Genomic DNA, 144,179 nt, shown 5'->3' on the forward strand with positions numbered 1-144,179 from the left:
CGTCCCTTCAGGTAATCCACCTTTGGGGGATGCAGCCAGAAGTAGGAAAGTTTCTGGGGTGGGCCAAGTCAATGCAACGAGACACTTGACGCGCTACTACAACCCAGGTGGAGCTACAAAAGGCATCTTTCACCCCAGAAAGCTACTGAAACCTCTGCTGCAACCTACAAAGCTGCCTGTGCCCTCTCCTACAATCCCAACAAACTCTCAACAACCCAGTGTGGCTAATGGAATGGACTACAGATTCAAAACTGCAAATGTATACCCTTATATGTCACAAAAGTATAGCTTTGGTCAGAGAGGAGCATCTGCTAATCCTGCCAAACCAGGAAAACCTGACAACATAGACAAACTTTCGCCCTCTGCTGGTGCCTCACATGTCACCCCACTAACACCTGTTTCTACTCCCAGGCCGTTTACAACAGCTTTCAAGCGCAATCAGCATCTGCCGCCGGAAAATGATGCCAACATCAGCAGGAATACCACTCGGTCAAGATTCACACTCTACAAAGATAAGTTTGATCTGGAAGGATTTGGTATTCAACCACAAGAGGGAGCCAGAACTTTAGCAGAAGGACCAAACATGACTGTTGTACCCAAACCAGGTTTCAAACGTCCTACACTCAAGAGGTTGCAGACCTGGCAACCCATACGCATTAGAATTTACAAATGGTACAATCAAACAGATGGAGTAAAACAAGGCAGCAGGAGTATCTCCTCAGTGAGTCAAAAAGAGCTCAGTGGTGACGGTTTTAAACCACTTCCAGAGACCAAAAGAAGCAATGGATCAGCATCTGATCACAGCAAGGTCTACTCTTCTCAGGCTTTTCAGACCAATGTGAATAGTACAAACGCTCAAAACAGAACACAGTGGAAATTCAGAAAAGCCTCAGCCTCCCACATCATCTCCTCAGGTCACTTGAGATCAGCAGGGCGCCGTAAAGTTGCACAAAGCTTAAATTCAAGGCAGAGGGCAGCCAAAAAAAGCAAACTTATTTCAAAAGAGGCGATCCTGCACAACACTTCCACCAGCAGCACAGTGAGGGGTAAACGCGTGAAGCATAAACTCACTAACAAAATGCTCAATGGATCCAGAAGTCTGACTAATGCAACTGGAAATGCAGCCATAGTCAGGATGTCCAAACCCCCTGCCAGAGTTAGCCCCATCACATACGTTGACATTCTTGGAAGTGCTTCTTTCAGTAGTGTAAAAGCTGCAAGCCAGACACCAACTACACTGACTGATGGGGATTATTTTACAAACACGACTACAGCAGAAGAAGGAAGGCTGACCTTTGAGACTGATGATGGTAGAAACGTGAGCAGAAGTACTGAAGAAAGTGCCAACGGCGAGAAGAGAGATGAGGAAATGGACAATGATGTACAAACGGGAGATTTATTTCTTGACCATGAAGGGAGTGGAGTTGGAAGTTTCAATCTGTCAGATGTTTTATCAACTTTAACAGGAAGTCAGGCAACTGGAAAAGATTCATTAGAGCTGGATTACCTCAGAATAGCTGCTGGGAACATCTCCTTCAAGTCAGCAATACAGTCTGATCAGCAATAAATGCCAACGTTTAAAAGCTGGAGTGATTCCAATAAAAGTAGAAAAAGTATGTGGTGTTTTGTTCTTGTTCTGACATGAACACTACCTCACTTTGTGAAGTTAATCTTTTTTTAGCCAAAAATTGTCAAACTTTTTGTCAAGAATGTGTTTATTTTAAATAAATCTATGTTTTGCTGTTGTTGGATTTTCAGGGACAATCCAACACATCAGGACCATTTACTTTGAATCTCTGGTTTTCTGATAACTGGTTTAAAAAAAAAGTTTGGAATATGAATAATGAATATAACCTTTTCACTTGTATTGTTGTGTTATAATTGGTGGGCTGAGGTGACATAAAACTTTATAGTTTGACAAGAAAGCAAATATTGCCAAATGCCAAAGTCCCAAATGTGATTTTAAATGTTTATTTACCATCCAGGTTTCTCTTAACCTGTCAAAAAAAATGCTAGAGAAATGCTAATAAATTATTCCCAAGGGGCCACACCCTTGCCATTACTTGCATATCTCATGTCCCACCCATCATCACAGAGAACTTCATGTGGAGGTGATTTGGGGGTTTCAAAAGCTCAGACCACTCCTAAAAGCTGACTTGGCCCTCGAATGCCACTCCAAGAATAGATGAAGGCTATCAGATTTTCTCAGTGTGAACTGACCTTCGTAACCTCAAATGTCTAAGGGTCAGTGAAAGCAGCAAATAATGTAATTCTTGCTCCACATGAACACTACCAAGTTCTAGAAACTAAATCACGATGCAACAGTCATACAGCATTATCTTGCCCGCTGTCTACGTAGTGATATCTGTCATAAAACCAACAGATGTGACGACTGAAGTTAAACAGTTAATACTGATGATGAAATGAAGCAAGCTTTTCTCTCCATTTGTTCTGTAAGCAGATCCCCATTAGCCACCACTAAGGTGGTAGCTACTCTTGCTACTGGGGTCCGCTTGCATCAAAGGGTTATAAAAAACAAAAACAATACAATGTAGTAAACTGAACCAACAGGCTAGTTTAAAAGCAAATATATGACTAGATATGATAATCACCTAAAGTAGACATGAGAGCTACTTCAACAAGCCAAATTTTGATAAAACATTTCTGTAACAAAAATAAAAACCTTAAAATGAACTGATTCAATTGTTAAAATATTCTCAGCTAAAATAATTTACCTCCTGAGCTGCATTAGTGATCATACCAGGTAACGTATTCCACATTGTGATGGCCTTGTGCACTATGTGTAAAGGGTCTGAATTGTGTTTTTAGTACTATAACCTCTTGTAGCCTGCCTAGTAGTGTGATTATGCTGATTTCTTATAAATTATTTGAAAGCAAAGACATTTAACAAAATAAATATGTATAAGTTTGAATCAAAAGTCTTCATTGCAAACATAATTGAAAAAAGTAACAACATCAGTGACAATGATTGAGTTAACAGTTCAAATCCAAGTCCATAAACCATCATCATGGCAAAATAAATATAAATAACTAATTTCATTTTCAAAAAGGAATAGAAAAAAGCTGCTATCTAATCCTGCACCTAAATAATCAGTATTTACTTATTTACACAATATTGAACAGACATATACACAAACTATAGCAATACAAAATAGAGTACCATGTAATTTTCCTGTTTAATAGATAAATTAGTTTGAAAAATGATTCTATTTTCAATAATAAATATTCAATAGGTGAAAAAACATTGCAATCATTTTTTAACTGTTGGCATTTAAGTTTCTCTTTATACCTCTAATTCAAGCCATTTCATTCTCAGTTTAATGTATTTATTACGTTCATTTATTAATATTTATCATTTATTAAATTTCATTCATTATCATCATCAATATTAATGTTGTCATTAATAAATAAAATAATACTAACCACCTAAATAATCACAGAAAATGTAAAAAACAGATGATGGGATAGAAAAATAAACACTAATTCAATACATTTAAATGTAGATCAAATGACAAAGCTAAAGCAATACAATTGAAATTTAAAGCAGGATTTTCTGAGTATTGGATAATTTAATTTTAGCAGCATTTATGCCATATTTGTATTTATTCAGTCACTCATATACTGCATCTTACTGCTTATTTTTTGTGTTTGTTTCATGTGAAACACAGGAGCTGACAAAACTAATCTTTTATGCAACAGCTTAATGAACTGGTCTTGTCAGTGAGTGACTGTTTAATGTCTGATTCTGTTATTGAGCAACTTCCCCGCTAATTTACTTTGTATGAATGTCAATTAATATTTCACTTAAAGAACTGATATGATCAAAATATATTGTCATTTGTTATCTTTGTAATTACTGCTACCTGAGATAATACAGTCTATTGATTTGTCCTGAGAGTGTATTACTTAACATTCATTTTTCTGACACGCCCTAATCTGTCTGGCATTCGTATTGTTATAACCAGACCAGGTGAAACCCAGCCATGGCATCACAACCAGCTTACTGGAATATTGGCAATGATTTTAAATCCTCGTGGGCTGTAAATCCCGTCTAGCAACAGAAGCATTTTTTAAAACTAAACAACACCCTTAAGCTCAGATTTCCTCCTCTGTAAGAGTAAATTAAACCCTTCAATCAGAATAAAGAGTCCAACAAGGCCATGTGAGAACAACTTCTGCCTCTCATTTAGCAAATGATTTGCATATTGTTATTCAAGTTTGGGAAGATGAAGCAAGGTCATCCTTGAGGCTTTTTATAAACTGACTGTATTCCCATTTCTTGTGTCCTCATTCCCATGCAGACAGCGGCTATTGAGTGTGCTGACACAGATTTTCCATCTCATCTTGAGCAGGGTTCCAGCATGCTGGTTTCTGGGTTTGCACAGCATGAAATGGAAAAACATGACGCTTCTTTACATGAGAAGATATTTCTCAAATTCTGCCAAAGCGCTGTGCAGAAATGCACAATATAATTGAAGAAAACAGGTAATTTTGCGGTTTGTTTCTCTTACTTTAAGTTATAAGTAATTAAATTAGCCTGTTAGCTGCTATCAAGAGTATAGCTCTTATGTTGCCAATCTTATTTATCTTATCAGTGGAAACTCAATTTGCTATGGGCGATATTAACAGTGAGCTGAACTACACATATATTCCACTAGATGGTGCACCTCTTTCATTTTATTCGTAAACTTGCAGCATGACGTGTTGACTCCTCTGTAACTGTGCAACAACATGTATAGTTGCAGAATTTAAGCTCATATTTGAACATATGTGATCCTATGAAGAGTTGGGCTTTAGGAGCACTGCAACCAATCTAATCCCAGATCACAACAGGTCCAGTCACACCACTTCCCCTTCCTCCATGCTTCCAGCTCCACCTAATATCAGTCATACACTTGTCCTCAATCCAGAAAACGTAAAGGGGCTCCCAAAGAAAGGAGCATTTGAAGGGTTGAGTGGGGTGGGGTGACATAGGGGGTGAGTGGTAAGGTGTTGGTAGATGTAGGGTGGAATTAACCCCCACCCCACCCCGATCCCATCCATCCTGACCCAAATCTACTTCGCCTTACCAAAAACCTCGTGGAAATTAGGACCCTCCACTTTCCCATACAGCCAAAGGCTTTCAGGTGATATGATGTTAGGAGGTTTCCGTGCAGGCATGTGAAGGCGTCGGGCTGCCGGCTCCTTCAAAGTTCCTCCCTTTGTGTAACTGGATGTTTGTGTGCCAGTTCAGACGATCCTTTACATCGTCTATAATATTTCCCTTTGTGTGTGTGTGTGCTGATAGCAAATGGTGTGGTGTTCTCTTGCATAAACTGCCCCCCCTCCAACTGTGAGGGGAATTCTGTACCATGTGTCTGCGGTTTTCAGGGAGCTTTCAAGGAAAATAAAGCACAGAGGCCTCCCAATCTCCTCCTCCCCATCCCTCCACCTCCGTCTTGTTCCCCTTCTCATCTTCCCTCACACACACACACACACACACACACACCATGTGGCACTTTTTTTCTTATGGTTTTGACCTCCCTTCTTCTCAGACCGGCCACCCTGCCATGGAGCAAGGGAGCTAATTTTGTATGCATTCTGTAATATAGAGAAATCCATAACCACAGCAAACATTTTCTCATGAGGGTGGGAAGATGGAGAGTGAGCGTTGGGTTGTTGGTGAGGAAGAGGAGGGAGAGGAGGGAGGTTCAGACAGAGAAAGGCTTTTTGTTTGGCTAAGTACACTATGTGAAAGAGGGGGCGATGAGGAAAAGGGAGTTGGAAATACATTAGAAAATGGTTGCGTCTGCTGTGGTATTTGTGGTTCAAATGACTCCACATGCTGTGCGGTAGATGGATCCAACCATTAAAATCCACAAAGTTTGACCATACCCGAGTGTAAACTCAGTCTGAATCAAAAGTGAGTTTGCCCAAGTGACTTTACAAAAGGGCACAGAAGAGAAATAAAGATGGTGCTTAAATGATAATCAATGGATTTAATTGCTCATTCATGTGAATCGTTATGGTTTAAAATGACAGGAACAAAATGCAAAAGAATAACATAAATTTTGTTCTACAGCAGCAGACATACTAACCTCCGCTGTATGTTTGACTATATTTAAAGATAGGAAGGAAGCAATTTAGCAGCATGGCATTGTGCTGACAGTAACATTCCCACATCAGCTGTGGGAACAAAGGCTGCATCCATGTCCAACATCTAGCAAGTTTCCTCTGGCCAGCACTGAGGAGGAAGTCATAAAGACAGGAAGATTTCCTGTATTGTTGCCAGCATGCAGGGGCACAAACGGTATATGATCAGCCAAGGCAGACTCATGATGCAAAGCCATAAAAGTAGCACTCCAAGCCCCATCAAATAGACCAGGACATGCATCTGACAGGCGTTTTATACAGTCGTTCTTTTTACAACTTGAAGATTGGTTTTCACTGCACTTAAAGGGTGTGGTGAGGTTTTAAAGTGGTTCCTAACAAGGATGTTTTTGTGTCATCAGGTTCAGCTGAATGCATTTGATGCAGGTTTGTACATTACTGTAACTCATGCAAGGTACAGCAGGTTCAACAGTATTTTACCTTCTTCTTGGAATAGGCCATCAGCAGGATGAAATGGAAAACTTTTAGCCTGGTACATTAAAATGTTACTGAACATTGACCAGATCAGCTAAAAATAACTGAGATTAGTTACTTGCTTGTTTAAATGAAGTAAAAAAAAAAAATCTTGGCTAGATTTAATTAGCATATGACCTTTCTACAGGACGTTTCTATTGATTTTTATGCATTTCTAGGCAAAGAAATGCTCAGAATTGCACAATATTGGCATCTTTCAGCTTAGTCTATCCAGTGTGCAGGGCAGATAAATTTAAACAGCTGATGTAAAACAAGCAAAAGTACATTATTGACCTTTGGTTGAGCACTTTAAAGATTTGTTGTCTTTGTTATCTTAAAAGCTGACAGGTTTGGGAACTCCATATGTCGAGTTACACTGGATTAATTCACATGAGACTGCAAGTATGCATGCAGTGTTTAAACAAGCAAGGTTAGAGGGTCCATTTGTGTCACTGGCTGTCATGTTTTTGCCACCCTGATCTCCTGGCGCTCATCATTGATTACTCGATCCACCTGCTGGCTTCCTAATTGCCTCTGCTACCTCATTCAGTTCACCTGGTTTCCTTTTCTCTCACTGCCTACTTAAGCTCCCTCCAATCCCTCCTTTTCTGCCAGATAATAATCAGACCTATGTCTAGTTTTGTTCCAGCGTTCTACGGATTGTTCCTCAGTTGCCGACCCTCTGCTTCATGCCCCTGGATTACCCACCTTGCCTTGCCCTCGACGGATACCGCTACCTTTCGGATCTTCTGGTTACCGACCCTGCCTGTCTTTGGATCTCTGAGCCTTGTCTTTGCCTGGATGAGTATTTTGCCATCCTGTTTACCTCCCAGCTGTTGCCTGGTTTCTTCTGCAGACCACTCCCCTGGACTGATCTTCTGTTCATACTCCTCCACCAATAAACTGGTCATTTGTCCAGAACTCCCTGTGTGGCTGTATTAAGGATCCTCAGGGTAACCCATTACAACTGGCGGTGTGTCGGTGTTTGAATTGTGTAAAACTTTACAAAGTGGTAAAAAAAAAAAAATTAAATAAAGATATAGTATGACACTGCACACTCAAACAGGTCCACCTTCTGGCTTCTTGCAGGTTAAACTCAGTGTCCTTTTTTTTGGCTTGCATCTAGAATTCCTCCTCCATTTCCCTCCAATCTAGTTTCTTGACCGGAGGTGCTGTCATCGCAGTCGACGCACGCACCAATGCTTCTTGTCGCCACGACAACCAGATGGCACCTGTACCCATTTCATCCTTATCCGAAAGCAGCGTTGATATAGCTGTCTGCACGTCTGTCGTGTTGCATTTATTATTAAGAGGTATTAAAGAGGATAACAGTGGGTCAAATAGGAAAGAACATTTTTTATGAGAGAGGGCCTTAAGGCACATCACAAGGACAAGGGTTTTCTTTTTTTTTTTTTTTTTAAGAAAAGCTCACTCATTCATTCAACCTTGCATTTTCAAGAGAAAAGTATCACGAGGAACATTCTTGTAATGTTTAAAGTCCGTCATTGCTTCAGCAGCACTGCTTGTATGAGAACATCATGTGGAAAAAAGGAAATAACTGCTGAAAGTAGCAAATGAGACACTTTAAATCTTATTTTTTTTTGTTTAAAGGAGGGCTTAAATGCCCTTAGGACTTACTTTGAGATGTACAGTGCACCAACAAAAGCTCAGGGAATATGAGACATAAAGAAGAATGCGACAGAGGAGGTTTCAGTATCCTTCAGGTGTGGGGCCTCCTTCTGTTATACAGGTGCTGGAAGGCTGTTTATTGTCCACGCTGCAGGTGCATGCCTGGACTGAGTGTGTGTTCTCATTTCTACTAATTCCTGCTGCATCTCACTCAGTGTATAGTTGCACCCACTCTGGCTCAAGTTCCATCTGTGTATAAGGATCCTAAACATGTTAATCCTCTCTCAAAACCCTTTTTTTTTCCTTTTTGGTTTTTAATTGTGTTTAAAAGGCTGTTTATTTAATTGTTTTTAATTAACTTATTTTATGTAATTTACATCCTGCGATGGACTGGCAAGCTGTCCAGGGTGTACCCTGCCTTTCACCCAAACACTGCTGGGATAGGCTCCAGCTTCCCCGCGATCCTTAATTGGACTAAGCGGTTAGGGATAGTGAATGAATGAATGTATTTTACATTTTCTTGTGTTATAATTGTTTTATGTGGTTACTTTGCCTGATCTGCACTGTTTTAAAGTGCTCTATAAATACAGTTGCATTGAGTTAACAAGACCTGAGAGAAGCACGGATTTATCATGCTCGTAAAGGCTTATTTAATTAATCCAAGTGCTGCAAAAGGATAGTATCAATTACGAGCAAGAGGGAAGTCTTTTGAGCTCACCCTACGAATGCCATGTCGGTCAAATTCTCGGTAAAATGAGCGATTAACTCTTCGGGCGAGCTGCCAACATTGAGTGCAAATGATTTTATCAATGGGAGTGGTGGATGTGACTTACACAGTTCAAAAGACTTCTGCGGAGAACAATGAGGCCATTTTGTTTTCCACATTACTGTGTGACATCTGCGCCGTGGCTGCAGCCAATACAAGCAAGTGTGAAAGAGGCACGAGTCCGTCTGTGACTCTGGCACTTGATGCAGATGTTCACACTTTGCTCAGACAGTAAATTGCAGATTGTCTTCCACCTCCTTCTCTTCAGGAGCTTTGCTGTCTTTGGCCATCATTCTGACAATTATAATTCCCAATCATCACTCAAAACTCAGCGGGGAATACAAAAGACACAAGTCCTTTTGTTGTATGACATTTTTTTTAAAAGAACTTTTTAGTAAGATTTCTTTTTCTTCAAGCAACAGAAGTACAACCGTCTACATCAATGGCAAATGTCACAATATTCTCATTCAGTACCGTGCCTTAAGGAGGCAGGAGGAATAGGTGAACCAGAATAGCAGCAGCATTGCCATCCTGCACATGAGCATGTTTAAATTGGCAAACAACGCATGAATGAAATCATACAGCCACTTTAATTGCCCCCCCCCCCCCCCCCCCCCCCCCAAGGGCTCGAAGGTGGCTCTAAATGGCAGAGTAACAAAGTCTGCTTGTGGAGACTGAAAGCAAGCCTGTTTGTGTGCTTCCTCTTCAGACTAAACGTACCTTTAAGCATTTGGCTGAAATTTTCTGAGTTAAAATATGAGAACATCTCCAAAATACATTATAAATATTTCACCCCATGTGTTTGGCTGCCAGTCTCTTGGAAAGAAGTCATCTTGGATTAACGTACCGAGTCTTCTCCTGTTTTATTTTTTTCCATTTCTGAATTAGTTACCACAATTAGGGGTAATTCCAACGAGAGGTCCCGGTCTGCTCATTATAAAGCTGTATTGTTGCGCTGTAGGCCACCAAAAGTCATGTGACTAGACGGAGTAAGTTCATGAACTTACCAAGCAGGCAGACAAACACATGAGTGCAATTTTGAGCTACACATACACACACCTATTTCGACTTTTGACTTGAAGTCTTATGTAGTTGTTCTCCGTTGTGGCGTTTTCTTCCTCCATGCATTTTTTTAGAGCCTCTGGTCAAAGTCATAGGCAAATTCAAGGTTAAAGTATATGCAAGTCTCTGCAACGACCTTTTTTTTATCTCGGAGAGTCACATGAGATGACTGCGAGGCGAGATATGTTAACAGTTCTTTCTCCTTACTGCAAAGGAAAACAGTGGGAGAATGAGAGAAAAAAAAAAACATCTTAAACACAAAACGAGGCAATGAGTCCAGACTTGAGAGCTGATGGTTGCTTTTTGAGGTGCTGTCAGAGAGGAGAACAGCTCAGTTTGGTTGTTCTCGTGTTTTGGCACTCACTGCCCTGCAAACGATAGTCATTTGATACCAGCAAAGCACAAAGGTCCCAAGATTAGGGCCAAGACTGTCAGTCAAGTCAGATCATTGTCACACAAGTTATTTAACAAGAACTGTACAGCAAATAAGTAGACACAAAAATACACTTGATATACTCTGCTAGAACTGCATTGGTGCTATATGCTAAAACGGGGGCAGAGACAGAAAAATACGACAGACAGGCACTTAAGTGCTGATGCATAGCAAGGATTAAGGAAAGAGCCAAGCAAAAGACAGGGAAGGAAAGGGATGAAAACAAAGTCTTAAAGTAGGATTTAGGACCAAAGCACTTTCAATTTGATCAGTTTAAATACAAAAATGACTCATTAAAAAATACTTGGTGCTCAAAAAAATAATTAACAGAAAACAAACCGACAAGTTAATGTATTTTATACAGACAGAAATTAAATGAGAACTGACACATTTCTAGGTGCTAAAAGCAGTGTGCTGACTGCTACAAGGCTAGCATTAGCATGGCTAATGATAGGATGTCTATCCTCAGCTGTATGTACCGTATGTTATCTAGCATCCTGAGATGAAGAGGATTAAGTGAGTGTCTGAAGCTAACAGCGTTAATGGGATTGCTTGGCTCTATATCAGGGATCCAAAAGCCTGAGCTGTGGTCAGCAGGACAGTGAATTTATGTCCTGGCACGATGCTAATATGTTAATCTGATCCAGATGGCTTTGAACTAGCTAAAAAGCTACTCTATTCCTTGTTACAAGCACCATTTTGTTTCAAGCCTGTGTTTTTAATACTTTCATTTATGGCTCATTGATAAAAAGAAGCGGCGAGGAAAAAGAAGTCGAGCGGAAAAAAACACCAAGAGGGTTTAAACACAATCCAACAATGAGGAGTAAGCTAGCAGCATCTATGTTAATATTTCTCACAGTAGAAAAGAAGGCTAGAAGATGACTAGTACCGTTTTTTGTATATTTTATGCTAGCTGCGTTTGTGTCTTATTGGAGTTACTGCAATGCGACGTTTTTGACTTAACAATTCTTTTCAGCTTTCCTTTGCCTGAATTAGCATTGACAGCGATAGAAAAGAAAAAACTTCTGAAAGTTTTATTTAATAATGCAGTCATTTTAAAGTATGCCCTGAATTTATTTTTATACTCAAAAGTAAAGAGGGGCAGGGGTATCATCAGATCTGTTTTTCTGCTTAATGTGAATCTGCATGTCTCAGTAAGAATACACTGTAGTTTAATGGTTATATTTAGTCACTCAAAGGTGTGATGCTCTCATCAGAGTGCTTTTATCTGATCTCGAAGGTGAACATTTATATTGTGTCTGCCCAGTTTAAATCTCTATTCAGAAAAAAATGTTTTTCTGATTTCTTTTTATATCAACAAAAGTTTTGCAGACCAAATGTCATATAGCCATCTTGCAAATGGCACACCAGCATATTTGTTGGAAACAGGGCTGAATTAAATTATGGATACTGTAAGCCAGTTGCCAACATAACTTCATGGTTGCTATGAGCAGTCTAGCTGAGCAACAGTAACCTACAGCTTGTAAACAAAGCAAGCTTTCCAACCTCTTTTATCCATCCCATATGACATGAACGCAGCATAAACCCACAAAAAAGCTACTCATCTTGGTCAGCACCTTTTGCTGTATTTCCTTTTCTTCTTTTTGTAACTAAATCAAACAGAACATGAAAAAAATAGAACCTTAAGCTTGAAGGTATTTGTAAAATGGCTACAACCTGAAAATGAGGCACTTTTAGAGCTGATTTACATTTCTATAAAATTTTCTTTTTCACACTCTAATCAGCCACATTTGTACTCTGTCATTAGAGATCTTCAATTAGGAAAAAAAAAACAAAAACAAAAACACTGTTCTCCATTTTGTACCTTCCTCTCATTGGCTTTCATTCAAGGAATGAGAGCAGCAAATAACTTTTTAAAAATGTCATTTGGCACACATCCCTGTTGGTTTCCTCAACCAACTAGATGAAAGCGATGAGAAAGAAAAAAAAAAGTTTTCCATCATTGTCTGTCAAAGTGCTTCAGGGCTGCGTCGGCTCCAGCTGCTCTCTCAATATGATTGGCTGTCAGGATAGGAACAGGAGGAGCGCTGAAGCGCTCTGAGCGGTACCAGATTGTCTCCTCAAAGACGACCCACTGACATCAGCATTCTGGAGGAAGAAAGAAACAAGAAAGAAACAGAGAAAGGGGAAACCATTCGGTTAGAATAAACAATAACTTAGATATGCAGAAGGAATAAATATTATGACATGTATACACAGCGTCTCTTGTTTATCAGGTTAAATATAAAATATAATAGAGATTATAGTATCTGCGTATCAACTCTGGCACACAGTGACCCCAAACTGGACAACTTAAAAATAAAATACAGTCAAACAGGAGAAATTGATAAAGGGAACAGGAGGGAGGAAGTGTTTGGACTCCTGCTGCTAAAGCATGCTAGAGCTCCTGATCATATGTCATATTTTTCAGAGCACATATGTGAGCACACTAATATGTATAGAAATGTCCCCACTGATTCATTCCGCGTCTTTCCTGACTGTGTTTAAGCAGTGATGGGATAAACAGGGATGCAGACTTGGTTATTCTGCCCCTCTGTTTAAGTGAGAATGACATCACAAGCCATGAATGCAACCATCTGTCTGACTTATATACGCTGTGCCTTCTACACCATTCTGATCAAATCTAGTTGTCAGAATGACCGGGTGAAACAATATCTTGAGCTCAACCTGCTCTACATGAGGTACTTGTAGCTTACAAGATAAATATGGTGGAGAGGGAGGGGGAGGAGGGGGTTTAAATCCTCTACATGAAAAACAGAACTAGCCTAAATAAACAACTTTGTTTAGCAACAAGTACATAATTAGATTAACCGGAAAAGACAAATAGCATTATGCAAGTTGGTGGATTCACTGTACATTTTGAAGCAAAGAAATATTTCTAAGCAAAGTATAATTAAATATTTATATGTGCCATAATTTGTGAGGCTAGACTGCCGATTTATGCCAAAATATTCAATTTCTTATAATGATCTGACACCAATGGTATGTGGTGTTGGGTAATTGCTGTAAAAAAAAAACAAAAAAACAAGAGAAAATTGTCATTGAACCTACACTATCCAAAAGCAGATTTTGAACCATCTTTTCTCTCTCCCTTTTTTCATTTTTAAAAAGTAAAACCTAATAATTAAAAGCAATTAAAAGATTATGGAACAGTTTTAAGTATTTACATTTTCACTTCATTAGTTCGACTAAAGTACCTTACAATGAGAGAGGAACTATCCTTGCATTAATTCACTGGAATTTAATCTAAATGAAATTTATTTGTTTATGTTTAGTTAAAATAGATGTCTAATCTGATGTATTACTCATTTTGACCAACAATGTCTGTTATGTGTGTTCACAGCACGTTTAAAGCAGATTTTTATAACCAATTTGTGAGACTTCCAGTCCCTTTATTCATACAATTTAGGTACAAGTTGCATCAGCCTATGCAAGTAAATCAGGGGGAAAAAGTTGTTATTTTAGGATAGTGAGAAGAGGCATTCAAGGATTCAAAGATTTTTCATGGTCATTTTACACATGTTAAAAACATGAAACAAAAGTTATGACATGGCCCGGTACAAGTCCAATAACAACAATAACAACAACAACAAATGAATCAATATTAGTTGTATAAGTATAATTTAATGAGAAATATCAATTTAAAAAAAATAAAAGAAATGCTCTAAGTGTGTATAAAAAGAAGTATAACAGTCTGTACCACTGAGGTAGTGATAACATTGTACACTTATGCAATGTCAAGAGCTGAGCAAACTGCAAAGCCTACCAGCGTTGCAGTGTGCAGATACTGTTGTGAAGAGAGAGAGGGGTACGGTGGGTGGTGTGTGTGTGTGTGTGCAGAAGAAAACAAAACCTCTTCCCAATCTGCTGGTAATATATGTAGAATTACAAGTTGTTCATATTGTTGTGAAACAGCGCTACACAAATACTAAACTGAACAGAAGTGACATTGTAGTTGTGTGTTAAACACAAATCTCCACTCATATTCTCTCCTGTACTCAGGTACTATGCAACGCTGCTTACTTATAGTTTTGTTTTGTTTCTGTTCACTAAGAGAGCCTAAGATCTGGCTGCATATAAAGTCAGCTCAATGAAGACGTGAAAATATTTCAATTCAACCTTGTTGTGATGTAACAGGGGATTTTTTTTTTCTTTTTTTTTTTTCTACTATTTAAATCTTTAAGAAGTTAATGTAAACTGTAATGTAATGCCTGTCGGGAAGTAATTAAAATAAGATAAATGTCTGAAGAGTCATGTTGAGATCCACTGTCATTAGAGAAGGAGTTATTTTGTTGTTTGTGTACTCGTTTTAAAAGTAGAAATTATGTTTATTTAAATGTTGATGTTTGTTGGAAAATATTCATGCTAAAAAATTCAAGAAACCATTTTCTTTTACAGTGCAGAAGTTCAGGAGTGCAGTCTGAAACCAACCAAACAGAATGAGTAAAATGATGAAATGATGCAGAATGAACATGCTGACTCAATATTGTGCAGTCAGACATGATTTAGAACAGTTATCCTATAGTCTGACACAAATTATCTAGACCAGTAAGACAGGTGCTTCTAGATCATGTAGATGTTCAGATTAATGTCTTAGGTGTAATTACTGCATGCAGAACGACTGCCATGTCTCTCTGTGAGGTATTTTGTGTTCAAAAGTTTTATGAAAGTGGGAATGAAGAAGTGCAAATTGTGACTTGTGCAGCTTTAACTACAAGTAGGATTATAAGCGCCATTTAAAAAAAAAAAGAAAAGCAAATGCTCTTCAAACTGGGTTTAAATCTGCAAAACGTGATGACTCATGACAAAGGAACTCCAGCAGCATTCAGCCAAAATCACAAAGCCTCTAAAGAGAGAAGGCTTAGAGAGAGTTCCCTGCGTTTTCGCCTAAAATTTCCCAGCAGTACTTGACTCTTTAATTGCAAGAGGGTACGCTATATTTACTCCCCTCCTTCTCTTCCCAGCTTGCCTTCTTCCTGGTGCAGTGAGCTATATTTAGTCCCCAGCCAGCACAGACGGTGGCCGCCAGCCGGCCAAGCCACGGTGGCCCAAAGCAAAGCGGAGCAGCTCGAAAAACAGCAACAATAACAAGCCATTGGACCAGAGCATTCAGGCTGGAAACACACTGGAGCTTTGCCATGGACCACACACACACACACACACACACACACACACACACACACACACACACACACACACACACACACACACACACACACACTGCTGAGGGCAGGCACACAAAACAACAAAAAGGAAGGCACTGTAATCATGTGGATAACATTCACTTAATAATGACCTTTCACCAACACAGACATGGGGAGTTATGCACGAGGAGGAAAAAAAAAAAGACAAAAGCTTCATGACTGCATCACCATGACATACTGAATCACATGATACAATTAAATGTTTCCTCTCCCGGTTGCCCTGCTTAGATATTGGCTTCAAGCGACTCCGTCTATCGGTTTGATCCTCTATTGGCGCTTTGTTTATCGATCTCATTAATTTCCTCGCATCATTTCTCCATGTGCTCAAATCGATATAATAATGACTTTCCATTTCTCTTGCAGACGGATGGTTTAAATCTAGAGATTAAGACGAGGCTGCCTCTGCAGTCCCGTTTCCAGTCATTTTACTGTTCCATGGCTGCTTGTGTGTAATTAGGAGAGTCTGGGTCTATGTGCCCTCAATCGAGGTCAGCCTAAAATTGAAAGCCACTCAGTTCTCTGCTCATAAATCGAGTGTGTGGGTGTGTCATTTTTATGCCACCACTGATTCCACATGAAATGGGGCAGGTTACAGTGCTGTGACGTGAGTCCACTGGTCAGTTTGGATGCTTAAAATATATCTAGTCTGAAAAGAAATGAGGCAGACAGGCATTAAAGGAATCAGATGCTGCAGTGTGTTTAAACTAAATGGAAATCCCACAAAACTGGGAAAACACACCAGCCATACAGGGAAGACAAAATTTGTGGAGGCAAAAATTGTCTGCATAGACAATATGTACAAACTTGTTACAGAAACAGTGATAATTGAGAGAAATCCTCATGCTGCTTATCACTGCACAAGCATCTCCAAAGCCCCAGGGCTGAAAACGTGCTAATTAGAGTTTTACTCAGGTTACAACAGCAAAAAAATAAATCTGATTCCAACCTGCAAACTGAGACGTCTTTCAACTAGTCACTAACTGTGACCCACACATTGCATGAAGCAAATTGTTGCAGAATTAGGGATAAAGAGGCCTCTGCAACCCCACAGTTTTTCCACAATGGCAGCAGTTTTAATGCCAGCGACTAGCCTCAGAAATTCTCCACCACCATTATTATACTTGATTCCATTAAATCATTTAATCCTACCAACAGGCAAGTGAGCTAAGGGGTAGAAAACTGCAACATGAGCTGAGATTCAGCATCAAGACAGCTGGAGTAAGAAAACTGGAAGGGCAGCTCACATGTCACCTCATTTAATTCCTTTCTGTGACGCCAGAAAGTCTATCAGTTATGAAGATATGTTTATGGTTTGACCACTGTGTCTGACTTTGCAATACATCTGAGGATGGCAACTAGGTTAAAATGATACCACACCCAAAGAAATCTATCTCAGAGTATTGAACGCTTGCCTACTGTGGGCTTCTAGGGTGTTTTGAAAAGTCTGAAAATGGTTTCTTCATGGGGGGCATCAGCGCTGTCAGCTAGTGTCACACTGGCTGCAGTCATAGTCAGTGGTAGTCCAATTCAATCATTTGTTCAGCACTGTTTTCTGTACATAATCATGTTCTAAATGTCATAATAATGCTAAAACTGGTCATTATACTTTCCCATGTTTGACATTTCAAACCAAACACCACCAGCTGACAGTTTTTGAGTTTTGCCAGCATTTGTTTAAATGAATAAATTGCGCTCAAGTTTATATTGTGGGATAAATTGTTTCTTCTATTTTATCAAAGGGGTCATGCAGGGAGGGAAGACCCCCCCGGACATGCAGCAGTCTGAACAGCACTTATTTATAGGTGCATTTCCATTACACCTAGAACTGCTCAAAAACTACATATCGCAATAAAAAAAAAAAGCTAATGGAAACACCTACATTTCGAAAAATGTTGCTCAAAAGTTTTTACACTCTAATGATGTGAGTTTTCAGACGTTTTGATATCGAAACATATCGCAAAAGTGTAATGGAAACACTTTTTTTGCATTTATGTGTCCCTACATGACATTGGGGGTCATTTAATTTCTGGTAAAGATAGCAGTGTGGAACAAACAACAGTGATTTTCATAAAATCTCGTTCCTCTCGCGAGATTTTATAAAAATTGCAGAGACTTCAGGTTAATGCGCTAAACACTATTCAATGGACACACCTGAAAATCGCATTTACAACTATTGCTTTTATGTTGCAAAAAATGTACTAGAAATACAGCTTATGATGTTTCCTACTGTTTGATTTGTAGCTTGTGTTGTTCTCACTCTCAGATGTAAGTCGCTTCGGAGAAAAGCATCTGCTAAACGACTGTAGAGTAGAATAGAAAAATAGCTCATTTTGCATTAACTTGTACAGACACAAAAGACCTAAAAGCTCTTGTGTTAAGAAAATGCCAAAATCTAAAGCTACATTCTGAGTCTGCAGTAGTTAAAATTTGATTGAACAGGCAGGCAAATCTAAATTGCTATGGATGGTGACATGAAAGAGTTAATTATAGTGAGCTGGAACAAGCTGAATCCATTTCCAAAAAAATACAATCACAAACACAGAGACAAAAGAGGATTGCTATTCTGGTTTCCTAGCTGGATTCAATAGATAACAATGAACCAACTAAAGCTTTGCAGACTAAAACTCCATACCACTGAGTGGACTTCTGTATATCATCCACCTTTATTAATTGTAATTTTAAAATAAAATAAATCCTACAAGGACATATTGATGAGTACATTTCTTTTATTGTTTCATCAACAACTTGACTTTTTTGGCACTTGTGAAGATGCCATTTCCTTTCAAACACATTTTACTTCTTTGTCAAAGCACATCAGTGATTTTAAAAACCTGCAAAAAAAATAAAATATAATAAAATAAAATAAAAAATAAAGTGGTGTCAGGAAAAACTGACATATTTGGAAACAAACCTCCAATAAGAACAAACAGAAAAAACTGTTGGAAATGCACAGGGAGGAAAATTAAGAGAGCTCTTCCTGAGGATTTACTTTCAACTTTGAAAAAAAAAAATCATCTCAGACCAGAAGCACCTGATTATGTCATTCTAATTTTTGCAGAAGTGATTTGTAAAAGTGATTTGTAAGTGATTCTACTGGAAATCATAGTGACTCAGACAAATCTCATTGGCCACCATGCTGCTACTGAGCATATTTATATAGAGTTGTTTCTGTGCCCATAAATGAATACAAATAAAAATGATGATGGGGAGCTGGCTGATACAGACCAATATGTATTATGACTGGAACAATAAATTTCCTTTTGCTGTTAATGCTTGCTTTAGACTAGAAAAAGTCAGGAGCCAATCTCAAACAAGCTCTTTCGCTTAAAAAAGACAGCAAAATTACTAAAATTTATACAAATAGTTTTTGCTGAACATGGTGGCCACAACACCTTTTGGTTTGACATGATGCTAGACAGGGAAGGGTTAAAAGAGATTATTTTAAGATGTAAAATTTAAACTTTGGTTTGTTTAAACTACTACTCTTGTGTTTACTTAAGTTATATTGATTAAAAAAAAAAAAAAAAAAAAAAGCAAACAACTATATGTGCTGTGCTTAACCGACCAGTGCACAAAAAGGCCTTCAATGTTTGTGTAAGACATAAGAAGAGCAGGTTACTGGGATGGAGGCAGGTATCAGTTATTAGACAGGTTGAACACTTTCACAAAAAGAGAAGCCTTTGTTTGACATACAAGCTACAGCTAAATGAAATCAGTGTTGATTTTAAGTACTTGGTGGAAGCTTCTTGTTCGTTTTAAACGTTCATACGCCGAGAACAATGAATTTTTCCTTTATATTCAACAGTAAATTTCCATATGTTGCTCTCCAAGGCTTGCTGCCAAGAGAAGATTGTTTGGTGTTAAAAGACAAGTGTGCAGATTTATTACTCTTACACACACTTTTTTTTATGTCCGACTTTGCCGCTGTCAATCACACCCATTGCAGCAAAAACAGCTATGCAACAAGCTTTAACAGGAAAGTGCTCGAGTGTGTAACACGTACATATGCATATGATATAGACTGAAACTGTGCATTGGAAGGAAGTTGTACTTTGGTAGGAAATCTCAAAAGTGAGGTTTAAATGAAGTGCAAGGGCGTTGCATTTCCAAAAAGATTCCTTTACATCATTTGTAGTTTCTGCCTGTATTAGAGGCTATAGATAGTGCTGCAGATTATACAGCAGCATGGTGGGAAAGCATGAATGGGTGTCACGGGACACAGAGGAGCTGGAATGTGTAGGGACAGGAACTGACAGACAGACCAGTACTGCAGAGTCAGTGGGGGGAAAAAAAGCACATTTGTGGGAGAACTACATCCACCGTCCCATGTGCTACTTCACATCAGAGTATTTTTAGATCAGCCTGCCCTTGAACAATGACTGAACAACCAGTTCTTTTGCCTGTCAGCCAAACAGATCGGCCTTTACATGCCGGACAGTGGTGAGAGAAGAGGACTGCAGTGTTCAGTTATGTAAAAGAAGGAGCATCTGGGTAATTATCCCAAACCATTTGAATGAAAATTGCAAAGGTTTTCCTACAAATTCCTGAGTCAGAGCCTCCCCAGGTTGCTTCTTAACCTTTGACCAAAACACTAAAGATAAGAGGGAAAAAAATGATTTTTTTGAGCATCAATAAAGACGTTCATTAAAATCTATAAACAGTACATTCTGCAAAATGAATCTTTTCCGGGTTTAAAAGACAAACTACATCTTAAGGAGACGTTCAGTATACATTGCCAATATGTCACATAAACACTCAGTTTATAACATCCACGACTGGTTTCGCAGCAACTGTCAGCGATGTTTATCAGGCGGCATCTTTGTGCAACAGAAAGTGGTTGCTCCTCTAAAAGCTGTCACGGGACATCCTATCAGTGGACAAGACGGAGTTGAAGCCAACTGGACTAAAGGGATTTTTGGAAATTCTACCTCATTGAGTCTCTGTACCTCCCATACGCTCACATGCTTTCAATGCTCACTGATATGAATTAGCAAGATTTCTGTCTTTGTGTAATGCTGGTCCACAGGTTTAGCCTCTTTCTGTTAACTCTCGCACACACAGACACATAAACACACTGAGTATGGTGATATATGAGCGATAGGAAAAGCAGGTGGGGTCTTCTCTTCTGAGTAAAGTCTTTTCCCAGAAGGCCAGTTCGCACCAGCTTGGCGTCTCTTGGCATGGATGGACAAACGAAGTGAAACACAAGAAGTTGTTATGCCATCTTAAAGAGAGGCAGCTGACTGGCAGAGCTGCTGTTGTAACATTTGCTTCTTCTTCTTGCTTCGCTGTGTCAAAGCTGCAAAATTCAGCCAGAAGTGGAATCGTTCGCCTTGCATCTCATTAGTGTCAAGAATCTATTCAGACAGGTTCAAATGTGAACGAGAGCAAAAACTTTAAAGTGAGAAGCCTCCCTTCAGGTAGTTTGTCAACCATAAGATTCATTCACTGGAGTTAGAAACATATTTAAGGTCAGAAAGTTACATAGTGCTACTTTAATGGCTAACTTTCTATTAAAAATATATCAGGCTTCTTTGTGCTTTGTGGAAATTGTTATGTTTGTTTGGCATTTGTGTGTGTGTGTGTGTGTGTGTGTGTGTGTGTGTGTGTGTGTGTGTGTGTGTGTGTGTGTGTGTTTGTGTGTATGTGTTAAACTTCGGTCCTAACATTGATAAGCAGCACAACTCTAAATAAATGTTAATGTTGCACCATAACTTCTGGACACTGATGGCAAAAGCTTATATAAAAAAATATGCAAACATGTTCCCAGAGTCATTTAGAAAGTTAAATGCATGTGATTGTACTTCCAAAACAACTTTTTTATCAAGCCCATTCATTTTTAAGTGAATTCAATTTTGCATTGCAACAAAAAACCCCAAACATCTGCATCAGTCACAGCCAGCTCTGCGTGAGGCTTAAATCTCTTCAGACGCAACTTTTCATCACCCAACAAGAAAGTGAAAAGAACCTCCATTTAGTGACTAAAAGCTTCCATCCTCTGCTTCCAAGTGGACTTTAAATAATAAATGTTCCTCCCATGCCAGCTAACCTGAACCGACAATTGTTAGCGTGAGCATTTAGAGCAATGTTGGGACTGTGAGCTAGTCTGTTGTCGCTTCCACGTCGGTCTTTTTAAATCCAAACTGCATTCATGCGACAGAAATTTCCCCTCTTTTATGAACAAGCACATCAGTTTTGGTTGGCTAGTCATCTTTTGGTGAATTATCCTGCTCTAAAACACGTCTGCTACCGTCTTCCTCCATGTTTGTTTATATATTGCAGCGTGCATGCCATAAAGCGCATCTTGACGTAAAATACTGCCGTAAAGCACCTTATTGTGGCGTAAACAAGAGCCTTATATGAAATGATAGACATTTTTAATCGTCCAAACAATATGTATCGTCATATCGCCCAGCCCTAACGTTAGGTTAAGACCACAATATTATAGAGAGAGGAACCCAGTCATTTTCCTGGAGCAGCACTTGGCACCAGTGGAGAGGAAAAACTGTCCTTCTATTTGAAGTCCCTGCATGTTGCCTTGTATGTGGCGGTGCTGCACTGCGTTTAAGGAGGAATAACCTGGAGTGTGATTTATACACTCAAAAGAAGAGCGACTGTGCTGGCATGCACAGATGAGCATAGGTGTGGATGACTGTCTGGTGTGTGTATGTGTGTCAGGCAGTGAGTATATTTCAGGCCAAGCTATCTTGCACAGTAAATATTTATCTCAAACCTTTGTGAGGGCTCTGCTAACAATGCCTGTCATTCTACTTGTCTCTACAGGAGTAGCTCCACTTTGATTCATTCCTCCTCCGTTCCTAACTTCTACTACTTTTAGCTTTGGTTTGCAAGATAAAAGACTGCTAAAGGGAGACTAAATGGGACTCAAATTGATTGAAAATGGTCCTTGTTGGCACTTTTTTAAGACAAGAACTTGCTGAGACATTAGCCCTAGAAATGTTTAAGCTGATAAACTGACAGAACATTGTGTTTGTTATCTTCTTTAGAAGTTTGCTCTAAGGTAGCCAAAGCAACTCCCAAAGCCTTATTACTGACTGAGTAAGTCATATTCATTTTTATGTCATATCCAGTTACCCAAAAGAAAAAAGAAAAAAATGCCACTGTAGCATTACAGTGTTAACAGTCATCACATTAGCATGAGTTGCAAACACACTGAGCTGTAATATCAATTATATGTGGTTTGCAGTAAAAAGCTAAAGCATGCAAAACAGCTGGCGCAAGGAGTTAATTATACCAAATAGGTTGGACGAGACTGAAAGCCCCTTGAAAATAGAAAACAGCAGCAATTGCAACTTAAAGAGCAATATGGAAGCAAGTGTCACCACAATAACAGGATGCACTGGTCATGTGTGTAACGTCTGAGTCAATGGACTGCAGGTCACTGGAAAATGAGGATGTGTGAAGAGAAGCTTGGCAGTAAGGGAATGGTGAAAGCTGTGCAGAACTATGGGCTTTAAACAAACATTACTAAAGCAATGTGATTAAGCAGGATGCACAGATATTTACAGGTATATGATAAAAACCCACATATGCATAAGCAGTGTTCTGCAAGCGATCCCTGCAGCTAGAATGCCTCTTTCAACCAATATCACTGCGGACAAACAGTCCCCTTGTCCTGTAAATAAACAGCATCGTGACGCATTTACCTGCTTTGTATGCGTGTGTGTTATTTTGTACGAGAGGTGATGATTCATATTCAGATTTTGCTGATCTCCAAAAAGCCCACAGCGCAACAACCATATGCCTGCAGAGGAAAGTGACACAGTCACCACCTCGTTTAGACACAGCGGAGACGCACCAAAACGTGATCGTCCAGCCATGCTCAGCGTGCCGCACATGACAAAACTCACGTCATCGTTCTTCCTACTCCCCCTGGATGACAACTGGTCATGAATCCAAACAATTTCATTAATGACAAATGAAACTCTGCAGGAACAAAAAATCTGTAAACAGAAAGTGTATGGACATGCACACGCCACTCCTCAATCATCCCTCCCTCGCCCATCCCGACCATCCATCTCTTCAATGTGCAGTTTTGCTTGTTTGTTCTTGACCAGGTATGACTATTGAGTAAACAAGAGTGTTAAGGCCCTTTCATTTCCTCTGCTGCCAATTTGAGGCTTTTAAAGCTTCGCTTAGGTGCTGTGACGCCTGCAGTGGAGGAGAACATTATGTTGACAGCTTTGGAGAGGTGCGTGTGCATGTGTGTGTGTTTAATTGAAGACAGCAGAAATGATTTGTGACTGGCCTACGGAAGTTACACTACATATCCCTCAAGCATCGAAAAATATTAAAGCACAGTTCTTTCAATAACACCGTGTTAGGCAACAGCACATAGCCTGCACCGTGTGGCTTAAATCTTCACTATATGTAAGCACAAAAACACAAGCGTTGCTCGTTTAAATGTATGTTTAAACATTAAAACCAGCCAACCCACAGAATTTGACTGACATATTGCAACATATTACAACAGCGGTGGGAGTAAGGTTTCTCTGTTTCATCATTTCTGTGTACCAGAAAGCCCAAAAAAAAGGAATTGTTGGCAAAACACAATGACCAAAGCTTAGCTGAACTGCCAAGTTCAATATATATTTTCATTGCTGACCCTTCCAAATTGTACTTATGTTGGCCAATCACGTTGTGTCTTACAGTCAGCACTTTTAACTGTTATTGACCTTCCTTACATCATCCACTATTGGTAGAGGAACCTGACCGGCCTGCACATTGTCCTGACCACATCCGTGATGGAACATCTTTTTGGAGGAATTAGAGGAGAAACTACGAGCCCAACCTTCTTGTCTAGCATTTCTGGAAGAAGGGGTAAAACCCCCCTATTAACGCGCTCCCAAAACTTGCGGGAAGTCTTCCCAGAAGAGATGGACGGTGGGCCACCTCCATTTTAAACCCACCAGATTAGGAACATTTTAAAGATTACTAAAGCGCTAAATTATTTGGTGCAAACATGCATTTTTACATTATGCTGTTAAGGCTACTCAGTCTTCAAGCTATGGATAACTGCTGTTTACCTTTAGTGCCTCTAAAAAAGATATGAATAACTGACCGTAACTGTGACAAGTCACAGCAGAGCTGCCTTGTTTTGGATTAGGTTGCATACCAACGAACATACTTGGGTTACTAATATCAGTAATTGGGCTCAAGATTGTTGTGTTCAGTCTTACTGAATAATAAATCCTTCTTGAATAGTAATCAGCTCACTCCGTTAAAAACATGTGCAACTTTCACAAATAGGCAGAAATTCACTTACTTAACTTAACTTAGCTTATTTGGTTGTAAGCTTCATAAAAAATTTCAGCAACATGCAGTGTTTTATTAGTACCTTGATGGTTTAATTGCAAAGGTCAAGAAGTTGAGTTGGTTGTCCTCCACTATACATAATGCAGGAGACCACAAACTTACTTTTTAGCTAGTTGCAGGAAGAAATATTAGCAAAAACGCTAACACCAGTTTGTTGTTGATAGGTTGGATTATATGTGTTAAACTGTATTCATTCATTGCAGTATTAGATTTTATTTGTAAGAGTCAGACTAATATTTGAAGACAAATATTAAAAGTTTCCATCAAGTTTGTCAACTTTAGCCTTAGTTTTAGCTACTCTGTCACCTGATGAGTTTGTTAGCAGCTTCAGAGAATCACCAATAAACCCTCACACTACTGGATAATCTGGCTGATAATTTGTACAGGTCAAGGTATGTGACCGGAGTTTTGTTTCCAAAGTTGGACAAGGTGAATGAAGAGCCTTTTACGTGCAGTGGTGGTGCCTAACCCTTTAAAGGTAATTCACACATAATAAATGTTAGAACTACAAAATGGAGTGTTTACTTACAGCAAGTTAGCAAAGAGGAGTCAGCTAATGGGAATCATGTTGTTGGGTTTGCCTGACAACAATACCCATCGAAAGCAAATTTTATCATCCTTATGAGTCATCAAAGGGTTCTGAAAGTCCCTCTGCCACCAATCATGAGCAGCCCAAATATTATAACAGTGCAATATAACATTATATTGCACTGTTTTATATTATAACAGTGAAGCATGGACTTCATTCAATCTCCGTTCACAAGAACAATTTTCCAAATAGAGAAGACATAATCAGCACTCATAAACCTAGAAACCATGAAATGTATTTATTTACCTTGCTGGCTAAGAAGCCAACCAACACAGTATATCCTTTGACATACGGGTCTACTTTTTGTCTTTGTTAAATTGCAGGGGCCTCTTGCCAGGTCATTGTAAAAAAAAAAAATTTTCTCAATTCATTTTACCTGGTAAAATAAAGGTTAAATAAACAAAACAAATAAAACAGATGAAATCGAGTTAGGTTTAGGGACTAAAATGTCCATAGTCTGTAAGATTTTGAAGCACTTTTCTCAAAATACATGCACTATGCAAGTAAGCACATGTAGACTACACACAGGAGTAGAATAACCTGAAACGAGACACTGACATAGTGTTCTTGTCTTCCTCAGTACACCCAGCAGAATTCAATACTTAGGATCACCAGTTCAGCTAAGAAAATCCTTTTGCTATCGTGTTGACACTAAACCCACATTCTGAGCTTTACTAGATACAGCATAGCTGTGATAATTACCATATGACAATAGGTTTTTGGACAATTATTTAAAATCCTACACAGTTAAAAAAAAAAAGGCTCTAAATTTTAAAAAGTGACTTGACTTGAGACTTGAGAAAACCCATTTGCCAAGGTACAACACACAAACAGAGAAAAACTGCTCCCTGCTGTAATTTGGGCAATTCAATAAAACGCTGCAAAGCACAGGAAGCTGTTAACACTGGGGCCCAGCTATGGCACTGACGCCAAGTTGACGCAGAGGTGAGGTGGTGCTCTAAAGGTTAATGACTGTTCTCAAGGCAATAATGGCAGAAATGAGCAAACATCTCTGCTCCCTCATCCAGTCTGCATCGATGAGTTACATAAGACAGGTCGATGTACCGTTTGTCCCCTCTCTCTGTTACCTTAGAGAAAATATAAATGATCCAGTAGCAAGGTAAGTGTTCCAGGTGGTTCCTCACATGGCCACCTGTCCTTCACTGTCACATGCAGTATGAAGTAACTTCAAAATTCTCTGTGCATGTGTCCACATTGCAAAATATTACTTTAAGTGCATCTTCCTCTAATGATTCACTTAGCTTGGTTTTCTGATAATAACGAAGAGAGCTGTATGTTCTTTTTCTTCTTTTTTTTAAAACTCTACTTGAAGCGTCAGGATTGTGCAACTGAAATGTGGCTGCCTATAGTTTCTCTGCAGGAGGCAAGAGTTGAGCAATCTGGATGAAGTCGGTGCTGGTGCTGTGATCTCCGCAGTTCTCTGTCTCTTATTGAAACACCCAGGTTAAGCTTTCCAGGCTCCATGTGGCTGCAGCAGGGAGCTAGAACTGAGCATAACCTTGTATGTTTACTTCTTACAAATCAACCTCTCTGACCCTGACACAAAATCATTTTGACTTTAGTAGTGTGCCAGTTTCAAAACCCCTTAAATCAAAGATCTTTGTTTCTTACGACTTTACCGAGAAAATACCCAACAGCAGGATTTGTTTCGCTAAATTTAAAAAAAAAAAAAAAAGAAGATAAATAAAGTGAGAGAAGGTTCATTGACTGGGGCAAAAGTTAAGTATCATTGATTAATTGAAATACTTATGCTGGTTTTAATAATTTGTTGTACTGGAGTAAGTATTTGTCAGCTACGTTGCATATTAACACAAACATGTTAATGCATAGAAACAATGTTTACGTGTGCTGTTCAATTTATGTATTGAGGCATAAAAAGGAGACATTGTTAAAAAAAAAAAAAAAAAAAAAAAAGGACAAGTCATACTTACAACAAAGAGAGTAATGAAGGTCTGACCCTAATACTAACCTGGAACCTTAAGCAGATAAAGCTGTTGGGGAAAAAACACTGCCTATATTGGATTAAATGTGTTTTTTCCACACTGAGTTTAATGGGAACATAAAACCATATTCCAGACCAAGTATCAGCAGAAGAACTTTGACTTTCAACTACACAAGGTTAAAAAACAGTTTTTATTTATTATTTTATTTTGGTTTTAATTTGATTTTATAACAGTATGGGTGTTGAATAAGATGATTATTGTACTTTGATAATTTGTTTAAAAAAAATGTCACAATTTCCAAGAAAATGATGCCAAATCCAACCTTAGACATCCCAACTAAAAGCAGCATGTTCAGGACTTATTCATATACTTTCTTGAAGAAATAAGCCCCTCCATTATCCCTAAAAGGTTCATAATATCTCATCTTACTGAAAACTGCCACTAAAACAACACTTTGACTAAATGACACTAGACATGTAGTGTAGAAGGGCAGAAGTCACTTATATGTAACTTACAACATGCTAATGAAAAGGTTAGGAGTGCATATCGAATCGAAAATCAGGTTTTTTTTGCTTCAAAATTTTAAAATTGATTTTTTTTTTCTGTTAAAAAAAATTATTTTTTTTGTTAAAATTTTTTATTTTTTTCTTCAAATAAATAAAAATAATCCATTATATAATGTTTTGCTACTTTTATTGTTTTTATTGATCTTTTTACTTCTCTTCTAGTTCATTATAGCGGCAGAATTATGATGTTGCTACTGTGTTGTTTTTTTCCTCATTAAAATCAAGGAAAATGACGAGCAAAAAAAAGTTTTATACATTTTTTTTTGTTTTTAATCTACAAAAATCAGCAATATTGAAAAACTGTGAGAATCGCAAATTAAATCGAATCAGCACCCAAAAAAATCTAAATCAAATCGGGACGGAAGCATTTCGTCACAGCCCTAGAATGCATGAATTGCGCAACAATATTGCCGAACCTTACACTGATTATACAACTTCTGATTCACAAGAAAATACTCAAGATCAGGTGTATTTATGAGGACTAAATTCACCTTGTGCACTTGTTGGTTAGCTGTAGAAAATACTTAGAATGCAGCCATTATTGATACACATGAGGATGTAATGCGATTTAAATTCAAAACATCTCCTATGACAAAAGTTCAAAGCCTTCCTTTAATGCAGTCTAAGCCTTCTGTTGTGATACAGATACTGGAAAAACAATACATTTTTTATATATTTTGCCGCTCTAATTCATACCAACTGTATGTGCGGAGCAGAGTAGTTTTAAGGCACAAATCTAGTATTATTCGTACTGTATCAACAGTAGACTGACAAAAATCAATTAAATAGTCAGGCTGTCTTTCTTTTCCAGAAAAGTCACTCAGAGTGTGTCATCAAGGTAAAACTGGCTTGTTTAAACTCAACTCAAACTGGTTTCCCTTGAAAAGCTTTAGCAGGGAGAAAAGTTTCAAAGAAACTGAAGCCTCTCTCTGTATGACACCAGATCTTCAACTCGTTGTCATCGTCAGCACTTCAGCCAGCCTATTGGATCAACTTTGACCTCGTCTTATCCCCTGAACGTCCTCCCTCTGACCGACCAGGCCTTCGCGCAGCTCAAGTGGCAATGCACGCAAAGCAAATATGTACCGTCACCACCATGAGCAGCATTACAGCCAGACAGACACACACACACACAGGCGTACGTGAGAAGTAGCTGGTTAGTAGACGTTAATCAGCTTGGTGCTCTTCAACGCCCATTTGTGCTAAGCTCTTTACAGACAAACCTATTTAGAGAAGTAACAAGCTGAATGATGCCACGACCAGGAACATGCACAGATCATGGCAGACACTGTGGTGGTGCTGACATCAAGACAAACACCTGACGCACTACGTGTGTGTGTGTGTGTGAGGAGCAGAAAAAAGAAAATACAATGACAACAGGAGACGGACAGAAAAACAAACAAAAACAGAGAAAAAAACGGAGGCACACAAAAAACAAAACAGAGAAAAGCTCAAATAATATCCCGGGAGAGTGTATGAGAAGAAACACAAGTAAGAATGAGTGTGTGTAAAAAAGGAGGGAAGTACACCCTCCTTCTCCTCCTCCTCCTCATGTGCACTCAGTAACCCCAGCGGGTTTGTGGGTGGCTTCACCGTTCCTCTAGGCAGTGCCCAGCGCGCTCAGAGCCCGGCATACATCTCATACCGCAGCGCACAATCGACGCTCTGTAACCAGGATCATGCTCGCACATGGAGATGGCATGCTGCCAAGCAGACGCATGCATGTACGGACACAAAGACACACGCACGCACATGCACACGCTCCTAACGGTAAAGGAATTTTAATGTGTGGAAATAATCCGTGAAAATGTAAAGAACCAGTTGGTCATTTCGCTGTAGGAGCATTGAGAAATGCGAGCCGCCTGCTGGTATCTAACTCAACCGATACATTTCACTCCTGTACAAGAATATGAAGAGGCGAGGACTTGGTTCATACACTTTTACTCTTTTAAAGGTGGAGTATGTAAGATTTTCAATATTTTCAAAATAAATGAACTAAAAAAAATAACTACAATCATAATTAGATAGTTTTTTTTAAACATGTAGGTTCCAGTCTGTCCATATTTGATGTGTTATTAAATTACAAGTTTAATTAATGACAAAGACCCTTCTTAAATGTTTGCCTACCAGTACAAAAAAAAGTGCTTTTTGTCATTTGTCATTAATTAAACTTGTAATTTAATAACGCATCAAATATGAACAGACTGGAACCTACATGTTTAAAAAAACGATCTAATTATGATTGTAGTTATTTTATTAGTTAATTTATTTTGAAAGTATTGAAAATCTTACATACTCCACCTTTAAGGGAAGAAATGATTAGCTTTCTCACTGGTTTGAGTGATTTTGTACTTGGGGGGATAAAAAATAAACTTTAACCAAGTCGTTGGACACAACTTGACCCAAGTTTACAAGTTGACAACGCAATAAGTGAAATTAAAGGAATGAATGCACCTTCTGATAACGTATACAGACCTCTGCAAGTAAATCCATCCTCTGATCTAATAAAATAAAACCATTTACTGTATGTCATCTCATGCGGTCTATAAGAGGCGCTTTTTGTCATTTGTTCAAACGTGCCGCTTGCATGCTGGGAATACGATTGTGGGGAAAAGGGGGGAAAAAGAGATAACAAGAATAAAAGAGAGCAAAAAAAAAAAAAAAAAAAAAACGTCCACTGAGAAGGAGTGAAAAGACAGGAAGAGTAGAATAAAGACGGAGAGCAGAGGAGGGAGGGAAGAGCAAGGGAGGGGGGCTTTGTTCAAAACAGAATGAGCAAAACAGTATCGACAAAGGAGAAAGTAGTGATGTGTGTGTGTGTGTGTGTGTGTGTGTGTGTTTAGTGCTGCACAGCCAGTGAGTGAGGGTTACTTTGGCCATTATCTGAGAACCATTTTGGCTGATTTACATTTTCTGAAAGGTGATTGGCTCAGATCATCTGTTTCAAGCTTTCCCCATCAAGACATGCACATGTATGATTTGTGCGTGTTGTCGTGCATGTGTGCAAACCAAACAAACTCAGACTTTGTAGTGTAACTGGAGTTTTGAAGTGGAAAAAGCAGGTGTGGCAATCAAACAGCTCCTTTGTCAAACCCAATGACAAGTTCAATGGTGAAGGTTCACAAGGAACTAAACCACACACAAACAGCACACACACACACACACACACATTTAGTCTGTCCAGCGGCGCCTCTTGGACTGACCAAGCTGCCAATACTATTTACTCCCCTGCTTCTGTGTTCTTGTATGTGTGTGTGCCAAATGCATGAGAATAAGGCACTAGTCAGTCAAAACATGACTAGAGTACTGAAGTTTTACTACCTAATTACCATTTGCTTGGCTGGACAGCTCAACAGTAACACACACACACACACACACACACACACACACACACACACACACATACACACAAAATGACTACAACTAAAGCCCCAAAAAGATGCCCTTGATCTCATTATGTAACTTGAAACCGGGTGTTTTGTGGACAAGAGACAATTAAATTTTATATGGTGAAAGAAAAACGATCCATTATGATTCAATAAATACTAAAAACTGTGAAAATACTGTGTTTCTCCTATTTGATCAGAATGATGTGAAAACAAAGACTCGCGCAAACTTCTGCCAAAATCCTCAGACAACGTGTACCATTATGTCAGTGAGGCATTTCAGAGAGGATTTTCTCAGTGAGCCAATCCATTGACAAATATCTCTTCCCAAGTCATTTATACTTACATTTCCGACTTTTTACCTCACATCTTCAAAGCTCGAACAGAAGCAGATGCTTCGGTCATATATTTCAGATCAAAAGAAGGACACGCATTAGTGTCTACTTGTCAGTATAAATGTTTTTATCTACAAAATCTGTTTTAATCTGCCATGTTGCACTTCATACATTCTCTACTCTGACATATACACACTTTTCCTTACAATCAGAAACAATGTGTATTGCAGAAAGATGACAATAATTAGCATAAAATATAAGTTGCTAATTGGTAGCTCTTTAATATATTTGTCTTTTATGTGTTTTACGCTTCAAACACATTTTAAAACATTCAAAACTTCTCTGCAAGTATTAAAAGTAGGTTAAACTTTGTATTTCTGTCACTGAGAAATTCTGGATCTCAATCTGCACATCATCTCTGCCACTTGGCTCGGATATACCTGGGAAAAAAACATTATGTAAACATTAAAGTCTAACTGAAACTAATACAGCGAACAGAAGGCAAATTAGGATCTGTGCAACATACCAGTCTGAACTGGTGAAAAATATTTAAACCTCACACTTGATGGGAAGCCAGATGCCTCCTTTCAGCTGAAGAAAAACCGTCCTTAGTGACCAGTGTTTTTCATATACAAGCGAGGCTAGTCAAGGTGAAAAATTGTGTGGACTATAACCATTAGAAACACTAACATGTGGCATCTTTTTACGTTGAAGTGTGTGATAATCATACTGCTGAAAATTTCTGTACTTTTTCTATTTTCAGTTTGATGAAATCAAACCATCTTTGTTGAGTCAAATAATCTTTGCTTAACAAATTTGTCTCTCCAGAGGATCATGTGTGCTTAACTTAATTATGAAAGCAGCAAGTACTAAGGGAATTAATTGATAAGTAGTTGTGTGTGTATATGTGAGGCTGTAAGTGATACCCATGCAGTGCAGCAGGGCTGGAAATGAGATAAAACCCCCACTCGGTTTGTGGAATTACTGGAATTACAAACACACGTTTTATCAGCTGATCTGTCCTTCCGCTGCTTCATGTGACGAGCTCCAGAATGAGCCTGATATGGTTTGAATGCACTTTTAAAGTCACATATTTACAGCATAAACACTTTTTTCTTTGCGTTTATCAGCAAAAACACAGCAAGTGGAATCCAGGGGCAGCTGGTGTGTGTGTGTGTGTGTGTGTGTGTGTGTGTGTGTGTGTGTGTGTGTGTGTGTGTATGGACTAAAAACTGGTATGTGGTGGGAGATGAGTGACGCAGGCTTGTCAAGGTCTTGGGAAGAAGAGTAACTGAAAACACAGACAGGCAGGTGATGGTACTTTGGGTGAGAAGAAGTAAAAAAAAAACAACAACACAAGAATTGACATGCGTGTGTTGTCGTCACTGCTTATCACCAAGGCAACCAGAACACATTTCTCTCCATCCAAACTGTTTCTATTGTCCAACATTTTCTTCTATCTTCTACCATTTTATTAAAACACATTAATTGAACTTTTTATTCTTTTAGCTGCTCCATGTCAAAACTTGGTTTCCACTTCCACATCCATCTCACTGTCTTCTTTCAACAAAACCAACAACAACAAAAGGAAAATAAAAACATAAAATTCTGCACACTTGGCAGCTTTCTTCAGCTTCAGTGTTTAAGTGTCAACAGCACTTGATAAAAAAGCTGTTTGATGTCTGTTAAAATTAGGCAAATATTAATAGCTAAAGGCAAATATGTAGGAGTGATGGTAAATATTATCTCTGCTGTCTGCAAACAGAAAATTTTCCATCTAAGAATAAGTGCGGCGACATCTACAGTGCAGTTCAACTCATCAGCAGTATGAGTCAGATTAGTTTGAGAGGAGGTGTATGAAGGTTGAACAAATGCGTAGACTCTGCATGGGAACCTGAAAAAACACAATGTTCAACACACACAGCCCAGATTGAGACCCTTTTCATTCTGTAGAGCCAAACCTCCCATTTCCTCCAATGCCACACACTCAGTGGAAGATTCTTCTTTGGCAACACATTAACACTGATGTTGGCTTTGGTAAAATGTCTATGATTCATTAGTTTAATGCACTTTTTAAATTCAATACACATTACTACACATTATTACTGCAAAGCTTAATTTAACTTTGGATAGTATCTGGTACTGCACTGCGATGGACTGTCAAGCTGTCCAGGGTGTACCCTGCCTTTCGCCCAAAGACTGCTGGGATAGGCTCCAGCTTTCCTGCTACCCTTAATCGGACTAAGCGGTTAGGATAATGATGAATGAATGAGTATTTCGTACTTTTAAAGGTACAGTGTGTAATGTATTTGGCTTATTACTTGCAAAAATCACGTATTGCTATCATAATTATGGATTTTATCGAAGTCTCACAATCGCATTCAAATGAAAGCATTTTTGTAGTTTAGAATAAGTTATTTGAGAAGGCTGCCATGTTTCAATGCCATCTTTGAATGGGGTATCTCAAAGGGGACACACTTGTTAGCCTTATGCGTTTTAGTGTGTTTCATAATTTGTTTCAGGTATTTTTATTTCAAGACTAGTGGGGTTTATGCCCTTCCTCTAGTCACACGATGTCATATAACATTAGCTACAAGCAATAGATTGCTACCAAATACATGGAGGTAATGCTTGTAATTTATCGACATCTAGAACGAAGCAGAATTATGTATCGTTCTGTACCTCATCACTTGACGGGACACACCAATCTAATTTGTGCAAGATGTTGCTGTATTCACCTTTGCGCCTCTCCGCAGCTTAGGAATGGGTAATATCGCGCTTAAAGGGCGAGGCGCTAGAGAGCACTACTTGGTTGTTTGTATTCAATGAGTGCACCACTAAATGGGAGTAATTCTCACACACTGGGCACTAAATGGAAATTTACCACTGGGAATCATTGAAGGATCAAAGAGAACCACCACATGCAGAACATAAAGCCACAATATTAAAAACATGTCAAAGTAGAATACCAAGATCTGTGATCATAATGATAATGACCAGTCTCTGTCCAACCTACGTTAACTGTTAAAAGTTCAAGCCACTTTTATTTTGCTTCTTTTACTCTGCCTGATTTTATGTTATTTTTAAGGTAAAATGCTTGTAGAATCTCAATCCTTCAAAGCACAGTTGACATACAGGCTGTTTCAGGACAGCCTCAGTTGTAGGTTTAGGAAGCTGAGATGGTGTAAATTGACTGTATTAGTAGATATAGCACCATAAAGGCCACTCAAAAGTATCACTGAATTTATTACCAACAGTACTTCGTAGAAACAACACACAGTTAAACAGTGACCAAGTCTTTTCTTATCTGAAAACCACTATCTCATTTTTTTCTATTTAAAACAGTTTTTTTATTTGGTTGTTTTTTTCCCACAAAATGAACTCCAATTTCGCTTGTTTTTGGCACCACTGTACAGTAGAAACAAGGTCCTCGTATTATTCCAGCCTTACATGACCATTACTTTAGTACTTTTCAGACAAACAAGTTCTTTGTCAATTGTTGACCTTTGCCTTCTCTTGATTTGACATTAGTCAATTTAAACTACTTAATTAGTCAAATGTTTGATAGGAAGTGGCTGAAATGAAGCATTATCGTTTGTTAGCTGAGAATTTAAGATACCAATCACAATAAAAATTTAAAATGACTCCAGTCATAAGTTCAAACAACCACTGGATGCCAAAAAACTCACGGATGTTTGACAGTTGCAGGACTGTTGTTAGCCTGAACTCAACAGAAAAATCATAGTGTGCACAAACTATAACAGGGGTGTCCAAAGTCGGTCCTCGATGGTAAATGTCCTACAAGTTTTCGATGTATTTTTTTTCCCAACACACCTGGGTCACATTAATTGGATCCAACAGCCAATGAAGTTCTGCACAGTGACTCATTCATTTGAGTCAGGTGTGTTGCAGCAGTGATACATGGAAAATCAGCAGGAACAGAGCTGGACGCCCCTGAACTATAATTAGCGAAGGTTAGTTGGATTTATTGCATGCGCCAAATTACCCAACATGAAACGTGTCCATACGATAAGAATCAAAATTTAGATGGAGCAAGCTCCGTCTATCAACAAAACTAATCCATCTCTGCAGCACCTGTTGCTCAGTCTTGTTATAAAGTTAGAACATTATTTCCTCATGGCACTAGATGGGACTACAAAGAGATTTGAGATACCACTGCTGCATGTGACTGCTTCCAGCTGCCCGGTACTCGCAGAGTGATTTGTATTGTTGAACTCAGACTGCTGACTGTTGCTGGCCTACGCCGCGTCGCACTGATCTCTGCTGTGAGCGGTGTTGCATGTGGCAGCTTGATCGTCCGTCACAAAGCCTTATTTGTGTATTTTTCAGTAATCAACCCGGATTATTTCTGTTGCCTAATTGGATGGAGGCAAAGGGTTGAAATGAGACGATGTTGCAGCTGCAGCTTCTGGGGAGGCAGATGATCTCTGCTCAGTCTGTTTTCGAAGCCTTTGAGCCCTCAAACATATACATATGTGGTGGGACAGATACCTACACACACAACCTTCAACACAACCGAAAAACCCAAACACAACAGAGTTGTTGCTACGTGCGGTGTGAGTACGTCACCTTCCCGAACAGACCACCCAAACAAAGCAAACTGGACTTCAGAGAAGGACACATCCTTGACTTTTAACAAAAACAAACTGCCCTCCTCAAAAGAGCTACAGTGGCTGTGCTTAGCTATATCGTCCAAAGACATCTAAAAGAAAAAAAAACGAGAGGAATAATATAAGATAAACACAAAAATATGGCTTTTGTTTAGTTAAACTGAAGAGGAAATGGATTCAGGCCTCGCAGCTGTCCTCTTGTAACCACACAGCTTGTTCTCCATCTCTCTGTGTGGGCAAATCAGTTGTGCAATGCTATAATTAAACTAATGAAGGAAAGTTGAGTTTGAGCTCATTTTAGCCATTTTGCTCTTATGTCTATCTTTTATGGATTATAGATTATCTCAAAAAAGAATACACAAAATAAATAAGCTCAAATATAACTGAAAATAGGGTGTTAAAAGGCATCTAAACAGCTCAAATGCACCATTTAATTGCTAAGAGGCAAAAGGATTTAAAGTCAAGCTTTGGATTTAGCCTCCACATGTCTCACTCTGCTGTTTCTGCTGCACATCTGTGTGCGCTGACGCTCTGCATTAATATGAGCAGAGTGGTGAGTCACTGCGTTGGGACACTGAGTCTGCAGAGGAAGGCTGGAGCGCATTCTGCCTCCAGCATGCAGCAAAACATCTCAGCAGATAAACAAGTAAGTGCACACTTGCATATTTAACCACTCTACCCTGAGCCTAACCCTCTTTGGGGGTCATGTCCCATCCACGTGGTTGGTTTTACATAACGCTACTAGTGCCGTCAGTCCAAACTAGTGTTGGCTTGGATTACACACTCGGCAAGGCGAGCCTGTCGCACACAGGGAGACAGTGTTGTGTGAAGAGGAATGAATGCAATGAATGTGTTGTTTGTAACAGCTTTGCTCCACAGCCGATTATCATAATTGCTTTGAGTGGCTACAGTTTGATTTACTAACTAAATAATACAATAGTTAAGGTTGATGTAAGAAAATCACAGCTTTAATGATTTATGCTTTAATTTATTAGCCTAAACAACATTGTAAGAAACCTGACGTATCTCATAGAGCTGTTCTCCCAAGTAATCTATATCTAAAATTAAACCAGTAAAACTGGACGCATCACATTGTTTGTGGTCAGTTTGTAGTTTAGTCCAGTGTTTTTCAACCTTTTGTGAGCCAAGGCACACCTTTTTTTCTTTTTTCTTTTTTTAAAAAAAATACCATATTATCATTATAAAGCCATCTAGTCAAAGTGAATAGAAAGAAGATAAAGACAAGAAAAGGGAATTTTATTATCTTTCACCTGGGCCTCTCTGGATGAACACTTTGCTGCTTTTTAGACCAATCAGATGAAATTTGATCATTTCTCAGGGCACACTTGATAATCTTTCACGGCACACTAGTGTGCCATGGCACAGTGGTTGTAAAACACTGGTTTAATCAAAAACAAAGAATCCGCTTGATGTTCCTTCAGTTTGCCTGATTACATTTTTACATTCATTGTAATGTTATAAGTCAAATATTCTTTGTTTGTTTAATATTAATAAATAAACCAAACACAACAGTATGATTCACCCTGAGCTCCTCTGAAAACACAGTTAGAGAAATCAGGGGAAAAAAAGAGGAAAAATAAATCTGTGGAGATCTGATCACCTGAGAATTGAGGACTGGGGTTGTTAGGGTGGTGACAACAGCCTTCACAGTGGCCAAACCAGGAAGTGCATATCAGGTTAATTTTCTGATGAGCTGTTTTATTTCTTTATTGTTAAAAAGTCTAATGTGACATTAAAGGAAAAACAAATGAGGCAAACCGATGGTGATGGGGTTAAAACACCAACAAAGTCATAATTTTAACATATAAACTAAAAATGAAAATACTGAAAAATAGAAGGAAATAAAAATAACCAAAAATAAACAATTTTAAAGGATTCCAGCATTCACATAAAAAATGGTTTAATTTGTGAAGTTACTTATTTATGGTTGATTAGACCGAGCTAACTTTAAAAAAAAAAAACAAAAAACGTCTTACAAACCCAAAACATAAGACAATTAAGACATCCATATCTCCCAGAAATGATCTATAACTCCAGTGAACTAATCACATCTTTCATTTTCAATTAAGGAACCCCCCAAAATATCAGCATGGTAATTAAAACTGATGAGAAATCCTTTTGAAAAATTAAAAAACCCTACAAATACAAGAAGTCTAGACATGACGAGTCAGCATACTGGTTTCACTGATGCAGTTAGTCAGTTATGCATGAATTTCACCCAATTAGGTAACAGGAAACATATCCATCCACCTCACCTCTGTGATCAGTTAACAATATTTATGTGTTCTAATCTTCAGTGCAGAATAAGAGACATATTTTCTCTAAAGTATGATGTAGTACAAGGCCAGCACAGATTAAGTTTGCATGGGATCTTTCTGAAAGAAATATTGTCTTTGTAAGGGGGGAAATTCTGTGTCCCACTGTCAGGTTATCTTGGCATAAATATCACCTCCAGATGGTAAAGACATACAGTGTTTAGCTGGTTTGGGGCAGATGATAAAATTCACTTTTGTTGGAGGAGCTTTTCAGAGCGATGTCCACTTTAGTTTAAATCAGAATTGTGTCCTAAAAGTCCCCTTCAGCAAAGTGTTTTACTGCTTTCTCCTGGAGGTGACAACACACCACACATCAACTATGTAACATGCAGGAAAGTTAAAACCACAAAAATGCTCAGACTTCACATTTGTTACCCCTTAACTTCAGTCAATGTTACTGGAGGTAAAACAGCTAACTGTGAAAAGCTTACTTTTCCTCATTATCTAAACCATGAGACATTTTTTTGCGTGTTGCACATTACATAACAGCTGTCCAATAGAAATTCTTCCTGGCAAACGTCCAACTACTGATGTTCAATTTTAGCCTTTTCCCCCCTCTTCTCAAAAGAGCACACCCCTGGGACATAAGCAGACAGGGGGGAAAAAATCCCTATAATTACAGCAGATCATAAAAAAAACCCACACAGACATCATAGTTGTTTGTAACCTGTATTTATGTGTTATAGCAGAAAGACTGGTTGTTATGGACCATCATGCCATGTTCGCTTTTCTTTTTTTTTCTCCTTTCTCTGATGGCTGCAGTAAGAGTAACAACTCCACTTGAGAGTGCACTTCCGAAGGATGAATTGCAATGTGGTGTGGAAGGAGAGGACAACAAGCATAAAAAACAAGAAGTTTTCATGAAAAAAGTGGAACAATGGAGTGAATAGTTATGTGTAAGGAGGGAAAGGAATTCCAAAAATCTATTTGCACAGATGTCAAACAAGGACATGAATAAACTGTCCAAAAAGTAGGATGAAATATTACATTTAAAAATGGTAACGAATGGGGGGAAAAGTAAAAATTTTAAAAATGCAAATTAGTCTGCAGAGGAGAGATGTGTTTTGAGAGTCCGGTAGTCTTGAGGTTTGGACCAACTGAGGCCTTCCAGCCCAACGCCACAAACACACTCAAACAAAAGGATCATTTATTGGAGGAGGAAAGAGGGGGAGGCAGAACGGAGGGATGAAAGGACGGGGGAACACTGTACAGAGGCATTTGAGAGTTGTGTGAGTGAAACACTGGCCACATCTCAACATTCACAGCCAATGTGCAACATTCTCCCCCATGCTGCCCCGCTGACGTTCTCAGCAGCTAGAGCCCATATGGTCCCCTGTGGTAGCCTTCTAGCATTTCTATTTAAAAGACTTCCTACTTCCACCAGTATGCCTGTCATTTCCCAATAAAATCCACCACAGCAAAGTGTAGAAGCAGGCTGAAGGTTTGTTTCCATCTGTGGGATCTCTGACAACCAACCACTGAGCTCGCTCGCCACAAGATCCCCGGATGAATTTTTGCTAATGCTTTAAATTCTTCATTAAATCCAACTGTTGAGCCGAGCTATGAAATGTTTACCACAACAACCCCAAGAGGTTTAACTTTAATACAACCTACAGTATAAATCACATGGAAATAAGGAGATCTACGTAAACATCATCGCCTAGCAGGATGCATTCATCACAAGAGCCCCGCTGTGGAAGGTTATTCAGTCTTATACTAATGCATACAAATGCACATCTCCATTTAAATGCTGTTTTATCTGCTTAAACTTCAGGCATCTGTTTCACAAAGGCCCAATTTAGTGCAGACAGTGGTTAAAACCAAATGTTTTTCTATGAGGAAATGTCTCCCTGTGAGTTAGCAGAGGCATTGTTTGGCTGCTGTAGCTCCCCCATGGCTAAGAAATTGCTCCACACAAATTGAAATTGCTCCCCCTCATAAAACTTTTATTCTTCTGCACAGTGATAAAATAATACAATCTAAAATAATAATAAAAATAAAACAGAAAAAAAAAACTGCCCATTGCTGTCTTCTCTGGTTATAATAGAGGGTTTCACCAAACAGACAGGTCAACGCGTTTTTGAACTTGAAGAACGCTTCAATGACAAGTTTGAATGGGCTCCTTTGCTACCAGTTGTGTTGCAATGAAATGCGTGTGACAGCTCTCCTGTTTGAAAAACAATAGCTCAACCAGAGCAGAATGATTCTGATGCTTATCATACATGAGGAACAAACGGCCATCTAATGTGCACCCAAACACCGAAATGAGAAACTGAACTGAGCCGTGGGATAGCACAACAACTGAAACCATTTCCAGAAAAGTGACATTCATCAATGAAAACATCTGGCCTTTAACACCTTACTTAATCAAATCATGTAAAAAAAAGTGACTGTATACCAAGGCTCAGACAACAAATCCATTCATAAATGAATGGAGGAGCCGATCCATATCTCATAATGTAGATTATGTAGACAGTCAAACAAATCAGACAACTAACCATATTTTTGACTGGCGCCAGTTAAACTTTGATTACAAGCACAGATGAAAAGAGATGCTTTGCTCCATTGGGTTATCTTAAAAGCATATTCTTTTCACTATGAACATGAGACAAAACCCATTAGCTACAGAGGGAAAAAGGGAGATAGCAAGAGTAAAAAGTAGTAATAAAAAAGAGAAATAATGTGTAACTGAAGACTTGACAGAAATAAAAGTGGAAACTTGTACCTGTTCCCTCCTTGTTTCCATTTTGATGTGTCCGCAGCTCCTCTGATTTGTAGAAGTCGATGCTGGCGTACGTATTGAGGTTAGAGTTGTTGCTGCTGCCAACAGCCGGACCCACTACAGTGACACCAGAGCCTGCAGCGACCACAGAGAAGAGCCGAGACGGGGCCTGGGTTCCTGAGGGCCCATCCAGGCCTGTGTGGGGACTCTCTTTGTTGACTAAGTCCAAGTCTATGTAGTTAAGACCTTGCTCTGTAGAAGTATTTTGATTGTTTGTGGGGGGATCAGTCACAGCACCATTACCCCACAGCATGCTTTCAAAGCCCAGGCGGCGAACAACAGCCTGGGTGTGTTCTGGAAAGAGGGAGGCAGTTGAAGATGAAGTAGAGGTAGCGGTGGGGAGAGAAGGCGAGGCAAGAAAGGTTTCTGAGCAGTGCCGCCTGCGTCCTTGGGGGTCGGCACGGATAACTTTAGCCCCCTGGTCTGGGTTAAGTGCTGATTTACCTAACTGGAAGTCTAGACCCCGAGACAGCACTGAAACAGAAGAATCAGTTCTGGTAGGAGATGGGACATTGGGCAAGATGCTGGGTGATGACCTAGGGACAGTGTTGTTATTCAAGCTGAAGGCCATCTCTGTGTAGTCCCCACAGGATATAGGGGACTCAGCAGCTGATGGAACATTTTCCCTGCTTTTCCGAAGAGGGGCCTCAGCAACTTCTACAGCCTCTTCACAAGGACTAGTAGTACTTTCCTGACAGGTTTTAGGGATATGAGGAAGAGCCGGAGGTGTGGGAGGGGTGTGAAAAGCAGGGAAAACTGACGAAGTAAGGGACAGAGGTGAAGGAGATGGGGAAGGCCCCAGGTCCATGTTGACATACTCAGAAGCAGACGGGGGAGTGATCGGGGCTGAGGGACTACGAGAGAGTGGGATAAAGTTTCCTACACAAGAAGTTGGTCTGTTCTGAGGATGATGGTTACTTGAGCCTTGAGGCAGTGAAGAGCCATGCCTTACACCCCTGCCACGCCCTGCTCCAACCCCTGCATTAATGCACTTCCCTCCTTTAAATTCAATGCTTACGTACTCCCCTGGGCTCTTAGGTTCTGGGAGTAGAGGGTTTTCACGGACCCTAGGAAGGGTGTTTGCCTTGGATACATCAACAAAGAGGCTTACTGGTCTACTTCTAGTATGGCTACTCTGCTTTGAAAACCCACCAGAGCCTCGTCTATGAGCTACCTTGGCCCCATCTTTGGACTGAGAACTGCTTGTTATGCTACTCAAAGCCTGGGAAGTTCGGTCATCACTCTCCCCAAGGCTTTCACTGCTGGCTGAGCTGGAGGAGTATGAGGACGAGGAGGGTGACAGATGCCGTCCAGCTACTGAACTGCCTACTGCTGGTTGCTCCTGACGCCCAACAATAGTTTTACCACCACCCATTCCCCTACTGCAAGTCCCATTGGGCCTTCTCCCACGTCCAGGCCCATCATCAAAGTGTCCAGCAGAAGGGTTATGTTTGTATGACCGGGGAAGAGAATAGTACGAATAAACCATTTTAGGGGCTTGTTGCAAATTGGTTTCCAAATGACAGGTGTGGTCAGGTGGTGGAGGGCTGCCATTTACAGAGCGTGCACTAATTGGAGACATGTTCATATAGTCACTGCCAGCCCTGCTGTCTGCACTGCCACTGCCTACCCAAGCACCTCCAGAGAGACTGCCACGCTGGTCCGGGGAGCAGCTGCTATTAGGGGACATGATCATATACCCATCTGAGGTTGGCAGAGGACAGATCTGCTGTGGAGGAGACACACTGTTGTTAGGGGTCATGGCCATGTAGTCATCAGAAGGTTTGGATTCTGAATCTGGGACAGAGACAGCTATTGATTGGGATATGGATACTGGGGGCTGTGTGACTCCAGGCAGCATAGACATATACCCACTGTCTATGCCTAAATCTATGCCACCACCTGCTCCTCCAGCCCCTTCTGGTTTAAACTCCCCTGCCACATCTAAGTACCCTCCTCCCGCCAAACTAGAACTTATATTAGACTCCCTCTGTGTGGAAGAACAGGCTGAAGTGAAGGATTCTCGGCTGGTGCTCCTTGACATGACTGCATAATCAGCTGAATCTTCATCTGCAGCTTCGTCAGCTTTGCACTGATGTGGGGCTAGTCTTTCTAGGGCCATGGGGGGTAAGGAGGCCCGCTTGCTCAACAGCCTACGTTCAGCTTCACATTCACGGCTGGAGGAGCGGCGCAGCACTCTTCTGGATTGGGGCTGGGAGCCACAGGCCAGTGTTCCTGATGCCGGCTGGGAGCTAGACACCAAGGGCCCTAGATTACTGTTGCCAGTGCCACTGTTGCCACCACCCCGATGACCCATAAGAATATAGTTGGCTCCATCCTCACCAAGGGACTGGCTATCAATGCTACCAACAGAGCTTCCAGGGAGGTTTGGAGATTGGAGAAGTCCGTGATCCCCGGGACTGGATCCATACTCATCTGACGAGCCATAGTCACTAGGTGAGCCTGAGATAGAGGCATGATGAGAGGGGATACGGCTATAGGTACCAGATCCTGAAACAGGACCAGCTGATGTCATGCCCCCAAACTCAGAACTGTGCCCAGAGCTTGATGACAGACTTGGGCCTGGGGATGGTGCTGGGGTGGAGATGGAGCGCATCAACCCAAAAGGGGTTTTGGCAGATGTGGTCGGGACTGAGCGAGCTGACTTTGACCTGAGGATTGGGGTGGTGGAACAGGAACCATTGGTGGAAGGACTGGAGTTCACACCATGGAGTGGAGTGGATCCTGCTAACCCCTCCTCACCTTTCCCTCCATCACTGGCAGTGCGAGACCTTGGGAAGCTGTGCCGAGGGGTAGGGGAAGCATTAGCACTGTTGACTGGTGCTCCACTGTTAGCTCCTCCAGGAGGTTCAGTTCGGGGCCGGCGGATAAAGCCAACCTGACTGGGAGGAGGGTTGGGGTGATGGCGACGTGAGGGAACGCTGATGGGGTTAGAAGCAGTAGCACCTCCTCCAGGACCAGAGTTTGATTGAGACTTGCTGCGTTGGCGGAACTCCTCGCTTAGTGCCTTCATGGCCTCCAGTAAGGTTTCATGCATGTTCTGGGCCACCACTGAGTCATCCACCTAGGACATCACACCATGACAATCACAAACAGTGAAATCATCATTTTAGTAGATTCATTCGGGATTTTTTTTTTTTCTCTTCATCTCACATATTCTTAAATATTCAACCACTGGCAATTTAAAATAAGTTTCTTTAAACTTTGAAATGTCAGATTATCTTTCCCCATTTTCTACTATTATGAACTCTACACTGGATTTATGCCTGGGGTATCCAAAGTCCTGCAGGTTTTGGATGTTTCTCACTGAAATACGCCTGAATAGGATCAATGGGTTAACATGCTTGAAAACTTGAAAACAAGCTGTGAAGGGGAGACATTTGATCTTAATCTAAAACCTACAAAATTGTGGCCCTTGAAGACTGGAGCTGCACACCCCTGATTTAAGCCCTGTCAACATAAGATGAACTTTTGTTCTGTGGCTGCACCTTTTATCCAGATGAAAACAGTGTAATAGTCAGGAAACTAAGATTTTTTTATGATGCCTTGCTACAGAAACCCTCTTGCCATGAGGGTTTTGGTTTCAAATGAAGATGTTTCATGCCCATTAATGCCGCAAACTAAAATAATGAGGGTGTATGTATGATTTTCTTTACTTCTGGTTAGCTCTACTTGAGCAAAAATGTGTATACAAATAAATTTGGCAGTGCACACCCAAACAGAACTCATGAAACTAAATTAGTAAGACTTCAAGTTAGTATATTCCTGAGCCAGCTTTGTGCTGTGGTATGTTAATCAGAGCCTTCACTACTTCCGTCTACTCAAACAAATCAGATTTTCCTCCCTGCTTGTGTGACTGCACTCCAGCCATGTACTTTGGATGAACTATTAAGGTGAATTAGAAATAACAGAAAAAGCAAGGTAGCATTTTCCATGTATATACTTGGATTTATTTTCATGAATTTGTTCACTTTAAAAAAAAAAAAAACAGACGGAAATATATTTAAAAGTATATCAGGGAAAGTAGGGTGTTATCTAAATGAATTGCAAAATCTAAAAAACCCCACAAAAATACACAAGTGTATGCACCAAACATTGCAGTTTCTTTTGTGTTCACAAGTGTTTTTGTAGATTTCTGTGAGAATTGAGAGTGAAAAAAACTTTCAACATTCATTGGATTGCAAATTACAGACTTACCTGCATCCAGAACTCGCCTGGGCCTGTCACGGCAGAGCGCCCCACCTCAACGAAGAAGAAGTTTTCTGAATGGCCACAGCGTCTCACATTCATCAGTTGCAGCACCACAGCAGCAGCATCAGAGTTTAACTTCACAAAGTTGACTGTTTTGTCAGTCAGGCAAAGCCGATAGATGCCAACCAAGTTCTTGGCCTGACCCAGGCCTTTGGGCCACACCTTCACTTGCCACACCTCTTTGAATGCAGGTCCAGGAGTAGGTGCTCCATAGTCCCCTGCTGCTCCACTGTCATTGGGGTTTTTACCTTCAGGGGCAGAACAGACATGAGAGATAAAAGATGAGAATATGTTTAAATAGTAAAGAAGAAAGCACGACTGGGCAACATCAACTATATGACCTTCAAGCACCTGTGAAGACAGGGCCTATTAGGTGAAGCCACCACTATTTACCTATTACTGGAAGACAAGGTACCTTTATTATGTAAAGTGTGCTGATGTTGGGCTTTTCATTGATTTTAAACTAGATCTGATTTCAAACCAAGCATGCACCAGCTTGAAAAACCGCCTCACTGTACCTGCAGGCTTCATATCTGAGGTCTCATTCGTCAACCCCAGAGACATCTAGAGTCCAGGTACTCTCACACATGCAAAACCGTGTGGAAAAATAGATATTGTTGACAAGTGAAGTGTTGCACAAGAACGATGATCATGAAGAAAAAAAGCAACAGTTGCAGAAAACCGACTTGGAAAATCCCTCACAAGTAAATGTTTGCTGCACTGCTTTAGTAAATAAAGCAAAATGTTGGACGAAAAAAAAATCACAAGGCAAAAAAGCTTGAAATGACCTTGTAAAGTAAGATGTTAAGTTTTTCAGCTCAGTCTATGCATCCCTCGTGTTAAGAGGGAGGTATTCAGACTGTAGTGAATAACTGAGACTATGACACATTGGAGAGAAAGGTCTTCATACCTATGCCAAACAAAAGGCGTGGGATTTTTTTTAACCTCTTCAGGCTCTTCAGATAGTACCTTTAGTCAGTCACACTTCGTAAGTAATTCTCCTCAGCTTGTGACGCTGCCTCTTAAAATTTTACATCACAGATTTACCTTTAAGCTCGATTACTTTGTCTCCACAAAAGACCTCATATCTGTTTACTAAAAAGGATTGTACAAAAAAAAATTGTGACTCATGTTATGGGTGGACTCATTTTCTTCTTTAAGGAAAAACCCTAAAATGTTCTTCAAACATGACCTGTATCCTCCTGTGTACCATTTTTCTTTTGTTTTCTATCATATTGCCAGGATAGATGTGTCTGAGCATGATTTCTATCTACAGTCTGGGTTAATCACTGCCAATACTGAAGAAACAAGCCTCCACTGAAAGGCTCACCTGCTTCCTACATGGGAACAGGATATTCTTTATGTTTTTGTTGAACTTGAGCACCTGTCTTATTAACCTAAGCACATCTGGCATGCTGACACATTAATGGTAGAAGAGTGTTTTGTTTCTTTTTTTTTTTTTTTATGACAGACAAGTCATTTTTTTCAATAACTCTGTGCAGCATTTCACTTAAAAGCACTACAAAAGATCCTGCCCAAAGCATTGCAAATAAATGCTTCTATGTCTGCGTGTTTGTTATGCAGTTTCCATGTTTCTGCTGCAAGTCCTACAATCACAACCACATGTAGATGGGAAGCTTCAGCATGTGCAGTAGACGTTTCCATACTAACTGAGTGTCCTTTGGGTCAGAAATTCCCCTAAATCACCCCCTCTCCTCAAAACACACACACACACACACACACACACACACACACACACACACACACACACACACACACAAACATGCGACTGCAAAAACATGGCCCGTCTCACTGCCTCTCCTTTCAGTATGCTTTTCCCAAAAATGGGAAAACTGTTAAGAAGTTGAAATAGACCTAGAATAGATGTTTTGCTAAAAGCCAGCAGAGCTGCGGCTTTATGGCTAAGTGTGGAGGCAATCCCCCCCTATATTAGATGACTCACTCAAGGCCATGCGTTACTGTTTCATGTGCTGCTTTTCCCTTCATGTAAGAAGCCACGTTTGCTTCCTCAATTTAGATTTATAACAGGAAGAGGCAGTTTGGGGACTTTTCATTGGGGACCAAGGGAATGAAGGACTATAAGCGATAGCAAAGAACCATTAAGGAGGAGGAGGGGATGCCCTTCTATAAATAAAAGTTGATTTAAATTATTTTTTTTCTTTTTGGCAGCTGCTTCTTGAGATTTTAGGTTAGCATGATGTATGTTTTCCAGGAACCAATTTAATGTGTGTTGAATACAATATAATAATATGATAATACTAAGAGCGTGCTGTTTGTTCTGAGAGCAGTGCCGCCCTAAACCTCAGCGCTTCCACACAAACGCCCTTGATCTCAGGGCCACTCTGTCTCCACTCACTTATCAATAAAGGTTTTCAGCGCTTTTGAGAGTCAAGTTTTTTTGGTTTTTTTTGCTGGAATCTTGAAAGAGGTGCAGATTGAAATACCACTACAGAACATCATTGTTACATAAGATTGAGCTGCTCCAACACAGAGCAAGATGAATAATAGATTTCCCCCCTTCCCTTTGGGACATTTTTTTTACAGTTCTGTAGCTGAAGCACTGAAGATGACAGTTGAGAAAGTTGTCATACATATTTTGCTTTGAGGTCATGTGCCGGTCAGGTTCCATGCAGCACCCGTATGCACACAGAAAGGCCCTCAGCAAAAGATCAATGCAAAGGCTGACACTGGATGAAAACTGAACACACCTGCAGCTGAAGTGAACCTTGCTGGTGGAATAAGGGTGAATAAATAAGCACCTAACTTTGATGCAAACTTGAGGGAGCATGTATTTCAGGGTTTATAAGACAAGTTTTTGCACAAAATTTGCCTTTTTTTAATAATCTTGTAGCATTTACACAAAATTTCATGCATCCAGGTGCAAACTGTATTTTTTCTTTTTGTTGGGGGGGTTTAAACTGAGGTCAGTTACTTTAAAATGGTAAATTAGGGCATTAGCTCTGGCAGCAAATGTACTTTTGTAGATGTCTTTGTGCTTTAAGGGTAATGGGTGTGAGTGTTAGGGGGATACAGAGGTGCCCTGAGGCAGCCAGATGCCTGCTGAGATACTAACAGCCCCTCTCTGAGCGTCAGGCTAATTATTGTTATGGTTATCACGCAAATCATGAGGAAATGGGTCTCATTATGCCACTGGGCAAAAATCTGGTAGGTTTAAAGCTGAGATGTAAAAATATCAGATCTATTTTTAAGCTGCCTCTATTACCGCCACCTTTAAGTTTTAATCAAGCAAATTTAAGTGATGCGTTTGCCTGAGAAAAGTGAATTTGCTGGACTGCAAAAGGTAGATTTATAGGCGGACTTCTTAGTTAGCTAATGCAGCCTGTAAATCTGGCAAAAGTACTCTGGCAATGAACCGACTGGCTCACACTCTGCTCAGTTTAATGTTTCTGACCTCACTGCCCTAACATGCGGTACCACAACACTGTCCCCACTCTTCACCCGCCCCCGTCTCAGCTACTGTGTCCCCAATAACCCACCCCACTCCTCAGCAAAGATACATATTTAACACACACACATGCACACACAGCTCCTCCATTTCCTCAGTCTTCATCCATTTCTAGCATCTGTAATCCTCCCCCGATCCAGGCCCACACTCAGAGACGCAATGCTTCCTCAGCACCGGAATCCGCTTCAGGTCCGCTTCACATCTGGTTTACGTTCATTTAGAAGTGCACGTTCAAAGGCACAAGCGCATGAAATCATCGGTGACGCAAGGACACGCAAGAAAGCTGAGTTCAAGGCTCAAAACCAGATGCCCCCACCAAACTTGCAGCCATCTTGGATAAGTTATGGTTAGCGTGGAGAAGAATTATGAAAGTTCTCTCAGGAGTGAAATGTGAAAAACAAAGCTTTGCTTCTGCAGTCCAACTACTCAAACGAATGTGAACATAATAACATGTTTTCATGAGTTTCTTGTTCAAATATTCCTAAGAGGATAAACCGGGTCTTACTGAAGACTAACAGGGAAATACACACAATTATACAAAAAGTCCAAGACAGGCAGTTTTATAACTGAAGTGAAATGAAAAGCTGATAAACTGACCAGCCTCTACTCTGTTACAGCTGCACAAGCGCTAACAGGTTATAGAAAACTCACCTTTAGGTGCTTGCCAAAAAAAGGGCTCAACTAATGCTTTAGTTTGCTACTGAGAAATATTCCATACATGTAGCAATAAACTAAATAGCTATGACCCCAGAGTCTAGGTAAACCTGCCTATCAATCAGCTGATTGACAGTATTTACTGTACTTACTGCAAATATTACTCTGTTCCAGCCTAGAAGTTGTGTAAGAAATATACTGAAAAAATTATATCTGCTTTGGTATTTATTTTTCTTACGTTGTCATGCTCTGTTTACGCCGAGTGCTCTGATCGGAGATGAAATAATCTGATTTAATGAAATAAATAGTGTCGTTGAAGCACAAAACTGAATGATTCACAATTTATCTGCGAGATCCACCTTAATTCAAGTTTGGCAAATTTCTGTAAAACATTTGTGATTCAAACACACCAACCTTTGAATTTATTTATTTGTTTAATTCATTAAGTATTTAATTAAATAATGAATGTATTTATTTATCTTATTAGCCAGTTTCCATGAGGGTAGAAACATGGCATTCCCTTAGTTGTTTAAAGTCCCAGAGTTTGTAAACTTACTCATCTTTAAACAGTCATGCACCAGTGACAAGGCATAGACACCTTTTAGTGGTGACCCGTTTACAAATAAAGGCTGACAAAACTTTAGAAATGTTACTGCTGCATGTCTGTACATGATCTATACAACGACCTTATGTAACATCCCAGACGAACAGCAGCCAAAGAGGAATGTTTTCCACTCATTTCCATCCACTTATCTAATCCATTCCCTGTTTAGCTGATAAATGATAAACTCGAGAACTTCCTGACACCTCCCCTACAACATTTATAGGCTCGTATTAACTGACAGTAATCAATACAGCGCACTGTAAAAGGTTACAATGCATCTAAAGTCCCTGCAGCTCTATGGTACTCAACACGTTGGCACTAATTGACTAAATGGATTACGTCTCCCCCTGGCTTTTCTTTGACGTCGATCAAACCGAGCTGCATCAACGCTGAGCCGAAGCACTGCAGCAGCAGACGGAAAGCAGACGACGCCAAGCCCATCTCACGCGCGCCAGGGTCTGAGCTGGGTCGCGCTGAAGCCCAGGTGAGTGACCATACAGGGTGTTAATGTGGAAATCTCTTTTTGCAGAGGAAATACCGAGCAGCTGCACCGCTCTTCGGCCTGGACTGAGCTCCACTTCAGCTGAGAAAACAGCAGCACATGACAAGACTTTCAGCTTCCTGTAACAACAGCGCCCAACTCTGACTTTGTTAGCACACAGCCTCCACTGTGCCACCACCGGCTGACCCTTGAGACAATAATTACACCCTAATTAGGGAGATGAGCAGTGCTTAAGCGCGGCTTAACTTTTAATCGGCCAGTTCAGCGAGATCCAGATCTCCTGGGCCAGAGCACCCAAATAACACTCGAAGACAAAAACACTCCAGAGCCGCACACCGTCTGCACATCGTTCAGACTGGTTTCCTCAGTTCTTCACAGAAGTTTGACTTGATTCACATTTAATTCTGCTTATCTGGAGTTACTAAAGAAGCAAAAAAGTCCATGATGATAATCCACAAACCTAATCCAGAGCAGGTTTGTGGAGAGGTAAAAAGGGATCTGGGGATCAGCATGTATTTCCAGGTCATATTTGGAAACGGATGGTGTTCTTTTAGGATTTAAAGATTTTTTTTCTCCCTTTCATTGAGATTTACAGCACTGAAGTTATTCAAATATAGAGGAATCTGAATATTACGATCTAAATAGATGCTTCTGGTTCTGAAAGCTGGTTGATTCTTTATAAACAACCAGAGAAGAGTGTAAGCGAGAATCAAGATGTCTAAAGACAAGTTTTAAAGGAAACCCTGCAGTGAAAACCTAAAGATGTTCAGTTTATTATAAAAATGACTCAAAGTTCATTTGTATGTGCATATATGGGCATCTAAGTTGTAAGGATGATTTCTAGTTTGTTTAAACTGGTTAAAACATGAAAGAAATGAAAGCAAATCACAGCTTCCCACAACACAAAGTGACGTCTATCAGACTGACTTGTGTCATTCAGTTAATAAATCAGATAAAGGTGACAGTTGGTAACAAAAACAGCTTGTTTTCCTGCTTAATGACCCAAAACAATAAACTGTTTAACATGAAGTTTGATATGATTTTTTTTTTTTTTTTTTTTTTTTTTTTTTTTTACTCACTGAATCAGAGAAAGTGTTTATCTCTTTTCTGTTGTGTTTGTTTCGGCATGTTCGACAGCTAGTGGGTGTGTCTGCAGATAGCGTTTCTTATTTAGAGCCACTGGCTCCAAAGTTGGACTTTTATCGCATTCTTTTATTAAGGACAGTGGCGGCTTCTGGTGAAGTGTCGCCTGAACCACCGGAGCCGGCAACACCGCGTCGGCAGGCTGCACCTTCACCCGTTGCGTCGAGGTTAAACCTTTACACACTCCACTGCCTCCTAATAGCTGAGCAAATAGCCGCCCTCAAGACCGATACTGTACTGGTTCCTTGTAATGGTCTTACAGGATTAATCTGAATAAATAACTGGGATTCTGCCCTGCACAGCGGCTGGATAGTGTGTAATTACCGTTAGCTGCAGGGGGGAAAGCAATGCATGTTTCTGAGCTGCTTTTTGGAGAATTTCTCAGGTATGTGGGGGGGGGGGGGGGGGGGGGGGGGGGGGGGGGGGGGGGTGTTCTTAGCTGGATGCATATGATACATATCCTGAACTTCATCTTGACACAAAGCTACTGAAATTTTCACCCTAGCAACCACAGAACTTTAAAGAGGCGACCTGAGCAGCTCCACAGGTATCAGATTGAGGGAGTGGTCCTCTGGAAACTATGTGGCACAGACATTGCAGCATCTCTTGGCTCTCTGCCCCTCGGCTTCACCCAGGCTGTGAATTCTTCTGTCTCCCCGGTAGGGCAAGTGGCAGACAGGCAGCGTGTGTATTGAGGGACTCAATCATTACACAGACCCCAAAGATTTGAAACTGTATGAGCTGCACATACCAGGGTATGGGGTTATTACAGGCAGGAATCTTGATGGTGTTGTATGCAACTTGTGTGTTTAAGAGACTTAGAGGTGTAGGTTTGAGCAGCAAGTGGCCATGAACCTGAACCACCCTCTCCATAATTTAAAAGAAAAAATATATTCCTGCACAAGGCTCGTGCAGGCAAAGCCTGCATGACTGTGTGGCCTCGTTTTTCCGATGAACAGTAAAGCTGCAGCTCGCACCACAAGAAAATGCCTGCCTGCGTGCAAGTTTACACACCAGCCAGCCGCAGCCCTTTGTCTTTGACAGCGAGGGTGATTTACACAAGAAAGCCAGCACATGTAGCAACAAAGGAAAGAGACAAGAAGCTGTCAGCGCCGTGCACCCCAGACCTGTTATTTTAAAGATGGCCAGCGGCGGCCCGAACCATGACGCATGTAAAATGAAAACATGTAAAAGTGCATGTGAAATCTGCAGATATGCACTTTTTTTTTTAAACTTGGGTTTTTAGTACTTTTGGAGTGTTTTGGGTTGAAAATAAGGAAATCATGCCCCACTTTTTTATCCTACAGAAATTGACCAAATCCTTAGGAGGGGTGTGTTAGAATTGTACACACGCAAACAAGAAAAAGGTTTAGCTGTGTTGAGACAATGTTGACACCAACTCCAATTCTGCTGAGTTACAATGGATTCCCAAATCCATTGTCATGTCTGCCCTTTTTTTTAAAAAAAAAAAAAAGCCCTCTACAACCTTACATAAAGTTTAGCATAGTTTTTGTCCGTCAGGTTTGGACTCCTTATCGCTCATCAGGTACTTTATGTAACAGAGCAGCAGGTCATGTGAACAAGAAGCACCTTGAACTCGAATCTTCCATTGGGAGGATTGCCTCATGTCTCCCTTGTTGGGCCTGTCTGGTCTCTGGCAGGCAGAGAGAGAGGACGGTTTCACAGGTGATTTGGAGCTGCTGTGCTCAACACTATCCCTGTGACAGCTGTGTTTACACAGCGGCTGATAGACACTGTTTGAGAAAAATCTACATGGGGGATTTGTTCGGTTTTATTTCCATACACACTGAGGCTGTATTGCACAATTCCACTACACGGGAAGGCTTGAACAGACACACCAAGTCATAATGAAATAAACTTTCATATTTATGCATGGGTCGTGTCTGAGTACTAAAGGGCAAATCAGCTTCTTTCTGACTAGTTCTGGAATATTTATCCACCCCTGGGATCGATGCCTGCTGTAATATTGTGGTGTCAGCATAAAAGCAGAGCAGTAAACAAGAGGACAGGGTGTGTTTGAGCAGTTGGGACACAGAAGCAAAGCTTGCACATAGCTGAGGCCCACAGAGGAAAACACAAGAGGCTCTGGAAGACAACTGAGACCAAATATCTAGCCTGACACCAGCGTGATAAGACCCACTGGGCAGGATAGACCCCCCACAATGCAGCTTGTTTACCAACTCCTGCAGCCAAACGGCCAATTAAACAGCTTTAAATGTGTTATAAGAGTGCAAAAGTCGTCATAGCAACTTAAAATAATAACAATAAAATATTTAAATGTACAAGAAGAAAACCAAACAGGGACAGCATAACTTTTCAAGCTGCTATCTTTTGTTAAATTAAACAATGATGAAACATGTCCCAAAACTGCTGTGCGCCTCCGCCGCTCAGCTCTGCAGGCAATTGCCACGTTTCTCTCCATTCACTACCCCGCGCGCGTGTTTTGCATGTGTGTGTGTGTGTGTGTTTGTGTGTGTGTGAGCGACTTTTGCTTACTTTTGCACTGCAGGTCCACCATGGCCTGGTACCACTCGTCCTGGTCCGCGTCGTTCTCCGCGGCGACGGCGAAGCTCTCCGCCCGCGTGTAGAGCACTATCATGTGCTTGTTCTTGGAGTCGGCCCGCTTGTTGATGTTGAAGCACGTCTCCAGCGCCACGACTTTTTTCGGGACGGGGGCCTTACCGCGGAATTTCTTCTCGCTCTCGTAGTACTCCAGGCGGGCCGGACCGCGCTCCGAAGCGGCGCGGAGCACGAAGTAGCGCCGGTGCATGGACTTCTGCTTGCGGAGGTAGCCGCTCTTCCGCACGTCCTCGTTGCTGTGCAGCTCACCCACTTGGCTCTCCATGGTGCCCCACGTGTATTCTTTCAAATAAACGTGACTTTTTTATTTTTTTTTTTCAATTCTCTTGGTTTTTCTGCAAGTTTTAGCAAGGTGACTCAAACATCCCCTGGGTCCACTGCGCCCCACATCAACACATGAGAGAGGCAGAGGTCGGTTCGGGTTGCTGCTGCTGCTGTAAGTCCCAGAGGTTATAAAGCTTAAGCCAGGGTTTGTTTGTGGCTGCAGCTATCGTCTCCTCTTGTGTTTTGAGGGAGTGCTGTTTGCACTCCGAAGGACGGACCAGCGTAAGTTTTCCAGGCAGACAGAGGAGCACATGCGGCGCAGCGTTTCGCGGGGCTCCCCCTCCTCTCCACTTCTACTACCACTACTAGTAGTAGTGCTTCCCAGCCTTGTCTGAGCGGTTTAATCCCATTTACTGCACATCACAGAGTACAGAGCCCATCCTTCTGCGCGCTGTCTCTCAGTCTGTCCCCCCACCCCTGCCCTGCACGGCTCTGTTGTGGCTGTAGTGTGGAGCAGCTACCGTGGGACGAGACTGTCACTCACCGCTGTTCTAGTACTCTGGAACACGGTGCGTTCAGGAACTTCCCCACAGCTCCGACAGCACAACATCCCATCCCGGAGCATGTTATTACACATACAAAATAAAAATTATGTCAAAGAATAAATAGTTATAAAATTAAAAAAAAAAGTTCACTTGTCATATAATCGAATAAATGTAGGTGTTGTGTTGGTATTCTTTAATAAACAAGATTACTGAAATATTTGTGAACAACTTCAGAATACAGTTCAAGCCACAGAAAAAAGTCAGTGTAAAGTATATGTAGGCACGAATGACTGAAGCTGATAAAAAAAATAATAATAAAAAACAATAAAAGTCAAATAGGTTCAATGTAACAATTATCCTTCATTCGTTGCTGTGTTGGAAACATTATTATTTCAGCCTCTCTTAACTAATGACTTAAGTTTTACTATATTTTAAAGGGGTCTGAATGACAATGATTACTTTTGTAGTACTCTTTTGTATGTGCGCCACTTTATTTAGATAATTTAGGTGAAACAGATTTAATTATGTATTATATCAGTATGAAATAACACAACGCCACTTTAAATGACACAAATCACACAGAAACTATATAAAACGCATTGTTGTTCAAAAAGATTGAGGCGTTTTAGGACACTGGGGTTAAGGACCCCTGCTAAAGTGTCTGTAATAATAACATTATTTTGGAAGACATAAAAATACGAATGCTATAAACTAGTTATTATGATAAATATTGTTTTTACTGTGAAGGACACAAAGCAGTAGCACCTACAAGTTAGAGATCTGCTTGATATTACACATTATATTTTACATATAATACACATATTTGCAGCTTTTTTTGTTCATCTTCTTTAGATTCTTTCATTTGTCTTTCTTCCATTCCTTTTAACCTACTCTGGGGTTACCAGCTCTAATAATTTCCTAAACAACCTGAAGGCAGCACTATTTGCACCGTGTGGAGTAAGATTTCAGCCATGGTTCTTCCAAGAGTCCATCCTGTTCTATTTATTGTAAGCTCCCCCCCTGCTTTGTGTTGAAATGTGAATATATTGACACATTTTTCACTCTTTAGACTCAGCAATACGACCTCCTCTTTCCAAATAACACCGATTAATGCAACACAAACTCGCCACACAGACACGAATACCAAAGGTCACATCTAACTTCTAAGCTTTCTGGGAATTCAGTATTATTCTGACTGGATTCGTGCTTTCTGGATGTGCAGCAGATTAAGTCTCCGTAACAGGATGGAGAAGTTATTTTTAGACGTCAGACTGTCTGAGAGTTGTGTGCTTTTATTTATCTCCACTGTCCGGTCGTGCAGTCAAACCTTCATCCCCTTCTTTAGTAAATTTAACTTGGGAGAAATAGAAACAAAAAAAAAAAAAAAAAAAGAAGAAGCATCTAACACATATTAATAACTTCCGCATTCAAATAAATATTTTAAAAAGCTCTATTATAGTCATTCAGCTGGATCTAAAAGGATGTCTATATTCGAGCTGCATGCTTATGCAGTATGCATGTTGTTATGCAATATGCATCTAAAAGTAACCGCAAACACGAGGACAGTGCAACCTGATTGCCGTGCGCCCCCTGCTGTTTGGAAAAAGTACATAATAATCATATTTACTGCCTACAACATGAATACACTGGTTTGTAATGGTTAGACTTCACAATTTCCTCACTGAAAATAACCAGAAAGAGACACAGAAAAAGGGAAACTATCTTAAGAAGCAACAGGCTGATTTTATGAACATGAATAGTTGTCATTACAAAGATGTTAATACATGAATCTCTTTTCCGTCTCTCTCTTTTTTTTTTTAGGCAAAATAAGGATAAAGAAATAACTTACATGTCAACTAAAGAGATTAAAATATTTATATATTATAAAATTATAATCATGAAAAAAAATTGCAGTGAAAGCATTTTGGTCCAGTATATGAAGCGATGATATTTTTTTTTGTTTTGTTTTAATACAATTTTTACTTAAGTTTTTCAGAAATTTGCTTTTACATTCAGTAGCATCTCCTTTTAGCCCTCTAAGTGCATGCAGCCTGAGAGTGGAAAACACAGATCGTCCTTCAGAGAAAAACTTACAAAAAAAAAAAAAAAAAAGCAAACATGTCCAACACACACACACACACACACACACACACACACACACCACAGACACAAGTCCATCTTCTCTTCAAACCCTAATTCACATGCATCAGGAGGTGGTTAAGGCTGCTAAAACCATTCGTAGAGACTCATGATGCAGGGTGAAAGCCTCCGCTGGCCCATCAACCATTCAGACTCAAAGGTATTAAAGCAGTAGACATATGTTGTTACCGGTGGGCTTTTTTGTGTGTCTTTTGCACTTGTAAGCAGGAGATGAAAGCACAATAAGAGTAGCAGCAGTATGTGTGTATAATATATGTGTGCATTTCTGGGTGAAAATAAAGAGGCATTGTTTTAGTTGTGACTCCCACAGAGCCCTGAGGTGGCATCTACTGACACATAAACACCTTTTGACATACAATGTCACGTGGTACAAACGTAGCAGGCCAACACTCTCTAATACACAACTTCACAATTACATTCATACTTTTTTTTTTTCTCCGTCCACAAACAGGTAAACACAGACACAGAGGAGAGAACGAGAGGAAGGGTCCGGCTCTCCCTGACAGGGTGAAAATTCTCCAGAGGCTTTGAAATGGCAGCAACTTCTCAAGTTCACTTCTCTCTCAGTTCCCAGAGAAGCAGGGAGGGAGGGGTGGTCAGATGAAAGGGTTTCTCGACGTCCCCCTACTGGGGTAAACATTTCCCTGTAAGACAAGAGAGGCAGGGTGAGAAACAGCAGCGAGCGCTCACTTACCACTCCTCCAGACGTTCACAGACAACCTGCCAAAAATACCAATTACTTTCCCCCCTTAATGCCCCCACCCCTCCACCCCGTGAAGTGCACTTGCCCGCCGGGCAGGAAACAGGCACTCACCGTGAATGGGTTCACAGACATGGGCCGAGCGACTTTGGACTGAGAGTCGGACGTAGGAAAGGAGGCAAAACCTAGATGCACAAAACATGACAGAAGACATTTTCAGAAGTGCAGAAACAGAGATAAAACCCATAGCAACAGCTTTATACGGGGTGCATCAAGTGGTATTCATGGACTCCCGACTGGTCATCAGTGCCAATATAATTAAACGTGTGGCATTTACATTAATCTCAACGCCTCACCATAGATGTCAGACAGGCTCCCACACACATGGCACGAGAGTACAGAGGTAAAATGTACACTATTCATGTCTTTATCATCCAGTTATTAGTTATCTTTTTTTCACATTTACATCAGTCACGTTTACATGGTTTAGTGATAACTGAGACACAATAAGAAAGTATATTATTACAAACTCAGTGATCACCACCAGCAGCCTCTGTTATGTTAGCTAACATTAGTTTGTAATGAGAACCACTGAGCTACGGTAACAAATGGAAATGACCTGTGTGACATCGACCTCCTGTTTATAGTCGGTATTTGATTTTCAAAGTCAAAATTTAGAGTTGAAATTAATTCTAGTGGAAACCCATCAATTCAGGTTATAAACTCATAAAGCCAGAGGAACCTCAGCTGCTCCAGCATGACTTCTCTCAGCATAAAAAGTGGCGATAGGAGCAGTAATAAAGTTTATTTGCACACCTGTAGTGTGTTTCAATATCCTTTTCCATAATTATTTGACTTATATCTTTCTCACTATTGGAGAATATTCCTGTCCATCTTGAAGCCATGTTACAGTTTCAGAGTCATGCACAAATGTTTTCCCCTGATAAATGCCGTTTCATAGTTCTTCCCTCTGGCAGTGGAAGATTGTAAATAACTCATATAGGTTGCTTTTTTAATACTTACAACATTTTCTTAGTTCTAAATTAAATCTGCAGCAGATGATCATTTTTATTATTTGTCTCTTCTGCTCAGTAAAATTAAAATATCTTGTGCAAACTGCAGGCTAAAACCCATCGATGTTGACTCTATTAAAACATATAAAAGTGGCAAGTAATGCTAAAACACATAAAATGTTTTCTAAACATATATCCTATTTTTTCATCTGTTATTTAATTATTTTAGTGTATATTGTTGCTTCTATTATTAAAGGTTTATTCATATAGAGAAAAAAAAATCATTTAACAATACAGTTTGGGACAGTAAGGCAGGAAAGAGATGAAATAAATCTCACCGTTTGCTTCTTGATTGATGACTGACTCGTGAGGAAAAGCATTCTGGGTTGTGGGTGCTGGGAAGCAGGCTGGTGACGGAAAAATAGAGGTGGGCGAAGTGACAAATGCACTGGAGTCACCTGGAGAAAAGAACCACCTACGTTTAGCCAAATCAGGCGGGGAGCATTAATCCATGTAACAAAGAGCTGATATCAACTAAAGAAGAATCAAAGATTTGCTCTCTTTTTGTTTCTGTGTTAAACAGAGAAGAGGCACAAGGCAGTAATAAGCTGTGTGGCTGGTGGAAAGTATCAGTAAATATATCGAGTACATGATATTGTAAAACAATTAAAAACACAAAACTTAAGACGTTTAAAATTAAACTTTGGCTCACTTTAAAGACCAAATGGTCATTTTCAGACATGCATGTGTGTGCTCTGTTTGTTTTGAAACTTTTATTCAACACTCATTGGATGTGTAAAGCTTCATATTCCTTTATCGTTTTATATTTTATGTTTTATTTCCACTATTTTCTTTTCCTCAACCTAAAAGTAATTATTTCTTTTTTTTTTTTTTTTCATAACATTATCCTGACATTATCCAACTGGTTTTTATCATGTTGTTGCTCAGCTATGTATCATTCATTCCTTCATTCATTATCTGAACCGCTTAAGCCGTTCAAGGGTCGCGGGGGAGCTAGAGCCTCTTCAGCAACCCTCGGGCGAGTGGCGCGGTACACCCTAGACAATTCGCCAGTCCATCGCAGAGCTATGCATCAACCATGTATAACTTTTTAAAATATATATTTAGTATTTAAGACTTTTTAAAATGTGTAAATCTGCACTTCTCCTCCACACAAAGCTCATGTTGTTCCTTTAGAGTCTATTCAATTATTATTTTCCAGCTAAATAACTATAACTGTACTTAATTTAAAGTCATTCTACAAAGTTTCCCTCACAAAACAGATTTTGAAGTTGTTTTCCAAAAATACATAGTTTATAGAACTCATACAGTAATGTAATTACATGCCACATTAGGAAGCTACCACAGGCAACAGTGTTCTTTTGTCTTACAAAAGCAGCAGGAAGTATCAGAAGACTATGCCTGAAAGTCCCTGGACACGGGGGCTTACCTCCTGAGGCGCTGCTGAAGGGGTTACTGGGGGAGAGGGCAACAGGCTGCTGGGAAGCTGAGCTGGAGCTGAATGGGTTGGGGAAATCTGAGACACACAAGGAGAAAGGAGGAGGGAGGCAGGAGGAGACAGGGAGATAATTCAGAATGTTTTGGGTGAAGAGAGTACATTCCTGTCCATTCAAACCAACTCTTCAGTCTTGGACTAATTGGGGATGTTGGACAGCTTCAAAGATGAAGGGTCCGCAAGTTAGCAATGAGCAAATCAATGTAGTTTGTGCCTGGACTCACTTGCAAAAGTTTGAGAGCCAGAGACGGCGTCAACGCCAGGGGAGCTGGAGAGAAGAGGTAAAACAGAAGATCAGTCAGGGTTTGACCTTTAAAAGGCTCCACACACTGGAAATTCATAAATCTGTCAAGCTAAACAAAAGCTGACTTGACAGGACAGTTTTTTTTTTTCTTCCTACCTGGCAGGAGTAGAGCTAGACGAGAGCCTGGTGCCAAAGATAGAGCTGTACTGCGGAGGACCAGCAGGGGGAGCTGCAAGCAAGCATTATACACACAAACGGACCATAACAACATAACCTCTCAAGCCAGTAATTATCTCTAATCTTAAGAGATCCAGTGCTACTACAATCTTGAATTGTGATTAAAAAACTAGGAGAGAGTTCAATCTGTTGATCTGTAGTGTCTAAGTCACCAGAGAAGGAAAGCATTAATTGAATTACATAATTTCTGTGTTCAGCCACTATATGAATCAAAGTGATCTAGGGCAGAAAATCAATAAACCTTCCCACTCGGCCAGGCGGGAAAGGCTGTGATGAAGCTGGAAAACAACACAGCTACTTGTCAAGAACTCCTCACAAGCTTTTATGCATTAAAACAGCTTTTAAAACAAATCAACAAGGTACTTTGAATTAGACTGTGCATGATCTGGAGGAAACACTGAGTATAATTCAGTTGCTACAAGGCTTGGCATTCGGAGTAAGGATGTTATGCAACCCAGCTGAGGTGGCCATTACTATCTGGATCACACGCACTCTCAAACTCCCCTCTGCCTGTTTAGCTTTCTGTTGCACGAAGTACGCAGGTCCTTATCATGTACAAATACCCTGAATCCCCTGTGATCAACATATACATCCACACACACAGAAACACATATACACATATATATATATATATATATATATATATATATATATATATATATATATATATATATATATATATATATATATATACACACACACACATACATATATACATATATATACATACATGCACTGCTCAAAAAACTAAAGGGAACACTAAAGTAACACATAGATGTGAATGAATGAAATATTTTTATTAAGTACTTTGTTCTTTCCATAGTTGAATGTGCTGACAATGAAAATCACACAAAAATCATCAATAAAAATCAAACGTATCAAACCATGGAGGCCTGGATTTAGAGTTACACTTAAAATTAAAGTGGAAAAACACACAACAGGCTGATCCAACTTTGATGTAATATCCTTTAAACAAATCAAAATGAGGCTCAGTAGTGCCTGTATGACCTCCCTACAACGCCTGGGCATGCTCCTGATGAGGCGGCGGATGTTCTCCTGAGGGATCTCCATACAAACCTGGACAAAAGCATCCCCCAACTCCTGGACAGTCTGTAGTGCAACTTGGCGTTGGTGGATGGAGCGAGACCTGATGTCCCAGATGTGCTCAACTGGATTCAGGTCTGGGGAACAGGCGGGCCAGTCCATAACATCAATGCCTTCATGTTGCAGGAACTGCTGACACACTCCAGCCACATGAGGTCTAGCATTGTCTTGCATTAGGAGGAACCCAGGGCCAACCGCACCAGCATATGGTCCCAGAAGGGGTCTGAGAAACTCATCTCGGTACCTAATGGCAGTCAGGCTACCTCTGGCAAGCACATGGAGGGCTGTGCGGCCCTCCAAAGAAATGCTACCCCACACCATTACTGACCCACTGCCAAACTGGTCATGCTGGAGGATGTTGCAGGCAGCAGAACGTTCTCCATGGCGTCTCCAGACTCTGTCATGTCTGTCACATGTGCTCAGTGTGAACCTGCTTCCATCTGTGAAGAGCACAGGGCGCCAGTGGCGAATTTGCCAATCTTGGTGTTCTCTGGCAAATGCCAAACATCCTGCACGGTGTTGGGCTGTAAGCACAACCCCCACCTGTGGACGTTGGGCCCTCATACCACCCTCATGGAGTCTGTTTCTGACTGTTTGAGCAGACACATACACATTTGTGGTCTGCTGGAGCTCATTTTGCAGGGCTCTGGCAGTGCTCCTCCTGTGCCTCCTTAGACAAAGAAGGAGGTAGCGGTCCTGCTGCTGGGTTGTTGCCCTCCCACGACCTCCTCCATGTCTCCTGATGTACTGGCCTGTCTCCTGGTAGCACCTCCATGCTCTGGACACTACGCTGACAGACACAGCAAATCTTCTTGCCACAGCTGGCATTGATGTGCCATCCTGGATGAGCTGCACTACCTGAGCCACTTGTGTGGGTTGTAGACTCCGTCTCATGCTACCACTAGAGTGAAAGAACCGCCAGCCTCCAAAAGAGATCAAAACATCAGCCAGAAAGCATCGGATCTGAGGAGTGGTCTGTGGTCACCACCTGCAGAACCACTCCTTTATCGGGTGTGTCTTGCCAATTGCCTAAAATTTCCATCTGTTGTCTATTCCATTTGTACAACAGCATGTGAAATTGATGGTTAATCAATGTTGCTTCCTAAGTGGACAGTTGGATTTCACAGAAATGTGGTTGATTTTGAGTTACATTGTGTTGTTTAAGTGTTCCCTTTATTATTTTGAGCATATTATATATATATATATATATATATATATATATATATATATATATATATATACATATATATATACATACATACATACATACATACATACATACATACATACATACATATATATATATATATATATATAAAATGAGAAGGTTTAAATACTTCAATACTTGTCTTTAAAAATACAGCAGCATCATATTTCAAAACTGTAGTCAAAAAAATGTCTTTCATTTAATTCAATACCACTATAAGCATTTCTGACAAATCAGTTGGCAAAATCTATCGTGAGCATCACATCAGAAATTCAAACCTTTCTTACCTGCAGCTGATGTTGTTTCAGAAAACACAATATCCAGCTGCGACACGGCCGCGTACTTGTCCTGACCGCTGGAGCTGCTCAACGTCGTCGTTGTCTGGTTGGTGCTGACAGGCTGCTGCTGCTGCTGCTGCGACAGAGACTGAGGCAAAGGGTGCTGTTGAGGATGGTTTAGACCTCCAAAGTCCACGCTGACAGACTTGGGGAAAGCTCTGAAGGGCCCTGTGGCTCCAGAGGCCGACACTGTGCGACCTGAGAGCAAGAAAAAAAATACAACAGAACCCCAGTTCACATGCATATAGATAGAAGTAATCATAATGAAGGTTGGATCTGCTAAACTATTCTGGGAAGAACTGTACTTGTAAATGTACTTATATCTATTTGAAAGAGTCTGTGTTTGAGTAAAGATTCAAGTGAAGGTTACCCATACCAGTCATAATATATATTTAAATAAATAGTTTTTACAGATGCAACAGTGAAACACACTAATCAAAACTTTATGACTTCAATCTTTCTGTTAGGTTCATTACACAGGAGTTTTTCATCATCTCAGTTTTCTTGCAAAATATGGTCCAGAATCCCTTAAACCAACTCCACCTACGTGTCTGACCTTAAAACTGTGTCACTGACTCAGTCGAATGGCACACTGACATTTATTATGCGTGTTTCTGGGGCTGTCATTGCCTTACAGCGTCCTGAGGCTGAGAAACCACCACTTCACAATTTTGTGTTCCAGCCTCACGCAACAGCTGTGTTTTACAGCACTGTGCTACAAGTCAGCAACTGAAATGTGTAACATGGCCCTGTGTTGGACTGGTGACATGTTCAGGGTGCACTGCTACTGTTACATAACAGCAGCTGGGAGAGGTTCTAGCTAGTTATAGCTGAACAAGTGGCTGCTGGTTACAAATTAGTAACATTTTGATTAATTAAATTATATTATTTAATATTTTGTGTCAACTTCAGATGCACAAATTCTTCATATATATCGTAACATAAATCCATGTTTATGCATCGAACATAATATACAAATAAAGCAGCTTTATTTATGTTGTTTTCTGAAATATTCTGCTCTGTTTTGCATGTTATGCTTTGTCCCGTGTTGTGTTTTGCCCCTCTAGGCCACCGTATATTCACAACCAAAACAAAGCAAGTGATTTCAGAACGTTTTCTTACTACAAGGCTTATCAGAGGCAGGATTAGCTTAGTGTGTATAAAATGCAGCAAAAACAGTTATTGTCTTCAAGCATAAAAGGAGAAAAAAAAATCACAGTAGCAAGCCAAAAAATTCTCAGACTAAAACAAAAGCAGGATATCAACACCACTGCATTTAGCAAGCAAGCACTAGCCATTATAACATGCTGTTGAACTGTTAGCATTGGGGCAGAGATGTACATCCATCTTCCTCTGTCAGCTGAGGAGACAGAGGCAGAGGCAGAGACCAGACTTGACCTGATTCGGTTAATATGCCGAAATAAAGCATGCAGAAGTCAAGCTGCATGTTTCTGGGGTATGTTCATGAATATAATGCGTCTCTGGAGTTCCAACTAGAGATAGGGCCTATCTCTGTAAGCATACCTGAGATTCCAAGAATACTTGTTTGGGATGTTTATGGGATTACAGCTGTGCCCTACATAGTTTTAAAAGTGCTTCAACACCAATGTGGTGCAAAATATCAGCACCCCTCTGCTGATGGGGGCAGCAGCGGCAGCTATGGCCTAAAAATAGCCCGACTTTAAACTTGCTCTTTTCCCTGTACAGTAAGCGCGTGTGTGTGTGTGTGTGTGTATTTCCTTGACCCTCCCAGCCCTCGGATCTAAGCTTTGATGTGGGAAATGATAAAGAAAACCACTGATCCCAAATTAAATTTGTGATTTGTATAGGTAAAAGAGGGAAGAGCTGCATCGTTTGTCAAACATAAATCACATGCATGTGAAGCTCAGACATCAGCAGCTTGACCCACAGATAGGCCATCTATTATAAATGATACAGCATGGGAGAGCTTATTGATTTCAGCCATTCAGCACACACTCAAAAGCATCAAGTCTTACCTAAAGTGAAGTGGTTTTTGAAAGAGCTACTGGCTACGAGGTTGGAGAAGGAGAGTCACAGAGAGCAAAAGAAAGGAGAGAGAAAACCGTCACTGACGTCATACCTGCTGTCATCTACAGCCAGCCCAGAAGCCTGTATCAAGTGTGGTACTCTAAGAAAAACACAATCTGAAAATGTCCCTTTCCTTTTTTTTTTGTTTCTGTTTCCAAACAGCAGAGAAAAATAATGTGCACCTGAAGGCCGTGGAAGGGCGGGGAATGAGGGGCCGTGGCTTTGACCTCCCAGTCCTGACGACAGGGAGCCTGGTCGTTGTCTTTCTATACCACACAGGGTAGGATCTGTGTCGCAAATACAAGCCAAAACATTAAAAAAAACAAAAGACCAACAAGTATGAATACTTATGCAGCAAATGCCAAATCCTCCCATAAAGATAAAGCACTGACCTTTCAGAGGGTGGTCTCTGAAGCTTTGGGAGCGTGATGGTCGAGCAGTGAATGCATCTGTCCGCATGTCAGCAGGTGAGATGGCAGGAGCTCGATCCCATGATGGCAGCTGGGACTGAGACTAGAGGACATGAGACATAAGCCAAAGGAAGACACAGATGGGAGACGAAATAGACAGAGGAAGGGAATTTCTTTCATCATTTCTCAATAATTCATTGGCAGAGTCTTTGATGTCGAGGCTACCTGGCCTTCTGACTGGCCAATATATGAATATCTGTGCTTCAATGGGGAAGTTAATTCAGGTTGTTCTCAGTTTCTTCTTTCTGTTTCTAGAACAGTTTGAATAACTTGCCTACTTTCATATCCTTTATTGCTGAAATGGAAGTGGATGGAAAAGACCATTTCCATTTACTTCATGCACAAGCTGAAAACATTAAGCTTCTCACCAGTGGCCTTGCAGCTCTAGCATTAGGGGGCAAATTATGGGACGGGCCCTGGCTTGTTAAGGTACCATGGGAAGGGGGCATAGCTTGGACCCCTGGACTCCAGGGACCTTCCACATCTCTCCGGTTCTTACTTTTGGAGAAATGCCTGCAAAAGATGGAACAAAAAGTGAATCACCAACTACCTTTAAAAAAAAAAAGACACCATCAAGGCCTGACATTCAGTTAGTCATCTAATTACAAGACATCAGGACTGAGCACATTTTTTAGGGCTTAAAACTAAACACTAAACAATGACTGTTCATTTTTCAGCACAATAGCAGGTATTATACATGAGCTAAGTCTTCTGAGTAGGCGTCTTCGTTACAAAAAGTAGGAATCTCACTTTGGAACAAACCAAGGAATTGCTCTTTGGGAATAATTTAACTTTCTTTTACTGCTTCACATTACAGAACAATTAATAAAAAAGAGGGTAAAAACTATCCTTATACATTGCACAACTATCTCAAAGAAATTTGTCACAAGCGAAACTGGTTTTATGCTAGCATCTTTACCAAATGCTAACATAAAATCACTTTAGCTTGGCAAAAACCTAAAACCTTAAACCTCCTCCAACTGACAACAATTATCTACTACAATATTGAATTTTCATTTGGGGATGAATAAAGTATTTTTCCTTTTAATTTCATTTCATTCATATAAAAATGATAAACACTAGAACTGAGCTGTACCGTAAATACTAATTCCTGCAAGCTAACATGCTACCAAAGAGAATTATGATGATAAGAATACATTTACATGCATTCTTTACATGTATTTACGTGTATTAATTCTTTTTATTCTCAATTACATTGAGAAATCTCTTACAATTGCAACCTAGACTGAGTAAATATGTCATGCAAGTATGCTAACAGTTGTTTAGCTTGTTTGTGTCAGAAGAAAATGCCTTTACAGTGGTGCACCATTGTTATTACCAATATTACTGTTTATATAATGCTTTTTTTTTTTAATAAAACTTTTTTAAAATGTGCTTTACAAGAATGGACAATGTGATATCAGTCACAAAAACACAAACACAAAAATTAAATATTATGCTATATCAATCAATTTCTAAAAGGGAAAAGTTTTAAGAACTAAACTTTGAAGATAGCAAGAAACAGAGCATGCGAAGGTTGAGCCAGAAAGGTGAGCGATCCAGTGGAAATGATTTCTAAGGCTTTTAAGGTTTTAAATAAGAAGTTGTATGCTTTTAACATAATTGCAACATTAAATATGGAGCCAATGCAGGGAGCCAAGCACAGGTGTGATTAGTTCATGCCTTTTGTCCAGATACGAAGATATGCTGCAGCTTAATAAATCTGCTGTAAACAACAGAGGGAGTTTCAACTGATACCTGCACTGTATATTACAGCTGGCAAGAAGACATGGAAGCATTTATGTTTTGCAAAAACAAGACTAAAACATGTTGACTTTGGAATCAAAATTAAGGCTAGAGCAAGTATTATTCCTTGATTCCTAGCAGCCTGGTTAATTTTATTTAAAGGTTTGTTAAGAAAAATGAAAGAAATAGAGTGACCAAAAATAGAGCATGTAGCATGTGTTGGTAGCATGTCAGGAAAAATTCTGCTTCCTTTCACGATTTTTTTTTTCCTCATCTGGAAAATGAAACTGCTGTCCTGTTAACCTCAGAGACCCTGACTCTGGTTATATCAGCATGTTTCATTGAAAGCGATGCTGAATTCTCACCATTTTTTCTTCTCATATTTATCCTGGAGAAACTCTTTGAACTTCTGAGAGTCCTTCATGTCGGGGCAGCCATCAGCCTTCGGGTCAAATACACACAGCCAGGTCCTTCTCCCAACCTGAACACACATATTGTGCTGATAAGTAATTCCAAATCAAGAAGGTTAGGGGCTTGAATGAACAGACAGAGCTGCAATTGTATTTTGCTGGAGCATAAAAGAATAAATATATCAAACCACAATCTCTATTTTTGTTTGACATTTAGAGTCAGAGAAATGCTTGAAAACACAGAGATGTTCTCATCAGGGGATCATTCCTGCAGCAAGAGTCGGATTATAGCAAATATTACTGCCTATGAGTCATGACTGGCTGGATCACTCTTGAGATGACGATGAAGAGGGAAATCTGGACAATACACACTGCTGCTTCACTGCATATTATACTTGACTCAGACATGCAAACATATCCTGGCCATCGACAAGCTAATAAAAGCCAGGGAGCACTCATTCTGATAGCCTGAAACACTTCACAGATTATCTGTGTGATGTAAGCTCTGAAAATGAGTGTAGCCTAACGCCTGTGGTTGTCAATCTGGGTGTTGTTGGGTGCCTCCCCTTCAGTATTAATGTGCAATTTTAATTACATCCCATTGTGTTAAAAAAAAACAAAAAACAAAAAAAACATGCAAAAATAGTTACCAAAATGTAATCACTAAATGAACTGCAGCTCAGATCAGAGGTGTGACAGCTGAACGTTGTCGGTTGCCATAGCAACCTTGCTGTAGTTCAACAAATTGCATAGGTTTTGATGCTGAAATAAACATTTACCAAACATGCATCTTAAAGTTGATTGACATATCCAACACCAACAACTTGTGAAAACTGAGGTCATTTTTGGGAGTTAAATGAAAACATTCAGTAACTGTTGTGGTTGGTTGTTTTGTTGTTGTTGTTTGCTTGTTTTGATAAAATATACCAAGATTAGTTTGTGTCACATGCAAAAAACCTTTATGAAAAAGCAGATGTTTTTTTTTTTTTCTTTTTTTTTTTAAGTTTGGAAATCAATGTCTTACACACACACACACCCAGAAAGAAAACAGATTGCTGTTTCCGTTGGACAAAATCTACTGCTTCTTTTGTCTCTTGGCACAACAGGAGGGCAGCAGCTTACCCTCACCAAAAAAAAAAAAAATCTGACTTGTGCATTTTGGAGACATTTCATATTGCATATCAAAACTAGAAACATTTTTCAAATAAAAACTTAAAGGGGAGGAAACAGCAGATTACAGATTCAGTTACGCAATAATCTAAGACTAAACTCTTTCAGAAGTACAAAACAGGTGCTGCTGATGGAGCCACTCACCTCATTGCCATGGTTTTGGAGGAATTCCACTTCCTGTTGGGAGAAAGTTGTCATGGAGATAGACTTGACCCTATGAGGAGGGTTGAGGCCTCTCCTAGGACACAGAGAATAGATGGAAATAGTAAAAAAAAAAAAAAAAAAAAAAAGAAGAAGAAGAAGACGCAGGGTGTGCAATCTCGTAGTGGGCCCACATGTCCAGAACAGTAAGGGGACAAGAGCAGGTGGGAGAGGAAGTATCAGACATGTGACTGTGAAATTAGGGGCAGATCTGTTGTGGGGGGGGGGGGGGGGGGGGGTGCCACATACACCCTTGTAGTAGAGGAGCATGTGTTTTCAGAAATCAGAGCCTTTTACTTTCTCCATGCTGGGGACACAAAGTGGGACACTGCTGTGCAGGATTGCGCAATAACTCACTACAGTGCTGAGCCCATCTTCTGGACGTGTGTCGGGACTAGGCTGAACATGCAGAACAAATTGTGACTGCACACACACACAACACACACACGCACACACACACACACACACATACACACGCCCACACTGGAGGAGAGCCTGGAGAGAGAGAGAGAGTGTCAAACCTGCACCATGACGAAATGAAACGTAACTCAGAGCTGGAAAATGACCAACTAGCGGTTTGTCGTTTATGAGGCTGTTGGAAGACACGCAGACAGAGGGAGAGAAAGAGGCAAACACTGCGTAAATTAATGTGCGCACATCCTGGGCAACCGCACCGCACCGCACCGACACCTATCTGTTAACGTGGAAGAAATCAAATAAATACGCTGTACATTTGTGTCAGGGCGGTGCATGGTGCAATCTCAGGCCTGGTACTTTTACTCTACTGCTCTATCAGTCTCTGTTACTCCTCAACACTGACGCTAAAATGTGCATTAATGAAGCCCCCGAGCGGCAGCAGGTTTCTACTCACAGCATTCCGGAGCACGACGTGCAGACGAAGCTGCCCACCGTGATGTCGGTGTAAGTCACCCCGGGCTGGTTGCACTCGAAGCAGTGTTTGTTTACTCCAGACTGGGCCAGCTCCCGGACCTTGCGGGCGCAGATCTCTTGGTTGTCCCGGTGCTTTCGGTTCGACATGTTTTTTTTTTGTGTGTGTGTGTGTAATCCAGACAGACAGGCTGGGAGAAACCCCGGTCACACCTTCCCCCGGATCCCGTCCGTTAACTGCACGGAGCGCTTCACGCCCGCATTACAGAAACGCTTTTTTCTGCGGCTTCAACCCAACGCGAACGATACACAGAGGAAAGGAGCGTCAAGTGAAACAGAACAAGTGCGCTTGCACACCGGAAACAGTGGAGATTTACTTCAATATAAAACCAGAAACAGGCGGCGAATCGTCACATTTATTACTCCGCGGTTTCCTGTTTATTTTAAATAGTGATCTAATAAAAGCACTTGTTGCCTCATCCAAACTGTGGGTTGGTGTACTTTCTATTTCCTCGTGGGTTTAATGTTTCAACTTCTTATTTTATCATACAAGAAAAGAAAAACTTTTCAAATCAAGGTAAAGTTTGAAATCTTTAAAGGAAGAAAATATTCCTAAAAAGACTCGTTTAAATGGGCGAATCGTGATAATGCATTCGCACCTTTTAGGAAATACAAAAGAGTTTTAAAGCCTACATTGTTTTAGGAAATAAAACTTGGCACTAAAAGTATGGAAATGTATTTATGTATTTATTCATTTATGTATTTATTCATTTAGTAACAGTGCTTCTTCTTAAACTGTGTAAAACCTTGTTTATTTCCTCTTTTCCTCCCACCCCAACCAGTCGAGGCAGATGGCTGCCCTCCCTAAGCCAGGTTCTGCCGGAGGTTTTCTTCCTGTTAAAGGGGAGTTTTTTCCTTCCCACTGTCGCCGTGTGCATGCTCAGGATGGGGGATTGGATCAAAGTCATGACTCGATGCAATCAGTTGGTTTCTATGATAGGATATGTAAGAATTTGTTTGAAATCATGCGTATGTTGATTCGTGTTTGTAAAGTGCCCTGTGACAACATTGTGGTGAAGTGGCGCTATACAAATAAAGTTGAATTGAATTGAATTTAAGTGGTGCCACACTCTTGAAGAAAATGCATGTGTAGCAGAGAGGAGTATGTGGATTGTGCATGAAAAACTTACATATTCTTGACTCTTGCTTAGATTTATTGGATTGGAGAATTTAAGTCTAAATGGTTTGATTAAAGAACACAGCTACAACAACCTGGCACCTCCTCCTATAGTTCTGCTTGGTCACATGGATGGCATCCCACTCTTCAATCAGTATTTTGTTGCAAATCAACAGCTGTGGTCATGTTGGTCACACAAACAGTGACAGTAAGCCTAAATTGATCCCACAAGCATTCAATGAGGTTAATATTATGACTCCAGAAAGGCTGTTCTATCCTCTCCACACTCAAATTCTGGAGGTAGTCTCTGATAAACCTTACAAGGCATTGCTATCTTGGAAGATAGCCTTTGGTCCTATTGTGGCTGTTTGTAGTTCTTCCACATACTGCTGAGGTTCCCATTAGTGAAAGTGCATAAAATGTTCAATTGCCAAAATGTCTTGTCTCCTTAGATCTGAATCTCCAAATCCAATAAAAAGCTACAGAAATGAATCTATAGTTAGTTGTTGGGAAGAGAAGAAAGTTTTTCATGAGTGCAAACACATATTTAGTTCTTCTGCTCATCTCACAAATCCATGTTCCTTACAAATGTGGCACAACTTAAAGGGGAAATAAACATAATTCCTAAATAATTTCATTAATACAAAACCAATAACCAAAAAAATATTCACCAAACAAAAATCTCTTTACTTTTTGTGCTAAGTTTAATTTAGAATCAAACTTCAACACAGAAAGTGTGCATGAGGGCAATGAAAGACTTAACTAATATAAATAAACTGTAGACCTATTTATTTCCTAATTAAACATCAGCTGCGATTAGTTTGTGGTTATTGAACTGATTACCAACCAGATTTTGGATGTTTGAAATCAACGTAGGTGGTAAAACTCATTGTTCACACTGTTCAATCATGTCAGGCTTTGATTGGTCAGAACAAACTTGACAAATATTTGTCATTTAAATAATTACAAATGTGTGTTTTTCTTTTCCCTTTACAGACCATAGTAGTCATCTCTAGATTATGATAAATACTGCATGTCATATGTATACCACAGGACAGCCATGCAAAGATACAACACTTTTAGAGGTCAGGTTTCATTAAATGATGGAAAACAAAGTGAAGCTATAGCTTTTTCAGTTTCACCCAGTTGGTCCCAAACAGGTGAATTAGGATGAATATGATGACTATGTAACTATTATTCCAACTTTCTCTGATAATTTAAATGGAGCCCTTGTAAATAAAGCTTAGCATTCTGTTTTGTGTTGAGCAGTACTTTTCCACTGTGTAATTGTACTATGGACCCAACAGACCCTTCAAATATCTTTTACATGTCTGCATTTCTCTCGATACTTAAAAAACATGATCAAATCATTTACCCTTATATTTAATCAGATTACATAAAATTAAGTGGATGAGATATGCTCAAAAGGCTATAAAAGAATTTCTTCCTTCTCAGGAGCCAATAGCAATTTAAAATTCAGTCTCTGCATGCGCTATCTCGCTGCCCTATAGACAGAAGGAAATGATGAAAGAAAAGGGGGGAGGTTTGCAGTTGGACGTGCAACAAAGGATGTTGTGGTTTTACTGTATGTAGTCATTGGACCACAGGCAGCATTCAGAGTCTAGGTTTAACACTTTGATATTTCAGTTGGATAACTCTTTTCAAAAGCAGGCATAGCACATTTCTTAAATGATATAGTCTATTTGAGCAAAGGGGTGATATATCCCTGTCCTGGTTGATTCAAACTTCTGTGACGCAATAAATACACAATTTATTTCAAATGTCCAGGAGACTTTAACAGTGTGATAATAGCAATGCAACTGTGCTTACATTTTCTTTTCTAAGTCACCTCAAACTGCCTGTTGGTGTTTTATTTTGAAAGTCTTACCGGACGTTATGCAGTATATTCTGTGTGACTGGTACTTGGCCAGGCGCTTGGGGGATCTCCTGTCAAAGACAAATAAGACCCTGTCGAGTAGCCAAGTTTTACTATTCAGAACAACCGTCTTGCATCGTTTCTGAACAGACTGTCTGTCCCCGGTGACTGCTCCTTCTGCGGTCTGTGTGCGCGCCATTTACGCACACGCCCCCGTTTTAACGGAGCAACGCTGAAATTGACAGTCTTGCGCGCTCTAAAGGGAAGACAGGTTGATTAAGATACCATACCTGGGAAAACGAAAGCACTTCCCAAGAATATAACTTAGTACATAGCATAAAGCGAAGCTGTGTATGACTGAAACTCTTAATAACCAGATACAATCATGATGATTAGGACATATCTTCTGGATGATATGGCTGTTGGCAGAATTTAAAATATTCTACAAAAAACTTCTTCACCAGAGATTAATCACTGGTTATATATTTTGTTGAAGCCACTTAGCAACCGTAGATCCAAATACACCCTTTCCGTGACGTCTGAGAAAACGTGTGGGAGAATTACAACTTTTTCCTCATATAGAGAGAAAATTCCCCATTGTAGAGGAGGTCAGTGAAGGCGTCATTACACCGTGATCCTAAGACAAACAAATAGCGAAAGAAAATGATGATCTGCAACATGAACCAACATGAGGCAAGAAAAACACCCAAATAGTTTAATTGTTTTCAGATGAGATAATCAGACCAAATATGTCTGTAATTACTGTTCCTGATCACCAGAGGGAGCCAAACCATCAGATAGATAGCTAGATAGCTAGCTAGATAGATAGATAGATAGATAGATAGATAGATAGATAGATAGATAGATAGATAGATAGATAGATAGATAGATAGATAGATAGATAGATATTATTTTAGATATATTTTAGATAGATATATTATTTAATGTGATTAAAAACAATTATCTGTCATATCAGGTGCTGGTGAAGCAGAAAATACAAGATTGCCGCATTTTCCCTAATATGGATCCATGTTAGTGTTCCAGATAATTACTACAAAAGAACAATTAGAGAAAATCATAATGATCCACTGACAGAGGTGGATCTAACGCTCACATATGCAAGACCTCACATAGTGACAGATTCCAGTGTTATAGCAAAACAAAACACATCTAAAGCCTGGTTTGACTGTGAAAATAATTAAAAAGTCCATAAAAATGTTTAACTCTAGAAAAATTTAGTCAATGGAGAACTCTCTTCCCTTTAAGGTTAATGCATGTCATCATCTGGTTCTCACCATGTTTACTATTTTTTCCTCATTTTTCTCATTTGATAAAGGGCTTAAGTTTAGTTATTGTGCCACAGAATTTGTAACTATTTTCTTAAAGAATCAGCGACACTAAAGCAAGGAGTAATAATGATTAGCTGTTTGGTGAAGCAAATAAATCAGGCATTACCTTCTTATTGCAGGTAAAGATGAGAAACTCAATCTGTGAGGGTGAACAGAGGAGAAAAGGAAAGAGCAAAGAAAAAGGAAAGAAAAAACTTCTTTTTTTTTTTTTTTAAACTGTGCAATCTGTGCAATCAAACCCAGACAGAAAACCAGACAACCAGCTGCTACACCTATATAAACACAGTAAACATCTTAGGTCTCTAAGAAAGCACAGCACATAATTATCAGGAGCACCTGCAGGAAGAGAAACTGTAAAAACAGTAAGCAACAGTGAACAACAACTCCGAGTGTATGTCTGTGTACAAAATATAAAGGGTGAGATGTATCAAGCAGTCATAAGTGCAACTGCTCCCTGTCCAAGGACCAGTAGCAGACTGAGAGGGCCCCAAGCACCAGGCAACCAGCAGCAAACACAGAGCCCAGAACTAGCTTGCCCACCAGAGGAACAGCCACAAAACCCTCCAAAAACGAGGCAAAGGAAAGAGTCTACCAGAGCCCTCACTTCAACTGAACTTTGGCCTTCACGTAGTGATGGGGGTTGGCGGGCCTACTGGTTTATACTGGTTCAGTTATGCTGCTTTGCTCACCAGTTATATCTCATAATCTTATCGCATAGTTTCGACTTCAGAGGTCTGAGTGACAATTTGCCTCACTTTCGTACAACACTGACCTATCATCTTGATTTAGTCATTATTTTGTCTTTTTCTTGTTTTTTTTTTTAAAAGAAAAGTCTGGCAGATATGAGCTTCCATAGTGGGAAAAAACCCCCCAGAAAACTGGTTTTCTTTACAGCTCAACAAAAACAAAACAAAAGGTTGCCAGACAAGAACACACACCCCGTCTCTGCACGTGTGAATCTCACAACTCTTTGACAGCTCAAGCGGTGAAATAGGAGAAAATAACCTGCTGTTTTCTCTTCAAATGTCAGGCATGATCCTATTATGATGGGTTTCTCATATCTGTGTCTTCATATGATGCGACGTAAAGGAGTTTGCACAGAAATGACTGGATACCTCGCAGTGTAGCCTCCCAGTTTGGCTAGTTTTTTTTTTTTTTTTTACTTCAAGGCTGTAATTTGCTGCGAGTAAGAAACCCGGAACTACTGAGACGTGATGGAGGGGCTGACTCGTGTGTGAATGTGTGTGTGTGTTTAGCGAGAAACACAGAAAGGGAGACAGTCGGCGAGCTTGACAAGACTTCTTGTGACACGCACAGCCTGCCATTTTATTCATCTCACTGTGGGAATATTGATCCGGATTGACCAATAAGGACTCTTCATTTCTGGGGAAAGTTTTGCGATTTTTTTTCTGCAGCATCATCTTCACGGAGACGCGGACAAAAGCATGTATTTTGAAGGATAAGATGGTAATAACCCAACTAACATCCCCCTGCGCTCATTGATTAGTTGTGACAACTCGTCTTCAAACACGGATGCATGCGGCACATCAAGCGGAGAGAGAGAAAAAAATCCGAACAGGACGATCTTCGGGAGGAATTAAATTTACCAAACCCGAACAATGATCCAGGTTGTAAAGAGCTGAAACCAACCACATCTAGGTTTGTTTCAGACGAGGGCTCAGATTTAAACAATTCTCCGCCACCAAACGCAGGGATGACAGTGAAGTTGGACTTTGAGGAGAGTTTGAAGGACTCGCCACGCTTCAGGTAAGAAACCTCACCTAGAAAGATGCAGGTGAGACAGTTTGTGGCTTTCAGCAGTAAACGCATAATATATCCTGTTTTTATGCAAAATATAGAAATGGACGGCTAAGAACTGCCTAAATGTTTTAAATGCTGAGTGTTTTCAGTGATAACAATCGGTACTGGATGAGGCCAAACAGTGTTGTGTCACTGCTGGGGTCAGCAAAAGAAATGAGGGACTGCATACAGGCCTGCAGAGTTGTGAACACAGATCCTCTGTCTTTATTCTTGCTCTATTCTGACATGTTACTGAAACACAGGAAGTTCAAATCCTGACTAAAGCTCTCAAACGAAAATTAGAAGGGAAAAAAAGAAGATGCATTGATTGGTGACTCATTCAGACATGAATTTGTGCTAATAGTAAACTTTATAATTTCATAGTTACTTCCAGGCATTTATGGAAGCTGAACACATCACAAGTTCAGAAAGAAACCGTGACTGTCTATTAGTGCATGTCAGTAATTCATTTTCTTTCAACATCAGCATCTGGTGAAATCTTCTCACAAAGCTGGTTTTGCAAGAGGCTTAAGAGAGAGGTTGATAGAACTTGGGTGTGCCTCTCAGCTTCTGGCACTGTGCCTGAGTCACACCAACTGCTGCCCTCTCCTCCAGCTGATTTATTATGGCCATTTTGAATTTATGAGTCTTGTATGGTGGTGGAAAGTTTGAGCTGTGGCATCCGCCACATTGACGTCTTATGTCAAGCAGAAAAAGGAAGGATACGGTTATGAAACGTGTCCAGATGCACAGGCAGGGAAAGTAGAGGAACGCAGAGGACATAATGAGATCTTCTGACAGTTTTGGCGAACTACTTAGATGTGCTACCTCTTGTTGCTTGGTAACAGTGGGGTAGAGGGGAAGCAGGAAATGAAGTGAGATGTGCTGAGGTGATCAACAGGAGACAGGAAGTGTGTTTTCTGTGGGGAGAACCACGGCGGAAACTCAGCTTCAGCTCAGCTTCAGCTAAGCCTGAATATTCTCTCTTGCTTTTTGCCTGTCAGGCAGGGAGAAAAGTAAAGGATGTACCACTCCGCGGAAGGAATCTTTCACTTATCCTCCTCTGCAGCCTCGTCTTTGCCCTTTCTTTCCTTCTTGCCTTCGTTGACTTGTCATTTGGTCGTATTTCAAGAGGACATGACCTCAGACTTTGCTTCAAGCCTCCTTGCACTAACAAACACAAACAGCCACTGTCTGTCCTGTCCCTCCTCTCTTCTCTCTCCACTCAGACTCGTCTCTTTTTTTTCTGTCTCTCTGTACTGTTGGTGGAAGGCAGCGGAAACCACATGGTTGAGCAGAAAGAGAGAGACAGAAAGAGGCAAAATGTCACTCCAAAAACCTCAATACTACCCTTACAGAGGTGTTTAAGAGGCCTTTGTATGTGCATGGGTTGGACAAGGCTTCATACAGACATCTCATAAACAAAAATTGAACCACAACTATCCCTGACTGGGTGCTTTTCTTGACTGTAGTGTCCCAAAACTTTACCAAAGTCCAAAGCTATGTATTTCAAATTCTGTTTAAGGTTGCAAAGTTTCTAAATATATCAAACCCATTGCGATGCAATATTGTGAAGTGATTATAAAAACATGCCCCGGGCTTGAAATGACAGCAGTAATTCACTTAATGTTGGAACGCTGTCGTCTCTGAATTGAATTAAAACAGCACAATATACAGTGTTGTTTTGTGATAGAAAATTTCTTTTATATCCAGTTGGAAATTAAATTTATTAACATTTAATAACTGAGGGTGAACTCTCAGTTTTTGGTATTTAAGAATTAGAAAAACAAAAACGGACTAAAAGTGCATGAAAATGTATCTTTCATTCATTTAACCTTTGTTCTTTTTTCCATGATGGAGGATAGGAAACATGTCTGCTCTTTGATGTGTTGATTTTTTTTTTTTTTTTTTTATCTTGGATGAATAATTATTTTAAGATTTTTCATTTTATGTAGGATTTGATAACAATGATAGCGTAAATCATTAATATCAATTGTGAAATGTAGCCAGTCTACCAACAGTCGGAACAGTTTTACATAAATATCATAGAACATGAGAAATGATTGCTAATTGAGGTATGATACAGTATCTTATTAAGCCACTTATCAAACATGCAACACAACATATAAAATATGACATCATTTTAAATGCTAGATACATATTTTAGCAATACTGCACGATGAATCTTTTCATATAAGTCAGTGCATGATGAACTTTGACAGCGACGGTGTTTATAATTATAAATTTATGCCTTCCTTCCTCTTAGAGCTGCCATCGAAGTCGTCCAAAATGATGTGAATGAGCTTGAGACTCGGTTGGACAAGGTGAGATGCATGCACACACTCCCACTCTGCTCGGCTCTACTTTAACTAGTTTTCCACACACAAAAAAAGAAATCACTCAAGTGAGAATCAAATATCGGTGGACACATGCTTCTCGTATGTGGAGGCAGTGAAGTGGGAGGTGTGTACTGGTTTTGAGGGAAGATTTACCTGAATGTAGCAGGAAGTAGCTGCATGTGCTGCTTCCTCATCATATTGTCCTGCTTCGTACAGACCTACACTTTGTTCTGCTTTAGTGTAAAAATCCATATTCCTGGTTTTGTGCATCATAACTGATGGTTTCACATCTATTCATCAAACAGACACGAGTCACAAGCTGTTTCTGTTCCCTGATGAAGAATAAATCAAAAGGTTGTGTTACTATGTTGTTTAAGCTTCTAGTGTTGAGTTTTTGTTTGTAATCAAATTGCCTCCCAAAGACATCTTCGCTGGAAAAATGTCAGGGAAATTACCATCCTGTGTTCAGCAGCGGGGAAAAAAACAGGACTAACTGGATTGAGAAATGTGTGGGAACATTTATCTGGCCTGTGTAGTTCATCACCCTCAGTTTTTATTCTGTGCAGCTGAACTCTGATCTTAGAGAAAAGAAACAGAAAGGAAACAAAAATTCTTGCTTGCATGAGCTGCTTTTTCATGAGATTACATCGAGGATGTGCTACATTTTGTTGTCATTCTTGTGTTGCTCTTCAGCATGCTGTAACATGTTTGAGCTACACAAAGATAAAAAAAAGTGACTTTAAGTTCTTCTCACTTGTAAAGTCTGTGTGTGACGTGACCGTTTCAGAAAAATGTAACCAAACTTGAGGAAAAATAGCAATGCACTTCCTACTTCATGATTTTAGTCTGAGCTACCTGATGTCATATATGCAAAATCTAAAGTCCCCTTTTACACTTGCATAAAAGCTCCATAACATTTACTAACATTAGGGTTTAATCAGCCTTCATTACTGACTCTGTAACTACAGCAATTGACTCTGCTGTAGTTATGGTAACGGTTGATGTGAACACAGGCTTCATGAATAAGTATCGCTCACTTTTCTTTATAGAAACATAAAATAAGCGTCTGAAAATGGTAGCAACAACTGGCAAAACAGAAGAGACTGATGGATTTCACATGTTTGGAAAACATTTGACATCTCACTCCCAGAACTGCTGTGTTTGGACGGATGTCTGTTCTCTGTTTAAAATCAGTAAGGTAGTTCCGTCATGTAAGAATGTCGTGGTTATCGTGGTTATCACAAAGTGAAGTGCAACATGGCCTGAAGTATACTGTATACAGTGCAAGGTCATCTCGTTACATTTTATAGATTTAACACATTACTTTGGATTATTTTGAGGGGGAAAATACCAGAAAACTTCCCTGAAATTCTTTACTTGAAAACATCAATTAACTAAATTATACGACACTGCTATCTATACAGAGCTGTTCTGCAGTCACAAAAAATGTTAGATTGTTATCTGAAAAATGGTTCTCATGTCAGTGAGGTGTTAAACTCATTGCAGGGTTCGACTGATGAATAAAGATTGGCCTGCATGCAAGATGCAAAGGAGGGGCGTAAACTGAAATGGGTGTAAACTGAGCAGTGCAAACTGAACCAAACATCTTTGCAAATGACTGAAGAAAGGCATGTCTAGAACAATGTTAGCATTCATATTCAGAGTGCAGAGGAGTGAGCACAAATTGTAACTGTGGTTACAACACTAGTGTGTCAAAACACACACACACACACACATATATGTATATGTGTATATATATATATATATATATTTAATTTTATGCTATACGTTCATCCAAAAATCAGAAAATTGATTTTTAGACTGTTCCACTTGTACACAAGCACTTAGTGACAGTGCTTTTAGTGGAGAGTGAGGTAGCTGCTCTTCCTGTAAGTATGTGGATATTTTTTCTGTGGTGACTTCCACTTAATTTGCTTTTCTGTATCAGTATCTGGCTGGGATGCAGTAGATTTCTTTTGCTGCATTTTTCAGCACCAAAGTGAAAGGGCATGACCTGATAGTGGTGTATATGTCTGCTGATCTACAGTAATCTAACTCAGATATTTTGACTTGTCATTGTGGGAAATGTTTATTAGTATTCAATAATATTAAAAACGTTTTAATAAAATGTTTTCCCAAGGTACTGAAGTGCCTCAGTGAGGCTGTATAAAATGTCAAGACCCTCAAGTTAAATCACAAGGTCATTTTTATAATCAGAATGGAGCTTTATGCTAGTGCTTGCTATCAGCGGCTTTCTAAACGTTGTCCAGAGAGTTGTACAGCTTACCATACATGGGCGATTTGTGTCATTTCTGTTATCAGTGTAGTTGCAGATGACAGACATAAAAGAACTGTTACTAATCTAAAAAGCAATTGTGCAAAAAAAAAAAAAAAAAAGCAGAGATAATGTTGGTGAGAAAGTAAAATTTTACACAACTATAAACTGAGTTTTTTTAGGATTAGCTACTAAAAGCTGCTGATATTGCACGTGGGATGAATTCCTCTTTGTACAGCTTCATAGTTTAATATAAAAACACACTAACATAATTAGAGAGAACAACCAAACAGATGAAAGGTCAGTGTCAGTTATGTGTGGGTGGAAACTGTGCATAGATGTTGTTTCTTAAAACGTTGTATATTCAATCTGCACAGGCTATATACTTTTTGGCACAACAAGCTAATCCGCAACCATTGCCGATCCGTTTAAAGATGAACAGGGAGTGAAAGAATATAGATTACACCCATCAAAAGCGTAAATCCAGACCACTATTGCTAAATGTTGTGAAAAAAAAACATCTTAACAAGCCTGATTAGAAGTTCATATCCACACATATGTGTAAGAGGGCACTGTGTCATAGCCTGCAAGGTGATGATCCACCTGGTTTATGTTGGGAAGAATGGAGTGGGGTGGTGGTAGGTTTGGGTTTTTGTGACATAGAAGAGTCAATCCAGGTCAAAACTAAACGTGAGTTAAACCAGTTGGTGAAATTTAGCCTTTAACCCACAAAATATGATTTACAATGAATAAATAAATACATAAAATGTCTGTTAAAACAGCAGCAATGGTGGTTCCTAACAGTAAAGTCCTATGATATAGCATACAATTCAAAACCACTATTTTAGGGTGTAATAGCCCTTTAGTGGAAAAAGCAGCAGCTAAAGAGTCAGATGCTTCTGACAGGTTCTTGCAAAGAACAAATTAAATTAACTTGAGTGTAAAAATCTGACTCAGATGATGGTAGATGTAAATAAGACTCCAAATAAAGTTAATGTCCTGTGACTTCATGCCTGAGGTTTTGCAAGGTCAAAGTGGTGTTGTGCATATGGCTTGTTCCTTGTGGTCAGTTGCGTGTGCACAGGGCTTTGTGACAATGCGTGTGTTCCCCTACAATTTTTTTGTGATCCTGAGACCACTCAGGATAGGATACATTTGGTTATGTGCTGAGAACTGTGACAAGATGTTGTGTGAGGGAGCTTGTCACTTCATACCTAGGTACAATTTGTCAATTTGCCAACATCTCTTTTTTTCATACATTTTTTTAAAATGTGTTTTAAGATATACAGTATCAGTCAATGGTTTGGACACACTTGTCCATTAAATCTTTTTCCAAAATCCTAAATTTATCCAGACATCTGACTTACGTTTGAAGAACGGAAATCTTTGCTAACTCTCTGGTTTGTTTCCATGGCGCAGCTAGCATGCAAACACACTAGCTTTGTATGGAGGTGTTTTTTCAAGTGGAAAACATGTGTTACTCATCATTAATGTATTCATTTCTGATTGAGGCTTTTATTTTAGATCAGTACTGATAAGTCCTTTTATCCTTGATTTCATGTATATATCTAGATCAGCATCCTCCTGCTTGTTGCATTAAATCTATGGCCAGAATAGTTTACTGTTGTCTGAATGGTTGGTAGCAGGAGCTAATAATGATTATGAAACTAGCGCACACTGTGACTTGATTGTGTGGACTAGAAATAACTTCCCTCTTGCTTACTTATTCATAGTGATAACAACATTCGTCCCCTCAACAACCTTTTTGTAATGCATTCGCAGTGTTTAAGTGTTATTTTATATTTGTGTCTTCTAGCTTGTGAAACAATGCCAGGCCATGCTGGATGCAGGCAGAGCATACTGTCAGACCAGTAAGAGCTTTGTCAATGGCCTCCGAGAGCTGGGTCACCACTGCTCCGGGGACAAGATGATGGAGGTGAGAACACTCTGACATGCCAGTCACTAGTTATTTTTACACTCGAGTTATCTCTCATGTTATTCCTGCACCAAAGGCTGAGCCATGGTGAAAGTATGTGATCACTGCCATAGTCTCTTTATCAGCAAGATTATGCAAAACCTTAGAAGCAGATGAACTCTTCTGTATTTGTTACATAAGGTATTGGCATGGGTTCTTGGTAGGATGCACGGTAATGATTTTTAAAACGTGTGTGCGCTTGTTGAGTTAATTTTGTGATAAAACTGAACTTTAGAATTAGATGATGGCTAGAAATGTAAAAGATCTAATTGCTTCTAAGCTTTTATGAAATGAGGAGCCTAATTATTCTGAGATTTTGCCCTGCAGGGTTGCTTGGACAGATTTTCCAAAAAACTGTCTATCATCTTGGAATCACAGGGGGTGAGTGTTTCTGTCCATCTCTTAAAACCTGTCAAACTTCTTCATTCTGCTCATGACCATAATCAACTCAATTGTAAGGTCCTGTGAGGCTTCAACACAGCTTTGAAAACGCTGTATTTGATTTCTACCAGCGAACCATGCTGAAAGTTTTTGCCTGTCTCCTTGTAGGAAGTGATTGAGACCACACAGAAGTCGGTCAAGACGAAGCTGCAGAACTTTGTGAAGGAGTGAGTGAGCTACTTTGGCAGCCCTCCCTGTTTGTTTAATCTAATCTTATTGGATTTGGTGCTTCTTTCCCAACATTAGCAGTGTAATACATGCAATTAGCCAACATCTTCAGACTTAGGCAGTCCCTTTCATCTCTGTCAGCCATTTCCTTCTGTTTATACTTTGTCTTGAAGTCTGCTTCTATAACATGGAATAATCTGGTAAATTAGATTAGGGTCATCAACCTTGGTCCCTCTATTTCTGCTCTGTAAAACTCAAAAAGGAAATGATATTTATAAGAACAATTACTTTTCTCAGTATTCTCATTTTACTAATATTATTAAAGAAGATTTAACCTTTTCCTTCTTCTTCTACCTCGTTCCTCAGAGATGTTCGTCGGTTCAAAGATGTGCGGAAAGAGTTTGAACGCAGCAGTGAAACCTTGGAGGGAGCGCTGGTGAGGAACGCTCAGGCTCCGCGCGGGAAGCAGCACGAAGTGGAGGAGGCAAGCAATGCTCTGCTTAATGCACGTAAGGCTTTTCGATCTGAGGCCTTGGACTATGTTCTAGAGGTGAGAAAAGTACCAAACATTATGAAAAAAATAATCTTATATTTGCAGAAAATTGGGCTTATGTTTGATCTATTTCAGTTTTGGCAATCAGAGAGGTACCAGAATAAAATACACGGCAATACATCTGATTGTAGTGTTTTTATTGATGACAGGGTTGGTTCAAAACGTTTCTCCAGTCTTGTGGTTGTGGCTGCAGCTGGCCTGTATAATTTTTTTCTTGGTCATGGAAAAGTGTGTGTTGCCACCGTTTTTTTTTCTCTCTTTGCTTCAGATTAATGTCATTGAGGCCAAGAGGAAGACGGACATTCTGATGGCAGTAAGTAATGCAAACCTAATGTTTTTAGTAAGAGATGATGAAAAGAAAATAAATAACAGTGCATTTAACTTTAAAACGTAGACTTAGCATGTATTGTGTGCATCATTGGGCAGTTTTCTTTCATGTCTGTTCTGTTTCCTATCAGATGTTGTCACTGATGGAGGCCCAATCCCAGTTCTTCCAGCAAGGCCACCAGGCTCTATCGGAGTTGGATGAATATCGACAAAACCTCACAAAAGAGGTAATTGTTGCCTTCATTATGTTATATTATACTATCATGTTACATTCTATGGACATTTTCCAGCTAAAACTACATGGCAAAAATGTCTCCTAAAGATTTAGTCAACTAAAACTTCTGCTAGCAATACTTTTAAGCATATGTGTACTGCAGGTCTAATTGATAATATTAGTCTACAAATGTATAGCTTAAATGACTTGCTAGTCAGGAAGCTGAATACTTAGCATGTGAAGCAGTAGCAAGTGGCTTTTTCTCACCTTTTCATACTCTAGAAGAGTTAATCACATCAGTTCATGATGAGATGTGCTGATTTGGGTTTCCTCCCAACGTGCTACTGTGCAGTGTGGTCAAACATCTGAAGTTTAGTCTTTTTTCTTTGCGAATTGTGCATTTTGATGTTGGGAGAAATTGCTGTGGACATCCAGTCCACTTGTGTTTATCGTTGGCATTGTCCAGGATGCCAGGAACCTGCTAAAATGTCTTCTTTTATAAAGGTGGTCCCACTGATGGTGATGATCCATTTATCAGGTGTATTTGATTATTAGCATCTGGATGCTACTCACCCTCTTAATTTCAATTAAAGCAGTGAGAATATACTTCATTTTTAACACATGAATACTTTATGTTTTCTGATTTAAAAAAAAAGTTTATCTTTCTGATTTCAAATTTTAATCTAAGAAACAGTCATTTATATTTTAGGTGAGTAAAAGAGAGCGCGAAAGACAGTCTTTTAAAAAAAAAAAATGGCTTCACAGATGTTTGACAGATTAGCTGTAGTGGAGATATAGAAAGATTTTCCACCCATGAAAGCAACACAGCATTTTGTAAGTGTCGTGTGGACAAGCTGCATCCAAGCTGGCATCTGTCTATGGTGGGGCAGTCACAAGATGACATCACGCCTTCATCGTGACAGGAAAAAGTGAGCAACAACAGGAAATATTTTTCACGTCTGTGCGTCCCTGTGCATGTGCATTTGTTCCAAGCCTTTATCTGCGGAAGCTGGAAAAAAAATACCTTCTTTTGCACTGTCAACCTTGAGCATCAGCAGAATCACTGCTGAATGGTTTTTTTTTTTCTAAAGAAAAATAATTTAAAACAGGAAATAAATTGCGAAAATGTTCACTTACTGAAACTAACTACGGCAAGACTCTTCCTGTTTCAACAGGAATTGATAGGAATGAGAATACACAGTTAAAACAGGAAAAAGGAAGATGACAAGTAATACATGAAACAGACTCTTTATAAATTAAAGTGTCTGTTGTTCTTGGATTAAACACCAGTCACACAAAGGAGTTCGACACTTCCTTATTCCTGTTTCCAGAAAAGCCTGCAGTTAACCCACAGTTTAATCTTGTTTTTCCACTACTTCTCAGAACCAAACATGTTAAAGAAGAAAAATAGAGGAATGTAGTCCTTGTGGAAAGGAAATCCAGCCCAGACTGATGGAGGACAATGGCAAAAGGACTAAACAAATTCCTTAAATGCACAATTATATGTAGCCAATGGGGCAATTTGCCAGTTTAAATGGGGTTTATTAAAAAAATTGGAATATCCCCTTCATTTTTCCTTTTTTTTTTATTCTACTTACAAATGCAAGTAGATTAAGTATTTGCTTTAAGAGTTTTTTTTTTCATGGCTTATCAAGAATGGATGAAAAAGGTGTGTGAGAGTACTGAAGTTTAATTTATCACTGCTGTGTCCTTTGTTCAAGATGCTACATCTGATCCTACAGTGAACTAAATAAAGTTCTAAATGATAAAAACCTTTGTGAATCGGAGGTTTTAAGCTTTCGGCGCTTTCATCTTGACAAATGAATAAAAATGCATTAATGCAGTGGAATAATATAAATCAGTGTTTGTTTCTAAACGAAACGTATGTTTCTGTTCTGACAGCACACTCAGTTCGTCCTAGATGCTGCCAGGGAGAAGAGGGACATGGAGCAAAAACATGCAGAGATCAAGAAAAAGGTGAAATAAATAAGAAAAATGTGCAATTTAAAAGGATAAACCCCTGATTTTCTCATTGAAGGTTGTTTAGTTGCATTGTTGAAAAGAACACAACTATGTCTGTGGCTCTGGTGCCCTGGTTTTGATCCACCGTGTTATCTGGTGGAGTTTTCTAATAAATAAACAGAGACTTTACAAACTTATCTCTCTCAACCATAGTAAATAATACAGGATCACATTGTAAAACCAGAGAAACACACACAGCAATTTCCATGACTTGTGTCTCTTTTACATATGCAGGACATGTCCTTTGATGACTCCATTATGGATTTTAATGCTGATGCAGCTAATGGAATTGCAATGGAGGGCTACCTCTATAAAAGGGCCAGCAATGCTTTTAAGACTTGGAGCAGGTACAGGTTTCATCACCAAATACACACATAATAGCTGCTCTTTCTTTTTCTCCTTTCATAACTTTTACACGTAGTTTCTAAGATGTGAACTGCGTGTGTTGACAAGTTACCTTGATTTAAAAGGCTGAGTCCTAGACTCCATAATCATCCTCTGTGTTCTTTCTCCACCTCAGACGTTGGTTTTCAATACAGAAAAATCAGCTGGTGTATCAGAAGAAATTCAAGGTATATTTAAAATCTTGTAAGTTCAGAAGAAAGAGCCCCCAGAAAACACATGTCTTTACTATATGTTTTTTCTTGTCTATGCCTCCTTCAGGACCAGCCCACAGTTGTGGTGGAGGATTTGCGTCTCTGCACAGTCAAGCCCAGCTCTGAAAATGAGAGGCGATTCCTCTTTGAAGTGGTGTCCCCATCTAAGTGAGTTAGTGTGGGCGCACAGCTTAATGCAGTCATTGCGTATATGTGTCTGAGCCATGGGTGTGGATTTTCACCGGCATTAAGTGTGTGGATTAATGTGCCCTGCAGGCGGTTGTGGGGGTGGTGTGTGTTTATTGTATTGTGTACGTTGTGCGTGTTGTCTTTGAGAATTAGTCAGTTGCTGTTTCCTGTTTCTCGTGTCACGTACTGAGAAATTAGACAGTCACAGTGTTTCTATGTCTGTGTTTTCACAGGTGCTGTTTGTTGCAAGCAGACTCAGAAAGGCAGCAGCAAGCATGGATCAGTGCTGTCCAGAACAGCATCGCCTCAGCCTTTCAGGAGCACAGAGAGGACCCACACAGCCCTGTGAGGAAACACACATGTAGCTGTATTTTCAAGGGAATTTTGTTCTGCTGAGATGCAGAGAAAGTTTTTTTTTTTTTTTTTTTGCTTTGTGTTTCTTAATTCCTGCATCTTTGTGTGATCAGAGGCAACGCTGCAGCTCTGTGTCAGCCAACAGTATACTGGGAGGAGGGGTTGGAGGAACCACGGATCAGGACAACAAGGGTTGCAAGGCATTGGAAGAGGTTCAGGCAATCCCAGGGAACCGACAGTGCTGTGATTGTGGCGAGCCCAGTCCTGACTGGGCCTCAATCAACCTGGGCATCACGCTGTGCATTGTCTGCTCTGGAATACACAGGTAATCATTGCTGTACCATCAACATGATCTAATTGTAAGTTATGCATTGAAACTAAGTTTAAACTAATGAAGGCCAAAAAGTCCTCATTATTCCAAAACATCCTCATTCTGATGGTGTAAAACTATTAACTGGTCCCCATTAAGATACATGAACAAGTACACACACACACTCACTTGCCTTAAGTCATGTGTTGCAATAATATCCTTCTCTATCAGGAGCCTGGGAGTCCATTTCTCCAAAGTGCGCTCCCTAACTCTTGACTCCTGGGAGCCAGAGCTCATTAAGGTAATTTAACCATTTAACAATAGCTACACAAACCTTATTACGGCCTTTTCTATGTTAACAAAATGTTCCTGTGAGAATAATAACTATGCAAGGAATTATGTTAACTACTCTTTGCCCCAAAAGCGATCAACACTGAAAGAAATTCACTGCGTTCTTCTTTTCTTTGCTGTTTTCAAGCTGATGTGTGAACTGGGGAACACAGTAATCAATAGGATCTATGAGGCTCGGATTGACGAGATCACCATCAAGAAACCCCACCCCTCCAGTCCCAGGTACAGAACAGTCAGTATGATCTAATGAATGGACATAATGGGGATTTTACTCATTTTACATTGCAGATTGTATTACATTAAGGGTCCTCTGAATAAACCTACAGGCTTTGTCTAAGTAGAGACAAATACCAAGTATTTCCACAAAACACTCCAGGATCATGCACTCAAAAAATATGTCATAAAAGCTCAAATTTCTTGACCTCTGGCGTACTAACTTACTGATTAACTTCTATAGCCATGCTGCAAATTTTTATGCGCAACCATAATAGATTTTCAATATTATGAATGGCTGATAGAGGTGTAAATCATTGTCTTCATCATTTAATTAATATACAGTTCCCTTGTTAACCATCCAATGTATCTTGCATTTTCAGATTACTGTGTAGTATATCTATATTTTTACTAACACAATCTGTGAGATCAGCTTGAACTACTTTAGTTAGTCAATTAGTCATTGAAACTCAGTTTTCTTAAGGCTAAAAAGCTGCATCTTTATCGTTTCTCGTGTTTTTGTACATCTTACTACTAAACAGTTCTATCCACTGCTAATTGTCTTTAAATTTTGCAAAGATTCAGACTTCATCGGTTCTGCAGGTTTTCGGAAGGCAATTGCATGTATTACTATTTTCTCTTGGATGCTTGGATGCAATTCTAATCTTTTTTTATTTAATTGCATCTGTGAATAAGATAACGCAGATTGACAGACATAAAACTGAATTTTTGAACCATCAAGTTGATTTCTCATTAGCTGAAGACTAAGCAAATTTCAGTATGGTATTCAGTGTGTCCTTGAGTATTTTTTTAAAAGATTTGAGCATGAGCAGCAAAAGAAGTGACAGACCTAAATAAATTTACAGCAGATAAACTGTATCTGAAAATGTTGTTCTTAAGAAATAGGGTAGAAAAAAATCCAACAAAGCAACACAAGACCTGAGAAATGCATCTAGCCACTCAGTCGGTCCGCCTACTGTTCACTAAATCAGAAAGGATTTCAATGAAAAGGCAGCCATAAGAAACCATTTTTATTGAGGGAAACTGTAAATAAAAAGCCAGATTACACAGGAATTAAGCTAAAATCAGCAGCGGCAGTGGAATCACCTTTAGCATGAAAATAAGCAGAAATCCAACGTCTGAAGAGAAGCTTTTAAAGGTTCATCAAAAGACTGAAGAGCTGTCACTAAAAACTACTTTAAGAAATAACAGAAGGATTTAGACTTTTTTGACAAATGAGGATTATTTGAACTGTTGGGTGAAGGTATAACTATTGCTTATCTTTCCTGCAGCACCAAAGTCTTGAGGGACTGTTGAAACTCTTCACTCTCCAGCACAGAAAACTTGACAAATCCTCATATATGAAAGCTGATTTAGTGATTTTCTTTTCCTTGATAAAATAGAAAGTTGAAGTTGTTTGTGTTTTTTTCATACTTTGCTGTTTTCCAATAAGTTTATCTTAAAAAAAAAGCATGCATCCCAAAGTACTTATTGCAGTCCATCACTGGGCTTCAGTGCTATAATCTAGTGTTGAGAAATGTCCACGCTTCTGCTGGCTTTAGTCTGACACATGAGGCACTGACGGAAAGAAAATGCATAAAGATTCGAGCTGTTTTCCGTGGTATGCAATGTCGCTCTTGAGGCAGCTGCAAACCATGAAAGTCTATCCTCCACATATCTTCCTCTGCTGTTACATTATTGATGTTATATAAAGTACTAAGTGTATGTTTACATCATATTCTATTGATTACTGTACAGCTACATCTCTGGATGAGTTTATTCTCTGCAGGTCTTCACTGTTGAAAATAAATTTTAGATCAATTATTCAGTAAAAGTATCTCCTCTGTGAAGATCTTTGTGGCTTACCAATTCCCCCCTGACTAATTCTTTTCGACTGATTCTTTGACTTCCTTGTCTATGTTCTGCGTTTAGTTGCAACAGACAGGAAGCGTCGCAGGTACATCATGCAGATGACTGATATTTCCGGAAACTTGTTGTAAGGCTGTTTGCAATGAGCAGCCTTTTTTTTTTTTTTTGTCTTTCTGTTTCTTACATACAAGCTGTTAAATCAATGTCATCGTATGTGATAAACTTTGACTCTTTATTTATTGTAAAGGTTAAAAAACTTTTGTTTTTCATCTAACTAAATAAAAATAAGGAACTTTTTATTTCCTGCATGAGACTGATATTTGCTCAAAGTTATTGCTTCATTTACAAAACTGTTAGAAGTATGGGCTCTTGTTACAGAGATGGAAGTCTTGATGACAAAGTAAAAATGTAATTAACTCAAGTCTTTGACAGAAACTTGTGGGAGAATTAAACATTTTCCTCTTCTTTGATCTTTTTTTTAAAAATTTTCCCCTCAGAGGAGACAAGGAGTCATGGATTCGATCAAAATACGTGGAAAAGAAATTCATCCAAAAACTGCCTGAGGCTGGGAGGAACCCCCCTCTGAGGCGATCTAGTGCCAGGAGAAACCGATCAACCACACAGGAACGAATCACCGAGCGACCGCCACTAAAGCCCAAACCAAACCGAGCCACGTTGCCTCGTGTCACAGGTAGAACAGGACTCAGAATGCATCTGCCTGTTGCACTTTTTATTCATTCCTGCTGGTGTTAACAAGATAGAAACGTGACGTTCCAGCAAATTTATGTGAAATATTTATGGAGTTTGATTCTTTGAGGCCATTGGGGATTGTGGATCAACCAGTTTTCGCAAATCTCTGTCTTCCTTCACAGGATTGAGCCCTAAAGACATTGCCCAAATGAACAATACAGGCTTTCACAAAGGTGAGACAAAGGACATACACACACACACATACACACCGATGCATCATCTGACTTGCTTAAAACAAGCACGTACTTTAATTTGAACTATCAGAGCTTTGAAAAGTATCACATGAAGTATTAAAACATGCATCTTTGGCTGTAATGCTCCTAAAAATATCATCATAAGATGAAAAATAATAGGACGTAAATTCACCCCCTAGACGTGGAAGAGGAAGAGGAGGATCTTAGCGGTCTTCATCCTGGGGCCCTGCTGTATCGCTCTGCAGCCCTGCAGAATTTCCCCATCATGGCCGACGCTCTGGCCCACGGAGCCGATGTCAACTGGATCAACTTGGCCGAGGACTCGAGCACACCCCTGATACAAGCCGTCTCCGTGGTGAGGAGAGCACGCACTGACCATCTCGACAGAACAAGCTGAATCCTTCTGAACCTTTTGTCCAGATGCATTTTAAATCAAAGATACAGTAACTCCAAACTGATAAGAAACAGAGGATAGAACTGGTGTCATTCCAAAAAACTTCACATCACGACGGCTGCCTGCACACAGTGGTAATAAGAAATGTGATCCTGTTTCAACCAGAATGCCCTGGCAGCCTGTGAGTTCCTGCTCCAGAACGGTGCCAACGTCAACCAGGCAGACAGCAATGGGAGAGGGCCACTGCATCATGCCACCATCCTCGGTCACACAGGGTACGGGAACACACTCCTCACGCACTCACACATTTATAGCACGGTTGCTTTCATGGAGATCAAATTATTTGTCATCTGCTCCAAAAACCCTTAACTGGTCTAGACTGTACCGAGCCATAAGTAGTTTGTGCCTGATTAATAGTAGGTAATTATTTTATGCTTAATGTTTAATAGCTTTGCATTTGCAATGTGCATTTTTATTTACAATAATAAACTCAAAAGTGTTTTGAAGTGATAATTATAGGCTGGCAAAATGTGTTGAGTCCATAGACTGCATGGTTGAGTCTCTAACCAATTTTGCATCTTATATAGCTGGCTTGGTTTTTAACCTGATTAGATCACCATGGTAACTAATACTATGCTGAACTTTTCACAAGGGTGGTAACATTCAAAGGGTCCCATCATATAATTGGTTTTCCCTAAGAGGGTTTCTTACTGGGGGGAAATGACCCAGAAGTATCTGAGTGGCAGCCGTGAGAAAGAGCCGATCAAACTGTCTTCATGCCACAGAGAGGAATTTGTATGCTTTCTTCATTATCTCGTTTAGTGAAGAAAATGCTGGACCATCCTTTAGGAAAGACAGGAGATAACGTTTCTGGACTCCTGATCATTTTCCCACAAATTTAGTTGCTGCAATTTATGTAGATGAGTACAAAACTGGAGGGTAAGGAGTCCAGAAATATCTTTTCTTTTTATTGCTTTTCATCGTTCATCTGAATGATCAGTACACCGATGGGTTTAGGGTGACAACCTTTCAGGAATCTGGAGGTTCAACAGTTCAAACAGATGACAGTCAGGGTAAGACGAACCCTTTATGATGTCATTAGTCTTGTACAGGCAACAGGAGGCGAATATATGATTTGGTAGATGCTGTTTTATGATGTCCTGCCACTGCAGCACACCAGACAGTTAGCATAAATAAAGCTTGGCTGTGTGAAATCTTTAATACATCTTTCTGCTCTGCTTCATTAAGACAGAATATGCATATTATTTAATATCATCACAATTAGCTTGTAAACCATTTCAAACAGAGTTTGAGGTATTTTTTGTGATTTAAAAAAAAAAAAAAAAAAAAAAAAAAAAACATCCTCAAAATTACCAAGATGCTTCTTTTGCCAAGTCAACAAGCCCATGAGGACGAATTCAGGAGTAACACAAGAGGCTAAAAGTGCCCTGAAATCCTGTTAACTTTGTGTCCAATTAAATTACAAAATCGAATCTCAAAATGAATTAAAAGCTTTTATTTGCTGTACACACAGTACGAGACATTATTATCTTTTAAGCATTTATTGCAAGATGAGTCAAATATTTAAAGTACAAAAATAAAAAATTGATTTTCAGACTATAAATCTTGCTGATTCCAGTTTTACACTCTCCTACCTCCTCTACTTACATTCCCAGGTTGGTTTGTCTCTTCTTGAAGCGAGGAGCTGACTACAACGCCCTCGACAAGAACCAAAAAGACCCCATCACTATCGCCGTGGACAACGCAAATGCTGACATTGTTACTTTGTAAGTGTTTGAGTTGAGAGTAAAATCATGTGAAGCAGAGAAGGACAACTCCTCTGACACGTTCTCTTGTCTTTCAGGTTGCGAATTGCCAAAATGAACAAAGAAATGCGGGAAATGGACGGAGCGTTCGGGCAATCAGGTCATTCAGAGGGGCAGGGATCTTGGGGGTCGCCGAGTGGGACAGGAGTGGGGCTTGCCAACACCAGAAAAAGTCTCCAGGCTATAAAGAACCATATAAGCGGCTGGGCTTTGGGGGGGTTACATGACTAGCAGAGCTAAGATGACAACTCCAGACAAGAATCACCAATTATCAGATAAAAAATAGAGGAAAAAGCACAGGGTACGACGAGTTTAGACGCTGGAATGCAGGCGCAAAACATACTTATTGATGGCTGTTAAAAAAAAAAAAAAAAGTATCAACAAAGAAAGTCAACATGCACTTTGTGCTGTACATGCACATCATCCTGCACTTTGCAACCTAAAAGCTATCCATATACAATGTCACTAGAGACCTACGCGAGTGCTGTCTGTTTTATTGGGCTTTGTAAGGTATATTTCTAGTATATTTTGGATATTTTATATCCAGTGTGTACACTGCTTTGACATTATCAGATGTAATTTATCGTATGTTCTGGAGTGTCATTCCAGTATTGTAAGCTAAGTTTAGTGGCGCTTGTTCTCCCGCTATTCTGTGAATAGCCAGTCATGTTCAATATTCAATATGTTTTTATTTATAATATTTTTATACCAGGTCTACAGCTCTGTAGTCATCAATCTTAAGGTCAACAGCGGGTTGTTGTATTTATTTTTCCAGCTTTTTTTTTTTTTTTTTTTTTTTTAAAGCTGCGGAGTCTATTCTTTCATGGTTGATTCGGTTGTTGTTAATTGCTTTAACTCCAGTTTCTGATGGGAGCTTTATCAGTCATGAAGGAATGGAAGCATGGTGTGTTTGTCTGCTTGAAACAACTGCTGGTCAGTATTTGACGTGCTGTGCTTTTTCATTGTTTGTCCTTGTTGTGTGCACTCGTGTGCCTTTGCCCTCTGCCCGCTGAGATGTCCATCTGGCCTCAACTGCTTTTGCAGTGTGCCACCTACAGCAAATTAAGAGGTAAAATGCATGTGCATGCCATTGTGTTTATTTGTTCAGCTGCATGCTTCATGCTTGCATGTGTTGACTTATAACTCTTAATGTGTTCAGGAGAGATTTGCCATCACTGTTTTAAAGAATTGTCTGAAAAATGCTGCAGCTTTTGATGAAAAAAATGTCAGAAAACAGCTGCAGCTGATAGAAAATAAAGGATGTGCTCAAAGGCAGGGAAGGCTCTGCAATTTAGACATTGAATTTGTTGTGTAAATTTCCCAACTTTGCGGCTCATGTCCTCGTTCTGGTGTTTTCCAGGTGACGAAACCTACCATGACATTTTCAGAGACTTTTCACATATGGCTTCAAACAACCCAGAGAAGCTCAAACGCCGCAGCGCAGACCCCAAAACTTAACCAGCTGCTGTCTCCACCTCGTCTGGATCCATCTGTGCACATTTCACCACTTCAGACTCATGCATTCTCACACACATGCAGAAAATATTCAGCTCTCTGGCATGCAAGCACACACTTTTCCTCCTGGCTACCTGCCACGTGTTCAGTTGCAGCTCAGCTGGTGTTGAGTTCAGAGGGGATGAACACTTTAAAAAGTGAATTCTTTGTGTGAGCACGTCAGTGCAGAACAATTGTGTCCAAGTGGAAACACTGGAACCACTTTATGAGTCCAGCATGAGGTGTCTTAATGTCTCACAGAGGGCAGCACCAACACTCTGCCAACAGTTGCTAATTAAAACCAGTGAATCTGTGTTTTTTATTTTTTCTTGTCTTTATAACAAAAAAAGTTTCATGTTCTGCTTTTTTTTTTTCTACTGACCTTTTTGCATGAAAATACAGTGAAGATTTCTGTTGCAGGTTGATACAAAGAGCTGAAATATCAAATCAAAATCAATGTTTTGAGATTTTTACATGGCAATGTTTATGTTTTATTGTCTATATTCTGAAAGGTACTTCGAGGTTGAGTTAAGATCAAATAAACCACAGAAAAAACGTACATTAAAATGTGTTTAATCATTCATTTCAACCTGTATTGATAGAGTAAGGCAGTAATTACAAATTCCTTCACGATTGGTGTACAAGTGAGTTTTTCTGCTGAAACCCCAGCAGAGGGCGCCATCATTTTGTGCAGCAAAACAAGTTCAAAGGATAAAATGATGCAACAATATGCATAACTTTTGAAAGGACAAAAATAACTACCAAGACCTTTGAAACAAAATACACTGTTTTCTTATATTTGTACATTTTAATAACAGTTTGCATTAAGTTTGACAATAATGGATATATCAAGTTAAAAAGAGCTTTTTCCACCTTTAAACAGATACTTAACTCTGTTAAGTATTAACCAAAAGCCCATTGCACTGCAGCAACCCAGCAGTCTGTGTACCAGTGTCCAGCAGTTCACAGTGACCCAGTGAGCGACCCTGTTCTTGCAAACATGGTGTGAGAATCCAGCTGCTCTTAAAGCCAAGCATCTCTGGTTTATAGAAGCAAACTTGGCTTAATCCTTTCAGACATTCAGAGCACTTATGCAGACAACATGGATGTACCATCAGAAAGTACACTATAGAAAGCACAGTTTTGTTCTGCAGAGCGACACAATGCACTGATAAAAGGAGAGATTCCTGAGGCTAAAAAACCCACCAGACACTCTTTTAGCGCCTTGCATAACAAATCAATGTTAACATAGAGCAGCACTGTGTGGTCCAGAACATTTAGTATCTTATCCATACATCTATATAAACAAATTAGTGGTGGTAAAACAGACACTGAAGTTCAAATTGGAAATCAAGACTAGAGTTATGCTGAAGATGAACCCTAATCCATGTTATTTTGAACAAAAGCAACTAAACACAATAAAAACATCAAGAGAAGTCCTGCTTACACCTTTGGTTATGTGTTGGAAATACAGCTTCAAATACAATGGTTGTGGAGATTGTCATCTATTCATGGTCCATTCTCAAAATGCCCTCTTTAATTTCAAAATAACAACCACATTTCACTTACTGCATCTCATCAATGGCATCTATAGTTAAAATGTGCACTTTTTTGGAGATATTGTGCACAAACAAGAGGAGGCTCAACAGAACTTTAGTCCAGCTACAATGATGGACAGCATTCATAGTGTTAATCATCATCCGTGTCACAGTCAGTAAATATAGGTTAAGTGAACAAAGTCAAATTGAAGAGTTACATATGCACAGTCATACTCACGTTTACATTTATTCAAACAACTGTGTAAGTACTTTTTACTAAAAATTCTCAGCCAGATAACCTGTAAGTGCTGGTTAGATGGCATGGTTCTTGTGTTTTCCTTCCTATATTTCTTTGCTGGTTCATTCTTTCGTCTGCTGTCATCACTGTTTGCTGTGGATCTAAGCTTCTGAGGTATAATGATGTTCTTCATCGACTCATGCAACAGAATTCCTGATAATGACGTGTTCAGAAAAGTGCCATGGTCTAACACAGGCTGGTTATTTCACCTGTCTGGCTGCTCCACTGCTTTATTATTTGAGTCAGCTGGCAAACTATTCATCTGCAGCAGCTCGGGATGTCAACTGTTACTCTTGTCAGCAAGGGAGCGTCTTTGAGGAGGCGGTGGATCTGTGCAGGAGAAATAGTGAGGTAGAGTCGCCATGGTCAGGCTACCGAGGAGCAGAAAAGAGCCCGCGACCATGAAGGATGCCACATAATTGCCAGTGATGTCTTTTAGCCAGCCTTCAGACAAAGAGACAGACGAAAACAAAACATCTTCCATTAAATACAGAACATATTAATGAAATGCCATCAAGGTTACATGAAATATTTAGGAACCCTTAAAAATGAGAATGAAATAATGAAAGAGCAATCCTATAAGCATGCATGTTGGTCTCACACTGATTAAAAACCAGTGAATGAGAGGAAGCTGATCAATTTATGCAGTCATGTTCAATCACTGAAAAAAGGCACCAAAAGGTTTGGGTTTTATTTGATCATAATAAAAAGAATCTGGGCTTTCAGATTCTGCTGTGGCAAAACACTGAACCCCAAAAGTCCTAGAAATGGTTGTGTGCGTTGACAAAATGTTGAGAAAACAAATAGTATAAGATACTGGGATGCTTTTTCTTTTTAGGACAGGATTTTTCTTCTTTTCGCTCCAATTCATTAATTTTTTTGTGTCATAAATGTGTTGATGTGTCATAAAACTCTGGCTCTGCTGTAAACAGTTAATCTGACCCGTATTACATCACTTAATGTTCAACTACTTTCAGTTTCAGAGTGTGAATTTCTGTTTTTAGACTGATTTGGGACACTGTAGTTGATTAAACAAGATGCTCTAGCCTCACTGACAGCTATTAGGAACTAAAGATGTTATCTCTCCTCTATCGCTCCTCAAAACTGTGCTCCTACCTGACAGAGGAGCGCCCAGCAGTCCTGCACCACTCTCGATGAGCTGTAGCAGTCCGAGCCCCCCCATCACACGCTCCACACCAACTATCATGGGCACCACTGCAAATACCAGAGAGGTCAATGCTCCAGAGCAGAAGCCGTAGAGTAGGCTGATCAACATCAATACAGCGTAGGATCCCGCCAGGGAGCTCACAGGCAGCAGCATGATGAACACTCCAGCCAGGGCCGTCCACAAACTCACTAAATGAATGAGCCGAAAGTGGCCCAAGTCAGAGAACCAACCCGACACTATTCGGCCCAAAATGTCCGTCGCACCTGCAGCTGACATGACAAAAGCGGCCTGGTACTCTGAGAAGCCACTCTGGCGGCTGTGGGCCACCAGGTGGAAATATGGCACAAAGTAACCCACATTAAAAAGCGTGACGGCCAGTGTGTAGGTCAAATAAGGCCTCTCGCGGAGCAGCGAGAGTTCCAGGTGGGAAGACACTCGATGCAGGATATCAGCACACGATGACTTGCTCTGAGAGTCCGCCTGCAGAAGAAGGAATGAAAGAAATTCTGAGCTTCATCATCATTTTATAACACTGTTATTTTTATAACTGTTTTCATGATAAATTCATGACCTATTGAACTATACACAGCTCAACATGGATGATAGTCAGTTGTTATTAATATGATTTTGGGCACACTTATACACCAAAGTAGATTTTAATTGCTTTTTAATGTCTTGCTATTCATACAACACCCTCTCTTATGTTTATAATTTGGCTTAAAATGTTCCTTCTAAATAACGATTATAGACAGAGCTGGCGAAGGTGGCCCTTGAATTACACTGCTACATAGTTGGACTGCTGGGGGATGCCCCATGATGCACTGAGCACTACACTAATCCTTACATAGCTGGAAAGTTCAGCTGATATGTTATATTTGCATGAATAAAAGTAGCTTCCTTGCACATCTTTTGAATAAAAATCCTTAATTTGCTAGTTTACAGGGTCAGGCTTCTTCTAAATATCTTTACACCAGCTGTATTTTCTCAGTTAATGAGTTGATGAGTTTTTTTCTTCAGCACAGCAAATTTGAGATGCCATTCATCTTGAACTGTAGTCTTTTTTCCTTTTTACGGAACCTTGCTGCAAACATGTCAATAAAATTATCTTTACTGCAAACAGTAAGACAGGAATTTACACACTTCTCAGGATTTTCCATCATTGCATGTCTGCTGTCTTCCTTTCATTTGATCATTTGAAGCCTCATCAAAGGGAAACATTTATCGCCATTCCTTGTCAGTACGAATTGAGAGTGTGATCTAAATAACAGGTAATAACAAACCCAGTGTGGTCTTTTATTTTCCAGAACTGTTGTTTCAAATACACAGAAAACACAAAAATCACACAAACTCTCTTGAGCTAGCAGGTGTAAATCTCTGGAATATGTTTTTGTTTTGTTTAGTGTTCTTATTGAGTGTATGTCTGGTTTTTTTAGGCTACCGTAACGTGCTCTTATCAGGTCTACCTTTGCTGGGGTTTTAGGGCTACGCTGGGGGCGGATGAGGGCTCCACAGGGCACAATGTTTAAGCTTAGGCCACCCAGAATGAGTAAGGCGCCTCGCCAAGCATACGTTTCCACAAGCAGCTGGAAGAGCGGGTTAAAGGCAAAGGAAGACAGGCCAATACTGGAGAAGCCCAGTCCCAGAGCCAGTGCACGGCGGCGGGTGAAGTTAGCCATGACTGTCGCAACCATTGGAGTGAAGACCAGCGCCCAACCCAAACCTGGAGGATAAAGTACACAAAGTGCATGTGACGGGTCAGTTTGGGCAAGTGCAGGTCACTGCTTTAGTTACACAGTTAAGTGATTAACCACAAAAGGTTTTTTTTTTTGGTTTTTTTTTTGCTTGACCTCACAAAAACACCTCTAAAATTACTGAGTTCAAGTGAACAATGTGCTGAATCAGAATGGGACATCTGAAAAATGGACATGAATAAGTTTCCTTTTTCCCTTTTCTAAACAACAATTTACAATGCTTGCATCTGTGAAAATGTCCTAAAAACTTTTAGCTGTAATGCTACCAAAGTTGCAGAGGGATGCCACAACCATTTTAACTATGGCAGGGCATTTAGGTCTTTAGTCGCTTTTTCATGACAGACCCGTCTGTTCCTGGAACGCTCCAGGGTGGTAAGAGTTAAGCAGAAATAACCTTGGCTGTGTAACATCTATAAAATGAAAATGATATGTTTTGTTACAGTAGATATCCCTGGGGAAGAAAAACTAACCCCACAGTACCTGAAACAACACCCATTGTTAGGTAGAGGTGAACAAGGGAAGTTGCTTGCGAGGCGAGTATGAGACCGAGAGCAGCAAGACATCCTCCTGTCATCACCACCAGTCTGGCATTAAACGCATTACACAGTGCTGCACCCAGAGGGCCTGCAAAATACAAACATACACATCTTTATATAGTAATTCATATTTCATTAACCTGAGAAGTTTTGGACCTTTTTTTTTTATAACTGTCAAAGAAATATTGTAAAAAATATCTTGTTTCAGAGATCATTACATTCACCACATTCAATCTGTCCTTACTCATCATTCCAGCTGATGAGTGTTTTGTAATGCTTATCAAAGTGATCTTTATACCACTGTTGCTAAAATAAAAGAGTATATCTAAATCTAAGAAATCAAAAGATTCAGTCTGCTGTTTTTTATGCCCCTTTGGAGACTCCATTACAGCCTTCAATAAAGTTATTGAGCAGGTTGAGTTTATAATGAGGGGTCCAGCAGGGCTTTGTATGATGTTAACCACACCTACTGTGTGAAACATATTAAACAACTATATGATTAAATCCTTTCAGATATTTTGCAACAACAGAATAGTTCATGTTTAGGTAACTGAACTAGTAACACCAGATTCAGCTTCTTAAATGCAAAGATTTGCTGTTTGATTTAATACGAATGAAATAATCTTAAAAATCAGACACAACCCCTCCAGATCTGAGACAATCTTTCCATTTAAAAACAGTATTCAACATTTTAATGAATACAAACTGATGACAGTATCTTTCCATTTAAAAGCTACAATGGCTGAGTGACTCACTGAAGAACTGCTGTGCTGCAAGGCCAGTGGAAGAGATCCAGGAGATGGCCTGAGCGCTCTCCTCAAAATAGTGGACAAACTCCACGAAGAAAATCCCCAAACTACGCATCAGGCCGAACACAAGGCTTGTGCTGATGAACATGGCAGCAACCAGAACCCAGCCCCAACCTCCATCTGGGCCCTCTTCTTCACCAGCCCTGCTCTCTGATTTCACCTTTGCTTTGGCCATGTCTACATAAGAGGTCACTACAAGAAGAAATAAATAAATAAAAAAATACAGAAAGGTTAGTGCACGAATAAAGTGAGGAGAGCAGGTTTTTTTTTTCCAGGAAGTTCCAAACACGTGAAGACATAAGCCTCAGGAAAAGCAAAAAGCCAAACAAGTCTCAGGTCCTCTCTCTGGCTGACGTAATGATTAACTTCCAACGGGCCAATAAACGGTTGTTGTGTCATTTATGTGTGACCGGGCTGCTTAACAATTTGGCTTTCACTTGACCAGATACGGGTGAGAGGTGAACTGCAGCAACTGATTGCTGATGAACATTTTCAGCACAGATAATATTTCTGCTTCACTCGCAGTGAACAGCAGAAGTGATGCAGAAAAAAAAAGGAAAACTAAAAAACCTTTTTTTTTTTTCACTGTTCTTCTGCAGTGTAATAATGTCGTCTTCTTCTCTGATATATCATTTTAGCTGCTCAATAATGCTGGATTTACAACCTCCCAGTACATTAGATATATTGAACTGCTGCATGGTCTGGACCACAGGTGGGCCAGTTCAGCACCTGTATTCTCCTATTCTTAAGTAATAATGTTTGTAATCAATGCAATATGTGTGATACTGGGCAAACTTGGCATCCTTTTTGTCATATTTCATTTTAAGGGGGCTGCACCAGTTCTAGCTGGAAGTATTTATGGTATTTAAGGCCATATGTGCATCGATATTCATTCAAAACTCATATTAAGCAGGATTAGTTGTGACATATCTGTTGAATGTCAGCTGAAAAATGGAGCCTCCTGTTTCCATTAGCTTAATCAGCTTGTCAGCAGTGAAAAACAATGCATGGAAATTAATGATTTCACCCAAGATGAATAAGGGATCCATTCTTAACCGGCTCTCACTCACTTCCAAGTTGAAGGAAGTACAGGATCTTAGAGTCAACACACATTTAAACCCCTCAAGCACTGAAAGACTGGACGCATATCAGCCAGGAGCTAAAAAGGCTTGATAAACTAACAACTTTGACTCAAATATAAAATCAGATTGACTGAATTCTTTTTTTATTCATCTGTTTAATTAGTGAAATTAATGCACTACAGACCTGGAAGCCTACCGGCAGAGGAGGAGCTACAGCAGAATTACCACCATCGGGGTGTGGAAGAGCAAAAGCTGTGGAAAAACACCTCCTCACCCCACATATTTTGGTCATGTGCTGTTTCCTTGTTATTCACTTCCTGAAATTTGCTTTCTCTATGAGAGTGGCAGCCAGTATGTGCATCTGAAAGCATATTTGTGACTGGTTATGACTGTTTGCATATGTTTTTGTGTCGCTATATCAAAAACATTAAGCTATTTGAGGTTTTTTTTTAACAAGAAGAAGCAGGAAAGAAATTTACAGAGATGTTCAGTCTCTCAGCAGACTAATTATATTGAGAAAATGTGTTCAAATCCACAAACTTATGCTTTCATTTTCACTAAAGTTATGCAACATCATTGTTCCTTTCGACTAATCTTTTTAAAGTATTTGGTGACTAAAAATGTAATTTAATGCAACTTTACATTTGCGTCCAGGATTGTTAAATATTTTCTGTTGCTTATATGTCTGTGGCAGCTGTTTCTTACTTGATATAATTTGTTATACATGCAAATATAACAAACTATTAAGGTTTTGGGGGATCCAGAGCCTCGCTCAGCTGCCGTCAGGTGCGAGGCAGAATACATCCTTGAAAATATTCCCAGTACATTGTAGGGCTGGCCTTACAAAGAAATTTGTAATCAATCTGTTCTTTTAATGATCTGTACGAATCTTTAGTGCAAGTTATAAAATTTACAAAACAATATACTTGTTATCTGAAGAATTCCACACTAACATTTCCAAATCGACCAGGTGAAACATCTTTCCAGTGACAATTATGTTCTACTTCATTTTCTGCAATTCAATGAGCAGCATTTTCAGTTCCTACTGTAAAGTATCCCATTTATTCATTCACAGATTCACACACTGTCTATGTTTTAACATGTCAAACATATCCAGACTGTGGTCAAGTCAGACAAACACACACATGCTTGGTCTATATGCCATCTGACAGAAGTTTGTTACAAGAGGATCTGCCAGCTTCTTTGTGTAGTTTCCCACATTAGTTTCATGTTACCTTTTGTGTCAATATTTGTGTCAATTCAGTAGTGGTTTCTCTGCATACTAAGATTTACCCAGACTCTTGAATCCTTCACAAAAATATACATTATATCGTCCATTAATGGTCAACGCAAAAGGAGGATTTGCAAATGGAAGGACAATTACATCCACCTCCTGTAATTTTTCACATGATTTAGTCCATTTTCTAGTGGCTTAGCTTGCTTTCACTTTACGAAGAATAAAAACTAAGCAATATCAATGTAATTCTCGGGGGCAGCTGACACGTATCCACTGAAAGGAAAAAAACAGCGAAGAAGAAGATAAACAGGAAGATGACTATACCGAAACTGAAAAGAAAAACATCTGAAGAAAACCAAGAAGTTTAGAGGAACAGAAATGATGTGCTTTCTTTTTTTTTCTTTTGGTGTTTTTGGGTTTTGTAAGCAACTTGGCAGCAGTACATTACCACTCCCACCAACCAGCATCAAAAATAAAGTAAACTCTAAACTCAGCAGTGCATAAAATGAACTGACTTAACTATGGAAATATGAAAGACGTATGGAAGTATGAAGGCAGTGACAGAAGACAATGTTTGAAATGGACATTCCCATTTACTTAAGTAAGGGAGAATAAATGAGGCTTTAAAAAGGACTACTTTTTTCTTTTCTTTTTGAAATTATTGAAGATTTTTTGATGAAGTTTGCCACAGAGTGGAGAAGCACAGCCCACCCTTGCCTGAAAAGACTGAACATCCATCCGCTAAGTGTTACTTCGTTGTACCCAATCCTGGCACCTTCAGTGTCCAAAATTTAATCTGCTAAACTGTACAACCTCTTTTATGGGTGTTACTTGTATATTAAATTAACTTTTCTGAGTTTATTTCCCATTTTTAGAGCACTTATAGCATCTAACTCTAAATCTGTTTATATTTTATGAAGAGTATAAAGACACTAATAATTTTCTTGGAACTTGTGTCTGTTGAATATAAATTACATTTACAGGGTTGCATGTATGCTGTCATTTAGAAAACGATCTATGTGGCGCATTATGGATACAAATTAAAAATGCATTTCATTTCTCAATAAGATGACTGTTTTGTGTGATAAAAAAAGCAAACATTTTACTGAAACGTTGTAGTGTGTATAAATTATTCAAAGGCAGACGGTACAGCGTCCACGACTTATCTCCAATTAGTACATGTTCGTGACAAAACTTCCCACTGAGTTTTTTAAGTCAATACTGTAACTATGCATAATTGATATTGTTTAATAACTTTCTAAAGCCAACAAATTCGCGAATAGTCTTTCTCCCGCTACTAAATATTGTTACACAGAGGTTATGACAGTGCTATAAATGTAAAAAGTTGGACTTTTAACATAATTTTCAGCAGAAAACTCCACTGCCGGCTGATCGTTGAAGACACACGAGGTCTCCAACGGATGTGGTGGTGAAAGTTCACTAAGCTGCTTGAAGTTGTTAGTCCACACTGAACACTCACCGTCGGTCCGTCAGCTTTTTCCACAACTGCACATGGTCCACGGTCTCCAGCTTCACTGTGACAAACAAAATGTGTCACGGCTCACGAGTCACAACAACTTCAGGGTCCCTGTGAGTGACGAGTGGGGAAACTATGACACACAGCTGAGCGTGCGCAGTGGTCACGAGGGCGCGCTCATTGTAAACACGTGATAAATAATAGGCCTATGATTTATGATGTAGTATGTGTTTGATATTGACATAGTGATATCCATCCATTCATCCATCAATTTTGTTAACCGCCTAGTCCAATGAAGGTCGCGGGGAAGCTGGCTCCATCAGTCATTGGAGGAGGGGCAAGTTGAGGGAGTGTGTGTTTTCGTGTGTGTGTATACATCTATATATATATATATATATATATATATATATATATATATATATATATATATATATATATATATATATATATATATATATATATATATATATACATATATATATATATATATATGCATATATATATATATATATATATATATATATATATATATATATATATATATATATATATATGCATATATGCATATATATATATATGCATATATGCATATATATATATATATATATATATATATATATATATATATATATATATATATATATATATATATATATATATATATATATATATATATGCATATATGCATATACATATAAATAAAGTTACGTTTGATTTTATCATTTATTTTGTCAAATTTATTTACTTTCTTTAATTGACTTATTCCTGTTCACTTAATCAAGTTTTATCGCTTCTAAAATTTGGACTACATCAAATTTTGATAAAATAACGTCTTTTCTATATCAAAATATAAAAAAATTAGGCTATGTTAAGAATATCCATACACACTAAAAACCAAGAACCAAAATATTGTAGCATGTTGAGCATTGGTGGGTGGAGTTTTCCCAGCATGCCTTGCTGACTTTGTTAAGGTTGCACCGTGAGTGAGACTGCTAATGCCGTTAATGAGACTGTTCTTCAATGCATGTAGATGGTTCTGTGAATGTTAATAAAGGGTACAGCACGTAAGAGAGAACTCTTGTCTGCATTCAACTTTATCCCATTAATATTGCTACAATATTATCATTAAATCATCAATCCACTGCCTAGTACGCAAAGTTGTCAGTTTCATGAGAATAAGGCAACATCATTCGCTTGGTCCATGACCTGTTGAAAAGTAAATATTAAAACTCAATATTGAGAAATTGACAAGAGTTGATGCAAATGATCGAGTGAAAAAAATCATTCTGAAATTAACTATGTGTGTTCAAGGTAACAACACTAGAGGGAGGCAACTGCAAGGTCTTTAGAGAAGGACAACCATCCTTTGCATTAATCGTCTTCTCCACAGTTTGGATGAGTCATGGCTACAGTTACATGTTTATTATTATTATTATTAATAAATTATTAATTCAATAATTAATTAATTCGGAATTAACGTATTACCCTACAAGTTTACATAAAAATAATAATTCAGAATGAAGGTTTGCATGAAACACGTCCTCAATTAAAACCTCTTCAGAGCGGCGGGTTGGGAAGGGTACGTATCGTATACGTATGACGTATACCGGATATAAACAAAGTTGGCTACTTGCTTCTCGTCTATTCAGTTGTAACTTGTAAAAATTACAGAATAAGTACCAGTTTCGGCGCTATTTTTATTATAATTTTGAAGTACCAGCTCAACATGAGCATACTATTGCACTTTTTTGCAGCAACTGAGACGGAGAAGAAAGACAGACCACCGAAGACTATGGGGTTCCGTAACAACATGTACACATATTACATATACTTTTTTGACACAAACGGAACCCCATAGGGAAGACGGGAGGCAAAACAAACAACGCGCATCATGGAGACAGGACAAGGTAACGAGCATGCGCAGAACGACGTGAATTAACTAGAGCGGAATTCAAGTTTACATGACAGAGGAATTTAAAAGATCTGAATTAAAATGTGAATGAACCAGCCACTTACATCGGGAAAAGTTTCATAGAAATTTACATTAGCAATTAAGTGTTTACATGGTGATTTTCATCAGTTTAATTAACCTTTATTCGGAATTAAACAGGAATTAACTCCCATGTATACGGAGCAAATATGTCATTCTCTTATAGTGATTGTAATAACTCAATGTAATTTTGTTGCCATAACTCATTTTTTAAATAATGAAAATATGTTTTTTCCATACTTTTAAAGAAAATGTCTGAATGCTCATTACAAAGTTTATTTTCCATCACCTTTCCACTTTTCTTGTTCAGGATCACAGGGGAATTGAGCTCAAACGTCACATGATGCAGGTTTCATCCAATACAGGTCAATGATCCATCCAAAGGCCAAAATAGAAACTAGCATACATGTAGTAGGACTGTAGAAATAAATCAGAAAAACCAGAGAAAATTCGCAAGGGCACATGGAATATGCTGCTTTAAGATGACAGTGATAACCACCTCATAACCATGTCATCCAAACAAGAACATAACAAATAAGATATAAGGCCCTATTTGTCATGTTTATAAAAAAAAAAAAAAAAAATAGAATAAATTATTTTAATTAAAAAAGATAGAATAACACTTTTTGTAATTCCGTTAGGGGAAATTATTCATAATAATCCAAATATAATATACTAAATATAATATGCTAATATAAATATAATTAGCAATAATTTAAGAAAAAATGTTAAAACTTGTAAAATTAATTTTTCATACTTAAAAATCTTAGACGCCATGATAGTTGCTGGTGGTCTAGAGGCTGTCCCCGATCCTTTCAAGCAGGAGGCAGAATATATCCTGAAAAAGTTGCCAGAGCATCACAGCGCTGGTCTTAAACAGAAGTGTGTAATAATTTAGTTTTTAAGGGATTTTTAAGACAGGAGTTATTGGTAACAAAGTAGTGCCTTTCAAAAAGCTGTACGTGCCTTTGTTACTACAGAAGTGGGCTATTGCAATAAACTGTATATGGGACTAGATCTGGGTTCTCTATGTCTACTTACAAAAACCAAAAGGCTGGATCCCATCACCCCTGTTCTGCGTGCCCTCTGTTAGCTTCCTGTTTGTTACATCATTAGTTTTAAAACGTCAGTGGTTGTTTTTGAATGTTTTCACTCTCTTGGGCCTTCCTTTTTAACAGACATGCTGCGGCTTAATAGACCACCCAGAGCTCTGAGATTCGCTGATCAGTATCTCATGGTTGTTCCTGAAGCCAGACTTAAGTCTAGAAGAGAGGTCTTTGAGGTCTTCCCAGTCTGTAATCCAGTTTAAATCATACTTAAAAACTCATTTGTTTTCTCTGGCCTTTGACTGATTTGGTTTGGAGTATATCTTGGTTTTAAGCAAATTTCGTGCATATGAATGTATGTTTTTGTGGATGAATTCATTGCACTTCTTTACTAGAAACTCTTTATTTGATCGTATGATGTTTTTATAAAGCACCTTGGTCAATCACGTTTTGTTTTAAGTGTGCTATATAAATACATTCGTTTTGATTTGATTTGATGAGTACACCTCACACATTGACATTTTGTTATTTCTAACAAAAATCCCCTTCTTCCAATTCCTTATTCACTTCCTAAAATTGGCTGTTTTCTGACTGAATCTTTTACTTTTGTGAACAGACTAATTGGAAGACCCCTGACAAAATGTAATTGACTAAAAACCTGATGAAGGGGAAAACTACAAGTCGTACATTTTATTTATTTATTGAAGTGGGAGAGAAGGGGGCCTGAAGCTTGGAAAGTCCCGTCACACTTCCAGTGTTTGTCGTCTGAGCCCAGACAATAAGTCCAGCACGCCACAACTCATCAGGGAGCAGGAAACAGGGATGACAGAGGGTGAGAGAGTTCAGCAGGACTCTGTGGTCCTCTATAGTCAACCCTTCACCTTCAGGAAGCACCCTCAAACCCTTTTATTTGTTGATGGGTTTCAGCGTGATTGTGGAGTATTGGGACCCTGGAGGAAACAGGTGCCCTCTGCTTCATTGTTTCCACACCAAGACAAACACAGCACAAGACCTGAAAAATGGCGGGATGGACTTGACTTAAGAGCAGATGGGATTCATGGGCAGCCAAATTTTTAATGAGAGGAAGGAAATCCGGGGAGGAGAATGGCTGAAGGAGGGGAGTGTGGCCCAAAAGAGAGCAGATTTTCTGCAGTAACGATGATCTTTTTTTAAATGACAGACCTAATTAATGGATAGTAATTTGTTTTTTCTTTTATGCAACGCGCCATGTAAGGCAAGTAAATAAAAACACAAGACAGCAAATGATATAAAAATGATTTAATTTAAATTTGTCCTGCAAATGAACTTATACAAATACAAATTTGATATTATAATTAACCATTAAATTGCTTTAAATTGTCTTCTTGAAATGTCTTAGTCATAAACAACATATTATTTTGCTTTTACGCTTTATATTCAGAACAAGACAACTAAGTCCTTTGCCTGCTTGGACTGTAAGAGCTCATATTGCTGCATCTATAAGTGTTTAATGGACAACACACAGGCCCCTGGCCATAAGTAAATCAGAGTTAAATACACATTTAAGAGAAAACACAGTGAAGTGCTGCAGTATGTTCAAACCTCATTCTCCAAACATTACACAATTCACTTCCTTTCTATTAGACTTCCTTCATCTTTCTTTCCAAATATTCCCACATACACACACAAACATTGCTTTTATATGCATTGGACACATTATTCCATTCACTTTTCCCATCATCAGATCTCATCACAAACCTTCAAAAATACTTGCTTAAATCATTTTTCTAACATCTCCTTTTAAGAAGAGCCACTTTGGATATATGATCAGATATCAGTCATGAAATGATGTAATTTCAAACTTCATCCAACAAATGATGCTAAATGAGTACATATGTTCTTTTTCCCCTCCAAATGTAAATATATTTTTTCTTTATAAGGTGCCCAATTCAGCCCAACTACTTATAAATGACCATCAATCAAACCTTGTATAATTTGCCAAATTTGACATTTTCAGACCAAATTACGAAGCTCGTACGAGACAACATTCATCATGTTGTGTTTTTGGTGAATGATGTAGTGGTCCCTCTTCAGCAGGCCTGCAGAAAAGGCTGGAAAGGCTCAGTCAGCACCTTGTAGCGGATCTTGGTGTTGGTGACAGCTCCATGTTTCTGGCGCAGGTGCAGACGCAGCTGGCTCTTGTGACGGAAGTGAAGGTCACATTTCTCACACTGGAAAACAAGTTAGATGTCAACAACATGTACTCTGTGTTGTTTTCTTCTCTTTTTTTCTGTAATGGGTGATATCTGCTACTGATGAAAGAGATATGGTGTGTTTATGACTCACAGAGTAAGGTTTCTCTCCAGTGTGGATGCGCAGGTGGCTCTTCAGGGTCTGCAGGTGGCGGAACCGGGTGCCACAGGTGTGGCAGGGGTAGGGTTTCTCTCCTGTATGAATCAAGACATGGGCCCTAAGGTGGGCCACCTAAAACCAACAATGACATGTCACATTAATCAGTCATTCCAAACAACATAAAGCAACACCTTAAAAACAACACAAAGAAAGATCAAATTTATCCTATTTCACACATTCACTTCTCAAATACCAAATTAAATTAATTGTTAACTTCTCTTCATGTAATTTTGATTCAAGACTTGTAAAAGGATCTGTGCATCAAATTAGATATGCACAGTAATATGAGTGCAGACGTGATCTGTGTGACTTTTAAGTTAAGTTAAGTGTTCAAATTTAATTAAATAATCCCATGAATCAATAAATTAGTTGGCATGGGATTTTACTTTGTTCTGAGGCTACTTGAATTGCTGGAAAATGTATATTTTAATTTAAGGAAAGTTATTGAGCAAAAGCTCTAGTAAATGATTAGTATATTGATAGGAGGAAACTCCAACTGAAATACCTGCAGACTGCTTGAAATAGCCTCTGATTTCCTCATAAACAGGTGCATTATTTAATTTTGTGGTCTACTGAGATAGGTTTGCATGCTTCAGTCTTCAGAAAACATGTTCAGTTTTACATATTGGAAACTTCTGAAGCACGTCTTTTCACATCCTGTCTAAAACACTCTATGTTAGGTTCTTTAGCTATTAAACCTGCTCTTAAAGAGTAAAATCAGCTGATTGGTTAAGGTAGTGCAGTACAAGGCAGAAGGTTAATGTTTGTTTAAGATGTGCCAAACTAACTATTCTTCAAATATGTTACACTGTGTTGCAGTCAAGTTAGGGAACAAAATCTGTACTCATGCATGCACATTTGCACAGAGTGAGGCCACTACCTGAACGAATCGCGCTCCACAGGTGTCACAGCGGTAAGGCTTCTCTCCAGAATGAATGCGGGAGTGAGTTTTCAGGTTAGCCGGTCGGTTGAACTGAGCTCCACACACATTACAGCGATACGGCTTGTCTCCTGCAACAGTAAAGTTCACTGTTGTTACATATTTGCTGCTTAATTCTCAAACAAGCCTGTAAATTACAAAGCAAGGGTTTTGTATTTTCACCTGAAGAGATGGACTTGGTTCCTTGCAGATTGCCAGAATAACAATAGGGTAAATAGTGATTCTCAGTTTTGATAGGTGGTTGGGTGAGTTGGGCAGCTTCTGGATCGGAGGGATGCAGTTTTGCAAAAATGGTGCCAGGTGACATTGGAGAAGCCAAGAAGACAGAAGAAAAAAAAATCACATTAAGGCATCAATTAAAAGCATTTGATCATGAGCCAAAGGATAAAATTGAAGTTTATGAGTTTGTATCTACCTGATCCATCTTTGTAAGGTGGAGAAACTGTTGGGTGATCCACAGAGGGAGGTGGCCCGAGGGGAGGGGCTCGGCCAGAACCCTCGTAGCAGGAGGCCTGCCCCTGTCTGATGAGAGGAGGTTAAGAGATTCTCCAAAATATTTTCACAGTTTTTATTTTCTCTTTTGTTTTTCTAGTTTACCTATCAATCTGACCAGGCACTTCTCCAGACCACGCCTCTGCTGGTTGCTTTGGTGTCAGATCCATCTTGTTCGCAGTGGGTAGCTCCTCTGTCTCCTCTTTTACTGCTGCAGCAGCACAGAGGGGGTTTAGTACAATATATTTGTACTTTTTCCAGTTGCAGGCCTTTGGATCAGGTGTGGTTTTGGTATCAATCTGAAAAAAAAATTACCAAAACTTGCCTGATTATTTTTCTTACAAATGCAAATCCGTAGTAACCTATACTACAGCTTACTTAGAGGCGTCTGCAGACATACCACAAGGTTTTTACTGCATGTGTTGGACTCAGCAGGAGAGTTTGGCTGGCAGCTGGAGAAGGCAGGGCTGTCTGGGGATGAAGTCGGGATGCCCAGAAGTGGTGAATCTGGGTCTTCTTTCAGCTCATCTGACCTTAGATGGCAGGTCGGGAAAGCCCCTGGCTTCAGCGAGCCTTCCGGGACAACAGGCAATCTGCAGGAAAAACAAAGGAAGTGTTGTAATGAGATAAATCTGTCAGCAGACAAAAGCACACCAACGCCAGCAACTGAATGTCTGATAACATAAAAACAAAATCTCAAAGTAATGAGTCACATAAACAGATCAGTTTCTTTTGTCTTGTAGCAGTTTAATGATTTTCGCATGCAGTTAATTCGCTTACGTTGTGTCCCTGGCTGTTGGCAGTGACCGCTGGGGTTCTGAATGAGGCACTTCCCCTCTTTTAGGGGTTACAGAGGCTACAGATACCCTAGAGTCCAGCTCCAACTGGGGGTATGTAGCACTTAAATTCTCTGTGCTGAAATAGAAGAGTCACAAATCAAACCATTCTGAATCATACCTGATATGCTTTTCAAAGTCACATAACATAGAAAACATCTCCTAAATGACTAATCCCCGTGATCTCGGCAGACAGGATATGCTATTTACAGGTCCTCACCAGTGCAGCTGCATGAAATCCCGGCAGGTGTCGGCCACGTGGTCCATCTGCAGGTATGCAGCGACAGCCAGCACTCCGGAGACGATGCTCGGAGTCAGAGGGAGGCGGGAAGTGTACATGAAGTCAAGCAGCAGGGAGACACAGGATGGATCCAAGGTGTTGGGGAGTGATACAGTTATAAGCTGCTCCCTGCTGCCACCACGCCCCTGAAGCAACGCTCGACGAGAGTACAGAGAGTAGAAAAAGCCGCTGCCAGGAAAGACAAAAACATAACTATTTAAGGAAGGAAATGCAACAAAATTGGAGCATCACTTCATAGAGTTTAAGGAAAAGTTGGGGTTGTAAAGTGCAGCAATTAAAGCAAAGCATTGCCATGGTATAAGCTGACCTGCAGGCCACGAGCACAGCACAGTGTGCCCGCAGATGCACGTTTCCAACAACCAGGGTGGTGTCAGTCAGGATGCTTCTGTGCCGGAGTTCATTCAGGTTCAGCAGCACATCGTTGGAGTGGCGCGTGAACTCTTTTACATATCCTTCAGCCCTCATGATCTGCCCTTTATCTGCCCTGTATCCTTCCAACAATTCCATCAGGCTCACCTGGATCTACTCATAATGCATTACAAGACAAAAAAAACATCTGTATACATGCTGAATGGGGTATAATTATGAATATTTAATAATATAGTTTCAGACTGGCCTACCTGTATGTAATTAAAAGAATAAATATACTGGAGTGTTCCAGACACATCTAGGTGAGACCAGCTCCCTACTCGTACCTGTTTTTGTGAAAAAGAAACAATTATCTAATTATTTGTTAGCTTTATGTACTTGAAAACTGTGATCTTTACATTTTTCTCGCAGTGCGTGGATAAAACTACACAAACTACTCCAAATGTATTACATTTTCCTTGCAAGTCATAATTGTGTTAAGAAATGATTAATCATAATGCGACTATCTGTAAAGAAAAAAGCCAATGAATGCAAACAAGAGTTAAAACAGCCAATGAAAAGATATACTCAGAACTCACCCCGACCAGCAGGGACGAGAACAACCGTGCACTGCACTGCCGTCAAACCCTGGTCTGAGTGTTCAGTCAGCAGTCAGAGATGAAGAGTAGGGACTCGCCCACAGTCTCCACTGGGTCAGAGCAACTCTATGAGGCGAGGTTGAGGGTAGGGAGCTCTTTATAAGGTCTTGCAGGAAACTCCCCTACAACAAGAGCTGTTTGTTTCCTCTTTCCTCAATGGCCCACGCGTATGGTGGAAGCAACGCAGGAAAAGCCATGGCCCAGGCTCAGGGCCTTAAGTATTTTTAGTGGGTTATTAGTTTTTCTAAACCCCCGTGGCTCTGCAAGAACTAAAGCTTAGTGTGTTTATGTGCCACATTGAAAAAAATACATACTTACACCCTTGGGAAGATGCAATACGTGTTTGGCTGTCCAGTGGTAAGCCAGAAAACATCCCCCACCAACGCTTTCCGACCTTTCAGCCCTATCCAGGACAGAGGAAAGGTAGCTGGAAGACCAGCTTATTGTTACATAAGCATTTCATATTCTTGCTATTATTCAGATTTTATATTATTATTTTTCTTCTGTGGAAGGCTTCCACATCACATTATATCTTTCCCATAGCATTGATGTTATTAAACCAGAATAAATCAAAGCAGTCTTTGTCAGTTTCTCACTTAAGTGGACAAATGTTTAAAAAAAATAGATCTGCACCCAAACCTGATAAATAAGTTTATTAACTTATAATTATATAACATTATTAAGTTGGATCATTCCCTACATTAAGTAAAATTTCCATGTAAATTAGTTAAAAACTGAGTAACAGCCCACTAAAATAAACAAACAGATGAGCCATACCACCCATATATTTGCACAGATAATAAGAGATGTAAAGACTGTCCGGAAGCTTCTGGCCCGCTGCCCGAGAGCAGAGGCAACGTGTTACTAGGACCAAGAGGAAGGAAGCAAAACTGACTTGATCTTTCTAGTTGGGAGACACCTTCTCTTTGTGCTGAAAAACAACCTTTATCCCACCCTGAGTGAGAGAAATGCAGTCGACAGATGTACAGGAACTTCCCCACACGCCCGCACACGCACACACACACCCAGTCATACTTGTGAATACATCCTGTGAAGCTGCTCAGAGACGTGGATGAAAATGCCGGTGCAGGACATCCGTCAACAATATAAAGCAAGCAGGAGATAAGGGAGGAGAATCAGGGATGGGAGGTGGTGGTAATGGAGTGAGGGGATGAGGGCGCAGAGGTCATGAATAACTAAAAAACAAGCGGAAATTTGCTTCATTGTCAGTCCATTCATTGATTCATGGTATACAGCAAAACATGAACTGGAAAATAAAATATTTCCTTTAAAATAAGGATTATTCAATAACTTGCAAGTAAATTGGTTGCACAATAATTCGACAGAAAACTAAAGCATGCATTTGATTATGTAACTCAAAACTGCAGCCTGGATATTTTTTGTAATGTGTGCCGTATTTTGTAAACAATTTAAACAACTTAATATAAAATCTGCATGTCTTGTATTAATAAGAGCCTTCCAGAACTAAGCACCTACAGGAATAAGGTGTAAAATTAACAATTGATGTAACTACGGCAAAGTTTCAGTAAACAATGACCTGCAACATTTTCATTATATTATTTTTTATTTGCATTTTTATTTCAAACTGGATTTAAAAAGTAAATATTTAACACACATATTTAAAGAAGGTTCAAAGAAGTGTGAAGTAAAATACTTATCTATTCCTAACCATTTTCTTCACAGCAACATAAATATTGAAAGTGTCACAGCGTTTCATCTGGATATTTAGCACATCACAAACCGCAATACACAATGTATTTCCATTTCCAACCATAATGAATCATAATTCACAATATTCATTGTTAAAGAATAAAGACTGATTTGCTGTCTTATGCAGGGCAAGTCAGAAATCTGGACACATTTTGTCACTAATTCTATGGAAAAGTGTGGTACTGGATGTGTCGTGTCCCCCACCCTCTGTCTTTACCGTTCGTGTGTTTTCATTGCCTTTACTGTGTAGAACTTAGAGATTTGTTTTTCAAATGTAGTGCTTTATATATAAATGTATACTATCATAAATTAAAGTGTCAACTGTATTTTACTTTAATCCTGACTTTTACTTCAACCCTTCAATAATGGACATTGGAAGTAAAATGTTTAACTGGGATGGAGAGTGTGTGTAGGTGTCCTTGTGCTTTTATGTGTTTGGATGAAGGCTGGATCAATTGTGTGCTTTGTGAAAAAAAGAAAAAGAAAAGAAAAAGAAAAGCCATAAAGGAAAATAACGATTAAGAAAACAGAGCGGGAGTTGTAGGTCTCGGCTACTTCCAGGCATTGTGAGAAGAACGGATGAAGGGGGGCGGTTGAGGAAAAGTAAGAACATTACTAAACGGGTTCACCAATGGCCGGAAGCCATTGAGTCTGTCCATTGGCAAAGTGGGGCAACGTTCGTTGTGATTTCCTGCATGATCTTACCCCATCTGTCAATGCCCATCTGCGACCCACTGGCCCTGTTTGGGATAAAAAACAAAGCTGTGGCCTTTTGCAGTCAAAATGAAGAGCGACACAAGAATTATGCAGTTCTCACATAAAGCGCTTTGCCTTGTTTTGTGGTTTCCTGGTTGCCTAGACAGAGCTATATTGTTCATCTGATAACATATGGCCCAAAGCCATGCTTTGACTTCAAAACCCCCACTTGGTGCCAAAGTGTTGATGGCTGCTGCAACAATAACATGGATCTGCTTAAACTGCCTTTTCCTGTGATTGCAGTGCTTTCTGGACATATAAGGGCAAACAACACAGAGTAGAGGAGGAGGAGGAGGAGGAGGAGGAGGAGGAGGAGGAGGAGGAAGCAGGGAGATCCCAGGGAGCAGCTTTGGTGGTTTGCCTTCATTTGTCAGAGATCGATTGCTACTGAAAACAATAAATGATGAAATTACCAAACCCCTTCACTTCAGCTCTTGGGGAAGCAGGAGTCCTACAATGTTGTAAAGGGTGGAATGGGAGGACAAAGAAGAGAAATAGTGCAGGGGTAGTGGGTGAGGGACAGTTGACCCACATTTTATGAAGCACAAAATGAAAGTGCGAAGACCCTGACCTCCCTATAAGTTCTGCATGTGTAGTAAAAAAAAACAACTGGGGCAGAAAACATACAACTTAAGACTAAGCTCTCTATGTACAGTTAGAATAACTTGCATGATCTTAAATTTATAATTCATTATATTTTCAGAGTCTTCCTGACCAAATCAGTTTAACCTGCAAGAATTTTAAAAAAGTTTTTAAAAAATATTGATATTTCAATTCAATTCAATTCAACCTTATTTGTATAGTGCCACTTCACAACAGTGTTGTCACAGGGCACTTTACATACACAAATCAACATACACATACATACCAATTCATGCATATCCTATAATAGAAACCAACTGATTGCATTGAGTCATGACTTCGATCCCCCCCCCCCATCCTGAGCATGCACGAGGCGACAGTGGGGAGGAAAAAACACCCCATAATAAGAGCCAAAGAGCCGCAAGATATTCTAATTGATCCAAGTTTAAGATTTGACGTTGACACAAATGACTGATGAGCAAAACAGAATGATACCATGATGCACCAAACTTTTGCTAAGACATAAAACTGCTTCCGACCTGTCCAGAGTGTATCCCGGATAGATGCTTGGATGGATGGATGAAACTGCTCCACATAAACTGACTCCGTTGTGACAAAGAAAAGTTAATTATTAGTTTGTGAAGACGGATTATACTGCAGCTGGATAATGAGCCGACACACTCCTCAAAGCTTTTCAAGTGATCTACTTTAAGACCAGAAAAGACTAAGGAGCAGTGAGAGTCATCAAATTCTTCTACAGTCACCCGACCTCAGCCTCACTAGACATTTATAGGAACTCTTGAAAGTTGAGGAAGCCAAACATTCCTCACCTGACAAGATGCTGTTTAGGGCATTGTCAGATCATGTTGGGATTAGAGGGGCTAGCAAGTCTGAAAAGAAGTTTTGAAGATCAAATACTCCATGCCAGTTAAATATATAGATCAAATTAAGATTTCTTGATGGCATTTTTTTCACAAAAATTATGAGAGCCACAGATTTGCAATTACCTGGTTTTGAGAAAATAATTTGTATCTTATGATAAAAACTTACATTAAGTGAGAAAAAATGTGATTGGTGAATTGATGCTTTGTTGTTACAACACTTTTTGGCAATAAATCTTGTGCTGTTGGAAAACGTGTTTAATTTTTTATTTATTCTTTTACATGCTACTAACCCCCTTTATATGTTAAATGAATAAATGATTTATTGCCAAGATGTCCTGTTTTAGTAGACTTCAATCATGCAAACCAAAGAAACTACACCAAACAAGTCAGTAGCAGAACCAGTTGCCAGACATTACAGAGATGATTTAGCAAGTTTTTCATGGACACGTGTTTATGCTTTGGGATCACATCCAATAATGACAAGCTTTGTGTTTCCAGTGAGAAAAATGCAGCCCACACAATCACATTGCACACACCATGCTGTTTTCCTATTGGTGCAGCAGTCAGCATAGTTTTTCTAACTCCAAGTTTTCTCCATAATTTGACCTATGGACCCATCTGACTACCAGTGGCAGGGTTCATGCTCATGAGTTCTGCTAATCAAACACCAATCAGGCACTGGATTCTGGTGCACAGAAGCTAGAAACAGGAGATTATCAGCTGTTTGGTGCAACCCACATACTCAACTCTTCTGCACATCCCGCAAATGCACTTTCCTTCCAAACAAAGCACCATGTAAAAGTTCATTAAACTGGCTATATGTATATGTGTGTGTGTGTGTGTGTACCCAGCTACCTGTGAAATAAGCTGACACTGACTAAAGTAATAATAAATAAATATTTCATGAAAATCATTACATTATTTTCTAATTCTGGTTCAATTGATTTTTTTTTTTTTTTTAAAAAGCAAACAAATAGGAGATAATTTATTACATATTACATAACTCACCTTGCACCTGTTGACAAGTATTTTGTCCACTGTTCAACAGAAAAGTGCTCTAATTTGTCCAGGACCAATTTGTTTGTTTGTTTGTTTTTTTCTTTCAAAACTCAATTAAATGAAAAAAACAGTGTCTCATATCATTCTATTATATTTTTTTCAAATTTTTAGTTATTGGTCCAAGTGACTGTTGTAAATTCAGCCTTTTCTTTAATGAATGGGTATGAATACATATGAGCACAACCGTGTGTGTGTGTGTGTGTGTGTATATATATATATCTATATATATATATATATATATATATATATATATATATATATATATATATATATATATATATATATATATATATATATATATATATATATATATGCCCAGAGGTTGTAATATATTCATCTGTGATCTGTGATCATGTTTTTTTTTGTTGTTGTTGTTGTTGTGGTTGTTTTTGTTTTCTTTTCTTTTCTTTTTTTTTTTAAATTTTACTTTATTTTATGTATTTATTTATTCATTTTTATTAAACTTCATTATAAATTTTGGCTGAACTATGTGTTTTTGTATTAACAATTTTTGACTGTCAAACCCAGCGCCACCTCTCGCGCGCGTTTGGGTACGCGCAGACTTATACGTCACACACCAGGAATGCAGTGAGGAGCTGCTGCCGCTGCTAAAGGCCTTCGGATCCGTGACAAAGTAGGTTATCGACGCTTCAACAAAAAGAAACTTTGATCAGGATATATTTCACTGACTCTTGAACGTTTAAATGGAAGTATAAGTTTGTGTTTGTGTGGCTCGTTTCGCGTGGGAGGTGTGATTTACCGCTTTGTTTGGTCTCTTCGGTCGTGTTGAAAGTTAGCCTGGGGGCAAGGCACGAGCTTTTCTCGAGTTCAAAACATCCTATCAAACAAGTAAATAAGCCTGTTATTAAAGTTAATAATTGAACGTTTTAACATATTATGGGTTGCCGTAGCACTTAAATGGTTTGGTTTTACGCAGATGTGACGCACACATAATATTTAAACGAGCAGCTTTACATTTCTTAGCCTCTGTCATGGTTATAACCTTACGGATAAAAAGAGGAATGTAGTGAGGATACATGTGTATTAATGAGATTATTTCAATTGACCCATTTCGTTTTGTTGTGTTTTTATAGATGAGACCGAAGGAAAGCGCACTGTAACAACACTGTAAAGGTAGGAAAATATGTTCATATCTAACCTAGTTTTACCATGATGGTTTTAGTTAGATATGTTGTCCTTCTGTTTCTTTCTTTTTTTGTTTGTTTTTTCTGAAACAACAACACGGGGTTGATTTTGTTTTATATTTAAATAAATGCCAAACGTCCACTTTGTTTTCCTTGCAGCTTGACGCTTGTCAGTGTCATCAACTTTGACATTTCGCGAGTTGCCATGTCCTGGTTTCACACAGTCCCAGACCTGTTTATCTGATGGATGCAAGCTTTGGGATGAGAGTCGCACAGAAATAACAATTAGCTGTACAGCACAGAGCGATGAAACTGCTGAGATTAATTTCCCGGCCCAGCCAGCCTCGGATTTGAGTGTGTGCCCATCCGGATTCAGACAGACTCTTAAATCAGGTCAGTAGTGTAGGTGGTGGTCACTCTTCCCCCTCCACGTGGCCATAGAGCAACCAACTGACCCTGCACGATTTGGTGCAGACCACAGCAACCTCATGGATATGAATAGATAAATTAATAAATAAAATGATAACAAAAGTTTAATAAGACATAGGGAGGTGTATATCGCTCCTGTTTGGCCATTGTTTTTATGTGAAGCCCCGGCAATCTCTCATCTATCATAATCCTCTTAGCAGGGATGGTCACACAGCCCACATACAATCAGTCTGAGTGGATTATTAATTTCCCCACACTGAAAATACTTTTAATTTTGCATGGCATGTGTGTGTATTTGGGGTTTTTTGTGCAAGTCGCAAAAGGATTTTGTGCATGGAGTCCTAATAATAATGATTCTGCTCATATTTTAGTCTTTCTTTCATGTTCTGTACTGACTGATGTAAAGACAGATGTGGGAGGGTGTGTAAGATTGTCTTATTTGGTCTGCTGATGCTCAAGACTTTATAATAACACTGTTGTTTACAGGATCTTGCATCTTTAGTCTGTGTTTTGCAAAGGTGGGATTAGTTAAATAATGTTCAAAACGATAAATCCATGATTAAAAATAGTGTTTGTGTGGTGCTGAAAATGCAGCCGAAGAAATATTTACCTTTTTTTTTTTTTTTTTTCATTTGGCACAATTTTATAAAATGAAATGTGGTATGATTGGTTTTTAAATTGGATGACTTCTTATATAAGAGTAGCTTCCTAAAACCCTTTTGTGCAAGTCAGTACTTTGACAGCCCAGCTGTGTATTATTTAACCCCCAGAGAATAAACCAGGTGTTCACATGTATACTGATACAAATAATTACACAATGTTTCCGGCCTTTTGTTTTTGTTTCGGCTTCATTTGGAAGTGCACGATACTGGTGTGTAAACACAAAAGCACAATTACTATTGTGGCAGCTAAGAAGCAAGAAGTAGCCACGAGTTTGCACCTGCTCATGGTTCTCAATATGAGCATGTCTGCGTGTGTGCCGGAGATTTTTGTTTTCTTTGGTTTTTTTTGCACAATTGTTTGTCTCTTGCGACACACAAACTCACACATTCGCACGTGTTTTAATGCATGTGTCGGCCTGCTGGAAACCCCCAAGTGTTAGAATGGCTGTTCTTTTCCTACTCGACTACGAGCCCATTGTTCAGTCTATGTGTCTCCTGTTGCCATAGGAAACAAAGTCTGAAGCATCCTGTTGTTTCCATGGGTTACCAGTTACATAAATACACACAAAAGCCACAGCAGTATTAGGATGAGAAGTTGTGTATTATTTACTGGTACAAATTGAATGCTTCCAGTAGTTAAATTGAGAGATAGAAGTCATAAACATTGATATATGCTTTACTTTGTAATTCCATGTCTGAAGCCTGCAATGTCTGGTCCCACCTGGCTCCCACCTAGGACTCTGGATAGTCCAGAGCGAGCCGTCCCTCAGATGTCCCACTCTACCAGCGCAGCAATCTACCGAGCCCCTAACAAGAAGGGCACGTCCGATTTCAGACCGAAATATAATCCCTATGATCAAAATGGAGGAGGAGGAGGAGGAGGGATGACCAACAGGTACATGGCAACAGGGCCCGCAGGTAAGAAGGCCACTGGTCACAAACTAGAACCAGAGGTTAAAGCTCATTTCTAAGAATAACCTACATGCTATAACGCATTTATGGGATCACCAACAGTGACTCAAACTTTGCTCAGAAGTGGTTTGTTTTTGCTTCTAACCTATGACAAAGGAGAACTACTTACAAAGAAGCACAATCAGCCCTCGAACAGGAACAGTTCAGGGTTTTAAGGAACTGTGAAACATTTATATTCTGTAAATGATTAAGCTTCAATAAACCTGTTTAATGTTCATTTTTTATTTCAACAGTGGAAGAATTAGTTGATGAGTTATTGTTGTTTTTGTCAGTGTTGGTTGTAAAAAGAGAAACTTCTCTAACATAGTTTCATAGTAAATAATGAAGGGCATGAGGGTTGACTTCACTCCCCTTCCTCTACATTTTTTTTTTCTTGTGCTAATTCTGTCAGGTGTAAACTAATGTAGGGACTTCAGAACTGGCAGGCTGGCTTACTTAGACTGTTGAATCTCTGTCTGTTTTCACATTATTATACTATTTTACTCAGGATTAGTATTTGAAGGTTTACAAATGGTGTTGCTGGACATAAAGTTGTAGTAGAATTGAGATGTTCAAGTTTTAAACAATTTTTTGGGAGTAGATTTTCAGTATAACAAATGTGTGTATGAGGGGAAAAATGCCAGAAGTGTGCTGATATATTGATTTTTGTTCATATTATTATTTAGAGCTCAGAAAATTGCTCTTAGGAATATTTAAAAGACGTCATTACAAAAAAGTTTTGTCCTTAGAAGGGAATATGAGAAGCTCTAATTGGAGGTGTTGTTCAGAATCATGTTGGGAACAGATTTTGTTAGACATTTTGCATAATTTAAATGATTTCATTGGCCTCTAAAATGATGATTTAACAGTGGACCTGCATACACTTTTTTAAATATTGTTTTCTATGCGATTGTTGGTCATATTTTTAAAAATATCTCTTCCTCCATCAATAGTTGGGCCTATTCATCATCCATCAAGCGATCACTATTACCCTCATCCCCATGGTCCCAAAGAGGATCGCAGCTGGAGCCCTCACATGAACAGCTATGACCTCATGGTGGGTGTAATCTTTGTAGCTTTGCAGAAGTAAAGAAAGAAAAGATAGTTTTGAAGGCCTTTGAGGGGGGGCGGGAGAACCACTGAAAATGTGATATAAACATCAAGTAATTAAACTGATAAAATGTATTGGTTGACTGCTTTTCTCTGATTAGCATCGTGGCTCTGAAAAGGCAACCAGCTACCACTCAAAGATTGATGCAGATATCGACTCTCTCACCAATATGCTGGCTGATATGGACAGCCACCCACAGGACTCTAGCACCCAAGTATGGCACTTTTTTTTTTTTTTTTTTTTACTATATTTGCAGATACATGATTATGTGATACGTTCAGGATTATTTGGCCATCAAGTAAGCTGTCAGGACTTAGTGCTGTAACATTTTGCCTCTTTGCAGCTCTATGATAATGTGCCTTACAACAAATACATCTCAGGGGATCACTACAAGCCTGCACACCAGAGCGCAACCCCTCCTCAGGGTCGGCCATCCATGGGCTATAACTCTCATCCCCAGAGCCAGTACCACCCCGCGCCTCCCTACCCTAATGAGCACCAAACCCCTCAGTATTCCCATCAACAGGACTACTATTCCACGTCAACCCCTAAAGCCTATCCTCAGCCCGTCCCTGCCTCGTATACCACTGCCTCAACCCCCACCGGACCCAGGTTCAGCGTACAGGTCAAGACAGCACAGCCTGTCACCTACTCTCAGACAGGGAGGCAGGCTGAACAGGCTTACACTCCACCTCCTCCTCGCCAGTACACTTCAAGACCCCCACCCCAGACTCAGACAGGTCCTCAGGGCTGGTACCCTCCACATCCCAGCTCACAAGCTCAGGAGATGCACTCTGAGGGGGGGTACAAGAGCAGTGGCTCAGGGGCTGGAGGAAGAGTTAACCAAGTTCAGCTTTCAAAGAGAGGGATGGAAAATACTCAGCCGGGGTCTGGAGCTTCACAGAGTCCTGCTTACCAGTTAAACAAGGTAGACGCACTAATCTGAATGTAGAAGTTGGATTAAAACATTTTTGCATTCATCATAAGAAGACTTCTTATAAATTACACTCATCTTATCAACAAAGTCTGTCATGAAAACTTGATTTATAGTTGATTTAAAAAAATATATATATTAAAAAAAAAAGAACTTGAGTTTTTATTAAAGCTTTATTAACCAGAGATTTGTTGTTTTACAGCCATACCTTTTTCCTCTTTCCTCCAGCAGGGGGCAGCATTGACGAGGCCTGAGGAAGAGCTGGATCGCCTCACAAAGAAGTTGGTGTATGATATGAACCACCCCCCTGCAGAGGATTATTTTGGTACAGCAGCAAAAAAATAAAAAATACTGCAATATAACAAGCAGCCTGGCTTTGTAAACGTTGAAACATTTTTTTCTAACATCTCTTTAACCTGTCCATTTCTGTGCCACACAACTCCATTCAGGTCGCTGTGCCCGCTGTGGTGACAACGTCGTCGGCGATGGCAGTGGGTGCATCGCCATGGAGCAGGTCTTTCACGTGGAGTGCTTCACGTGTATCACCTGCCATGCATGCCTTAGAGGGCAGCCGTTTTATGCGCTAGACAAGAAGAGTTACTGTGAGAGCTGTTACATTGTAAGTGAAGGAACTGCGGAGCATTTTGCAGTTTCTATGAGCACACTGACTCGGTGGGATGACAGTTTTTATTGTATGTATCTCTACTTCCTGTGAACTTCTCATTCAGTCTTTTTTACTCATGCTTCCTGTTTTATGTTTTTAGAGTACGTTAGAGCGTTGTTCAAAGTGCGCTAAACCTATTCTGGACCGCATCCTGCGAGCCATGGGAAAAGCCTACCATCCTCGCTGCTTCACATGTGTGGTATGTAACTGCTGCTTGGATGGAGTGCCCTTCACTGTGGACGCCACATCGCAGATACACTGCATAGAGGACTTTCATCGGTATGTATACAGTCACAGGCCATGCACCACATTCTGGAGTGTTGTAATTTCTGTGAGCTCTGACGGCTGCTGTCCCTCATAGGAAATATGCGCCGCGCTGCTCTGTGTGCGGCGAGCCCATCATGCCTGAACCAGGGCAGGAAGAGACCGTCAGGATTGTAGCTCTAGACCGCAGTTTCCACGTCAACTGTTATGTTTGTGAGGTGAGTTGGAGAAAGTTTGTTGTGTTAAACTCTAGTTTTAAATGAGAAGAGATGTTAAGCGATCACTTAAGACTTCTTAAAAACACTAAATGACAAAGTTAATAGAAATTTTATGACCAACAACAAGGTGATATTTTATAAAATCTCAAAGTAAGCTGAAGGGACTGAAATGTCTGTGTCTATCAGGAATGTGGTCTCCTGCTGTCCTCCGAAGGCGAAGGTCGAGGCTGTTACCCGCTTGACGGCCACATCTTGTGTAAAAGTTGCAGCGCTCGACGCATCCAGGACCTCTCAGCCAAAATCTCCACTGACTGCTAACAAATTCACGTTTTGTTTTGTTTTTTTACCTTTCACTATCAGACATCTATTAGGTCATTACATTGATAGCAAGAAATGTCCCTGATTTGTTCAGAATTGGGCTCTCCTTTTTATTTTTCTTTGTTGCTCTGAAGATACATAGAATTATTATGACAGTTCGCTTTGCAGCTACAAATGACTTAGTTACTGATATAATGAAGTTATAATAGACAAACCACATCACAGGCGTTTTTTTTTCTTCATTCACATGTTCACACTATTTCTGACCTTTTTTTTTTTTTTTTTGTCTTTTTTTGGTTGTTTGTTTTATTTTGGTACATAATTAATCATGTTAAGGTCAGCATTTGTGCACGGTGGCCTGATCTGCAGGCAGCTTGGGTACATCAAAGTGGTACTGCTCCCATCTCAGCTTGTACATCAACATAACATGGACAAAGTTTAAAAGGAAGGTCACAATTTTATCCGGAGATAGACATAATAATGATAAAAAGTGGGAATTGTACATACAGTATACATATATATATTTTTAACACTGATAATCAAAGAGCTGAACTGTCTCTCAACACCATTAAAAGCACAGAACACAACAACAGACTGACTGTACACATCACACTGGTTTGGAAACTGCTCCCAGTTGTTTTGGAAAGCATTTAGCCTTTAGAGCAGTGATATCTGCAGTGAAGTAGCCTCATAGAGCAAGAAATGTAGACGAAAGGAATGTGAAGTTAACTTGACAACCAATATTTTTCTCTCTTATAGCTTTTATTAAACATTAGAACAATATTTGCTTTCCTGTTACCATATATTTACAGTAGTTCATTAGTGGAAGATCATAACAGGATTTTTCCCTTCGCTAAATGTCTAAAACAAACAATACAGCTTTGGTTTTGTTTAATATTTGCCGTTTTGGTTGAAACTTGACTGTTACATTAATGACGGTGCAATGAAGACACACTTCTGTCTTCTCTCTAAAGGAAAACAGGGTGTGGGTCACGTCAGTAAAGCTTGAGCCTCATGTGAAGAGTTTGTTCATGTGCCATTTATAGAAACAAGCCAACCCTGCTCACATTAAACGATTTCTAGTTCTATATTATTGTGATACTATCCAGTTTAAAGGGTTCTGGCTTCTGCAAACTGGCTCATTATTAATGAATGTTTAATTCAAGGTAATCATTTGCATTTCTATCAGAACCTTAATTTAGTTTTTGAAGCAAACTCTTCACTCGTGAAGAAGATTTTGTTCGTCCTTGCACTCGTGTGGGCAGAGTTGTCCGACTCTGAGACTTTGGAGCGACAGTATTTGTTGTTATTGTGTTTAACTTCTGTTTTTCCGTCCGCATTTTTGTACACGTTACACTTAAAGGGCTATGGATTTGAAAGCCTTACCTCAAGGATGTCATTTATTATCAAGATGATCCCGTTTATAAAGTTGGATCAACTGTGAATTCAGTCATTTGTCCTTTTTTTTTTTTTGTTTTGTTTTCTTTTGATCATGCTAAAATGGTTCGTTATTTTCACTTCTTGTTAATTTATCTCCTGAATCTCCACTGTATTTGAATTAATTAGCCTTTTATCATTAAGGTACACATTTCATGAATGCTCAGTTGTATTTTAAATTCTTAAATCATGCCGACTGTTGTGTTGTTGGATCTGATCATTTTGTGTCTGTTTATCTATTTATATGTTTTCCTTTTAGTCTGTTCCGTTGGAATTGTAGATTAAAGTTGTCCACGCTGCAGCACACATAAGATTTCACTCTGAAGCTGTTTTGTACTGTATGAGCATCTTGTCAAAGCACAAACTTTAGTTAAATGAATGTCAGCACATGTGGGCACACGTAGAAATGTACTTAATTATTAAAATTTTAGCAAGTTAAGATTTGTGTTGGTTCATTTTTAAACAAACTCGCATGCAAAAATGTATTTTTTCCCAGGATAAAAACATAGGAAAGGATAAAATTCATTTAATATTTACACAACTTGACAGTATAGTTTTGTAGAAAATTACAAAAAAGTCTTACAAACAGCTTCAAATCAGGAAATTTTATTTTAGATACTGCTTACATCCCTGCCAAACTAAAACACACAACCTCATCACAGTTAACAACTGGATAAACATATTGCAAAATGTAGTGTGGTTACTACTGAGGACAAGCGTGGCTTCATCCCAGCTTGAACAGTCTGACTCTTCTCGTGTTAACACGAGGTGAACGTCTTCCAGAAGAAGTTGCGGCAGCCTGCTTTGCGCTCCCTTTGTGAGAAGCGAATGTGTCGTCTTGTCAACCTCTCTCTGCCTCCCAGGTCCTCATCCTCCAGCTCCTGGAGCATCTCTTCCCCTCTCGACGCCATCAGCTCAGATACAAACCGCAGCAAAAGCAAACGAATTAGATCCTAAAGGAGAAGAGAGACTGGATGGAGTTGCAAAACTCTTGACTACTTGGAATTGAAGGTTTCTAGGAAAGACAAACTCAAAAAGAGCCCTAAATGGTTCACATTTCACCAAAATGTTGAAGCAATTGAGCTCACCTTGTCACTCAAGAGGTCTGCTTGCTGTGTTCCTGTCAGCTGATCACTTCGTGGCGCACCAGTGACCTGCGCCAACAGCACAGACGCACAAAAAACCACCAGAAACACCTGCACCTGAGACCGAAGCATCTTCACTACAAGCTGCAATCAGCACAGTCCCTCTCTTATATTCCCTGTTTCTAACACCTGCTGTGCATGTGCTGTAAAAGACCCGAAGCTGAACAAGGCTCAACTTATTATTTGTGGGTGCTGGAGGAGCCGAATGTTATCAATGTCAAAGTAACAAGTGCGTCGGTGATAAATAGGCTTCTTCATCTTCCAACCCTCATCTTCAAGCCAACAAGAGGATGTGATTGGTGGAGGAGACTGGCTGTGAGGTGAGGAGGTGGCTTGTGCTGTCGCTGGACAGAATATTGGGTCATTATTAGTCATGATGGCACTTATAAAACAACTCCAAACCTAACAAAACTACCAAATTTGGACTTCTGAGTTGATTTGTACGCATGCTACAACTTTAAATCTAATTTTTTGAGACATAAATATCAAAAATAAAGTCAGACTTAATAGCTTTACTTATGTCTGTCTCAATTAGCCCCACCAGATTTGTAGGGGTGTAATCGCAACATGAGAACCGCATGCTGAGCAGGGTTGATAATGGAACAATGTGACTCGGATACTAATGAAGCTGCTGACCAGTATAGCACTCCTTCACCCTTCATGTCACTTTAAGTCATGTGGGGGGAAAAAAAGGAGACTTAACTAAATGTCAGACTGCAAACACACGTTATGTTTGTTTTTCTTTTTAAATAACTTATTTTATGAGAAGTAAAGCTAAGTTAAGACCCCTGTTAGGGGGCCTTGAGAATAATAATGGCATGTGCCACTTTAACACATTGGTTTTCCGGGTGCCAGTCTGAGGGTTAGGACTCCAATAGGGGGCACAACTGCCAATTAAAGAGGCAATTAAAACAAAAGGTTTAAGAAAAGTCTGAGGTTGAGCAACACACATAATTATGCAAACATGTACTCAGTGAAGGGGACACATCAAAGACATCAGGTGGATATAAATATAAATGCATGGAGTTTGGATCAATAATGAGCTCCATACACGTAGATCAGAAAAAGCCATTCCAAAGACAATGACGGTACCATGGACATCTGGACTATGTCTCACACACACCCTCTGAAGACATTTACATCCGTCAGAATGAACAGAAGAGAGCTCATCAGACTCATAAGGATGACTTACTTTTTACTTGATGCTAGTGGGAAAAGATTCACTCAAATCGCATTACGGAGAAATGTAGGCATTGAATTTCAAAAGGGAAAAAAAGACTTGATGCAACATTTTGCTAAGATATTTTTATTCAAAATGCTCTTCATTAGAATAAATAAATTATTAGGCAATTGAAAACACAATTTCAATATTTCAGATTTTTTTTTTAAATTAAATTTTTGTCCTCATCTTTTACTATTCAAATGTCCCTCCCACCATTATATCAGGGATAATAGTCAAATAAGGCTCATTTTATTGAAAGAAATTCTAAAATCTAGACTTTAGAACACACAATTACTGACCTAAAAACAAGCAAAAATTGCTTAAAGAAATTTCAGCTTAAATCCCATCACACCTGAGTATACAATTTTAATTAAAACTGATATTAATTTCCTGTGTTTCCTTCTTGTCTTTCACAGTGTATTTAAATGCTTCTATCATAAATTGAATAAAAATATATTACTGAAATTAAACAAGAAATAATACTGTAACAAGCCATATTTAATTTTATGTTTGCATCACTGCACTAGCTAATGAGCAAAGTCGGGTTTTCATGTCTCATCCTTTCAAGAGATAGTGACCTTTTCCATGACTTTTTTTTTTTTTTCATTGCCATCTCCACAGGACTCTCACTGATGAACCACATTACTCAGACATTAATCATGACACAACTTGACTTAAAGTATTTTCTCTGGCAGTGGAAGATGTGGTGGAGCAGGCATCCAGCTGTGCTGCTGTGGACAAAAGAGAGAAAGGCAACAGTGTCTGTCTCCATACCTGCTGCTGCATATAATATAAAGATGTGTCAATGTGTCTGCAGTTTGTCAAAATGAATAAAAATCTATCTCTAACTAATTAACCAAAAAAATTCTCCTGCTGATTTATGTGTGATTTACTAAAAAAGAAAAAACTTTCACTTGCAGGGACTTTCGAGTGAGTCAGAGACCTTAATAAGTGTCTGACTCACAAGCAAGGACAACTTTTCAAAATCTGAGTTATTTTTTTAATGAGAATAAACTGTAAGATAGCCAGTTGCATCATTTATAAGTTGTTAGTTTGTTTATTGCTAAAATTGTCCTACAGACTGTTAATTGACTACCCCCCCCCCCCTTTTTTTTCTTCTTTTTTGCAAATCTGTGTTCTCACACTGTTTCTGAAATAATCAATCAAATAAGTTAATTTAAAAAAATCAATAAATAATACAAAAATAAAGAGAATATTTCCAACTACATCTCATCCTTTTCTTTAATCTTTGTTTTTGTCAGACAGACGCTTGAGATCAGCTGATCTATTTTACAAGCACAACCTGGCAAACATTGCTGACGAAGAGCGCTCACTAGCTCAAAGCACAACTTGCGTGACTCCATATATCCCATCAAAGTGTCTGAGTTTTAAACTGAGACAGGCCAAAAAGTCTCTGAAGCTTGACCGAAGTTCCGAGTGTAGGGACCAATAGGTAACTCTTTCCCAAACGGGGATTTAATATATTCTTCTATCTATGTTGTCTTATTCTACCAAAGGCTGAAGAAGACTGTTGTTAAATAATACTTGTTGAATAATACTTACACCTTCCTTGCTAACACACATCTAAATTAACATTTTCTTTTTTTTCTAAAGTATTTATTTATTGCTGTATTTGATTTATTTGCATTTTTATAAAGCCTGTCAGTTGTTGGTCTGTGACATTTCACACTTTGGCCACTAGGTGTCACTGTAAGACCTTTCTCTCACATTGATTTTTTCAGCAACGGGTGTCACTACAAAGCCTTTAATATAACTTGTTACTCTTTCTTTTAAATGTGTAATTTATTTGATTTTGTATTTAGCAAAAAAAAAGTTTTTTTTCTTTTATTTTAAACGACAAAGAAATATAATACACCCGCACACAAAAGCAGAAACAAACATGCTAGCACGGTAATTAGCTGCAGAAGTCCAGGAAGAAAACACGACTGACAGCTTTCAAATCGTGGTCTACGTAATTGTGCATTGAAGATGAAAACTATAACTTTACAGACTTTGAGCAGGTAAGTTTAAAAGTGAAAGGACATAGTTTTTTATTTATTTATTTTTTATTAACGTTTTAGCAATTACAGATATTATGTATTTGTTTCAGTATCTTGCTAGTCCTGGCCTTACCTGTTTGCATTTGTAGTCCATTACCGGCAGGTAAGACTATCTTATTTATTAACGATGTGCCATCAAAATTTAAACATATCTCCACAAAAGAATTAGAAGAGACAGGACGCTGTGGGTGTGCTACAAAATTCCAACAAACAGACTAAACTAGACACCGTTTTCTCTGATCTAAGGTAGTTGCATAAAATTCCTACTTCTGGGGTCAGAATCAGTGATAAATTAAAAAATAATTGTACATGGTTGCATTGGAAATGCTTATGTAGAAATAGAACTAAATTAATACATAAATAGATAAAATAATAAAGCTCATTCTCCGGCTTTAGTATGATATAATTCAAATTTGGCTGCATTAAATAATAGGTAATACTTAGGGACAAGTGGCATACACAATATCATACATTTTCATTTAAAACATTAAATTTTTGGTTGATTTTGCTCCGCCTTTCTAAGATGGTCCACATGAACTCCGTTTAGACAAGTGCATCTTCTTTTTATGAGTGCAAATAATTAGTTTTTTTTCTCTTTGACTTTAGATTTTACTTTAGACCATTCTGCAAAGCATGTTAATGTAAAAACAGTGTTTTAGGAAACATTCATTGAGATGAATTAACTTAATATGTCCTCTCTTTGTCATTTTTATTTCATGAGATACTGTCCTGTTTTGCTCTGGGGAGTCTGATATAGCCTTTTTTTATAGTTTGCAATAAACTGATCCCACGCATACTATTTTAAGGAGCATTTCAGACCAAATGCCTTGAACGTCACTTCTGGCTTTCCGTCAACTCCAGCTTACTTGGCCAAATGATCAGATTTGATTTTGAAGGTATGTCACTCAAAATTAAAAGTTACAAGAGAACTAACTGGTAATTGTAAGAAAAAAAAAATTGTAGACACATTATGTAACATTCCCATTTTTTTCGTCCGCAGATGAGAATGGACTCCACCTTCTGTCTCCTAAGGAGGCCACGCTCTGTGGCTACACTGTCCTAAATACTGATGTTGGAGAGCTGGTGTTTCGTGCGTCCTTCCTGGCCTGTCACGTAAAAAGTCAGGTAGTTGCAGCAATATGTGGTGCTTTGACATGTTGCAGAATTGTGTCCATTGTGTAAAACCCTTTTTTATTTCCCTCTTCTGCAGACAGGTACAGACTATCACCTCCATGTTTGGCTTGTACACGTGCAGGTGGATGGAAAGGTGGCAGCGTACCCCTTCCAGCTCCACTGCTCATTGCAGGAGATGTGGTGCTCCAGAGAGATTATCTGTGAGGAAAACTACATGGAGGTATTACTAGCCTGTCTCTCAGTTTCAAGCCAGTTCTCTGGTAGTAGTCTATCAAAGGTGAAACAGATGTGGTTTAAATTGAGAACATGTCTTGAATCAGCTTAGTTTGTGGAATGTGTGGCGATCTGATAATGTATTAAACCTTGTGTTTTTTTTTTCCGTTATAGGTGTCCATTCAACTGTCTATACTTCCCACTATGCCCAAATACGAGAATAATGCAAGTTAATGATACATTTTGATATAACTATTTGTTTAATAATTTAGTATTTTTCTAGCCATCACAAAAGCTTAGTTAAAGGCACATCATGTCATTGAACAGGGAACTGATGGGACAGACATGGGCATCCTGTTCCACAGAGCGAACCAGCAAGCAAAGGAAGACGTGGTCTTGTCTCTCAAAGACGCTGCTGCTCTGGGCTACCATGTCTCTCTGCACATGTCACGACTCACACTTCGCTGTGCCTTCTCATCCCCTCTGTCAAACTTCATCAAGGTGCCATTTGGCTTATTGGGTTCAGGTCGACTTTATTTACTTGTGCACTTGCTTTTATATGTCATGGCTGCTCTTTGTGCCTTTCTTCTAGGAAAATGGTGTGGATTTGGAGATTGTAAGAACATCTATCCTGTACAGATTTCAGGGCGATTCCCTGGCTGTTGACACCTCTGTCGCCTGTGCTCTGAGTTTGTACATTAATCTGTATTGGATTATTCCTGCAGAGAAGTTGTAGTTTGTGTGGTGTAACCTCCGTCCTACCAATGTGTGTGTTTCCTTTTTCCGGATTGCCATCAGATGAGGCCACAGAACATGGCTCTGACCTGCAGTGGACCGTCCCTCGTATTCTCTCCCCATTAGTTTACGGCCATTTCAAGGACAGAGGTATAAGGGTCGGCGTGAACGGTCAGGCTCTCAAGGAATCTGACATTAAAGAGAGGCAGTACAAGATCGACGTGCAGGAGGGGAGAGTGGAAGTCCGGATCCCTGTTGGAGCCCAGGGTGGGAACATTAAGGTACGAACAAGATGATATAGTTTCCAGCATGGTGACCTGTTTACAAAATAAGTTTCATATTTCTTTTTGTGTGTTCTGTCTTTCTTCCAGAGCAGTGTCCTGAGGGGACAGTACAGTCAGTCGATGTCAGTGGATTTGTTCTTCATGAGTCAGTGGGAGGACCAGCGGTGGCCTCTCACGCAGCATCGCTCCTTCAGGCGGCTTAAGACTCCTCTCATCCCACAGAGCCTGGTCCTGACCAACAGTGAGGCTTCTTAGGTCCATGGGTATTTAATTGATTGAAAGCGAATTTTAAAAAAATGATTGAGCTGTTGAGGATAAAAAATTTACAAGTATTTTATAGAGATACAGAGGATTCACATCACAATCAGAAGCGACTGGACTTTGTTTTTTTTCATTGACTGTCAAACTGCTGCAATAAGTGTGCGCTTTTTGTCAGGTCCATTATTGTCATGATAGAAACTTCTTAGATATTATTTTACCAAACTGTGTTGAAATCAAATAACTTGAATGTTATTAAAATGTATAAATTTTTCAGGATTACATTATCGAAATGTTTTGTTAGGTTTTTAAATTTAAATAGATTTGTTATTTTTCTTGCCACTCTGCATGTGTTTAGTATGTCATGTCTTACGCATTTAAACCAAATCAAAAGGAACCTTTTTCTTCCAAATAAACTATTAAAATCCATTTAACTGCTAAAATGTGACTAACGTTTAGTTACAACACAAACGCAAGTCCTTGTAAATGAACACATATTTTGTCAGCAGTGTTTTTTAAAATGCTCGCCAGCGTTGTCAATCTTTCTTTCATTCTGTAGATGAAGTTTCTTCCAACGAGTTCTTTTCAGTCAGCTTGGGCTTCTTCACACCTGACGTGCACCTCCAAAAGGTGACGGTAGACGGTGGTGGTGATCTTATAACCTGGACTCCAAACCACAGTGAAGCAGACTTTGTGGTCTCTAGGCTCTCCCATGCCAATGGGAGTTACTTCTTCCAGATCGGACTCTTACTGTCACACCCAAAAATAATACCAGAGGTGAGAACAGCATACGCTGAGTGGTTTTGAAGCAGGTACACAACGCTCAGTATTTGTGATGTAAATATTGTCTTATTTCAGCATATAGGTGGTGGGTACAAGACTTACAGCTTTGCTCTCATCTTCACTCTCTCCATCTCACCCAGTGGAGACGTGTTTTACCACCACGCCACTGTAGAGCACAGAGCTGAATATGAAGGTGAATGGTTTCATTATTATAAATTACTTCAAAACACTAAGACTTTAAGTTTGCATGTGTCCCGTCTGCCAGACAAACATTTGTCTGTTTTGATCAAACCTGAAATTTCCGAGACATTAAAATGAGCTAGCGTAACCCATTAAATTAGGATGCAGCGTGTGTGTATTTCTCTGTCATGATCTGGCTTTTATCACATCAGCATTGCTCTGCAACTCATGCTGTGTTGTGATTATTTCGTTATTGGTGTTTAAATTCGGTGTATTGCATTTAATGCAGGACAAATTCAGCAGGAACTTATTTCTAGCATTGGAGGTCGCGATTGAACAAAACCCAAAACTTTATTTTATATCTATTAAATTTGAAGACTTTTTTTTTTTTTTAAATTCAGAATTCCACTGATTTCTAAACATCTACTTAGAGATTTATAAAAAAAAAAAAAAAAAAAACATCCTGCAAATAAAATACACATTAAATACTTTGACATGAGTCACATTAGAAGTAAATTCAATTTACTTTAGTTTGGTTTTGTTTTGCCCTTTTTGACAAAAAAAAGCAACCTGAAAGCACTTGATGACAAAATCCAATCATGATCCAATTCATTTATTTTTTAAATATTTTGCTGTAATGCTTCTTCTTATGTTTGTTTGTTTTTTGGTTTTTTTTGTTTTTTTTTTTACCTGAATTAGAGTTTTACCTCATTTGGTACATGCATAAATAAAGGTGTCCAGATTTAACACACTTTTCAACTGTTATTTGAAAACATTAATATTAACTTCATTGCTTCTTGTGTTCTTGTGATGTGGTACAGTTCAAGGCTCCCCTAGGCTGGAGGGGAAGTGCACAGAAAGCAGCCTTATGGTGCTGCTGTACCACGGGACCCAGTCTGAGCTGCAGTGGGAGCTCTTTATCGGAGCCCACAGGCTAGACTGGGACCTAGTGAAGATGGGGGGATTCAAAGTGGAGGCAGAGGAAGAATACTTGACTGTGAGGATCCCCTTCAACAGTCCAGGGTTGATATACGAGGTGATTGCTATTTTATACAGTATTGGTGTGTAGAAAAGAAAAATACACTCTCAGAGGATCCCCAACATGTTTTCACAATTTTGTTGCCATTTTCATGTAAACTGAGGATCATAAATGTCCTTCTTTACTATTGTCTTGTTAGTTCCTGTGTACAGTATGAGCCACTTTCACCCTGACTCCATGATACATTTTCTGTTTATGATCATGTTTACTTTCTATTTTTTCACTGATTTAGAAGCTCTCCTTACGGGGTCTTATTGCTGGAGTCAATGCAGCTGTTTTGGATGCAGAGTCCCTGAAAGTGTATGACAATCTTGTCCACAGATGCACCTTTCCTGCCAGAGAACTTTTAGGTATAACGCTAGGGCTCCAATGAACATAAGAAAACTCAACATTTATGCTTGTTGTGCCTTTTCTCAGCATGCTGGTGTGTCTGCTCTAGATTACAACTTGTTTAATGCCTCAGTGTATCTCTTGCAGTTTGTTTGCCTGAAGGAAGGATGGTCGCTATAGTTGACACCACACACACCATCCCACCTGTCCAGCCCAACCGAACAACTCTACTGGACCCTAGCTGCGTTCCCATAGAGACAGACAGTGCCAAAGCCCTTTTCAGCTTTAGTCTAAACTCCTGTGGCACAGTTGTAACTGTGAGAAGCTTTATTTACTGAAAAATCACAGATAAAAACAGCTTTTTTCCCCTTCAAACTAATCTTCTCATATCTTAGTAGACTGAAGGAAATTTTCTGGTTTACGACAATCAGATTAGCTACAGTCGTGACTTCCTGCCTTTGGAAGAGCCTCTCATACACAGAGATGCTCTGTACAGGTGAGAAATGCTCTCAGCTGAATGTGTTATTAGACATGTTAAATTAGTCTAACAGAAGTTTTGTCTGTCTTAGGCTGACACTCCAGTGCCGCTACCCAGCAAACACTACAAGTACTTTTGCTGTCCAACGTCGTTTGTTTGATGTCATCTCTGAACATTTCACCCATCACAGTCAAGGCAACATGTAGGAAAGCTGTCAACATGATTCATGCGTCTGTATAAAATTAGAATTTTAATTAAAGTCTTGAGATAATTTTGATATGCACTGCTTTTGATTTGTGCATTGCAAATGAAAATTCACCCTTTTCAGATCACAGAAAAATAAATATTTAAATAAAAAGTGCTTTTCCATCCCAGTAATGCTTTGTACTTCGGCACTCATGAAAATACTTATGTTTAAAAATCTTCACTTTCACTTTGTGCAGATGTAGTTCAAGGTCAGTAGAATTAAAAAGAACAAAGTCTGCACCAGAAGGACATAATTACCTTGAAAGACACTATTTCTGAAAATTCTCATCTATAGTCCATGATTAAAGTCACTACATTGCACAGAAAATAAGCCATCTGTCTCACAGTCTGCTGTTTTTCAGCCAATCAAAACGGACTTGACTTTTTGGGAAGAGGGAGCTTCAAAGAAACAGGAGTTAGTGTTTCAGACAACATGTTAAGCTGTGTAGTTGTCAGTAAAGCATTTGCTTTTTTCATAATTTGTTCTTATTGTGAAATATAAACTGTTTACTCATTACTTCTTAAAATGTAAATGATAAGTAATCATATGGGTTATGGTTTGTATGTTGACCCTGTTCAAGTTATTAAGCACTGCTCATTTTCCCCACAACCCTGGATTAGTCTCAGCAGTATAGAAAATGAATGAGTGAGGAAATTAATATCCTAAATATGGTATTTGTACTGCAGCTGATTTTTCTCTTGGTCGATCGCAATTATGTCAAAGATTAAGTTGGTGAGAACAATAAAAATCTTGAACCTTTGCTAATTTATTTTGTACCTCTTGGATCATGTCTCTGTGCTGGATAATCTGTATTTAGATTTTATAAAGACTGGAATTTTAAATTAATATTTTTTATATAATTATATTTCAGTTTTAAATGTATTGATGTTAACAAGATGAGGAAATTAGTTTTTTTGTGTACTTTATTTCATGGGGTTGTTTTAGATCAGATTCCATGAAGATGCATTTACAACTACTTATATGTGAGGATTGTTATATTATTAAATAATATAAATTACAATGATTTAACATTATGATTTTCAAAAGGTAGTCACCAGCGCAGGAGCACTATAAGGAACTGGACACAGCATTTGTCTTCACTTTGTTCACCTCACACCAGTACAACTGAGTCCTGTTATTTGCATAAATGCTCTGATGACTGCAGTTGTGGGATAAACAGTGATGGACAAAAAAATTAATACAGGTAACTGGCCAATCAGTTTGTCAGATGGTGCTGAAACAATCAAATAAGATAATTCTTGATTTCAGGAGCAAAAGAAATAAGCAAAACACTTCTTACATCCTGGGATAGGAAGTGATGAGTACCTAAAAGTTAAGTTTGACAACAGACTAAAGTGGAAGTGCAACTCGGAAGCCATCTACTATAGAGGACTCAGAGGGTAAGATCCTTCAGTGTCAGCCCAATCATCTCCTACATCTTGTGTGAAAGTGAAGTCTGCTATGCAACCCTCTGCTGGGGCAACAATGTCAGGTCTTTCCTGTCAGGAGCCCAACACCCAATGGATTAAACCAATACCAATATAATATTAAAATGATTGTAGTAAAAAAATGCTTTGCTGAAATATAACAAAGAATAAAAACACAAAAATAAAACAGATGACCACCAGATGACCAAAAATAAATTAAAAGTGGATCAAATTTAATATGAAGCCAGACACATAGCAGTGCTAGCACCTGGAAATGTAATGCACATTATCTCTTTCTTGCAACTTGGTATTAAGTTTGACTCCCTGTTACACATGTTGGTCAGCACAAGGATCCCCAACCTTGGTCCATGAGGACCGGTGTCCTGCAGGTTTTTCAAGCGGTCTTGCCGGATTCTGGAACACACCTGACTTGGATTCGGACAAGCTTTGCACATGTATACTAGATACACATTGATTTAAATCAGGTGTGGTACAGCAGGGTCACTTTGAAAATCTCGAGGACCAGGATTGGGGATCCCTTGGTCAGCAGGCATGTTTGTGATAAGATAATTAGCAGCACCTGTACTGTCAGAAGTCAAAATGACTTGATTCTTGACAAGCTGCACATGTGGATGTAGCTGCTGGTTGGCTGGTAGATGAGGAAATGGGGTCATAAAATCTGATGCACAAGAAACTATTGCACAGTGTATTTGCTTGGAAACGGGTGGCTTTCTTCCTCTTGTGTTGGGCAATAGGTGTAGTTTGCTAGCAGCTAAGCTAGCTTTAGACACAACCAGCACATCTGGAGCCATGGCTTTGAAGTTTAGCTTTGGGTAAATTATTTTAGTGGAGCATTCTATGAAGCAACGTTACATTTGTACTGAAATGTTTCACCTGGCATGTCTTTGTGTTGCAGTGTGGCTATACTGCTGTCTGTATGGTCATCTGCAAGTTGTGACCCCCTCATGGATGGTTGGTGGATGTTTATTTATGGCACTGCAATAACTGGAATTTGATTTGCATCTAAAATGTCTTTCCCTGCAGGAGTCCTTCAAGTAGAGTGTAATGATCGTTATTTCATGATGGCCATTGATCTTGCCGTGACTGGAGATGATCCTCTTTTTGAAGCTGTTGGCAAGTCTCCCCACAAAACTTGAATGTAAACTACACTTTTAAGATATTGGGCTGCTAAGATAATGCAATCTCCTCACAGACAGAACAGGTGACTATGCCCTCACTGAGGAATATGCAGCAAAATGTGGCTATACCATAAGCATTCTCCCTTTCCTGGGCCTTGTGGAGCTGAGAGCTTCTTACTTCAGTTGTCACACTGACAAGGATGTATGTACAGACTGGTGAAAAGCTTTCTGCAGCCTCGTCAATGAAGCTGTGCCTCTCCCTCACTGGTCTTGTCCAATGTTGTTTTCAGGATGGCTCATTCATGTTCAACTTTAACCTGATCATAAACAAGGAAGGAGAGGAGGCCATCTATGCACTAAACCAGACCTGTTCTCCCTCAGTCCCTTTCTCCTCCAGGGAGGTTGTCTGTGAGACCAACTACATGGAGGTGAGATTGTATTCCTCTAGTGTTTTACTTGTGGAGCAGGTCCACATATATCTCTGACTTCTTTGCAGGTGTCTGTGAGGAGCGATCTAACCTGTACTTCTGAGATGAGCGATGACTGGGATGCTCTCAGACCTGTATGTGTCATCATAACTGAATTTTTGCCATATGAAGACAAACCACTTGAAGGGTTGTGAACTTTTCTTCAGGCCTACAGTTCATCCTCTTCAGACTGGCAGGTGACCCTTCAAACACCAGATGAGGTAATGCCGCCCATGAACCTCTCTGAAGCTCGTAAGCGGGGCTACGTGTTTGACCTGAAACATGGCCGGATTGTGTTTCGTACACCGTACGGACAGCCTGAGTCATACAGCGCTGAGGTAAACTAAAAATGAGGGCCGTTAGCACAGTGTTTGTCCAGAGCAGTTTAAGCAGCTCCCCTCTGTAGGTGACTGGTGTTGGCGTAGAAGTGGTCCACGCAACTCTGTTCTCCAAGCAAAGCTGGGTTGCCTTTGTGGTGGAGCTGGTGGCTGCATGCTCCACAAGTAGGTACTTCTGTATTTGTCTTGCGTCGGCTAACGTGCTCGGGTTATAACCAGGCGGTTTGCTCTCCTCTTGGAACAGATGAGGGGTCATATGATGGTGGCTACATGACGTGGGCGGCTCCAGATGGGCTGTATCCCAGTCTGAATGGCACACAGATCAGTGTTGGCCTCAATGGTGACCTTGTGGAGCAGGCGGTTGCAGAGCAGATGGGTCTTTTTATGGAAAAGGACAACACCACAGTCTATATTGGTGTCCCCAACAATGCTGAGGGAGGCTACAGAAAGGTAAGGCTGCATCCATGTGGCAGAATCAAGTTGTCTTCATCTGTTCCCATAAACTTGCATGTCTCTTTCAGAGCCTTGTCAATGGCAGCATCTTTGAGTTCTACCTGTTCCATCTGTACATGAGGCAAACAGCAGTGGATGGAGATTATCTGGAGACTGTGATCTTGTACCACAGGGTGCTGATCACTCCCCTCTTGCCCCGCCAGCTTGTCACTGATGAGCTGACTATCCTAGAAGAAGGGTTGTTTGTGTTCTTCCTGGGAAATGTCCCTGAAGATGTTGAGCTGACTTCGGTGCAGCTGAACAAGCAAGAATTCTCAGTGCCCTTTGCCAACGAGAGCAGCTGTTCCATCACAGAGGTCTCTTATCCCAACGGCACCCACTGCTACACTATGAAGGTGCCTCTCAATGACTCGGTCGTCACACAGCAGGTAAGGATCTCTGTAGTTTAGTACAGCAGCATCTCCTGGGGTTATGCTAGTTCCCACAGTGAGCTGTGTTCCATCTTAGTTCTCCAGAGAGAACGCAACCATGCTCCACAAGCTGGATGTCAACTACACGCTGACGGTGCCAGGAAGTGACCCCTATTGTCACACAGCCTCAGTTATGGCTTCAGTTAGCATCTGTGAGTCTTTGGTCTTTAAATGAATTGGTCTATGCTAGTTCTGCTTCAGTTACTGTTCATCGTGTGTTTGACAGCCCCTCCAGTCTTTGCTGCTGCCTGCATGGAATCTGGGATCAGCTTCAAGCTGGATCACTGGCCATCTGAGCCTCTGTGGGAGATCACCATCGGCTCAGAAGCACTGACATCCGAGCTGGCTGCCCAGCGGGGTTACACCCTGAGCAGTGATGGCCAGACTCTGTTGCTTGATGCACCTCTCTTCACGCTGGGCTATGAATACAGGGTCAGTGGGACAGGCAGGTTATTGGCTTAATTAGGTGTGCCTTGAGATCCTGAAATGATGGCCTACTTCTTCTGCAGGACATTACTGTGAGGGGATTCCTTGGCACATTTGCTGTCCTCGTGAGGGATCGCAACACATCTGAGGTCTTGACTTCCACAGTCAAGACTTGTCCTTTCAATGCCACAGCTCTTGTCTGTAAGGACATCTTGTGTGGCAGAGGTGGGTGTCTGGTCATAGTTCCAGCTCATGCTAAATCCATCTCCCCTCACCTCTCTGCAGTGTGCTCAACTGATGGTTGGATGACTGTGTTGGCTGACCTGTCAGCAGTCCTGCCCAGTGGGGAGATCCCTGCAAAAACCCACCTCACTTATGAGTACTGCGGACCCCAAGAAACACAAGGCACTTGGGTGCTCTTTTCCTTCCCACTCAACAGCTGTGGCTCAGAGGTCAAGGTAGTGCTGGTACAGTAGGTAAAATGACCATGATGGGGCACAACCTGACCTCACTGACTTTCTTCTGCCCCTCTTCCTCAGCTGACAAAGGGAAATGTGACTTATCAGAACAAGATTTTCTACAATGTCAATACAAACCGCTTTGATGCCGAGCTTGCTACTGAGGGGTATGTACGTCACTTCAATACACTTCTCATCACAATAGATATTCTGTATGACATGTTGAGCCCCATGATGTCTTGAAGGGTCACTGTGCAGTGCACGTATCCTCTGGCTGGCCTTCACCGCCTGTTCTCGGAGTACAACTTTGAATCTGAAGCAGACGGTTTTGGCAGCTTCATTTATACCATGCAGCCCACAGCAGGTACTGTGGCTTCTTCCTCAGCTGGCAGTGACTGGTTGCAAATAGCTGAAATTGGGATGCATCAGTAATGGTTCTGTGTCCTGTAGTTCCACCAACCCCCACAGCTGAACTTGAGACCACAATTGCTCCCCAGAAAAAGATGCCCATCAAATACATGCCTGCCTTCCACCCAACTGCTCGCTATATCAAAGTGTCTGGAGGTGATTTCTTTTTTTTTTTTTTTTTTTTCTTGAGTGAGCA

The 144,179-nt window shown here is 39.6% G+C and overlaps 6 protein-coding genes across 10 annotated transcripts; 2 read left to right on the forward strand and 4 right to left on the reverse strand.

Moving 5' to 3' along the window:
• Positions 1 to 9,457: 9,457 nt before the first annotated feature.
• On the reverse strand, positions 9,458 to 55,678 carry LOC306768874 (insulin receptor substrate 1-B). The gene is made up of 4 exons (XM_079257339.1): positions 54,844 to 55,678; positions 45,883 to 46,184; positions 41,608 to 44,749; positions 9,458 to 12,623 (listed from the first exon to the last, which is right to left on the reverse strand). Exons 1-4 carry the CDS (start codon positions 55,190 to 55,192, stop codon positions 12,616 to 12,618), a joined length of 3,801 nt encoding a protein of 1,266 aa, XP_079113465.1. The 5' UTR covers positions 55,193 to 55,678; the 3' UTR covers positions 9,458 to 12,615.
• Positions 55,679 to 57,260: 1,582 nt separating this feature from the next.
• Positions 57,261 to 71,488, reverse strand: agfg2 (ArfGAP with FG repeats 2). 2 transcript variants are annotated; one of them, XM_079257726.1, is made up of 14 exons: positions 71,173 to 71,488; positions 70,245 to 70,338; positions 68,886 to 69,001; positions 67,143 to 67,287; positions 66,697 to 66,817; positions 66,487 to 66,591; positions 66,253 to 66,285; positions 64,205 to 64,453; positions 61,526 to 61,598; positions 61,350 to 61,393; positions 61,060 to 61,146; positions 59,948 to 60,067; positions 58,711 to 58,781; positions 57,261 to 58,540 (listed from the first exon to the last, which is right to left on the reverse strand). In XM_079257726.1, the coding sequence occupies exons 1-14, from the start codon at positions 71,337 to 71,339 to the stop codon at positions 58,493 to 58,495; spliced, it is 1,473 nt and encodes a 490-aa protein (XP_079113852.1). In that variant the 5' UTR covers positions 71,340 to 71,488; the 3' UTR covers positions 57,261 to 58,492. The 2 variants fall into 2 exon arrangements, with proteins under 2 accessions (XP_079113852.1, XP_079113853.1); XM_079257727.1 differs by lacking the exon at positions 66,253 to 66,285.
• Positions 71,489 to 76,928: 5,440 nt separating this feature from the next.
• Positions 76,929 to 96,674, forward strand: acap1 (ArfGAP with coiled-coil, ankyrin repeat and PH domains 1). Its single transcript, XM_079257653.1, has 23 exons — positions 76,929 to 77,358; positions 79,658 to 79,715; positions 83,822 to 83,941; positions 84,308 to 84,361; positions 84,530 to 84,588; positions 84,956 to 85,139; positions 85,411 to 85,455; positions 85,601 to 85,696; positions 87,586 to 87,660; positions 87,940 to 88,052; positions 88,226 to 88,277; positions 88,369 to 88,469; positions 88,724 to 88,835; positions 88,958 to 89,169; positions 89,386 to 89,455; positions 89,633 to 89,727; positions 92,085 to 92,278; positions 92,460 to 92,510; positions 92,711 to 92,886; positions 93,091 to 93,200; positions 94,602 to 94,712; positions 94,790 to 94,851; positions 96,112 to 96,674. Exons 1-23 carry the CDS (start codon positions 77,129 to 77,131, stop codon positions 96,207 to 96,209), a joined length of 2,478 nt encoding a protein of 825 aa, XP_079113779.1. The 5' UTR covers positions 76,929 to 77,128; the 3' UTR covers positions 96,210 to 96,674.
• A 1,687-nt stretch (positions 96,675 to 98,361) lies between these two features.
• On the reverse strand, positions 98,362 to 102,433 carry slc16a13 (solute carrier family 16 member 13; the record flags this gene model as incomplete). Its single annotated transcript, XM_079257366.1, has 5 exons — positions 98,362 to 98,525; positions 99,198 to 99,729; positions 100,713 to 100,969; positions 101,481 to 101,624; positions 102,292 to 102,433. The coding sequence occupies 5 exons, from the start codon at positions 102,431 to 102,433 to the stop codon at positions 98,362 to 98,364; spliced, it is 1,239 nt and encodes a 412-aa protein (XP_079113492.1).
• An 8,191-nt stretch (positions 102,434 to 110,624) lies between these two features.
• Positions 110,625 to 115,204, reverse strand: bcl6b (BCL6B transcription repressor). Its single transcript, XM_079257438.1, has 12 exons — positions 115,085 to 115,204; positions 114,758 to 114,832; positions 114,445 to 114,659; positions 114,057 to 114,305; positions 113,781 to 113,915; positions 113,401 to 113,593; positions 113,106 to 113,299; positions 112,924 to 113,030; positions 112,671 to 112,769; positions 112,449 to 112,579; positions 111,503 to 111,640; positions 110,625 to 111,387 (listed from the first exon to the last, which is right to left on the reverse strand). The coding sequence occupies exons 3-12, from the start codon at positions 114,642 to 114,644 to the stop codon at positions 111,247 to 111,249; spliced, it is 1,587 nt and encodes a 528-aa protein (XP_079113564.1). The 5' UTR covers positions 114,645 to 114,659; positions 114,758 to 114,832; positions 115,085 to 115,204; the 3' UTR covers positions 110,625 to 111,246.
• Positions 115,205 to 120,740: 5,536 nt separating this feature from the next.
• trip6 (thyroid hormone receptor interactor 6) lies at positions 120,741 to 128,718 on the forward strand. 4 transcript variants are annotated; one of them, XM_079257433.1, is made up of 12 exons: positions 120,741 to 120,790; positions 121,251 to 121,290; positions 121,461 to 121,694; positions 123,094 to 123,310; positions 124,297 to 124,400; positions 124,555 to 124,668; positions 124,798 to 125,382; positions 125,617 to 125,713; positions 125,838 to 126,007; positions 126,153 to 126,331; positions 126,414 to 126,534; positions 126,721 to 128,718. In XM_079257433.1, exons 4-12 carry the CDS (start codon positions 123,100 to 123,102, stop codon positions 126,850 to 126,852), a joined length of 1,713 nt encoding a protein of 570 aa, XP_079113559.1. In that variant the 5' UTR covers positions 120,741 to 120,790; positions 121,251 to 121,290; positions 121,461 to 121,694; positions 123,094 to 123,099; the 3' UTR covers positions 126,853 to 128,718. The 4 variants fall into 4 exon arrangements, with proteins under 4 accessions (XP_079113559.1, XP_079113560.1, XP_079113561.1 ...); XM_079257434.1 differs by having other exon boundaries at positions 125,620 to 125,713; XM_079257435.1 differs by having other exon boundaries at positions 123,129 to 123,310.
• Positions 128,719 to 144,179: the final 15,461 nt, after the last annotated feature.

The sequence above is a fragment of the Telmatherina bonti genome (genome assembly GCF_933228915.1).
Source record: "Telmatherina bonti genome assembly, chromosome: 18".
Classification (NCBI taxonomy): Eukaryota; Metazoa; Chordata; class Actinopteri; order Atheriniformes; family Telmatherinidae; genus Telmatherina; species Telmatherina bonti.

Coding starts and splice junctions, on each gene's coding strand:
- bcl6b (XM_079257438.1), bottom strand. CDS start 114,644: ATGGAATTGTTGGAAGGATACAGGGCAGATAAAGGGCAGATCATGAGG. Junction 113,594..113,780: donor CCAACAGCCAGGGACACAAC/GTAAGCGAATTA, acceptor TTTTTCCTGCAG/ATTGCCTGTTGTCCCGGAAG. Junction 113,031..113,105: donor GTGCCTGGTCAGATTGATAG/GTAAACTAGAAA, acceptor TCCTCTCATCAG/ACAGGGGCAGGCCTCCTGCT.
- agfg2 (XM_079257726.1), bottom strand. CDS start 71,339: ATGTCGAACCGAAAGCACCGGGACAACCAAGAGATCTGCGCCCGCAAG. Junction 67,288..68,885: donor AAATATGAGAAGAAAAAATG/GTGAGAATTCAG, acceptor CATCTTTTGCAG/GCATTTCTCCAAAAGTAAGA. Junction 61,147..61,349: donor TGGCTCTCAAACTTTTGCAA/GTGAGTCCAGGC, acceptor TGTGTGTCTCAG/ATTTCCCCAACCCATTCAGC.
- acap1 (XM_079257653.1), top strand. CDS start 77,129: ATGCGGCACATCAAGCGGAGAGAGAGAAAAAAATCCGAACAGGACGAT. Junction 87,661..87,939: donor ATGCAGAGATCAAGAAAAAG/GTGAAATAAATA, acceptor TTACATATGCAG/GACATGTCCTTTGATGACTC. Junction 89,170..89,385: donor GTCTGCTCTGGAATACACAG/GTAATCATTGCT, acceptor CTTCTCTATCAG/GAGCCTGGGAGTCCATTTCT.
- trip6 (XM_079257433.1), top strand. CDS start 123,100: ATGTCTGGTCCCACCTGGCTCCCACCTAGGACTCTGGATAGTCCAGAG. Junction 125,383..125,616: donor CTGCTTACCAGTTAAACAAG/GTAGACGCACTA, acceptor TCTTTCCTCCAG/CAGGGGGCAGCATTGACGAG. Junction 126,008..126,152: donor ACTGTGAGAGCTGTTACATT/GTAAGTGAAGGA, acceptor TTATGTTTTTAG/AGTACGTTAGAGCGTTGTTC.
- LOC306768874 (XM_079257339.1), bottom strand. CDS start 55,192: ATGGAGAGCCAAGTGGGTGAGCTGCACAGCAACGAGGACGTGCGGAAG. Junction 46,185..54,843: donor GGTGGACCTGCAGTGCAAAA/GTAAGCAAAAGT, acceptor CTGCCCCTGAAG/GTAAAAACCCCAATGACAGT. Junction 44,750..45,882: donor CAGGCGAGTTCTGGATGCAG/GTAAGTCTGTAA, acceptor GTGATGTCCTAG/GTGGATGACTCAGTGGTGGC.